Below are 144,179 nucleotides of genomic sequence, written 5' to 3' on the forward strand. Positions count from 1 at the left end.
AGCATCACCCTCTCACCCTGTTCATCAAATCTCCATTTTTTTGTGTTTGAAATGAGGTAACAGAAATTTCCTTTTGAGTATATTGCTCATTTTACACCCCATATTTTTATAGATTCCTGAAATCAGAGAAGTTTGTAACATTAAGCAAGAAATCAAGCTAAGTTAAGGACATACATCCTTGAGGAATGAAGAGAGCGGAAAAGAGTTGAAATATGCCAAATCCTAATCATGAAATAGCTAAAATAGAGTATATGGCAAGAGCATAACTGAGAAGAAACATTGAAGTGAAATGAATAACAGTAAATATATTTAAAAAGTCATGACAGACACATCAAAAATAAGGATAATTTGGTACCAAGTCGACTTATGAGAAAAAACCTAAACATAATATTTAACATTAAAGGAAAATCATCATTAGCCAAGTAAAAATTCAGTAGGAACACTAAAAATATGTAAATATGTAAATATGTTTTTATTTATTTATTTATTGTTATTTGACAGGTGGCAGTGTTAATAAACAAGAGAACTTACATACATATGAGGCTTGTCTTGGGTTGGCCACAAGATAAAGATTTCCACAGCCACCTACTGGAACCTTGAAAGTTTCGACAGAGGCCTTAATGGGGTCCAGTCACATACACTGTCCCAATGATCTCAATGACACCTTATCCTTTCAGGGCTGCGTCCTTGATAGTGGCTCCCACTGTGGAAACAGTGGGAAGAACGTACATTCCAAGGGCAGGAGAGCGGTGAGGAGCCTCCAGTTGCTCAGGTCCAGCTCGCGGGGTGACTGGTGGTCACATCCTCACAATGACCCCCTTTAACAAAAGTCTGTTAGGAAATAGGCATTTTGGGGTAATGGTTCCCCTCTTTTTTTTTTTTTTCTGTTCCTGAGGACTTGCTGTATCAGCCTGGCACTCGAGGGACTCCTAAGTGCCTGGGAGAATCCTTCTTCATCGTTGTAACGTTGGATTTCAGGAGGCAGAGAAAGCGAAGACCCAGACACAAAGTGAAGAGGGTGCAGGAAGAAAGACCTTCCTTGTGGCAGCCAAAGGTGACTCTGTCTCTTTGAGCCTAAAGGTCATTAATCACCAGCAGGAAGAGAAGAGAAATACAAGGACTGTTGCTACGTTGACATCTCTTATGCCAGACTGTGAGCCACGTGCGGAGCAAGGTCATGAGTTATTGTTTCTCTGTATCCTTGGTATCTCTTATAGTGCTAGGCATGCAGTAGGAGTTTTGCTAAATGTTAGCTGAGTTATTGACTTTCAGTGTGACAGCTGTGGGTGGGTGAAAATAAGAGGAAGTTTGGACTAGTAACAGCGCAGTTGCAAGGACTAGTTTGGGTGCAGGTGCGTGGCCTGGTTGAAGAATGGATGCAAGGACTGGTCTGAGTGCGGGTGCGCACTGGCACAATTGTGTACGGAAGGTGCAGATGGCTATAACCCCCATTCTTCTTGTTTGCTTGATTTCGCCTGGCTAGAACCACCTCAGATCCATGATACAGTGAGGCCCTCATCCTATTTTCAAATATACATTAATATTTGTCTCCCTGGATGATCTGTGGTCTGTTTTTTTTTTCTTTTTTAATTTTTATTTTCCAATTAGAGTTGACATTCAGTATTATTTCATATTAGTTTCAGGTGTACAGCATAGTGGTTAGACAAGTAAATATGTTTTACATATTCTAATTTTTTTCTTTCTAGGTGTTTGATATACAGACCAAAAATGCAGAAATTTGACTAAACTTTTTATTTTTTACCTGGCTACTTAGAATTCTATAGAATAGCCTGAACCACCTCTTTAAATTGTATAAATTAGACACAGATAATTTTTCCTTGTTGGTAATACATAATGTAATAAAATCAGAAGAGTGCCCACACAATCAACTAGTATTTATAGCTATTTAATTATGGAATATAGCCATTATAGATTTATTCAGTAATCAAATTATTTTTGTGTAAATTTATGTGGTAGATATGTGTGGTTTGATGAAATGTCAACCGAAATAAGGAAAGTATTCATATTCCTTTAATGCAGATAAAGGATACAAATTGCACATAAGAGACCTTCTACTTGGGGGCACCGCAGCCCTCAGGGGCAAAGAACAGAGATTTCCTGGCCTTCAAATCCTCCTGAGGATGCCTGGTGGCCCCTGACAATATGTAATTGGGGTGAGGATAATTTCAAGCTCTTTCAAGAAGCTTGCTTCCTTTCCAGAGGGATTGCCTCTTGACCTTGACCAAGGTTTATGGGAACTAAGGCTCCCCATCCACCCTGTCCCCAGCACACCACGTTGCAGACTGCTTGCTTTGAGACTGGCTGAACCATGAGCCAGGTCCCCAGGCATCCTGTGCCCCTAGTAGGTCTATTCCACCAGGCTGTAACTAGTTCTTTCTTAAAAAAGATCTACACAATGGAAAAGTCTGTTCAAGATGATCAAATGTAGTTAGTCTAACTGGCTGAAGTCATGCTAATGATACCCAGGGTCTAGCTTAGAAGTTTAGAATTGATCTGACAGGCAACAAGAGCCATTGTACATTCTTGAGGAAGGGAAGGCTAGGATGAAATTGACGTTTGAGGAAAATACTGATGGCCCCTTCAGAGTGACCCGGAGATGGGAGAAGTGGAAAAGAGGCAGAATAAGTGATATGGTATGGTACCTATAGGTCTGTCTCCCTTTCTCTGCTACTTTTGATTTCAACCATTTTCCCTTCTATGTTACTAGCCTGAGTCAAGAATCTTTACAAGTGATATCACTGGAAGGTAAGAAGCAAAGGAAAATGGTTGGCGGTAGCCAGGTACAAGCAGAAATGTGTAGTGCTAAGGGGCCAGCATATCTGAATGGAAAGATCAGATTAAGTGACCAGTGTTTCTCTGACAGGGAGCTATGGTTATCTCGAACAGTCATGGAGATCGAAGTTATTTAAGAAATGCCTATATCTAACAGAGTGGTGAAGAATTGACTAAGCTTATGGCACATGGTTATTCTTAGAGGGGTTCTTGGAAGAGAGTCTAAATAGACATCTGAAGGGTGCACAACCCATGTATACTACTCAGAGTTGAGTCAGGAGGTAATTTTAATAGAAAGAACTTAAAGAATTGTTCAGTTTTCATTGTTAATAGGTACTGAAGAAAAGCAAAGGCAAAGAGAAAAGCACAACCCTAGATTTATAAGAAGAGGAAAGATATTGGAGTTATCAGCACTGAGTGGCTTGGAGGAGGGCCCTGCAGAGCTGCTGTCCCCAATGGGTGTGATAAAGCTGTTTAGTGTTGCAAGATGGTCTCCACTACTGTAGTATCTGGAACAAGCCACTGCTGTCAGTGTGAAGAAGCATTACCAGAATGACATGGAAGAGGAAAGTAGAACAGCAACAGAAAACCAAAACAAGAACAGGTTGCAGATGGGAAGGAACAACCTTCCTCTAGAGTCCACTTGTGGCAGGAACCAAAAGGGAGCCACTGGCAATGGAAAAGAAAGGATTTTAGAGGCTCAGCTCTAGCATTACCAAACGAAATATGGAAATAGGGTTTGATGCTGAGAGACAATAGTTTAATAACTAGGAAGCCAGGGCCTAGGTGCTAGTTGGTGGGACGGGGTTTGTGAATAGAGCGACCAGAAGACACTCACCATGGGTATTCTTTGACAGAACATGGCTGAAGAAATGATGAGGTCTGGGTCTCTCCCAGAAGGAAGACCTATATGTCTTGAGATTATGAGAAGCTAATGTGAGCAACAAAAATAATGCTATCGGTAGCACCATTTCACGAGCACTTTTTATGTGCTGGGCAAAGGTATACACATCATCTCATTTCCTTTCGCAACCATACAATGAGGGTAGGTATGCCTATTCCTGTTTGCAGATGAGAGTAGTCAAGGAGAACATCCGATATGATTGGCAGATCACGGTTCAAACTCCAGTCTGTCTGATGCTAAAGCTTAGGTGGTAAACTACTACTTGGATTTGATTTATGATTTTTGACTCCATCAAGTCTCTTCCAGACAGCTTCCAGAAACCATCTTAGTTAATTTCAGCTATCAGCATGGGAGAATATGTCTGGGAGAACATGGGAAAAATAAAAATTTGTGTTGAAAATGGAAGCGCTCATTCAAAAAACATCTACTATTGCATGTGGGGCTTTCGTGATAAGCCTGCAAATGCTCCACAGATATTGTTTAAAATAATGGACTGATGCCCTCTGTCTCGTGTGTGTGTGTTCGTGTGTGTGTGTGCGTGTGTGTGTGTGTGTGTGTAGAGGGAGAGAGAGCGCTATTTTTGCCCTTTGCTTGTTCGTTCTGGCATGTTTGTAAGCCTTCCTCAGAGCCTGATGATTTTTGGTGGACCAGTTAACCTTCAGTGTGAGACCCTGAAAGCCTGAGGAAATGTGTTGACAGAGCTTGCTGACTGGGGTCTTCCAGTGGTTAACTGATCTTTGGTGGGAGGGGAATAATCTCTAAATATAGGTACCTGTAGGTTTTTTTCTGTAGATACCAAAGAAATTCAAATTTACATAAAAATTTTAAGAATAGGGAAAATATTCCTATTTTTTTCTGTGCCATTTGAGAGTAAGTGGCTGACATGATATTTTTCTATATTTCATATATATATTCCTTATATATAAGGATTTTTACCTGTATAACCAAACCACATCCATCAAAATCAGAAAGTTAACGCTGCCACCATCTAATCCTCAAACCCTATTTAAGTTTTTCCATAATGGCCTTTATAGGAAGAATCCAGGCCAGAATCATGCATTGTCTTTGCCATCATAGCTCTCAGTATCTAGAAAAGTTCTTCAGTTCTTCCTCAAATTTTATGACTTTAACATTTTCGAGTGTCAGTTATTTTGTGGAATATCCTTCAATTTTGTGTTTTTCTGATATTTTCTCATGGTTATTTTCATGTTATGCATCTTTAGCAGGAATATCGTAGCAGTTAAGCATCTTACTGCATCCTATCAGGTGGCAGTGAACAATTTTGACATGTTCCATTATTAGTGACATTAAGCTTGATCAGTTGCGTAAGGTCCTGTCTGCCAGGCTTCTCCGCAGTAAAGTTACTCTTTTTTCCTTGGTAATTAAGAAGTATTTTGTGTGGGAAGTACTTAGAGATTTTGTAAATTCCTCTTTTTTCATCAAATTCAATTTCTATGCAAGAGTCGTAATTTGTTATTATATTATTTTTTTCATGCTTAAATTGTTCCAGATTTGACCAGTAGGAGCCACTTCGAGGTGACCTCTGTATCCTTCTGACACACCCCCATTGGTCCTTGACTATTCTTTTCACCCTGGCACAAGATGTTTCAGCCTCAACTTTAAGTTTCCCAACCTTGACTCTGGAATTAGCCCTGGTTCCTTTTAGCAACAGATAGCATCTGGACACCATGATCTGCATGCTAGATATGTTCTACGCAGGTTCCAACATGCCATTCTAGGCTCCCTGCCCCACCCAGCCCCAGCAACTCTTCTCATCCTACTCAGCTTCTACTACCCCATGTGCTGCTGCTTTGCCTTCCGTTCTTCCCCATGCAAAGCTACCTATCTGGTTTGGTCCCAGCTACTGATGTAAGGTCCATTTTTCAAGAAAGGAAGAGAAGAGGAACATGTAAGACCCATATTCTAAAGGGAACTCTCAGAGAAATGGATAAATTTCTGCATATTGGAGTGGTAAGGCAGCACTACTATTGAGCTGGACTCTGATTTCGACTCTAAGAATGCCCATGTACATACATAGATACATATATACAGAATGTACAGCCTCTAAACCAAGTCATTTGGTTTTCTAGGTCCTCAACCAAGAAGAGACAATTTGTTCCCACATTTGCTGAATGGAAACATGGCTATAATGAACTTATCAAGAGGTGTCTTGGTTTGGATTCCTCAGAAGCTAACTTAGAGACAAGGATTCAAGTGTAAGTGCTGTATTTGGGAGGTCATCCCAGGAAATACTGGGACAGTGGACAAGTGAATCAGGAAAGGGAATGCAGACAATAAAAGGCACCAAGCCAGGTACCTCTGAGGCTACCTGGGGCTCAGCCCCATAAGAGAACCTCTGTGATATTTATCTATCAACTCCTTGTTTGTCATCGGTGGAGGGTTCTGAGACTCATTAACTCTCCAGACTTCTGCTGATCCTGACCATGGGCTGAGTGTGCTCCCACAGCCAGATGAAAAGCCCTCAGGCAGAAAACTCTGATATTTGCATCAGATAGGTGTTTGCATGTAGGGAGTGGCCTGAGAAACACAGAAGACACATCAACAGAGCATTATGGTGTTTGCTACAGAGGCTGTGATTTTCAAGGCTGTGTACCCAAAAGAGTACATATTATATATTTCAAGGGTATGTTAGAATATGCTATGATTTGTGTTACACTCTGTGAGACTCCAGGGAATCAGAAAAAGCTAGTATATAATATGCATATTGTATATAATAATATAATAACAATAGCTTATAATATCCATATTTTGAGTGCTTACTATATAGTGTTGTAAAATTTTATACAGATTAGTTAATCTTCAAAGCAACTCTTTAAGGCCAGTGTTGTTAAGTATTTACATTTAAGGTGTAAGGAAACTAAGACTTTGAGAGGATTAGCCACTTACTCAAAGTGACGCTCCTGGTAAGTGGTGCTGTTGGGTTATAAATCGAGGCGGCGGGTGGCTCCAGAGCTCAGTCAGTCATTTTCTTGGTTTGCTAAAGAAAAGCCATTGGAGCTTCCCCAAAAGTAATAGAGAGGTCTTCTGAGGAGGAACCACCGAAATGCTCACACAATCAATCATCCAGTGAAGAAACAGCCATCCGGTGATGAGGAAAGCGAGGTCTATAAGCACAAGTAATCAGCCTTGGGTTCTAACTGGAACCCCGGTGTAACATTTCACTCTGAAGAAACCTATTGAGTTCAAAGCATCAGTCCTTCCTGTGGAACTCATTTCCAGCTCCTGGGAACAGCTAATGAGAGACCCTGGGCAAATGCAGCCAAAAACCAAAGGCTGGGAAAACACCGTTTGCTGTTTCAGGCCACTGAATTGAAAGCTGAGCTGTACAAACCATACAACTGGGATCTTTTATTCACTTTTTTAGATTTAAAAATGTTACGATGCTTCGATGCTTGTCTCTTTTGATCTGCACTCTTTTTCTTTTTCTTTTTCTTTTTTTTAGGTGAGGCAACCATTGGCTGACTTCACAAATTGCAAAGACTTTGTCTCAGTTTACAATCCCTTATTTTTTTAAGTCTACAGCACCTGGTCTTCCTTGGAGATCTCCCATTCAAGTACTAACCAGGCCCGACCCTGCTTAGCTTCTGAGATCAGATGGGATTGGGCTTGTTCAGGGTAGCATGGCCATAGACAATCTGGGTTCTAATAGAGTAGAAATTCTTAATATAATGAAGACTCTTATTTGCAACATAGACTCTTATTTGCAACATATCTCTAAAAAATCTAGAAAAAAAGGAAAGATGAGTATTGATTGTCAAGTCAGTCTAAGTTTAATTCTGAATGGAAGAGACTGAAGCTACAGAATAATTTATACTGTACTTTTAAATATCTTGAAGAAATTGACGAACTGTCTTGGAACATAGGAACAATATGATGTGAATATGTTTTTTGGTTGAGACTAGGTCACTTCCTATTTTAACTAGGGAACTCTTGTCTCAACTTTAATGTATATTAAATACTGTATTGAAAAATAGTTGTTCTGAGCTGATGACCATTTTCAGTGTGTGCTTAGGATAACAAGTAGAGCTATGAGTCTGATTAATGTAGATCTGAATTTAAGAGGTTTAGGAGTTTATTAATCCAAAGCTAAAGAAACACTCAACAAGGGGAACAGACAAAAATGACCAGGGAGTCACGAGAATGGGGAGGGCAATACTAGTGTGACATTAAAAAGCTAACATACATACCGCTGTTCACAAGACATAAAGATACCAACCCATTATCTAATCTTTCAGGCCCTGGACTAAACTGCTAAGTAAGTCATTTAGCTCTGGTCATAGCTAGGACCTAAATGGATCAGGAAGCATCTTTTGGTTGTATTTAATCCCAGCCATGTGTTTTATATGAAAAAGAATCAGACTTGTCCAACTTTTTATTTTTTTTTCTTATGGAAGATGGATACATTTTGGAAGAGCAGATCTCGGCATCACGAAGACATCTATCCAGCGTTCTAGATGAGGAAACACTGAAACTGCCCCGGTTCCCTCCACAGATCTTAAGCAATTGCCTTAGCTTATCTGTCAGCCCCGTGCAAGGAAACTTCCAAAGAGTAGCCACTAAAATCCCAACAAAGTAAGGAGATACTTTTAAAAAATAAAAATGTTTCCACCTGGAATCTTTAGATTTCAGGGTAAATAAATTGGTAGATACCGGGTGGATCCTGGGGGCCCAAACCTGAGCTTATTTTGTTTCTGTTTTCATTTCTCTTTTTCCTTCCTTGTCAGTTGAATAACATCACTGCTGATTTTCTGGGGACGTAAGCCTTCCTGATGGCCATTTGTCACTCCCTCCGCTTCCATTGCTGCTTGCTGGCTATGGGTACTATAAAAGCACCAAGGTGAAGGAAAAAAAAAAAAATCAGGAAATAATGTTTATCTGAATGTTCGCTTCCAGAATTTCAACTAAATTTGGAAATCGAAGCCAAGTGGCAAAGTAAAGATTTTTTTTTTCTCATGGATCTTCTAATTGCCCCCAAAAGGCAGCCTTTGGGAACACTGCAGATTTTAAGCATTCAAGGTGTTTTGACTGTAGGCTGATAGTCAGAAGGCAGATGGCAGGGAATCTGCTGGAAGGCTAAATTTTCTCTGGTGCCAAATAGGGCTGAGTGCACGGCAGTTAAGTGGGGTAGCTGTCAAGGAAAGAGATGCTTTTCCTCCCCTACAGGGACAGTTGAACCACACGCTTCCCTCCTCCTCCAGTTCCCGGTTGCCCTGGGCATTTTACTCTGTGGCAGCATTTCACTCCCGAAATGAATGGCACTTAGCAGGGAAGGTGTCTTTGGTAAGTATTTTACAACAGCGCAGGAGTTAACAGTTTCTTTTTTTTTCATTAAAAGTGAGTTTTTGGTGGCTTTGTGACTGGCAGCCTGGAAACTTCTTACTTCCCTTTGATGCAGTGATCTCATAAAGAGTCTCCCTTTCCCAGACATCTGCCAAAGGGAAGGTTACGCTCCTGTCCTCCCTTCCTCCTGCTTTGTTCCCTGCTTCTCTTCCCTCTCACCAGTCAGAAGACAGATTTCTGCAAAATCCCTGCGAATATGGACTGGTGATAGATGCCAATCACGCCACAAACACCGCCACCGAATGACTTATTTACTAAACTGTGTGTGTGTGTGTGTGTGTGTGTGTGTGTGTGTGTGTGTATGAGGGAGTTTTGAAAAAAAGCTGGATGACATGGGAGATAGTTATTCACTCATGAAAAAAGAAAGCATAAAGGAGAAGAGGAAAAGTCATCACCTCACAGCATCGGTGGACATACCAATTGTATTTTTTAAAAAACGCAGATCTGCTGCTGTTAATATTCCACTTTCAGCCAATTAAATATTGACAAGGTGATTCTATCGCAAGGGGGATGATGTAGTGTCGCAGAGTCAGAATGTGTCCTCCTTCAGGACAGGCATTCGATCACACTTATTACTGCTGCCCAGAGCTTACCACAGGGCTTGGCACAAAGAGAGCACTGGATAAAGATTTGTTAACTCGAATTGAAAAAAAAGTTAGTAGATCGCTACATCATGAACTCTGCAAAAGTATTTATGAGAATTAGGCTAGTGATTATATGTAAGTGGAAGCTGATTTATCTGTTATTCTTCTGACCTGCACTTCATTAGCACAATCACTCTTCTGCACGATGATTCACCTGAGACGTTACAAGGGCTTAAAGTGTCATCTGAAGCATCCAAGAAAATTTTGATTATATTTCGTATAATTTTAGCACTTTTAGTCCTAAGGCTATTTTACTTGACTTTAATTCTTCGAAAATTAACAATCCATTAATGGTATATAGGATGAATGGCTATAATCGAGGTCTGTAACTAACCAGGACACCGGACGTGTTGCGATTAAGAAACGTTTTTGGGCCGACAGAGCTGCGAGATGCTGCTGACTTGGCTTTTGCTAGCTTTATGATCACGGGCAGGTGCCTTAATCTCTCTATACTTTGGCTTTCTCATCTCTGTAAAATGGGAAGAATCACATCTCGTCTTTCCAAGGCTGTCAAGAGGATTTTAGGAGATGATGTGTGTGTTGAGTGACAGGTGCTTCGTAATCTTTCAGTAAAAAGTCAGAATAGGAAGAGCAGCCACCCTGGGTCTGTCCCGTGTTCCCCATGTACTGTGTCCTGTGATCACCATTTGGCAGAGGTACTTGGATTGAGGAACCCTGGGTGAGTGGCGCTGGGCAGCCTACATTTCTGCTCAATGGCTTGGAGATTTGTACTAGGAAGGGAAGTATTAGGTGCTGGAGAAGATTTTCCAGTCTTTGACAGCATGTTATTAGTATCGTGAGTTGAATTAGTTTAGATGTATATTTTTCCAAATATAATTTGTTACTTTCTGAGGTGGATCTATATGCATACCTATGTTTCTCCTCCAGTCCCATAGGCAATTTGAGATCAGTTCACTGAAAATGCCATCTGTTCTTTGTAGTCAGAAATAAAAAGAAATCAAGTTTTCAGTATTACTAGGAGATTTGCATTTGAATAATAGGAGTCCGAAACGTAGATACCTAGTTCTTTCAAAGTGTGAAGTTAAATGATTGTGACTTCACTGAGAGCTGGGAAGCAAGATGTTAATATTGTAATTATCTTTTTCCTTAATGAGATGATATTGAGGAACAGGTTTAGTAAAATTTACTGAGTAAGATGCTGAGAATGAAGGAAAGATGAGTTGGCTGGCTTACCGTTCTCTCTCTCCGTGGGGCTTAGGTTGGACAGATGGGGAAGAATCCATGTGTTGTTGTTTAGAAGCGCAGGCTACTCCTTGGAAGGCCGGGCCCCTCTCTGTGAGATGAATGAGGGCTGAAAGTCCGAGGGGACTGTCTTCTGATGACAGTTGGCTTTGTAGGGATAGAACCCTCAGAAAGGCCCTGAAGAATTCTAGATAATTACAGATTTCTCCTCATCCCTCCACTCCTCTCCACCTGCAATTCCAAAAGTCCCCAGGACCACCCTCACTTCTGACACAAACCGCAACTTCAGAGGTCCCCAAGACCCATAGAACTCAGAAAAGCTGTTGCACTCATGGGTGGGGTTTATTATAGTGAAAGGATGCAGACGAAGTCAGCGGAGCTCAGAATGGCACGAGGCAGGGTCCAGGAGACAAGACGTGCAGCTTCCACCTGTTCTCTCCCAGTGGATTGAGTCGACAGTCTCTGTTTCTCTCCACAGCGATGTGTGGCAATGCACACTGCCAACCAGGGAAGCCTACCTGATCCTTGGTGTCCGGACTTACTGGGGCTCAGTCACATGGCCACAGTAGACTGTCCATGTGGCTAACTTTAGTCCCCAGCAGCCTCTAGAATTTGAGCTGGTACCACCAAGGCTCTCCCCACCACAAGTCACTTTGTTAGCATAGATCATCTAGTGTGGCCCAAATCTCCTAGGGGAACAAAGGCACTCTTATCAAGAGAGGACATTCCTAGGGCTTGGAGGTTTGGGCAAAGTTAATCTTTTATTGCCCTTCTCCAAAATGGAAACATAATTTAAGATCCTAGTAAAGAATTCGAGTGAGGTGGCTCCACCAAGCAGGTAGAGGAGTAGCATATCTGATCTAGGTTTGTCTTATTCCTGTCTCCTTGACTTGCGAAGGCGCTTGCAATTGTCGATGACACTTTCTATGTAGGTAGTGTCCTGCTAGAGTTGAGGAAATGGACAAATTCTTATAATCCCACTGCCTTTTTATATTCAGGCATCACCTTATCAAACCATAAAAGATAGCCTGTATAATCTATGCAATTTTATTTAAGGGATTATTTACAAATATTATCTTCCTGATCCTTGAACCAAAGGTAGCACTGGAAACCAACATCCTCATATTTGGGAGAGAGTGTCTATCCCTGCTAGCGTGTGTTAAAGGAGAGAATTCTCCTAAGTGTGCAGGCTCACTCACTCCAATTGCTGCAGAAGGCTCTCTTGGGAATTATCGAGAAAATAGAATGGCTTCTTCTCATTAGTTCACGTTATCTATTCATCTATGTAAGAAGATGTGCCTCAATCAAGGTTTGCATTTTCTATTTTTAGACAAACCTATTGTTAGGATATATTGAGATATTGTCAAAAGTTTATTCCCCTCAACATCTCACCTCTCACTTGGGTCCAGTTTTATACTTGACTTAGGAATCATTAAGTCCAAATGTCTATGGAACTAGGAAAGTAATATAAATGAAGTGTAATAAAGTGTATAACAATAAATACGACTGGAGAGTATGGAAAAATGGAGATTATTGGTCTGCTAGAAAATTCATATTCAGGCAAATAAAATACATCTTTTGGCAGATGGCCCATGACCCATAGCGGTTTGGGACTCCTATAATAAAGGGATAGAGAAGCTAATACCTAAATACTAAAAGGATGGAAATAGAGCTTAACCTTTGGCTTAGCAATTTAAATATTTTCAGATTATGCAATCTGGTTTGATGTTGACTGCAAAATTTAGTTTTCCCATTTTCCAAAGAAATGTAAAAATAAAAGCTAAACAAAGGAATATACTAAATATTGGATGGAGACATCAAGCGAAAAGAATTACCTTTGCTATACTATTTATCTTTCATTTTTTATGGTATGGGCTTATCGTGCTGGTGTTTGTACTTGACCTAGAAAGGAAGAATCAGTGAAAACTTTTGATTTAAAAGTGCCTAAGTTGCTCTGTGATAGGAATAATAGCAATATAAATTTTAAGGTAACAGGAAGTAAATAACAATATCTAATCTTTATATTAAATTCTAGACAGAAAAACAAGAGCGGTAGGATGACCAATGAAGTAACATTTGTGACATTTCCAGTCTTGTTTAAGGTCACACAAAATATATAGTCTGTAAAATATATTTATGAAAAGTAAATCTACAGTTATTTGGTGGAGATTGAAGTAAAGTCCAACTTCCTGTACTTCCAGCACACAGTAGGCATTCAATAAATCTTACCGAAGGAATAAGAAATGCTTGCTTGGTCCTTTCTCAGTGCCAGGTATACTGAATTTTCTAATCATGTGTAGTCCTCGTCAAATGAAAGAACATAAACTATGCATAATAAACAATGGCTACCTTCTTTTCACCTTACCTAAAATAAAAAAGCAGAAAGGCCAGTGTTTGAAAGGAAATTATTCTCTTGATAAAATTCCAAGTACTTAAACTTTTATAAGGCAGACCTCCCCAATAAGATTTTCAGATCCAAAGACTTTCCGTAAAGAATTGGCATAAGCACTCCCAAGCTTGGATGCTTATCCAAACTGAAATTAATCTCTGAACCTTTTGAGGTTTTCTGAGTTCTAAAGAAAACTGAGAAAGCCAGAGAGGGCAGAGAAATCACAGAGAAAAACCAAAAAGAGTGATCATAGGAAAAGCAACAGAGGCCAGAAAGATCGCACAAGTGATGGGAGGAAGCTGAGGAGGGCACAGAAAGGGTTATGGAAATAGAGGAGAAGGATAACAGAGGAGCAGAGGTAGCTTGGAGAGAGCAAAGGATGCCACAGCAATCACAGAAGAGATGTTGAGGGCAGGGAGAGCACTAAGAAAACAAAGCTGAGTGGAGAGATTATGGAGGAGCAGGGGGTGAAATTGTCCACAGAACAATCAGTATGGAGGAGGAGGGCCAGGGAACGTGCTCTCAAGGGCTAGACTCTAATCTCTGACCGCTTATAGAAAAGTACCTTTGTCAGATCTTTCATTTTGGTTGTGATAGTTTGAGACCCGGAAAAGATTTTCCTGTCCTTTTTTTCCCTTTTCTTTTCTTCTCCTATTCCTTTGTTTCATCTCCTCTAACAAAAGAGGTAGGAGAGTAGAGAAAAAAGGTGATTTGATTATTTTTCTACATATTTTGCTGTTGGATTTCCAATGTCATGCTAAATGAGTGGAAGACTCAAAGAGATGAAACTGACATGAAATAGGATATAAGCTATCGCTCTTCCTTCTGAAAATTCAAAGTGAAGAAAGTACTATATTTGAAGAGAAGGAAAAAAGCATGCTTTTTAATAAACGAAGTACTAGTAATAATACAGCAAAATGAGTGAGCGTTAAAGTAGTATTGTTTATTGGACAAAATCCCTTAATTACAGAATAAGATACAACTTGATTGAGTAGGTCACATCAATGTAATTCAATGTGTTACAGGCTACTTATACATGGAGCTTGGAAACACAGAATTTTAGCTGATTTGGCCCTGGAGTTTGCGTCTCTTCCCAATTCAATCCCGTCTTTTACAGATGAGGAAACAGACATCCAGAGAAACTGATATACTGTCTTAAGGCCACACACTACTAAATAGTAAGATTTTAAGGTTTGTGTGAACAAAATTCTCATAAGATGTATAGCTTTTTACACTTTTTCAGGTTCAGAATCATAATTTCTCTATAGGCTATGTTGAGGTACACCGTCAGATGTAATTGAAATTAAAAGCAGAAAAGTAGCTATTTTAGTCTGGTCCCTGAAACAAATCCTTGGTCTTGCTTCTAGGTACTTTAGGTGGGGTGTTGTAACGTGTCGATAAGAGACAACTAACTCTCTTTCTTTCCCCCAGATACCTCCCATGTGTATGCCCAGTACATTGGGCTTTGCGCTGCTTAGTTCTGTTATTGTAGATGTGTGATGTTCATTGAGAGTAGGGTGGAGAGAAGAGGTGGAGTAAGACAGCAGATGAGTAAGCCAGATCTCCCGCCAGCAGGAAAACATGGCGCCGAGATCCGAACAGGTAAAGGCAGTTATCTTCATATTTAAAATTTAGTCTGGATTTTTTTTTAAATCATTATAAAACTTTCTTTTTCTCTAATCTGTCTTACAACTGCTGAACCAAAACCCAAGAGAACACAGACCTTACTCTTCTTCACTTCTTAGAATTGTTGGGTAAGAGCATGCTGCCCCAAACTCCATCCCTATTTTTCATTTCAGACCTTGGTTCTGGATTGATACAATGGACTCTTTTAAAGTGATTTTGCACTTCCAGCAGCAACTAGATTACAACAGGTCCTCAAACTATAGCATTGTTCTACTCATCAAGGTAAAGTCCTCTCGGTTCATTCCAAGAATCTTTATTATGCTATTTCTTTTTTTCTAATAACAATGTTGTAAATTTGTTGAACAATAATCATGTACTGGTCACCTATTAAAGGGGAAGGATTCAAAAAATTTGAAGACAGTCACTTTTTTCGAATATTTACTGGGTAACGAGATGGAGCTATGTGTATTCATATGATTATTTATATTGACTTATGTGCATCTGTCTTTTCTTCACACTGTCATAGAATTTGGTTTCTCCTTCTTCTTACATAACACCCACCGCCCATGGTGTGATATTCAGAATATAATAATTATTATTCTCAGCTAACGGTCCTCTGCCAAGCCTCCCCAATGTCTGGTATGGGCAAGCCAGCTTGACTTTCTTCAGTTACTAATTCCATTATTTTTCCTTTTTTCTCTTGTATTTTTCAGAACAGATCCTATTGGCTATTGTCTTTGATTTTCCCACGTCTAGTTCTTTGCCTTTTCACTCTGAGAATATGACGTCTATGTTACTTCATGAACTTGCAGTGAGGACCAAATGAAATGCTATATAGACATTTGAAATGTAAGTATGGAAGGCATTACAGGCAGATATCATTTTCATAGAGTTGTTTCCTTTAGTGTGAAAGTAGGGAATATAGGCAATTTACTTGTGAAACAAGGTATAGATATATCATTCATAAATTTGGGACGCAGAAATGTTAGCAATTCTATATGTTTAATAACAATTAACAACAAATTTTAATCAAGCCAACAATCAGCAGTAGTAATCATGAAAAACAACAGATAATAGAAAAGCAATTTTGCTTCCTTGTTCAGTGGACCAGAGATATGCAATTAGATGCAGGTACCACGTAAATGCGCATAATTCACGATCATCTGCACTCAGTTACCCTCACAGTCTCAGGAAATATTGGCAGGCAGGAGTATAGATTTTGGAGCAAGACTGTCTAGTCTAAATTTGACTCTTTTGCTTACTAGTTGAGAGAACTCTCTGCCCCTTGTTTCCTATCTGTAAGATGGGGTGATGGCAGTAAGAATATCTCACATGTTGGGTTGTTGGAATGATTAAATGAGTTATTATTTATGAAATGCTTAGAAAAGTACCTGGCATAGAGCAAGCACTATGTGGTTGTTAGCTGGAATTCTCTATTACCAAATTACCAACTTATCAAACCATCTAACGGAGGGTGAGAGGTATAGCAACCACTCTGGGTTTTGCTCTCCACGACATTTAAACTCAGGCTCTTTGTGAATTTGTAGACCGTAGGCGTTTGTCTCACTTCCATCCCTGGTTGAGCTTTCCTGGTGAAGACCTCAGATTTGGCTTAGTGAATGGGTAAGGAGCAGCAAATAGCAGACTCATTTAATCAGTGGACATTGTACAAGATGAAATCAAACTCGCCAATCGGTCAAGCGCACGGGCGTTGGAGTCACTCCTGAGTCCTTCTCCCAGCTCTGCCCTCCGCCAGTTGTATGGACAACGCCTTCCAGTGTGGAAGGTCGCGTGGCTGCGGCCCCCTGGTGCGCAGCCCTGAGCGCCCGCAGAGATGCCCGGGCACTCTGTGCGGGGGTTAGTTTCTGTTCCGCTGGGCCGACTACACGCGGCTCTGTTGTGTTTACCTCCCCGGCTTTGCTTTAACGACTTGGAAGAAACAGCAGATTTCTATTACTTTTTGCAAATATTTTAGCACTTACTGATTGTCATTCGCACAGTTGTTACATCGATAACAAAGCGAGCCTGAGCTCTGCTTGAGCGGGGTCTGTTCCCAGAAAATAGCCTGTCTCTTTCTTCTCTGCTTCATCTGCCATGTGTATTTCAGTTGTTAATTGGAGAAGGAAATGTTTCCAAGTTTTCTTCTCCCCTAGGTATTGATCTTTTGGGTGAACATAAAGTCTTAACCCCTCAAGCTTTATCACCATGCCTTCTCTACCTTATCAATTTAAATGGATTTAGCACGTATTATCAGTATTTAGATCTGACTTTCTTTTTACTTCTTTCTACTTTAAAGCAATCTGTCTAGCCGCAAACCTCTTGTTAGAAGAGATTATATGATTGTTTTTAGGTTTTATAATCTGTTTGAAGAAGTGGCTGCACACTTGAGAATTTAAAATGATCTCAACAGGAAACAGCTTCTCTGTTGAAAACTAGATTTCTCACAGAGCTGCTTTTTCTTTCTTCATAACAAAATTTCCAGATTTGATCACATTGCTACCAGGTCATTTCGTTTTATTTAAATGCAACAACACAAACATCACTAATCTGGTTTTCTCAACTTCATTTGCGTACTCGCTGTCAACAATGATTTTATCAGCCATCAGAATCTAATTGAAATGGCAGTGCTGCCTGTAGTCATCCAATAATTATAAAATAAACAGACTGAGAATTCAGATGCATTGGAACAAAAGCCATCAAAGTAACATAAACAGGAGAAAAGGTAATTAAAGAGCTTTCTGTTTTCAGTTTTCAACATTGCAGGTTTATTTAAATGCAGCTCTAGCAGGAGAACTGAGGTAGATTGATTGGCCAAACTTGTTGGTTGACGAGATTCTGAAATGTGTCCCATTAAAAGTGCGGTAAGGAAATTTAAAAGCATGATAATCATAGCATCTGAAAAGCATGCTTTACTTTCTCCTCGGAACTCTTGTGGTGACGTGCACATGTGACAGTTAATAATAGATGACAAAAGGCACTGCTCTTTATCATCTGAATACCAGATCTTTAGAGGCTCGGGCAAATAGAACAGTCTTCTCATGGACTATAAAACCGTGACGTCAAAAAATTGCTCAGCACAGACTGCAAATCTGCACTTGGGTTTTTCACCTGCTGGAGAAAACACAAGTGCCTAACCGAGGCCGTAATGCACGGATGCAAGCATTTTAGCAATAAGAGATTGAAACTTTTGAAAGAGAGGTAACAAAGCCCTAAGAATAAGCCCTGGTCATGAATGTATATATAGGGGCTGGTTGGCATAGCAACTATTTCTGAGAACCCTGGTGCTGCTTAAGTAAACAGCTGAAGCACAGAGCGTGCCTCAGCTAAGCTGGGTCCATCTGTAGTATCAGCATGTGAGGATCAAAACAGGAACGTTTTCTCCTGTGAATCAATGATATTTTGGTATTTTCTCTTAATATCTCTATTGTTCTCGGTGCTTCATGGCAAGCCTCTAGTTCTCTCTGTGTTTCCTTATGGCCATTTTGTCGAACAATTTCAACACCGGCGAGTTGGAGTTGGGTTTGGGATAATATAAAAAGGGGCTAAGCTCAGGATCTTTCATCTGTCATTTGCCAAGAATGGCCAAGAAAAATGAATTGATGGTTCAACAGCAACTCGTTATGATGATCCAACAGAAACACTAACTGCTGGAGTTTTTACTTTGAAGTTCAGCACACTGGCTGATTGCAAGCGTTTTTGGAATCAGACAAACTTAGCTATAGGTTCTGGCTCCACTATGAAAAATGGCATGACACTGGGCATATTACTGATCCACTGGGCATGGCGGTGACCCTTTCCTCAACTATTGTCTCATATGCAAAACGAAAATTGGTAATAAATATCTCGTGGGTATTTGAGGATTGAATAAGATATTGTATTAAATACTAAATGCAGTACTCCAGAAATGGCGGTGCTTACAGACCAGGCTGGGTTTCTACCCAAGGGTATTTTAGAACCGAATGCGTTCAGTGCCCACCCTTTTCCACATGACTGTAATAAATCCTGACTTGTCTAAGCCAAGTGTAGTGGCCCAGTTGCCCTCACCAGCGGCTGATTTATTGTGGATGTGTGACCTAGTTCTGGCCACTGGCGCAGGAGGGAGTTCTGTGGACAGGGCGGTGGGAAGAGATTAGGCATACTTGAGATAGGGTACGAAGAGGCCCCCAGGAGTTTCAGGGTTACTGGGCAGACAAGAAAACACAGTATGAGAATTTTTATGCACTTGTAGGTGGACACCTGTAGGTATTTCGGATTTGGGAGTAACAACTGGAAATTTCTGTTTGGAGCTGTACTGTGCAAACCATTGCTTTTAAGCATTTTAAAAGCACACACCATAAAGCTTTGAAAAAATATGTAGTTGAATAATTAATTTACAAGTCAGTGTCTTGTCTCTTTGGAGAAAGGATACAACAAAAGAACTCCATCTCTTGGAAACTTTCGAGTTCTCTCTAGAACTCCTTTCAGGCATGGGAGGGAATGTAAGTGAGGGTTATCACTGGTAGGTCTTGCCTTGCTTGGGGCCATGCTCCACCGCACATTTCTAATGGGGGAGGAGAGGCTAAGAACCAACAGTGGAGCTGATTTGAGTTTCTTTTATTGGTTTCAAAAGAACGTGTTTCCTGAGAAAAAATGAACTGAGAATCCTCGAGAACTTCTGAATATCTGGAAAAGAATTCTGAATGTTTTATATTCAGACTCCCATTCCTTGAACCCCCTCATAAATCTTTGCCCCAAAAGTAGTCCTTCTTAGTCCAGAATGATTTATTTTTTTCTTGCTTTTACTGATCAATTTAAAGTTTTGCGCTTCCAAGAATTTAGAGTGTTTTCATGAATCATATCTTTTTCTGATTATTTTAAGTTAAAATTTTTCTTACTCTGTAAAACTCAGAACTCTACAAAGAAGGACAAGATAACGAAGGATGAAACCTTGCCTCTGTCTGCGAGATGAGCGTTCTCCTTGTGAGTTTCACTGAATAATCTGGCACTAATATGATGCATGATATTGTCTTGGCGGTTTATTATTTTGAGGCAATAGAACATAACACATCGGAAGGAGCTATCTTGATCTATTATATCAAAACTCCACAATTTATAGCTCTGTCTATTTGGTAGTAAAAAAGACACTCTCTGAGAGCTGGAAGGCTTGCATGCATATGGAGTCATAAGAATATGGTTCTTAAAAATATTTTGATATCATCGTATTTGTATGGTATCTAATTAGGGTAAAAATTCCTTTGTTTATAACTTTGTATTTTATATAAACATTCAAAATATGTATATTTGTTAGATGTACATTATTGTATTTAATCTCTACAATAATCCTGTGAGGTAAGCTCTGTGAATTCTTGATACAGAGAGAAAGAGCCTGAGGTACAGAGGAAGTTAGATAACTTGCCTAAAGTCACATAGCAAATGAGCGGCAGAAGGACTCAACCCCAGGTGTGTTGATTCTTAATGGCATTGCTTAATTTTTTGTTTTCATCGCCGTTTCTATGAATATCTGTGACTTGGCATAGGGCTAACACTCTATTCACATCCACTGGTAATGAAAATGTTTGGAGACTCTGTCTTCACCCAGTTTTACAGCCATGGCTAAAGGCTGGTCAGTTCTCCTCCTCAGAACAAGTGGTTAGGTCAACATCTCAGCCATGACCCTTATGAAGCTTCCACCATCCAGGGCTACTATGCACCCACTCACATCACCCCAGGGCAAGATACAAGGCAACTAGGGTAGGGAAGCCTCAAACCTGCAAGTGAGGAATTACTCAAATTAGCCCATCTATGAGAAGCCTAAAACCCTAGCTTACTCCACCTTTCTTTCCAGGCTTAAGCTCAGTCCTGCTGTGGCCCTGCCTGGTAGCTGTCTCTCATTCGGAGTTGAAGTAATAGAGTTTTGCCTTTCATCTCTCTGCATTTCATACTGTGTACTTGAAGCTAATAATACAATTTAAAAAAGAAAAGACTCTTAAATCTCATACAACATCAGTTTGGAATTTCAATTTGTCTCTAACCTTTTTTAGTTGAATGGTGGTACAACTGCAAAAGCTTTGGATAGAAAGACAGGTGACTGGGCTTCTGCTATAAGCTTCAGACGGCCTCTAAGCAGATTTATTTAACCTCTCTGAATCTGAGCTTTCTCATCCACAGAACAAGCAATAGCCCTCAGTGCAATGGTTCCTATAATGGGTTGGCATTCCATCATTTTGTGGTATAAACTGGTATGGCCAACGTACAAGGGCATCTGGGGGCAAATCGAAAGAAGAATATTCAATTGGAAGGCAGTGCCTATGTTCTACAGATGTGAAGCTTTCAGGATGGTATTTCCACAGTTAAGTCACGATAACATGGTGAAAGAGATCATAAAGAAATCCTTTTGTCAAAATGATAGAATAGGACACAAAACTGTACTGTAGCTCATAAAACAATAATGACCAGTATCTATCTAGGCTAGTTGGTCGCCCATCATTATAGCCCCAGAAACTTGCCCGTTACAAGGTTCTGAACGTCATGTAACCTATGAATTCTGAGACCGTTTGTTAAAGTTCCTCTGAGATTGTGTGTGTGTGTGTGTGTGTGTGTGTGTGTGTGTGTGTGTGTGTGTTTCACTTGCGCGCTCTCTCTCTCCTTTTATTTTATTTTATTTTTCCTGGCCAGGAACTTCAGAAGCTGCTGAAGCTGCAGATTTTGGTGTCATTGACCTGCCTTCCTTCTTTGTTTGGCGGTTGATGAATCCTTGGAGAGAAGTGTCTGCAACCCTGATGGAGAGCCAGAAAATAGAGCGTCTGCGAATGGCAGCCCCTGGATGCCTGATTTTTCTGAAAGATAGGCTCTTGATCAGGCAAGCAGGGACTTAATGATTTATGCCTTTATGCTCAATTCCAGATAAAGTTAGACTGTATCCTAAAGCATATATAGGAAGAAAAGCTATTATAGCACTTTTCTTGCCGGTGATAAATTCTAAAGAGAGAGAGAGGGATGGAAGGAAGGAGAGAGGACGAGAGGGAAGGAGGGAGAGGAAGAGAGAGAGAGGGAAGGAGGGAGGGAGAAAGAGGGGGGAGAGAGAGAGAGAGAGAGAGAGAGAGAGAGAGAGAGAGAGAGATCGATTGATTAAATAGCTTATATTTGAAATGATCTCCAAGTATCAAATCTTGGCTACCTGGGAGTAATGATAATAATAAAAGAGGGAGTCTTAAATCATTCGAGTGGTCCTCACTCTCTCCCACCAGCCTTTGTTTTTATTCAAGATTGAGCTCAGGGTTCTCTGTTGTATTTGTATTTTAGAACCAGATGGATGAAAAATAGCATTGCTAAGGTTGGGAAGATGCGTCTGACTTTTTTTTTTTTTTAACCTCTCATCACCTCTTTTTTAAAACAAATGATTGTTTTTAATAATCCAAATAAGAGATGGATTTAAGATGCCTCCTTGGGATTAGAAATAAGGCTTGGTACAGGTGGAGAGCCGTTTCCCTGAATGGAATTTTCCATAGTAGAGCAGACCTTGATACTCTATGCTGAAGCCCTCAGACCTCAGACCATTTCTGTGGGGTTTAGCTAGATTTCAATGTGCTCTTCCTTCTGACAACAGACAGTTGCAGCAGTTTTGGAAGAACTTGCCTCAGGCTACTGCAGCTACTCTGCCTGCATATTCAAAGAGCCTTGCAGAGAGCTGGAGTATCTGGGGGCTTACTTGGCCGCCAGAGGCCCTCGGCCAATGAATGACTCATGTAGAAATATGGAAACTCATCTCCTCTGCCGCGGGACAAGCTCTGAAAGATTCATTTAGATTCCAGACTTTCCAGGCAGGATCTTCTGTGATCATTTGAAATATTACCCTAGGTTGGCTTCTTCTCTTTCCTGTCTTGCTCTCTTCATTCCCTCAGCAGCTATTTTGAAAGCACTTTCATAATGCAAATCTTATCTCAAGGCCTGATTCTGGGCAACCTGACCTAAAACACAACTTTTCCCTTTTTCTCGAATTCTAATAGCAATCTCTAGGTGGTTGAACACTAGTAATAGATTATGTCACATTTCTTGCTCTCTTTTCACTTCAGTGAGATTCCGATCTCGCTGATGGTGGCTCTCCTACCTAATGCCTATTATTTTTACTCTGTTGTTTTTTGCCCACATCTATTTCCAAGAAAGTGTTAAGGAGCTTTACAATAACTGAGTAGGTAGAATACGACTAAAATCATTGGACAGAAGACAAAGAATGGGAACTAAAAAATTAAGGGTGGGGAGAGAAGTAAGGCCAACTTCAGACAGAAAGGAAATGAAATCAAGACTATTTAGCTTGTACTTCTTAGCAGCCAGGACAAAGATAGAAACATGATTTCTTTGGTAGTTTTCAATGTTTAGCAGTATGACGTTGTTTTGGTTATATACTGCTGTGTAACAAATTACCCCCAAATTTAGCAGCTTGAAACAGCAAACGTTTATTATCTGCCTCGGTTTCTGTGGGGAAGGAAATGGGGAGCAGCTTAGCTGGATGGTTCTGGCTCATGGTCTCCAGCTTCAGTCAAGCTGTTGGCAACAGCTGCAGTCACAACAAGGCTTGATGGGGCTGGAGAATCCATTTCCAAGCTCATTCGTGTGGTCGTTGGCAGGCTTCAGTTCCTCACTGGCTGTTGTCCAGAGGCTGCCCTTCCTCACCACACATACCTCCTCGCAGGTGGCCTGAATGTCCTCACGACACAGCAGCTGGCTTTCGTCTGAGTGAGCGATCTGAGAGAGAGAGGCAGCCAAGACAGAAGATGCGGACTTTTATAATGGACTCTGGGAATGATAACCATCACTTCTGTTCTATGTCATTGGTCTCACAGCTCAACCATAATATAAGGTAGGAGGGGACTAGACAGTGTGGGAATGCCAGAAGGAGGCCTTCTGGAAGGATGATGACCATAAAGTTATCACATATATTCATTTCTCCTGAAAGCTGATAAGAGTAAAAACAAACAAACAAACAAACAAACAAACAACACAGTTCAATGAAGGACCGTGTGTGTGCATACTTTTGTATTCCCCATGTGCTTTTTATATAAAGGGTTCTCAATGAATATTTATGGAAATTCAAAATCTACTAGTATTCCAGAATGTTTTATCCATAAAGAAGAGTAAATCAACTAAAACTATGGAAGACAAAATATTCTGTATCAGATACTGACTGCATTGACGCCGATTGGATACTTGTAAGTCAATCTTTCGGAAAGGGTCGTAGGTATGTCACTTCCTCTACATTCCTAATGTTAACAGTCTAAAGCGACTCCTTGGATTTCTTCAGCAGCTTCTCAATGCACCTTCCTTTGTCTAAATTCTCTTCATTCTATATCTCACTTTCATCATGTTGTTATTGCTTAATGACTCATTACTAAGAGAATAAAGTCCAATCTCCTTGACTTTTCAAAAGCAGAATTCATCTATGCAAGCCTCTAGTCCATTGTTTCCATCATGAGCCCTTTACCTCGGCCTGAAAGTATTCTCACTGTATTCAAAAATCCATGCTAATTTTTAACTCTTAACTTGTTCTTGTTGCTGTTTCACCTACTGGAAATTTCTTATTCCTTTATTCGGTATCTCCAAGTCCTTGTTGAATCAACTACCTCAGTATATCTTTATCTTCACCACATCTGCCTTAGTTGAAAGCCTCGGTATTTCTTAGATGAATTATTATCTTAACTGATTTTTTAGTTTCTAGCTTCTTTCTGTTCCAAACCATCCTCCATATTGTTGCATTGTTTTTATAACATATCACACTCATCATATCATTTCCTTGCTTAAAGTGAAGAAATACTTTGAGGGCTTGGCACTTAGTAGGTGCTCAATAATTGTTAATTGCATAAATAAAAGGTCAAGGTAAATTCCCACTCTCCATTTTGATGAAGTCTTCGTGCCATTCTGCCTCTTACTTTGATCTTTTCCTCTTTTAACATCCCGTGATTGTCTGTTTTGTCTGTATCACTCATTGTGATGTTCGGCAATGTGCTTCCTCTGATTATCACTTAGCTCTTCTCTTTCATTTATCTATTTATTATTCTTTTATTAATTCAATACACACATTCCTTGAGTACTTACTGTTTGCCACACACCATGCTAAGTCTTGGAGGATACAATGATTCAGAAAACCAGACAGACTTTCTGCTTTTGTGGCTCTTGGAGTCTAGTTGCAAATAACGACAAGATTAAATAATCCCACCAAGGAGGTTATGACAGAAAAGTGCTACAAAGGAAGGGTACGCAGTTGTGTGAAGGCACATAAAACAGATCAGACTCAGACTTTAGAGAGGTTCCTCTAAGGAACTAAATTTTGAGCTGAGATCAAAACAATGAGTAGAAACCAGAGAGCAAAGAGGGCTGGGGAGAAGGGTGAGGGTAAAAGAGAATGTTTTAAGCAAAATGATGCCATGCATAATGATCGTATGATGGGGTAAATGTTTAAAGGAAGGCCATGCTGATTGGATCCAGAAACAGAAAAAAAGACATTAATGGAAAAACCAGTGAAATCTGAATAACATATGAAGTTAGTTAGCTGTCATTTAGCAATGTTGGTTTCCAAGTGTTGACGAACATCACAGTAATGGAAGATTTTAACATTAGGGGAAGCTGAAACTCAGTGAGCAGTATACAAGAATCCTCTACTATCTGTGAAAATTTTCTGCAATTCTAAGATTACTCCAAATTAAAAGTTTATTAAATACATAATAAGGCCAGAATGGAAGTAGCTCAGTGCATAAAGGAAGAATGGTGCAAGAGAAGGCTGGAAATTAAGACCAGGCAAAATCTTCTGGGGACCTTGTGTACCATTTTAAGAATGTTGGTCTTCATTTTGCAGTAAGGGGAAGGCCGTGATGGTTTTAAATTGTGGGTGTCAAAGTAGAGCTGCATTTGGTAATATCACTAGGTTGGGGAGAGTGTGGAGAGTGGATTAGAGGGTCACTTGGGTGGGTGAAGGAGGCCAGGTAAGATATTCTTACAGATAAGAAGTGAGTTAGATTAAAGTGGGGCAGACTCTCTTTAGTAAGAAATATGTTTTTGGACTGCATGTATCTTTTATTTCTCTTTAGTGTCTATCACAGGATTATGCACATAATGTCTACATGATACATATTTCTTGAATGAATCAATGAATAGGTAAATAGATAAATTAATAAAAAAGTTTAACAGCCCTTTGGCAGTTTTATGATGACCCTGTCTGAAACCGTTGGGCTCTGACTGGTGATTTCTGACATAATCAACAAGTTTTTCTCTTACTTTCAAGAATCCTTACTCCAGAAATGGATGATTCCTTGTTTTACTTTTAGAATGCCCAGTGCTTGCACAAAGGTTCAGGAAAGAGCACTGAATGGAAAAGCACAGGCTTAAGATACACTTTGTAAGAGAACTTGAAAGTGTTTGATTCTTGGAAATGCAAGAAACAGGTCAAGGTATAGTGAGCCATCTACACAAATGGCTTTTTCTTGTGAGCAAATTCACTTTGCATATAATGTATATTTTGATCTTTTGTCAACAGAAGAAATTTTAGCTTTTTTAGAGACAACCATAATTAGGAGTTCTGTACCATCAGGAGGAAAGTGTCTAATTTCCTGATGGATAAAGGAAGCCTGAGGAAGGGTTGTAGAGTATGTATGAGGAAGGCACCACACCAAGAGTTCGGTTTGCTCACTTCCCTTGAGATGCAGCACGTTAGGCAGTAGCAGGTGGGTTTTCTGCTAGCCTTTCTCACTCAAAAAGACAGTGCAGGTCTTTTAAGAACCAGCTCCTGAGCTAATAAGTTGGAGGATCAGGAGGAGACTGCTGAGTTTCTTTCAGCCTCGAGGAAGAAGAAAGTAAGAATGATTAACGTTGCAAGATGATCTCAGCCAGGCGACCTTGAAGATCCCTGTTATTGTCCTAGAATCTTCGTTCCAACATTTGTGCTCAGTGTTCAGAGAGGGCTATTGCTACCCATGTTCGCTTCTAACACATGACCAATTTTAGCCAATGGAGTTTATATCGTGGATCTCAGAGGTTAATCTTTTCCCTTTCTTGTCTCCTCTCCTTTCCAGACATGCATTCATTTGACTGGCAGCCTGGAAAATTGAAAAATGCCACAGGGGTTATTAAGGTTGAAATCGTTTCTGCACTTTGAAGCTGTGCAAGCTAGTTATTGCTGCACCTATAACATCCAGGCATCAGAACAGCACGTATTGTTCTTGGCTTGGCCGACACAGGCAGTATCAGCTGTAACACTCAGATAGAATGAAGGGGTCTCAAGATGTCATTTCTCACTCTGAAATATATCCCTTTGGTCGATTAAAACAGAGTCCCCGAAGTTATTAGAATGTAGTCTGTGTCTTTGTGCACACACGTTTGATTTACTTTTGTTCTTATTAAAAGGGTAAGCCTAGAGAGAAGGAGAAAAGAGAATCTTCTATAATCCATATTTTAATAATTGCCTGAGTGCACATTTACTCTACAGAGGCTTTCTGTTTCTGGAACTATTTACTTGGCTCTTTTACGAAATGCGTATTACTTACCTGGCCTGGTAGACCATGACACAGCTTCTGGCCTATCATGTAATCCTGCGGTTGGCTCCCCGTGAGCCATTATGGTGTGTTGAGTCTGTCTGTAGGATGGAGATATTATTTTAATGAAATTTTTTCACAATAACGGTTCCATATTGTGTAAATTGTATTGAGCAATTACGACGTTAATATATAAATACTAAGAAAACCATTGGGAGAAAGTTACTGTGTAATTGAGATAGCCTCTTTTCCAATGTTAATAACTTCTTCATTATTTTTTTCCATAAAAATATTGAGAGAGTTTAATTCATGTTAAAAAAAGCACATAAACATTTATTCAAAAAAAAATCATTTCACATCCCTCCTCAAGTCACAGGAAATAACGCCACCCCTCCACCTCCATGCATCATTTACACAAGAAAGAACAGAAAAACACCCCAAAGCCAAAATACCCCACTGTGACAAGAAACTTCAGAGAGATTCTTCAGGAGAGAGAGTTTGTTTCTATTTAGCTTCAGGGCAATAATCTTTTTTTACCAGGTTGCTCTAGGCAAACGATTCAATATTAACAGTAATGCTTGCTTATGACTAAGAATAGGAGAATGGAAAATAATCTACAATAACAAAGCCCCTGATCATAAATGTGAACTTAACATTCTTCAAAAATTCCATATAGTCAGCCTACTGCTCTATTGGTCCTTGCAGGAAACAGAATTCCACATGGTTCAAATGAGAAGGCTTTCAAGGTAACTTATAGGGGTATGGGGGCTCTGATAGAATGGGAGTTCATGGAGGGTCGTGAGGTGCTCCACTCAGGGACCAAAAGCAGGAAGCCATCACCACACCCAAAGCTGAGGGCCCAGGGGAGGAAATGGTGTAACCGGAACCCAGTGAGCACTGGAACTGAGGAGGGAGGCCAGTTGTCAGTGGTTGGGCACAGGTACCACCGTCTATGTGATATGGAAATGGAATGAATGGGGAAGGAATATCCCAACCTCTTTCCTCCTGCAGGCCACCTCTTGCTGCTACCTCTGCTGGCCAACCCCACCTGGAAGGCAGTCAGCAGGAACCCAGGAGATGTGGTAGGCGGGGGTCGCCTCCTGGACACTCAAAGGAAGGAAAGGGCTGCAAAAATGGAAACTATCCAGAAGAGTTGGTTTCTGGATTACTAAAGAGTTAGCATTATTGATGTCTAAAAAATTGAATTACTATTAAGGGATTATACTTTTTACCCTTCATGAGGAAGAAGCTAGAATGCCATTATTTTGTTTCATGTCAGGTAAGAATTTTGAAATGATCATCAGCAGGTTTTTTTTTTTTTTTTTTTTTTTTTTTGCTTTGCAAAACTATCTGGAAATTTTAATCTAATAGTCTACTATCTAAGTTGGAAATGAGAGATTTCAAAGGACTTTTCATAGATAGTATCTCATTTAACCCAAACTAAAGGCCTAAGAGGTAGGTATTATCAAATTTGTTTTATAGATGAACAGACTGGAGCTCAGAGCATAAAATAAATGTTCCTATATCCTAAGTCTGAATTAGCATCATGAAGATGCAAACTTAGGTGCCAGGTCCTTTGTATGACACCACAAATGCCTCTTTCAAGATAAGAATGTCATCAACTTGTGATCACAGAGAGGCTGCAAAATGAACAGAACTGTCTGTACTCCGCAGAAAACTGCATTTGCTGGGGACGTAGGGCCGTCACATCAGGTGAGCTCAGTCTCAAGAAGTAAAGGCGAGTCCAGAGTACTACGTCCGATGGAAGAAAATAGCACATAGAGAGGTGCAAGGAGAAGGTTTGGGAGGTGGAGACCAGAAGAATGTCCCAGGAGATGGGAAGAAGAAAGGAGTCGGAGAGGAGGGTAGCTGGGGACAAAGTCTTAAGGATGTAAAGCAAGACTTCTCAAGAGTTAAGCAGAAGGCCATAGCTTTCCTCAAAGCATTGTTCATGGACCACTTAGATCAGAATCACCTGAGTGACTTATTACGAGGGTCTATGCTGGGTCCCCCTCTGACTTACAGAGTCAGAATCTATTTGAGGGGAACTATGCAGTTTGGCATTTCGACGCGTCCTCTCCATTACTTTCCTCCCACCCCTTGTCGCCTGTGCACATATAGAGGTTGAGACCTTCTGATGGAGAGCAAATTTAGGCAGCTTGCCCCCAAAGAGCTCTGGAACAGAACTAAATATTTGGTCACAGCTCAGTTTGCTGGCAGGGCTGGGCATAAGCCACCCGATTACCCATCTCTCATTCTAATTTCTCTTTCTTTGCTTCAATCATAGCTTTTGAATAAGCTTTTGAAAATGTATTTTCAAATTTTATGCTTTAATAAACAAGGTATATTAAACACAAATTGACTTTTCAGACTCTTATAGTGCCTTGAGTTAAATATTTTAAACATCGATTATGGTAAACATTAAAGATGCAAATGTACGAATTGAGAAATTGGATTGAAACCGTTTGGGTGCTAAGACTGCTTTTAAAAAGTAGTCCCTAAGACCAGCAAGCAAGCGGTCTTGTTATTTAATCTCATTTTCATAAAATTAATGCGAAGAAGAGTGACTGCAAGACCGCCAAGGTGAGATAATATGGCTGCCTCTTTTTTTGCAACATTATCAACTGAAGTCATCTCAAAGATGTTTTCTAATCAACACTAAAAACTTTTTTTTTAAATCTATTATCCTTTGGCAGCCATTCAAGATGTTATGTATTGTCTCAGTACCAATAACATTTCAACTTCCTTTCGACTTGTTTTAAGACTCAAGTTTTTGGGTGCCAGATATCTGAGGTTATATTGTTTATGCTAATATTGACTTTCATTGTTTTCAGCCAAGGTTTTTCTTGGTCATTTAGAACTGCATTCTTTCAAATATGGATGCTCCACCTGCCTACCCTGTTATACCTTCCTTTCCACTTGGAAACCTGTAATTTAAGTCATCTTTTGTACAGATAATATTTCAAATCCTGTTTAATAACAGTTTTAACACAGTGACTGAGGCTAGCTAGAACTTAACTGTGAATCTCTAGGCCACGTCTACAGATTGGCCTTGTTGATTTGTAGAGAGGCACAGATACTTTGTAACTATTAATCTTAGGTTGAGTTTGTGCCAATTGCAGAATATACTTTTGTTTACTGCAACTTAGAATGACACACATATTTTTTATTTCCCTAAATGAAGGTAGTGTTATTGATTAACCCCCAAAACAAGACATGTGGTTGATTTTTTTCCTCATTAGTGGGTCATGTTTAAGGTAGAGTCTGTATTCTCTTGTGTTGTTTTTCTAGCAATGGTTATGGGTTTGAGTCGATCCATTTATACTATGGAGTAGTCCCCCTTGGATTAACAGCTATGGTTTTGATTTGACCGGCCAGGGTGGAAACTTCAGTCTATAGATGTGGAACCAAACCAAAATAAACAGCTCATTACAGAATTAATTCAAGAGTTTGACCTCATTTGCAACATGCTCTACACCAGAGTTTATTTGTTTTAATCTAATGGCTATTTTTAAAATTACAGTCTTTGTCTGTGGGGACTTTTCCAGAAAATCCAGCAATTACTTTTTTCAAATATCCATTATTTCTTCAGGGACATATTTGATAAGAAACAGAAGAAAATATAAGTGTTATATATTTTGGTGTAACGATAACACAGAGCAATCTCTGTAGCAATTTCCTATAAGTTCTTATCAAAGCAATTTAAAGAAAACAATAGGAAAGTGAAAATTAAATTTGATCACCTTTTTAGAAGAGATGGGTTAACAATGCCAAATTATCAATTTTATTGACCCCACACCACCTTCTGAACTGACCAGTCGTTCTGTTTCCCTGTAGTTTCATCTCAGCGTGTAACTCAGAGCTCTTTATAAGCCGAGAGAACTTAACAAGTGTTAACACTGGACCGGGCCATTACAAATAAGATAGCATTTTTATAAGACCTGATACTGATTTGAGTATTATTAATTCTTGGACTGATATAAAAAAATCACTCAGCTAGTCTTCTAAGGTTTAATTACATATATGCATGAGTGTACGTTGTTTCTCATACCCAATTTTCTTTGCCTTCTGTTACACTATTAGTGGAAAGCAGATGTTTATTATATTTCTTTAATATGTGACTAAGTAAAGATATGGAATGGAACCATTTTCTTTTGAACTTATGCCTAAAACATTAAACTATAATAATATCAACTCTGCAGAATCTGTTTAAAAATAGGAGCGACTGGGGTGCAGTATTTCATGACTGAACGCGAAAGCTTTCATACTAAAAGAAAGCCGGGAGGTGGGAATAGTTGAAAGACTCCAAATGCATCATGTCTGAAAAAGCCAAGAGACAAGCTGAAGCTAGAAAGACTTTTAAAAAAAATTTTTTTTATCATATTCGTTTCTTCTTTCCATCCATACAGTAAGAGTACTATTGAGTTCTTGCCTGCAAATCTGTTTTCATACTATTATGAATTTTTCTATTTTGTATTCTTTATTCTTAAGTTGATCATACCCTAAAATTAAATAAATTAGAATACAGACTAAGACTTTCCCCCAAAGTTATCTTTACTTGCACTATTGCACAGAAAAACAACAACAAAGAATGTGATGATTTCCATCCGCTCAAGTTGACAGTCATTGCTATTTTTCCTTTTTCTATTTACCACTTGAAATTTTGGCATTTCTTCCTCTATATTGATATGAAACAGAAAAGCTTGACATGACAAGAAGTTGAAACTATTTATATATTTCTTTCCTTGTGGTTTAAAACATGCACAGGTCTCTGCATTCAGTGGTTTTCAACTGAGATTGATTTTGCCATGCATCTCTCTCTCTCTCCTCTTCCCGCCAAGGACATTCAGCAATACCTGGAGACACTTTTGATTGTCATAACTTGAGGGTGGGCGGGGCTACTGGCATCCAGTAAGGAGAGGTCAAGGATGCTATTAAAAATTCTACGATGCACAGAACAACCTCCATAGCAAAAAAATGACCTAGCCCCAAACATCAACAGTGAGGAGGTTGAGAAAGCCTGTTTGTTCTAAAACAGCTCCCTCCAAAACCTTGCGTGACCCTCGTATCCATCCTAAATCTGGCTCGTCTCTGGCTTTCCATTGCCAGGCTTTCACGGCGTATTCACCCATTTTCGTTACCATGGGCGGTCCCACTCCAACCCACTATTGGCTATAACACAGTTTTATGATATTCAAAGATTTTTAGAAAAGTGTTAAAATCTCACCTTCTTTAATAGTGAAATATTTGATCTTTCTGGCACATTTTTTTTCTGACTTTTTTTTTTTTTTACATCTACAGCACCTGGTCTTCCTAGGTGGTCTCTCATTCAAGAACTCGCCAGGCCCCACCCTGCTTAGCTTCCGAAATCAGATGGGATCAGGCATGGCCGTAGACTTTTCTGACTTTCTTATGCCTCCCTTACCACTCTGTTTTTATGTTCTTTTGGGTCTCCCTTTCATATTCCTATTCTCTAAATCATTCTCACCTTCGACACCCTCTCTCTCCTGCATTCCTGTGTGCCCAGGCACTCCTGAGTCTACAGTGGTTATGTGCTTTTCACGAGGCAGCACCAAGCTCTGGCTGCCCTGTTCTGGGATGGCAGTGGCCTGGTGAACTGTCCTGCTGACTCTGTGTCCCTTACACCTTGGGAGGTCCTGGGCCTATGGAGTGTCATCATGGGGACACTGTAGCGATAACGATGGGGTCGCACCACCAAAGCTGGCTCTCTTTCACAGAACACTGCCATGTGTGCTGGACACTTTGCAAGGTGCTTTTCACACATTATCTCGACTGGGTAGACTTTATCAATCCTACTGTGTGCAAGAGGAAGAGAAGGCTCAGGACAGTGGCTTGCAGAAGGTAGAACTAGGAGGTATACCCAGGACTGTTTGGTTTAAAGCTCTCACTCTTCCCACAGGATCCTCTTGCCTCCATGTCTCACACATATTTAGGGACCTCTCAGCACACCTGGCTCGTCCAAGGTAGAGCTTGCTTCCATTCCTTGATCCACAAAAAAGCTTTCAGATAACCAGAATGGTTTGAATCCAACTGACCTGCTGTCCTCAAAGCTGGAAAATATTTCACTGGCTTTTCCTCTCTTTTTTCTGAGGCTAGAATAGAATTAGTTTTATCCAACGTCTAGTGTAAGTCAGTAATTACGCTCATCGCTGGAGTTCTTGGCTAGTCCCTCAGGATTCCGGAGTCAGGGTGGTTGGTGCCCAGGGAGAACCACAGGCCCTGCCGTCTGACGGGCTTGGTTAGGCACCCGGCTGCTCCTCCCTTACAAGCTCCTTCTCAGTCATTTCATTTCACGTTTCCATTCCTCAGACCGCCTACCTTTCAAATCAGGAAAGTTAATACTTCAAATCACAGGGTCGCAGGGAGCTTGGAAAGACCCAAATGCATAAGACTTTATTGAGAGGAACTAAGCAGAGGGTAGAAGCCCCTTCGTTCCCTCTCTCCTCCATTCCAGGTTAACAGGACATGGGTACCCAGCAGAGTGTGCCTGTGAATAAATACGACATCCACGAACAAGACAGAGTGCCTTGGTGATACATGAAACAGATGTCACTTGTTTGATGACAAACCAGAGAAGAGCAAGGGTGAACTGTGGAACTTCAGCGAGAGAGTCTTTAAGTAAATATGTTCTATTCTCATAACCTGTTTTTGTAGTTTTGCTCCGGTGAAAGTGGTTTCTCTCTCCTCGCTTAACCTGCGTCAGAGGATTCCTGCATGCAGCATGGCAAATCACTGCCAAATCCTGTTTCAGAGATCGCTGCTCTTCTGTCACGGGTGGAAATTTTCCAGTGCATAAAAGTGCGAAAGTGTATTATAAAGGTGTGAACACTTTTGTAAACAAGATATTCTAGATGTTATTTCTACCCACAATTTACTTTTGTGAGCCTGTGTTTGTCTCTGTGTGTGTGTGTGTGTTTGCTTTGTAAAATCTTTCAAAATACCATCCAGATAGTTTCAGCCCCTCCAGCTAATTTCTCCATCACCCGCGTTTTCTCTCGCTTTGTTCAATTGTGGCAGGCACTGGCCCTTGGTAGAGAAGCAGGCATTTCCAGCCTCTCTCTGCCAGTCATTCTGGAGACTGGAAGAACTCAAGGCTCACTTTATCAGACTCCCTGTGTGGCCATGAGGAACAGCTCTGGCCAAAGAGATACAAGTAGAAGCCTGCAGAGGGGATGGGGGCTTGGGGAAAGCTTTTACTTTTCCTAAGAAAAGTGGCATATACTATACTACACATACCGTGGGTACGACTCATTCCTCCTTTTCTCCTCTCCCATCCTCTGTCTTCTTCTTTTTATTCTTTCTTTGCCTTTTTTTTTTTTTTTTTTTTTTTTTTTTTTGGCCTTGAATGGAGTTATGGTGCCTGGAGCTGCAGCAGCCATGTAGTATTCAAGAGGAAAGGCCAAGAAAATCACAGGAATTCCAGCTTTTATCTTTCGAAACTGCTGAACTAATACCATCAGCTGCTTATCTCCAGACATTTTGTTATGTGAGGCAAAGGAATCCTCACTGCTTTGAATTGCTGTCCATCACATTTTTCTGTTACTTGTGGCTGATTACATTCTTCTGGGGTATCACTGAACAACACATTCAATTCACCTGTGAATTCTCGTACACCTTCTCCATCAGTCGCTCGTCTGCTAAAAAATCTCCTCTTTCTTTAAGGCATGAATAACTGAATCCACATCCTCATCACAATTATATTCTCTTCTTTTCATAGTACTTCATGAACACTATCATCGAGCATCCTTTTACTTCTTGACCTTGCACAATTAACATATTGAACCTTACAATAGGAATACCTTCAATTTGTTGCTATGTTACCTCGCAGAGATAATATTCTTCTTGTTTTGCTTTTTTGTCTTTGAGGCATAAGGTCTTCTGGTTTTCTTTTCTTTTTTAATTCCCTTAAGATGCATTACACAGAGCTCTCTTCTCTTTCCACATTTCAGTAGGTATTTTTGATGGATGGACATACCGCACATTGAATTCTGCCAGCTGCTACTAGGCAACCAGACAGGGTGTCAGTGTGTGGTGGTATTCACACACAGAGCTAGGCCTAGATGTACTTTCATAGTGTCACTTACTTCAACTGGGAAAGAGCCAGAGTTATAACTAGCTCTGCACCCCCCTCCTCTTCTCTTGCTCAGAACTGCTTTTCTCAATAGCTCCCCACTGCAGGATCCCTTTCAGAGCGCAAACCCTGAACATTTATGTGGCATGTACATTAAGAGAGTTCTTTTTTTCAAAGTGCAGATCCTTTCTTCTTGATTTGGCATCTGACTGTGGTTATTTCTATTATTAAACATCAATGATTCCTATTATGTAACAGTAGTTATTCAGAATGAGAAGGTAGAATGTAAAGTAATAAGGTACCTTCAGCTATGCATTGCTTTATGGTACCTGGATGATTTAATTTTTTTTTCATGTTTTATTTCTAACTGTCCCTATTATTTCCATTGAATTGCACACACAGTATTTCCTTTACATACACGTTGATCTTTTTTTCTTAAAGGTAAGCATTGAAAAGGGCAATAGATTCCAATCCTTTGAATGTCTACTTGTTTTCTTTAAACGGATACTTGAAAACCGTCATTAATTAGAAACGAAACAGCACCTCCCACATTCATTTCGCTCCTCTGTGTCATCTCTGACAATCACGAGAGACAAATATGTTTCCCCTCATTACTGGCGCCGTTCAAGCAGTAAAGCTTAAAGAGAGGAAAACGTGAACAAATGTAAGGACGTGGGAAATCAGTTAAATATAGTCTTGGGCTAACACGGACAATGATTCAAGTGTAAGCAGAGACAGGAAATGCCCGATGTCATCCCATTTTTCTTCTATAATCAAGAATTTGAAGTCTTAAATAGCTTTCCTGTGTCACTTCTTCAGGAACTGATCTAATATCCTTGTTTCTGATTTGAAAGCGATAAGGGGAAGACAGAGAGGCTGCCTTTTTTTTTTTTTTTTTTTTTTTTTTTAATTTAAAAGGAATGCAAGCTGGGAAAGACTAGAAGGTTGGAATGAAGACTGTTAACACATCTACAAAAACTCTGAAGTTTTCTTTGTGAACTCGGCGCGGGGCTATCCCACTCTTGTCCTGCTGATTTATACACAAATTTAAATTCTTGATGTTTCTTTTTTTTCGGTCTTCCAGCTAGATTCCCACTTGAAAGGCAGGAGAGCTGCTGGCAGATGCATTTGATGCACAAGTGCACCATGAGATGAAAGTGCCGTGGATACAGAACTGTTATCACACCCCTCGCAGTCTCATTTTCGCTTGCACCTCAGCTGTATCCTCACGGCTTCCTGACAATCCACTTGATTACAGCGTGGAAATGTCTAGGTTCAAAGTCGGGCTCATGTACTAATCTACTCATGGAGACGTCTTCCTTCCCTCTCTTTATACTGCTTTGTTTTGACCTCTTTTAATTAAAAAAAAAAAAGAGCAAGGTCTTTTGACTTCTGAATTCTGTATTCCACTCACTTTTGCTGTTGATAAATGGAAATGTCACAGCAAGGCTGCCTGGAAGTGTGTTGCCGAGGAGAAAACACTGCTGACTGGAAGACGTATCGAGGCATGTCTGCCTCAGACATCTGTCTGGGGATCAAAGCATAGCAACCCACGGCAGCCAAGCCAGAAGCTGCTGCCATCACCTGTTACTGCTCAAGCAACATGTCTTTGTAACCAAACCTCCCTGCTGCTGTCTCTGCCTTGCTACACCCAACCATCTCCATCTTTGTAAACATGGCAGGGGCACAAGTCGTGGACACGGAACCCTCCTCCCCAGCTCACCTCACTTGTAGCTCTCAAACGGGTATGTGTTCTTGAGAAAATGGTTCTCAGAGGGAGTGGGTGTGTTCTATTGTGGGATCAGACATTTTAGAAGTCACTAATAATAATTTCTGTCACTACATATGGAAGCTCGGTTACAGAGTACCATTTCATACAGCATGCCATTTGACTGTTGTGCAATTCCTCACAGGAAATATAATTAAGGTGGTGTTATCATCCCCACTTTAAAGATGAGAAGATATCCATAGAGAAGTCATTGAACTAGTGAACTCAGGACTGGAATTCGAGTCTATTGGTGCATGCCCTCAACCATGCCGCTCACCCCCTCATTTAGAGTAGTGATTAATAACCTTTTGGAGGCCAATGATGTCTTTGAAAAGCAGATAAAAATGATAAACATTTTCAAACAAATATGCACATATATTTCTACTCACAACATTTTGTATAAGATTAAGGGGTTTATGATTAACTGTACCTGAGTTCTGGGCCCTGATCTGGAGAAAAGCAGCCACATTTGGAGATGGGGAGATGGAAACAAAATTGAGTTAGTCTAGGCCACCAATCAAGCCTATCAGGGTAGGGGAGCCATGCCCAAAAAACCAACTACCTATGGATATCAAGAATGATTATGTAATTATTACTTTCTTGAGCCATTATTTATATCAGATGTTCTGCTAAGCACATTTCAGAGATTGTTCATCTCGACCTCATTGCATCTCTGTAAGTTAGGTGCTTTATTGTCCCATTTTCCAAAGAGAAATTGAAGTTCAAAGAATGTACCTAGTGTCACAAGGTCATTGAGCTTGTCAGTGATCGAGCTGGGATTTGAACCTGTACCTCCAGATGCTGCCTCTTTATCCACTATACAAACCTTCTCTGTGAGTTACAATATGGAGCCAACCACATGGGTTTTGCTGAGGTCTGTCTGCATATGATTTAAACATAGCTGTGCTGGGCAATGAGCTTACTACCAGCCTTGTGCACACAGCACCTTTATTGAGGGCTCTGTGTTCTCTGCCTAGGACAAGTTCCTTGAAATATTGCATTATTTTATTCTTTATGGTTTTCAATTTACTTCAGTGCTGTCCTTCCTTTGCATTGATATGGTTTTTGTAGTATCTATCTACTGCATTTTATAACTGGGATGATTTTTCTCTAAAACTTAAATTTAAATCCCTTGGGTGGGAACCACATCTTTGTACACACCGTGTATTCTAGAGTAGCGCTTCTCGAAATTTATCATGCTCACTAGTCACTTGGGGGTCTTGATAAAATGCAAATTCTGACTTAGCAGGTCTGGGTGGGGACCCTGGGTTCTGCATTTCTAACAGGTTCTTGGTGATACTGATCCTGCTCATCCATGAATCACAATTTGAGGAGCTATGTTCGAGAGCATACAATGCTCAGCGTCAACCTATACAAATAGCAAAGAATGCAGGAGGCGGGGCCTATCTATGTTCCAGGACCAGGCTCTTACTGTGTGCCGGAAACAAGAAACGGTAGATTTAAATTCTGGTTCTCTCACTATCCTAATTCAAGGATGACAGAACAGTTAATCTTATTTCGAATCATGTACCTCCTAAGGATGTTTTGGACCACACGTATAGAGGTGGCCCATAAGATTATAATGGAGCTAAACATTCCCATTGCCTAGTGACCCTACAGCCATCACTGCGCTGTAATGTCATAGCCCTGGTGACATGCTGTAGTAACATAGCGTCGTAATGCACCCTACTACTCACTGTTCTGTGCCCGGTTCAGTCTATCGATAGCAGCGCAATCCTCTAGAAACGCCTGGCGGCACTCGCCTGGGCCCAGTGAGCTTCGCGCAGACGTCTCCTGGCTCCAGACTGAGGTTACACGTGGACCGACCCGTCTGGATCTCATTACATTGCAAGACGCCCTTTAGCAATAACCGTCAGGAGGTCTTAGGGAAAAAAAGAAGACTTTATTTACTTACGGGCCCTGGAGCGTACAAGGCATGCGCCGGGAGGCACACAGCGAGGTCGCAGGTAGGAAAAGCGAGAAAGAGCGAGGCCCGGGTTCTGCTTTTGTCGGGGTCCCGGGTGGAGACCTAGGGTTTCACAGCCTTACTCTTTACTGGTGAATTTTAAACCTAAGAGCGGAAATTTAAAATGCGGCAAGAGAAAAAACAAGGAACCCAAATGGTCAGTTATTGAAATTAACCAAGATCTAAAGCAGAGGAGCCCGGGTCGGGGCAGGTGGCCTCGCTCTGTATCTAGTCCCGTGGAGGGGAGGGGGCACTGTGCTTTTCAGCTTTCCTTGAAGGAGGTGCCTCTTTGAAGTGGATCCCGTGGCAACCAAAGCTTAAGTCAGGCACTTGAATCGCACAAGAAAAAAAAAGTCATTTATACTACAGTTACGCATGTGGTTGTGGTGATGTTGGTGTAAACAAGCGTGCCAATCATGTAGAAGTATAGCACATACACTTACAGTAGTAGGCAGTACATCCACGTCTGTGTAAATCTGAAACATTGTTTGCACAGTGACAAAATTGCCTAATGACGCATTTCTCAGAAGTATCCTATGGTTAAGTGACACATGAGTGTACTGTCTGGGTGGAGTAAGGACATTTATCCACGATTAGTATGGTATATTAGAAGAAGAGTGGTTCAGAGTTAGGCATATATTTTAATCCTTTCACTGCCCATAGTTTCATGGCCACGTGACATCCATTTATTCTTGAGTGAGTAAACAAACTTTTATTGAACACCGCTCAAGTACCAGGCAATTGGGCTGAGTACTGGGAGCATGAGGGGCTTGTGGGCTTATTCCAGATACTGGAATCAAGTAAATGAAGCAATACAGGTGAGCGTGGTGAGAGCTGTGATGGAGAAACTGGGCAAGCTGTTTAGGGAGAATAGGAAATCACATCTAAATCCAATTTTGCAGTAAGGAAAAGTTTGGAACATGAGTTAGTTAAAAAGGAGGGGGTGGCATGGTTGATGAAATAGATTTTGCAGGAAGGTTTCAGGGCTTTGGACCTCAATTCAACTTATGGCTGCAAATAACTGGGTAAGTCATTTAACTCTTTAAGCCTCAGTTTCCCTGTCTGTAAAATAGTAATAATAACTGTAGCTTCTTTCTAGGCATTATATATAAGGACTTCACATTGAGCACCTGGCACAGTGCCTAGCGTGTGTGAAAACTCTTCAGATCGATGCTCTGGTAGAAACATGGAAGCATGAAAGAGCGTGTTGCGTGTGCAGATCTGAAATTAGTTCCATCTGGCTGTGATGAAAAGCGAGAGGAGAGAAATGGCAGGTGGCGATCACAAGGAATGAGCTTAGAAGTCTTTGTCCTGAAATAAGGGGTTTGAGCAGGAATGTGCAAAGATGGGAGTGATGATGGGGGTGCTAACAGGTGATGTGGGGGCGATGGGTAAACAATTCCGGACAGCTTTACTTTCCCCGTCTGTGACGTGACAGCTTTCCTGACTTTAGATCGAGCACCTCTCTGCGGAGCTAAGTGGAGCCAGTGGCCTGAGGGCCCGGATTCTCTCAATGGCTTCCTCACTTGGCTCAGGTATCTGATTTTTGCTCTTTGTTCTCTTTGGCTTAAATTTCTGATTCTTGTTGCTTGACTCCCAGGTGTGTCACCTTTGGCCACCTAGACAAGGTTGTCTGTGAACGCACTGAAAGCAAAACCTGAACTTAGAATATTGTAGGTGCTCACTAAATGTTTAGAAATGTTAAAGGTACGAAAAGTGGATGTTTAATAAGTTCATCCTGAACACCTTTTCTGTAATGGATCATCCTCAATTTGACCACTGCTTGATTTATGCTTGTTTTATTGTATCTAATTCAACTAGACTCACGTGTCCTATTCTGAAAAATTTTCTCCCAATCCTAACATGAACCTTTTTTTCCTGAATGGGGTATGTTCTTATTTAGTAAAAAACTGTTTATCTCTTTTGGGTTCTCTCTGTTGGTTTTGCTGTAGTTCTTTGTCTTCTCTCTTTCTCTCACACACTATGTTCACACCAGGCTTGATAAGAAAAGGGTGACATATTCAGAATTCACTAATTAGTATGTGTGTGTGGTATGTGGTGTCTAGGTGGAGTCCAAAATGTTTTTACAAAAACGAATCCATAATTTATTTGAACTTGGCCTCAAGGCAACGTGAAGTTTTGGTTTTGTTCTTTCTAGGTTTTCAAACTGACTGGCTGCCAAGGTTTCAGCGGTCTGCTTGTAAAGATTTACTGTAAACTTTGTTCATTTAAATTGTGAAAATAGACTTCCCTGCAGAAGGAAGTCAGAGATCAAGCTGGATGCAAAGAGTAGTTTGTGTAAAATGAAAAACTCCAGATAAAGGAATTCACTCTTATTTTTATCCTTTCTGCTTGTTTGGCCGATGGCCACTCCTGGGGACTGGTTTGCTTCCTACACTTCCATTGCCTGACTCATCTACACATCCCCTCCAATTATGAAAAAGAAATATCTGTATTTTAGGTTTTATTGTCTCTGTGAAGCGAACAACCTGGGTTTTTTTCTTGCCAACTTTCTCTAAAGAAATGATCAGGTAAAAGTTACTTTTCCTAGCTGACTGCTGAAATCTTAAATGGAATTATGCCAGCCTTAGAGTTTCAAACTGGGTTTATGAATGGGAAAAGTAAAGAGGATATAGGCAAGTCTAAGAAAACTAAAATTAGCCCTTAACACAGAAAAGATTTTAGTGATCGGGTAACCTGAAGTCCGCAGTAAATTACTTCTCTCCTTTTTGGATTTCTAGCAGTGCCCTGACAGCCGTGTGGCTTTTTCTTACTGATCATACAAACATCAAATGAGAAATTGGCACTGTTCAGGTGACAAATTCAGCTTATTTATATTTCTAACTTTACTGTATTATTTTTGAGTCTAAGATATGTTAACTTCTAAAACATACATGTCAGATAACTTTCTGGTTAACGGAGTGAAATAATTCTACATGCCATTTTTAGAGAAATGTCATAGCTTCAGTAGATTTTCCTTTTCTACTCATTTTATTCCTTTCCACAAGTTATTACTGAAACTAGTGTTCTTTATTAGATAGAAAAAAGAATAAATTTTATTAAAACTTCATACAAAATTTATGTGAAAAATTGTTCATAAGGAAAAAGTATAGATTTTTTTTTCTACAGTAGCTATCAGCACAGCTTTTTTTTTTTTTTTCCCATAGACCCAAGACCAGCTCATATGTCATCAACCTGAGTGTCGACTGAGAATGCCCTGGTGTGTGTGTGTGTGTGCGTGCGCGTGCGTGTGTGCGTGTGTGTGTCATAAGATACTGAATTTTAATTTATTCCAGAAAAATAAAGACTCTCAACTCAAAACCAAACTAAACTTTTTTATGTAAAATCATCTTATGTAGTTCAACCAAACCATTAAATCATTGTATAAAATTACTTAGTTCGATTTTTTTCTGTGGCACACCTCCAGGGGTAGTGCTTATGGTTTGTTAATTTAGTGTGCATAGACTCAAGAAGCAAAGGTAAAAGAACTTTGTGGTGTGTGATCGATCCTACCCTGCCCTGAAACAAAGGTCAGATTTCTTCTTCATCTTCGTCTTCACTATTTGAATGAGTAAATAAATATGCGTTGATTGGCGAAGATAGAAGGGAGGATCATGTAGAATTTTAATGCTTTCCCTTTGCTTACTAAAACATGTTTCAATTTTTTTTTTTGAAAATATATTTTCTATAATGTAACTGCCAGTGCTTATGCAAATATTGGCTAAACCTTAATTTCTTTTTTGAATACTTTTCACATCTGGTCTTTGCCCTGACTTTTTATCATTTGAGTTTACCAGGCTTAACCTCACTGCAGACAATATTCTCCCCTAAAATTGCTGTGCCGTGGTAGACTGATTATCATTGCATAAATATCATCTCCAGATAAGATTTATTGACTGCCCACCCGTGGAAGGCACTGAACTAGGCCTCGCAATAAATGTTATTGAATAGCTTCCACCTCCGTTCATAAGTTCTGTGCTGCTCAAAAGTAAGGAGAAAATGCCCTCATATCCTTTTCCTCTGCTGTACTCTGAATGTAGATTTATAGTCAGATTTCTTCTTTCTACTTTGTGGTCTGGAAACTCTCATTATGAAGTAGTCGTTTTTTCCATAAACTTTTTAGATCTTCGTGAGCTCTCTTTTATTACTTTTTCATGCTCATGTGCTCTGGCATCAAGGAGCCCTTACAAGGGATATCAATAGTCCTATATCTTGGTCATTATAGAAAACAAGACTTTTTCCCCCCATAAAATCAGAATTTGGTGCAAATGTGAATCATACCTGAAGGTCATTCATTTAATAAAAACATTTATCACTATCCATCTAATTGGTAATATTTCATGTATGTTTGATTTTAAAACTTAATATGGTGTTTAGATACATTTTAGGCTTTTAGAGCAGTAAATAAATTGAGTTTAAAAGAAAAAAGTTAAGACAGGGTTCATAATATTAAATGTTTGCTTGAGCTCAGCAGCATTTAGAAGATATAGTAAGTGATTTGTGCCAGAACATTTTGGATGTAGATAAGTAATATACTCATAGATGGCGTTTTAGAGAAGGACGTGGGGACATTACCTTATTCGCCCTTTTACTTTCAGAGAATGTTACATTCAAACACTAAGGGCTTGGCACTGAACGGACTGGTTCAAAGCATGGCTTTGTCTTGCTTTATTGCATGACTTTTGACAATTCAAATTTTCTGACCCTTAATCTTCCTACCTGTAAAATTGGAGTAGCGGTATCTATCTAGGAGGTAAATATCTGTCCTCAAAAGATAAAATTCAGAAGGATATGAGGAATTATCCAGTGAGTTAAACTAATACGGTAAACTTGGTTGGAAATTTCAGCTACTCAAACTAAGTTTTTACTCTAATGTCACTACACCTTATTCCACCTCCAGCCAGCCTCGTACATAATCCATGATCAAATCCACCTAAATTAATTGTACTTATTGGAGCAAGTAAAAATTTCAGATGCCTTTAATCATTAAAACAAGTCTTTAGAAGAACGAACACAATGGAACTCGTCATATTAAGAGTTGGCTATAACTTAGAAATAGCTCCAGTCCAAATAGAGCTCAGTGTGACTTGTAGACACATTTCTAAAAGTTTTAATCAGCACAGTTTTATGTTTCTCCCAATTTTTCTTAATATTTTAAACTTCCGCCATGATTCCTATCCAGCTATGGTTGTGGTCTAGGGAAAAATGAATGTAGTCCTTTTCATACCTCCAGATGTAGACTCTTCCGTTTGTTCTCTGACAGTACCTGCTGTAGCCTTGATTGTGAGTGACATACAGGACACACTGGGCAACTCCATTCTCCCCTAAGGAGCAGTGTCGTGTCATGGAAAGTACATTTGATTAGTTTCTTGTACACGTTGTGCTGCGTACTTAAAACAACAGCAGTGGTAGTAAAAGGCATCAAGTACCTTAACAAGATGGGCCTCAAACACTTTCCTAAATAACTTGAAATTCAACATAGAATTCCAAGACTTCCAAAATAACTCACAATTAAGCCACAGCTCTCTTTAGGCATGAATAATACCAGAACATATCTGAAAATTGAGGCTTTAAAAATTTAAGTACCAATTTAATTTCTCTGGTCTTTAGAAATATGGTTGACTAGACAGCAGACATTCAATTTCTTCATTTTTCATCAGAGCAAGCTATTGACTCTAAGTTCGTTGATACCCTTGGGGGCAGTATTGTGTGTAGAAGGATCATTTAGTAGTTAACTTGATTTTAAAGAATAATAGTCACTTGATTAAAGTTAGGGATGTAAAAACCTCATTCTTCCTTATGATTTTTGGTTCATTTTACAAAATTTATTATGTGTTTGTAAGTCTACAAACTCATTATGGTCTCTGATTAACACTTGGGTCTGTTTGCAAGTGTATATACCTTTAAATTTTCAAAACTTCATAGATTTAATATTGTCTTCTTAACTGTGTCAGTGATATGATTGACAAGTCTCAATACTTTAATCATTTTCTTATGAATCTAATAAAATTATAAATATGGAAACTAAGTTCTTTTAAACGATCTGATACTATATAAAAGCTAAAATTTCTACTTAAAACTGCTAATATATTTAACTCAGAATTATAAGATTAATGTGTTACTCTGATAAGCAGAAACCTCTGGAACTCAATACATATTTAAACTTCTGAATATCCACTGATTCATTAATACAAAAATAATAGTACCATGGGTGTGATTCTAGCCTAAATCTTTGCCTTTGATGCTGGACATCTCAAAGTACTTCACTTGACTAATAGACATCTCAAACTTAACGTATTCAAAACTGAATCCTTGATCTTTTCCTCTAAATATGCTTCAATTGCAATCTTCCTGTACCTGTAAATGGCAATTTCATTCTTATAGTTGCTTTGGAGAAACATTTGATTCTTCACATTGTCATCTGGTCCTAAAATCCTCTTGACTTACAAAATATGTCCAGAATCTTACCACTCTTATGACCTTCATCACTAGCCCTTTGGACCAAATCGTTACCATCTCTTGCGCGTGTGCGTGTGCGTGTGCGTGCGTGCGTGTGTGTGTTTAGATTTAAAAAATTTGAGGAGAAATTCACATAATATAAAATTAACCATTTTAAGGTAAAACAGTGGCATTTAATATATACATATTGTTGTGCAGTCATCATCTCTGTCTAGTTCCAAAATATTTTCATCATTTCAAAGTAAAACCCCATACCATTAAGAAGTTACTTTCCAAATTCTCTTTCATTCAGTCCCTGGAAACCACTAAGCTGTTTTCTGTCTCTATGAATTTGTCTATTCTGTATAACTCATATCCATGGAATCATACAATATATGTAAACTTTTGTGTTTAGCTTTGTTCATTTTGCATAATATTTTTGAGGTTCATTTACGTTGTAGCATATATCAGAACTTTGTGACTTGTTATGGCTGAATCATATTCCATTGCATTAAACACTACGGTTTGTTTATCCGTTCATCCGTTGATGGACTCTCGCATGTATTTTTGTATTAGATGTCCAACTGATTTCTCTGCTTTTATTTTTGACCTCCTACAGTCTTTTCTCAGCACAGCAACTAAAAGAGAAGCTTTTAAACCATGTCAGATTATGTCACTCATCTGTGCAAATCCTCGTGTCACTCTTTCGTTCAGGCGAGCATCTAAAGTCTTTATAAGACCTTATGAAATTTTTAATACCTCCTTACAACTGTTGCTTCTCATGTCCCTTGTTCTACTTCACACACACCATTACTCACCCCTTTATACACTCTGTTCACACACTCTGTGAGAGTCACACGGGTCTCCTCCTAAGTCTTGCATGTACCAGGCCTTCTCCTCCTTCAGAGTCTCTGCATTAGCTGTCTCCCCTACGTACCCATCGCTTACCATTTCCTCTCCTTCAAGTCTTTGTTCAAATGCTTTTTATCACCTTGTCCCTTGCCATCTAATCCAGATCCTTAACGTGCTCTGTATTTTTCAATAGCACATATCATATTACCTTTTAGCATACTGCATAGTGTACTTACTGCCTAGAAGCAGACAAATTCTATTAGAATGAGATCCTGAGACAAAATTTGAGTAAAGGTAATTTTCTTTCTCTCTTTCTTCCATTCCTTTCCTTCCCTTCTTTCCTTTATCTCTTCATCTTTCTTTCTTTCTTTCTCTTTCTTTCTTTCTTTCTTTCTTTCTTTCTTTCTTTCTTTCTTTCTTTCTTTTTCTTTCTCTCTCTCTCTCTCTCTCACTCTCCTTTTCTTTCTTTTCTTTCTTTTTCTTTCTTTAGTTTAATAGCTTTCAACCAATAAATGCAGAGAAAATGTAAGCAGGGCCCTGGAGTAATCGATTCTACTCATTTATTATGTTTATTGTATTTATCCCCTGACTAGAAGACAAAGTTACAAAGGTAGAGACATTTTCTGTTCTGCTCACTGATGTATACACAGTGCCCTGGCTCCTAGCACATAGGCAATAGATACTTTTCAATGAATGACTGAATGATTGTCTTAAATATCTTATATTCAATTCTAAATATGCATAGCTTAAACAGTGTTTTCTTTGGGTGATGAAATTTTGTCTCAAACAATTTTAGGGGTGCTTTCTCAGGAATGATATTTTTGGTTGTCTCTTTTGTTTGCCAAAGTTATTAATGATTATAAGTTCCGGTCAGGAGGCAACTGATACTTTGTCTGTGATGTAGGTAGAATGGACTGACCCATTAATTGTATGTGTCAAGGACTTTAAAACTTACAGCCACAGCTAATCATATACTCCACAAGTCAGATTATTCTATAGGTCTCTCTCAGATGGTTACACTTCTTGATTGAATTTTGTATCTCTATAACTCTTAAAAATATACAGAAGGTTTTTCCTTCTCAAGTTAGAGATACCTGAACTTGATAAAATTTTTATATGTTGGTTTTTTTTTATATTTTAGTATTTTAACTCTTAAGATATTTTTAAAAATCTGCTTGAATTTTGGATGTTGGACATAGCTTCCAAGATTATTCAACTAAAAGAAACTTATTATCAAATACAATTTTATTTGAAAGCCCAGTGCACCAAATAAATCTTGAGATGCTCTGATGGAAAAACTGTAGGGTTTGAGATCCTGTACTCTTGAAACCACCCGATCACTGTAGAAGCCTTGGAGGCACAAAGCAGGTCCACAGGAATGGAAGATGGCAGAGACTCATTCGATCCCAACTTTCCGATTGTCTGTGGAATCCACTGCCTCTTTTGGGCTCTTCTTTGGTCTTAATTATATTAAAAACATAAAAGCAACCATTCATAGTATATCTGCTGTGTGTAAGACACCATAGTAATCTGATTTATCTTTAACCTTCATAGTCATCCTGAAGCATAATTAAAATTATTCCTATTAAACATGAAGAAACAGGCGAAGAGTTGTCAGTTTATATAGTTAGGAAGTGGCAGAACCCATATTGGAACCAATCCTGTCCTAAACCTTCCTAGGTGTAAACAGTGCTTTGTCAATTAGTAAATGTTTATTGAAGAACAGTGAGGAACCAGTGTCTTATATAAACAATGATACTTTCTTTTTTTTTTTAAAAGAAGGCTCAAGATCTAGATTTAGAAAAAGCACTATATATTTTTTTGACTCGTGTTAAATTCACAAATTCACCAGTATTTTATATGAGAATTAAAAAAAAAAAAACGTTTTGGACAAGAGCTTTTCTCTCCAACATAGGAATTTTAATGAAAATATTTTTTGAACAGAAAGGGAATGGTCATTTATCTATGCAATTCTATCCACAAGGGGCAGATAAATGAACCCGTTATGAAAGCATATAATTTGTTTCATATGCCCTTATAGGTCCTTGGAGGAGAAGAGCAGAATAGCGGGGCAGGTGGGGAAACAGCCCCAGTGGAACTCGTGCTGTTGTGTACGTGGCGAAAGGTGATCGGCATGGGAGTTGGAACAGGAAGTCCTATCTCAGCTCTAGGGCCATTATTTTGGCGAGAAATAAAATACGCTTTCAATGAGACTAGTTCAGGTTACAGTAGAGAGAGAGGAGAGAGATTGGGAGACTGAGAGATTGAGAGAGAGAGAAGTTATCAAAACATTGAAGTATCTGGAAGCTATAAGGGCAAAAAGAAATTAGTTTTAATCATTGGAGTTTTACAAGAGGCAGCATGAATGCAATGTCTTTTGCAGGTAGACATTTTTCTTATTCCATGAATACATCTTTGACTAATGTTTCTGTAAGTGACACAGTTTAGGTAGTGGTCATAATCATAACAGTGTTCTAGATTGCTTTCCTGTTCCTATTTCTAACTGCCTGTTCTTTCAACGAGAGCCAAGAGATGCAAAATTTGGGGATATGGTTATGTAGCCAACTGCCTCTATTAATAAAATTGATCTATATTATACAGAAATTAAATATTCCCTTAGAAGTCCCCTGGTGTGATGTTTCTAAAGCAATGCTATGATTTATGTAGATCGTATACCATATCAGAGTTTAGGAGGATTTAATGTAAGATTCTGTATTCTGAAAAAATTCAGAAAATCATCACAAAAGATGAAATTCTATAGAGTTTTCAAAAGTCTCGAGAGAATCTTCTTTAGCCTTTCACAGTATATGTCCTAATGTTTATGCAATTCATGAAATGTAAAATTTTCCTTATTCTGAATTCTGATTTTCTCCTTCAGCATCATAAGATTATTTCTTTAGTCACCAACTAGAATCATAGTGATACTTAAGCTGTCATCCTAGTTCATCCTGTTTAGTTCCTGCCAACTCTATAGTGTGTTTCTAGATAACCAAGGGGTGGTATAGCCTATGGAACCCTGCAACTAGACTTCTAGCATTCAAAATCTTAACCGTGGGGCCTTGTGGGTAAAATGACTTACCCTCCCTGTACCTCAGTTTCTCATTTATAAAATGAAAGTACATAGCTCTCATCATTGTTAGTGTACTGAGATTTGATAAGGTTAGTGCTTTGTATATAGTAAATTCTCAATAAAATCATCTAATATTTTCTCTATCCTTTTATTCTGAGATTATTTTTGACAAAGAAGAGATTCAGTGATTCCTGGAGTATATAACTTCAAGCTGCTGGATTTCCTGACCTATTTCTTTCAATTTGCTCTTTTAGTAAGTAATCTAGCTAGATGTCATATAGACCACGAAACAACTATAGTTTGACGGCATCTTCAGCCGTGTACTCATTAATCCAAATCACTTTCAAAAGACTTCATATGCTGATTATTTTGAATACATTTGATGACTGGGACTCAAGATGTACCATTGAATCATTGCCTGCCTTTCTATGTGCTAGAGATTTTCCTTTGTTTACTTCTTTTCTGTTACACCATTGTCTGAAACAATTGGAATCATTTGTTGTTGGTTCTGTCATTACCTAATAAAAGCAATTGGTCCCTATCTTTTTAGATTTTTTTTCCTTTGTGCATTTAGTTTTATAGTGATCATGTTCTCTATAAGTTAGTCTTTGGCTTTGCTTTTGACCAAATATAGATTTAGTTCTCTCAATCTCTGAAAGCAAGTCTAGTTTTCTAAACCTCGTTTTTGATAGTTTGTCTATCTATCTATCCATGTATCACCATCCATATTAATCAACTTTTCTTTGTTTTTGTTCTTGTGAGCTTGATACAACTTTTTGTGCAAGAACTGTACCCCAAAGTACAGGCGTTTTTCTAATTTCAGGTTTAACCAATAGTGTTGAGAACTGCCATTGCTGAAAAATTAGCTTGCTTGTTTTACATGATATGGCTATTAATGCAATCTGATATAGCATTTGCCTTTTGGTGACAGTGTTACACTGCTGAATCATATTCAATTTTTCATCCATTATTTCTTCCCTGGTGAATCAGAGAACATTTGTCTTTATTAGCTTTCGCAGTATTGATTTCCGCCTTTTCCTTCTATTGATATCAAACCACATTTTAATCATATCTTCCAAACTGGATTTGTGTGTTTTAACATTAAAAAAAAAAATAGAAAAAAAGTTTCTTTAATGAATTTAAGCAAGCTGTGTTCTGTCGCATTACATTGCAAAGTACTAGGTACATAGACTCTTGGGAGGCAGTAGGAAAAACTCATAAATGATTGACGCTGATTTTTTTCTTCTGAAGAAGTCTTCATAGATATAAATTGCAAATGTCAATCACCTTAGGCTATTTTACTATGGAAAGCTAAGTCAGGATTTTATATTACAAAGTCTGTAGAATGGGCAGAATCATACTTCTCGTCGACCAACATTATTGAATGTCTATCATATGTAGGACTCCATCCTAGAAATGATGTCAAAAAGGACAATTTTGTTTTTATGGCAATTTAAAAAATACTCCTAGAGTATATGAGTGTAACGGGGGCAATTTCAACATTTATTTTTAGCCAATTAAGTGCTATAATTATACAACAATTACAGAATGTAATGCTTTTTCAAAATATAAACACAATAATGTTATACTACGTACTCCAAATCAGTTCCTTTTGTTTCTATATTTGAGAAAAGAATCCCTTTTTATGAAATAGTTGGCTATTTATAACTTGGCCATTAGAAACAAAGTGTAATCTTGTACAAAAAAACTTCATTTAACAAATAATATATAACATTAAATAATTGAGTAGGCTCCAAGTTACCAGCTAGCAATTTACATCTCAACAGAAACAAAATATTAGAATGTTTCATGACTGAATTACTACACAGAATGATTAATTGGATCAGGTGTCTTTGACATATGACTTTGCTTTCTTTATGGCCTCATTTATTTCTGACCTCTAACGGGGTGTTTCAGTCATTGTAGATACAGGCAATTCATTTTTCCTTTTAAGAAGAAAATATCAAAATGACAACCCTTTATTTTTAAATGATCAACTGCATTGTCCTTACTATTTCTAATGATAGCTATTTGTTGGAAGTGACTTTAAAAGTTGGTATAACCTAAAAAAGAATATTGGTTCTATCAATTCCAGCTGTGAAGATTTTTTCAAACAGGAAAAGCCTAATTTGATTTGGTTTTCCATTTTTGATATTAAAATTCATGGAACTCCACAGTAGTCTCAGGTGGGCTCAGTCAAGGTGCATAGTAAGCTTGATGCATCATTGTAAAAATCTGATACTATTTCACAGGGCTGTCGCAGGGCATCCAGTTTACATTTCACAGACAGGACACATGAGGCAACATTTCTGATTCTTTTGAGTATAATTTACTGTGCACCTTGAACTCTGGACCTGTTTCACGATCTAACAGCAGAGTTTCTGGGCCAGTGACTAAATCAGCTGTAGTGCTCTGCATTTGGAGACAAGACTTATGATTTACAAAATTTAATAAGCTGGACCCTTGTCACATTTCCCCCAAGATTCTACTTTTATGATCACTGCCAAGAAGGTTGTCAAAGGAGCATATACTCATTGGCATAATGAAACTTTACTTTTTTTTTTGTACAAAAGCATATAGATATACTCCTACTATTGGTCATTCATTAACAATGAATAAATTCAAGAGTGTTCCACTTGCCGGATACAGTAATACATTAGTGACTTTTTTGTATTGCTTTATGGGAGTGATATTTCTTGGGTAGTATTTTTGTGAATGTCTGCCAAACGGAGTACAGACGAAGGTCAGATGACTTAACAGTTTCTCATCTGCACACTGATGCTTTAAGTCAAGGTTATCCATAAGTCAGAATCCCTTGTCACAACTTGAAAGTTTATCTTTTGTGTTGAGGAAACACACAGTGCTTTATTTCGATTTCTTTGTCTTTATTTTCTTTAAAAGGTACAACTGTTACCAGCTTTGCCTAAGAGGTTTCTGTTGTATCAGCCTGGATCGTGTTGCTTTGTTATATTGAGATGGCTCTTTGGGGTCAATTGTAGTTTTCAAATAGGAAAAAAAAAAAAAAGGCACGGATGACTCTTTCATTGAAATAGGTTCTAGTCTCACCAATCATGCTTTAATGGCCCCTGGGGCCCTGGTTTGCCCATTGTGTGGTATCACTAAGTGAGAAGACTACAAAAATCACAACCAGATCCATCTGGTTTGGTTAATAGTCCCTTGGTAATTGGCATACCTAGTGGTTTTATTTGCTATTGAATAAAATTATGCTATTCATAACATTTGAGTTAGCAGTAGCCCCAAGGTTATTCTTTTGAAGGGATATTGTTCCCTATGGGATCATGTACAAAATATTATGTATCTCCATTGTTTTAGGCTTATTCACCTTTCCGTTTAAAGACAGATTTCCTGATACCAATATAGCCACATGCCCCCAGTCTTTCAATGGGTTTGTCTTCTGTATCCTGTTTCCTGTCTTCCATTGTTCTTGTCTCTTTTATTTCTCCCAAACAACGTCTTGTTTCTGTTACATGATTCACATTCATGTAGATTAATTCTACAGTTTTTTTTTTTTTCTATTTAGATCAGTCTTGGGCGAATTGTATCCCAATTACAAACATATACATTTTATACTATTTGGGAAGATTGGCTTAAATATAATGATAAATGTGAGGAAAAATAGGTATATTCTATTATAACCTGCCTGCTCTATTTTCTTTCCACTACAGGGAATTTTCGTGGGTGCATGGCAAAACAAATTGCAATCACCTGGGTATTTTCCACTCTAGTTCTGTCATCTTGAATGATAAATGCATTTATTTTTTTTTGGCTGAGAACTAATATTTCTATCTCTACCTATCTATACACATATTTTTCTATACGCTTGGACAAATGTTAAGCGACAACTAAAGAGAACAGGTTGAGACTATTTTTTTTTCTGGGATCAAAGAAAAAATGCTTTATGTTCACATTTAAACATTTAAGGCCTGGGGTAAGACAGCTTTTAAGGTCAACCAGAAAGGCTGATTGCCCTCTCCTAAGCATCTATCAACAGTCCTTGGAAGAGCAGTCGGTACCAGCATAATTAAACACTGTGCCTTCTCTGAACAGAATCCCTCTTTGGCATCACGTCACAACTTGTGCTTCAACTGGAGATTTTCAGGTGGTCTATGTTTTGCTGCCTTGAATTCCTTTTATCATTTACTCACAGTTTTCAATCCCTTTTTTTCCCCATGTGTGCTGGAAACGAGGACAGTCAAAACTCGTAGAAGTTCTGCATTCCTCTGGTGCTCTCTTTCCACAGGGAGAACAGTTGCCCCCCTGCTGGATGGCAGGCAGCTCCCGTCCAGGGTGTGCTGAATTTGCAGGTCGCTTGTGGCTAGACTGTGACATGGCTTGTTGGGGATTAAGCATCCGGCTTGACAAGCAAAGCTGAGAAGGGACAGATAAATTGGACAATGGCTTTTACCAGCAGGGGCTGCTGCAGAGCAAGAATAGTTGGGCTGTTCTGGTTAATCCAAAGGAAAATGTGTGAGAATGTTCGTTCAGCTGGGGCAAGAGATGTGGGAGAGAGAAAAGAACAGGAGATCATGAATACAATTAAAATCGGTCAGGGAAATAAAGAGAGCGTGTGTGTGTGTGTGTGTGTGTGTGTGTGTGTGTGTGTGTCTAGCAATATATAACACAAAATTCTTGGGAGAAGAAGAATGAAGCAGTATCAGAGAAGTTCAAAATTAGTAATTTACATGGCAAAACCAACATTTTTTAAAAATTTGAGAATCATAAATATTTTTGCAAACATTGCTAGAGATGCCGATTTAAAACTGCAGAAATGACTCCCCGCATCACTCTCACCCCCTGTCCCCAAAGAAAAACCACACTCCTTGAAGATATTGTAGTACATCTTCTTCAGGGGAGATGCCTACTCAGAGAAATAAATCAAGTATTTGTATACTTGCCCATCGTTTGTTTCTCCAAGACAGTTTTCTGTGAATTGTAGCGCCTTAAAAATATATGGCAATTGCACGGATGGGTAACACATTATATACTTACTAAAGAAAGTTATCTGGAGTGTATGGGCTTCTGCTGGCATGTCATATTCAGAAGGGGAAAATTCAGCTACATTGTCTTAGAGTGGGATTTTCCTCTGTGTTTGGAATACTGACAGTTCTGAATATAAAGATGCGTTCCTGGTATACCTTCCCCCCACTCCAAAGGTTCAGAGCTGAGTGAAGGTATAGGAAAGAAAACACCAGGATGCTATCTGTTGACCGCACATCACACAATATTGAGAAGAAGTGGTTCTTAAATTTTCATTCCGTGTATAGTCTAGAAGAGCTTTATCTATTTATATAGATCTAGTCTTTGTAGCAATCACAGTGTTCTTTAATACAGAATTCTAATTCTAGTAATAAAACGAGTAAGGGGAATGTGTACATGGAATGAAGAAGTTGGAACACCTGTTAGCAGAATCTCATGGGGGAATACTGGTTCTAATAGGAATGCATTTGCTTTACCCAGTGGTTCAGGAATATCAGCTAAAATGTCATGCTAAATGAAGGGAAGGAAATGGAAAAACTGTTGAGTTTAGCTTTATATAAATACTGCAAATACTTAGGTATGCATTGGATTTTTGATATCTAATTTAAACTAGTATCGATCAGAATTCTTTTAAAATGACATTTGGTACCTTGAAAGTGGTCCAGAAAGTCTTTATGAAATGATATGTTATCATTTCTTCCAGGTAGGAAGAAGGATTAGCTGAAAAACGGACTGAAAGCTAATGCATGAGTGAATCAGGTTATAAAACTGATACTATCTATGAAAGTCCTCAAGAATTCAGTTCACTTCAAGGAAAACTTATTTAGCATTTACTAAATGCCAGGTACTGTTAGAATTAGCAACCATTAGAAGACTAAGACAATTTCATTGACCTAATGGAACTTAAAGATTGTTGGGAAAGATGTCATTGAATTTCTAAACTGTAGGAAAAGACCTGTGAAAGAGATAGCCCTGTAGTGCTACAGAAGTTGAGGCCGAGGTGTCTGTATCTGTGCTGGGAGTATGGTGAATACTGAACGTAGACTGGGAATGAGACAGGCTTTCTGGAGAAGATACCTAAGTTGATTTTCAAGGATTAAGTGCAACTAACTAGGAAAATGGGTCTTGTGGTTATCTTAATGGGATCATTTGTATGTTGTAACATCTTAATTTTTACTATTTCTTTATGTGACTCTATCTTATTTTTCAGAACCTCTAAATAAAATCTCTCTAAGGACAGCCTGTCAGTCAAAGGATTCAGTCATTCAACAAATTATTTTATTAATTTAACTTATTTTAGTGAGCGAGAACCATATATTCATTGATAAGCAACTAGTGAGAATCTACTACATGCCACTGTTCTCTGCACTGGGTTTAGACCTGTGTGATAAAGACTTTTTCTGCTCTCATTAATCTTATATATCATACTACATAGGCTTAGACCAAATCTATGAACAGCAGCTCTCACAGTTTATAAAACACTTTCCTATGCATACTTTAATTTTTACAACAGTTCTGTAGCATAGTAAGCTGTCTGCCTTCTCTCCTGTCCTTCGAGTTAGACTGTCTCACTTGCATATCTGTGAAGCATTAAGTGTGAATCACAGGACCCCAGGATGACCTCTCATCTAGGGTGACCTCAACATGATCCTAAACTTTGAATTTTGAACTTTAATTCTGTTTATAGACTCTTGGTCAAATTTAACATATCAAATTCAATAAATATTTGTTGTTCCCATGAGCTAAGCCCTGTTTAGCATTGGGGATACCATCTCAGGGAGGAAAAAAGTCATATAATCTGAAGTAAATGTATAGTTACATTCTGTGATAAACTCGTGAAGGAAAGTCACATTGTGCAATGGGGAGGTATAACGTGGTGGGGAGACAGGAGAAGGGAAGGTAGGTTAGTGACAGGTTCCAGTAAGAATTTGTTCATGTGGGTGTTTAGGAAGAGTGTGTTGGAGTCAACTAAGAGAAGTTTTATGTGCATGCATGTGTGTAAGACAGATTGATTCCAGGAAGAGGAAAAAGTGTGAACAAAAGTAGATAGGTTGATGTCATCTGTGTCAAATGATCAGAGGGAGACACAGGTGTGAGGTGAGGAGTCTGGAGAGGTAAGAAGGTCCCAGGTCATACATCTCTTAAGAGCCAAGGGAAATACTGAGGAATTTTGAGTTAGAGGGTAACAAGGTCGGGTTTGAAATATTGGGCTGGTTGCAGTGTAGAGAACCAATTGGAAAGAGTCAAGAACAGATATGGGAAAACCAGTAAGGACAGCAGTCTAGGGGAGAGATGGTAGTAGTTTGGTCTGGGGTGGTAGCTGTGAGAATGAAGAGAAATAAGTGAAGTGCAGAAATATTTAGGTAAAATCTTGGGGTTTATAGATCATTAGATGTGGAGGTATAAACTTGACCCATGTATTTCTGGATTGTACGAATGACGTTCACCGAAAGAAGGAATGCTGTTTGAAATCCAGGTTAGGAATGAGAGAAGATCTTGAGTTCATTTTGGGGCATCATGAGCTTGGAGAGTTCTTTATACTAATAGAGGTTTTAAGTAGAAAGTTGATTTCCTAGGACTAGAGGCCAGAGGAGAGAGCTGGAGTGAATATAAACAATGAGAGTCATTAATATATAGATAAGTCATTGAAGTTACACTCATGGAAAAGTGTGAACAAAAGTAGACAGGAGAGAAAGAAAAGGGCTTGGGAATGATGCTACCAGTAGCCAAATATTAATAGCTGAGGAAAGGAAAATGGATCAGGGAGGATGGTTAAGAAGAAATACACAAAACAAAATAAAATGAAACAAGAGAATGCAGTCCTGTCACTCAGGCCAGGGAAAGAGAGTTTCTGGAGCGAGGGAGTGACCACTGATATTGAATATTCCTTAGAGATCAATTAGGATGAAAAATGAAAATGCCGGTTGAATCTGGCCCAAGGTTGGTTGATCATAATGAGAACCAAGGAGTCCTTCAGAGGGTCGATGGGCTGGGAGCCAGCTGAAGAGGCTGACGGCAGCATTGGGCAATGAAGGGGAGGTAAGAGAGAGATGGGAAACTGAGGGGAATGCAAACGATTTTTAAAAATAGAAACGATCCACTTGAGAGGGAAGCAATGACAATATAAGAAAAAGAGATAATCAACAGGAGAAAGAGAAAGGTTCGTAGGAAGGCAGGCGGGAGAAAATCCATAGTGTGGGTGAATGGATTGACCTAAATCGGGAGGAAGGGCCCTCCTGCTAGTAAGAGGAGGGATTGGGGGGGATGTAAGCCGTCTAAGGGTCTGGCAGGGAGGAGCGATGGCATTCTCAGGTGCTTTCTCTTTTCCCTCTTAAATGGGGCCGTTACATAAAATAAAGATGGCAGTTGGGGCTGGCATGTGGCCTCTGTGTTGTTGGAAGTTTAGTTTTCCCTACAGAGTTGGACTTGGTTCGTCCTTCTGGCTTTAGATATCAGGAGTTGCTTTCTCATGTACAAATCTAGCCTTGGAAGTTGGGGTGAGCTCGGGGGTGGTCAGATGACCAGGGAATCGAGTAATAGCTGAATTCTATTTCAGGCTAAAGTTAACATTCCCAGTGAAGGAGAGATGCAAGTAAGAAGTAGTGGAAAGGCAGGGGAGAGTGAAATTATATTGCCAACTTGACCTGGGCCAGACCTCAGCTCAAAGCATTCTGGGAGGCTAGACTGGAGCACATGATCCAGAGGTCGAGAGCCTTGCCATGTCCACCTCTTTCACCCCCATCATCAACACAAACAAACAGCAAACCTGTATTTCAGATTTTCACTTATTTCAGCTGACTCCATGTAAGAAAAGGGATGTATGAGAGTACGTGTGTCCTCAGTGCCTTGGATAAGCTGACCACAGGCCCAACATGGGGCTCGAGTCCTGGCTTAGGTGATGGGAGCTCTTATTCCAAGACGGCCTCGTGTGTGGGGCAGCATCCAGAGACTGGAGCCCCGATCAGCAGCCCTGGAGAGGTCGCACGGTCTTTTATATCTGGGACATAAACCCAGACATTCTTCTTGCGAATGGAGTACATTTCACTTAATCACACAGAAAAAATGGTCCACAAATATCAAGTTTGGTGGCCAGTTCTGGTTTAGGGTAAATTGTTTCCTAGTTAGAATAACGTACTATGCTTTCCCACTTACTCGGTGTTAACCCTGTTTTTCAGTGACAATAGCAAAGAAAAACATCTTCCATTGACCTTGTTGATCCAGATGCTACTACTGTTTCTTCTCTTCTTTCATAGCCGAATTCTTCTGGACACTCCATCTGCTTTCTTCCTCTTCTCAGTGACTTCATCAATCCCCATTGTCTGCCTTCTCCCCCAGATAATATGCTTAGAATTCACCAGTAACTTTTCAATGATTGAATTCAGTTTTTTTTTTTTTTTTCCTTAGTGCTGATTACCATTGATGGTTATAGAATCAGACTCTACTCAATTGGCTTCTGTGGCAGTTTATCCTTCTCATCCTGTGTCTGTCTAAATACTGTCCTGCTCAGTCATGTCAACCTGTTCCTTCTCCTATCCTACATCTGAAGATATTTACTAAAGCTCTGCCCTCAGCCTCTATTTCCTCCCCGTTTCTTCCTGGAAGACCTTTTATGATTCCAACTATCACCCCTAGGCAGATAGATCCAAAATTTATTCCTCTAGTCCTGACATTTCTTCTGTGCTCTAGGCTCATATCGCCACCTAAATTACACAGAGATCCTACTGGGTGCCCTGCCACTGTCTCAAATTTAATAGGTCTAATGCTAAATCAATCATCCTTTGGACTTAGTATCTTTTTCAGTAAAGTGACTGATTCATCTATCTGGATGACAGCAGAGGTTCTCAAATCCGACTGATCATCAGATTCATCCCAGTGTAGAATTCTGTACTCGGGAGTCTAAAAAGCTCTGCAGGTGTTCCCGGTGATCAGCCGCGTTGGAAGGACTGTTCTAGGGAGAGGATCATCTTAAGTCATTGATCTTATTTCCTAGGATGTCACAAATTTATTCTGCACTCTCTCTTCCTGCAAATAAGCACTGTTATTTAATAGCAATGCGACACTGGGAAAGTTGCTTCATTTCCTTGAGATTCAGTTCTCTCACCTGTAAAGTAAATATCAAAATACCGATGGCAGGTTATTGTCATAACGAGTGATGTTAGGTGAGTAAAATATGCAGTTTAGTGACTTGTACACATCAGGGGCTTTCTCATTTGCTCGCCTCTACCTCTATCCTTTCTAGTCCATTCTTCACACCACTAACACGTTGATTTCCTGTAAGTGTCACTTTTATTTCGTCACTCTTCCTCGTGACCTCAGTGGTTTCCCGTTACCTTCAGCCATGATACTGAGACCCTTAGCAGTCTGTGGTGTTTAACTACCTTTAATTTTTGATTTACCATCCATGTAATTCAAAACTTAGAAACGGATGGCTTTCTAAAAGTATGTGTTAGTAATTTTGAAATTCGGGTCAACCCCCGCCCATTGAACCACATTAAAAACTCATTATCTTGCAATGCTAGTGCACAAAAATGCCCTTGACCCTTTGTAGCAGAAAACCATATCCTTGTAATAAAAATGTTAAAAATAGTGGAAATAGCAGAAAGCAATTCCACTTCACAAGTATATTAAATACCTTAGCTACATGTACTTCTCTAACTCAGGAACTTCTGGGCAAAGGCCCCTGAGCGATTCAGCCTGGTCTGCAGTGGCTCTGAAACACAGTCTCACTAAGCTGTAAATGATTGATTTCAGATCATTCTTTGAGCTGATAGCAGGAAGAGAGAGCGCATGAAAAATTTGGATGCCTGGATTGAATCAGAGGCAGTAGCAAAAATAACTTAAATGTCTTACTACCATGGTTTTATTGTTTTAGCCTCCTTCAATCCATGTTGGGTCATTTACTTTTTATATTGTCAGGTACCTTGTCACTTTACTTTTTATAGTTCACCTTAATGATTAGGGTTGAAATATGCTGTTTTTAACTATTTGAGGGTAAAAAGACTTTCCCCAGAACTTCTCAAACCTAAGCTACCTTCTAGATAGTCACCCTAATAAGTAAGGCGATGTTAGGAGATTGTATTAAACATTCTTGCATTCTTGTTCTAAGACTACATCTTTTTTTTTTTTTTAGTTGCTATTTATTTTTCCAAATTCTGGCTCTTTCATAATTTATTTAAGAATGTTCCTACCGATGGGCATTCTCCCCTCCCCCAATTTTTTATTATTACCAACAATGATATAAAGTACATCCACATTCAAGACGAGCCTGTGAGTGTTTCTTTAAAATTGATTCTGGATATAGAGACAGGAGGGAGGCTCTGATGTGGGCTTGGACCTCATCACTGTGCAGGAACAATGCTCATGTTCCCCAGAGTCACCATTAGAGAAAAGATTCAGGTGGCAGAGTGAGGAAGAAATCGAAGGTGAGAATTTCCTTCTTATATTTACTCTCTGTCTACTTCTGCAAAAGTTTCATATTTTCAAAGTAGAAACTTAAGTTGAATTTCTCAATCAAGAATGGTCAGTACAGGAAGCTCCGGAAGAGGACACAGTGACACTTACTGAGCCCTCTGTCTGGTGGCCTTTCCCAGACCCAAGGGAAGAGAAGTTTTTCCTTCTCTCAGAGGGAATGAATGTGTGCACACACAGACGCTAAATTTAACCACCGAATTTGCATATAAAAGAAGTATTTACATGATAAACTTTGCTTTTCTCAGGGTGTGACTAGTGGGGCCTCTCTCTTTCCCTGGAAAGCCTCTTTCTCTGTTACTCTCTCTCTTTAGCTCCTCCCCTCCCTCTCCCTTCGTTCTCCTGCCCACTTGTAGACCTGGAGTTAAGACCTGGAATGTTTGGGTGGATTCGCATTTCAGAACTTAGGCTACTGTAACTTTGCCATATATTTTGAAATAAGAACGTGTGATGCCTCCATTTCGTTTTTCGTTCTCACCATAGATTTGGCTATTTGTGGTCTTTTGTGGTTCCATGTGAATCATAGAATTGTGTTTTTTTTTTTTTTGTATTTTTTAAAAAATTGCCATCGAGATTTTGGATAGAGATTACACTGAGTCTGTAGATCGCTTTAGGTAGCATAGACCAGGGGTCCCCCAACCCCCGGGTCACAGACCAGTACAGATCTGTGGCCTGTTAGGAACTGGGCCACACAGCAGGAGGTGAGTGGCCAGTGAGCAGAGAAGTTTCATCCGTATTTGCAGCCGCTCCCCGGCACTGATATCACCGCCTCAAATCATCAGGCACTAGATTCTCATAGGGGCACAGGTCCCTGATGCCCAAAAGGTTGGGGACCGTTGGTATAGATCTGTGACAATATGTCTTTACATTTATTTGTATCTTCTTTAAAGTCTTTCATCAGTATTTTATAGTTTTTAATACTCAAGTCTTTCCCTTCTGGTGCAGCTGCTATGGAAGTTCCTCAAAAAATTAAAAGCAAAATTACCATATGACCTTGCAATCGTACATCTGAGTATTTATCCAAAAGAACTGAAATCAGGATCTCAGAGTTACATTAGCATGCCCATGTTTATTGTAGCACTATTCACGATAGCCTAGATGTCCACTGGTATATGAATGGTTAAGGAAAATATGCTGTGTTTCAGCCTCACATGGAAATTCTGCAATGTTTGATAACATGAATGGAACCTGAGGACATTGTGTTATGTGTAATAAACCAGTCACAGAAGGACAGGTACTGCATGATTCCATTTACATGGCATATATAAAATAGTCAAATTCATGGAAGCAGTTAATGGAATAGTAGTTGCCGGGGGCTCGGAGGAGGGGGAAATGGAGAGTTACTGGAAGTTTCAATCAAGCAAGGTGAAAAGCTCTAGAGACTGGCCTTATAATGCCGTACATATAGTCAACAATGTGTATTGTACATTTAAAATGAGTTAGCGTAAATCTCATGTAAAGTGTTCTTACCACAACAAAATAAAATAATAAAAAAAGATGCTGTTGAAAAAAGAGCTTAGGTGAATAGAGAAAGCTGGCTAAGTAACTTGGCCTGCCACTGACTAATTATGCTGACCCGATCGAGGGACTTAGTTTTCCAAAGGGTCAACTTCTCTACCTGTAAAGTGGAAGTGCAGGAGCCTCCATCACGCAGGGTCACTGAAGGAACCAGATGAGACACTCCGTGAGGTCATGATGGTTTTTATCTATTGTCCAAAGCTCCTGCTGTGACTCCTGGTGCGTGTTTAGTACTGGGAACATATTCTGATACTTATTTTTACTGGTATATGCATTAGTCAATACCAAATTGCTTTCCCTTTTGGTATAACACATTTATTCAAGAAGGAAACAAAGGAAGCAGAAGAAAAGAGCAGAATTATTGACAGTTTCTCCTAATTCCCTGAGGTCTGATTTTACCTTCTGTGTTTAGGGCTCTCTTTTACTTTTAACCTACAGGCAAGGCAAATAAACACTGTTTACAATGTCCTTACAATATTTCCTTTCACCTCCTCTCCATCAGAAAGGCCATAACAATGACCAAAGTGGCTTGCACAAAAGGAGACTGTTCGTGGAGAGTCACATGTCCATTAACTCACCCAAAACAGATTGGGAGTTGTTAAGGCATTGTTCTATAAGGAGGGCTGCTTATCTGATTTGATCTGTCTATTATAAATATGACATTCTTCCTCCTCAAGTGAAAATGGCTTCGTTTTTTTCCCTGATAGACATATACATGTTCTTTGGGGGGTGGGGGGGGCAGGGAGGGAAGAGTGATGAGATTAAGTATAAGAAACCATTCACAAGTCTATTACCTGGAGATTCTTTTTATTAAAAGAAAGTATTTCACTCTACGAATATACCATAACACTTCTTACTAGACTCCTACTGATATTTAAATTGTTTACAGTTTTAAAAAATAATAATGTACAACGCGGTGATATATATTCATGTACACCAAGTTTTTCCCATATGGTCAAATCTTTCCTTTCAATAAATTCTTAACAGGTGTAATTTCTCAATGAAGGTATGCATTTCTAAAATACTCTTAATATATATTTCTAACATGTTTTAAATAAAGGCAGGTGCCAGATTGTAAAAGACCTTGAAAGTCATTTAAAGGCATTTTAGATTTTATGTGAGAACAAGAGTGAACCAGTTAATTATCAAAAGCAGGAATGTGACATGGTCAGACCTGAATTTTAGGTAGCTGTATCGGTCAGGGTTCAGTAGCCGACAAATGAACAGTCTTTACCCAGCTTCAGCAGAAAGGGATAATAGGGTATTAAGCAGCTTACAGACTAGTTGGAAGGTCTGGAGAATCTGGCTCTAGTCTGAGGTTCCATAAACAACAACTGCACAAGTCACAATGCCATGCCAGCTGGCCAAGGAACTGCTGTGTTTGTGGTCACCACCTCCCACTCAGTAACCAACATGCTTTGGTCAAACTCAAGAAAGCTGCTGAATTAGGAGCTACTGCTGATACTGTGGCTTGAACCTGGCAATCTGAAAGTTGGGGACCAGCTGGACATCAGAGCAATTTTTCCCAAAGCTAGCTGCACCTCAGAATCTCTTGGAGTGCTTTATGAGGTACTGGTACTTGGTCTATACCTCCAAAGACTATATTGAATTGACCTGAAGCAAGGCCCAGTCATATTATCCAATATAAAACAACAACAAAAACCTCTCTAGGTGCAGAGCCATTGCACAAGGACCCGCGTAGAGGTGGCACAGGACAACCAGTCTGCTTCCCTGTGAGTTCTCTCAGAGAGCTGTGTGACTCTACTTCATCATACTTACTTCATTCCCCTCACCTGGAAGATAGGAAATTCTGTATGGGAAACCAGATTGAAGGTTGATTAGAAAATGTAGTCCTTCAACATATCAGCCTCTGTTCATGTTGGCAGGAGGGTCCAAATGGTGTCAAGGGATCTAGTCTGTAGTATTTTCTACAATCAGTCAGTGTAAAGATAATGAAGAGTGTTAACTCGCAAGATATAATATTTGTCATGAGGAGACCAGCAGGGAAGAAATAGAGGTCTCTGTCATTAGTTCAGGTAATTAATGACCAGGGCTGACTTATGACACTAATAATAGGAAAGGTGGAGGATCTTATTTAGAGAAGAATTGAAGAGAGAAAAGAAGGTGGACTTGAATATTTAAGACATGTGGGTTGATGGAAAAGGAAGAGGATAGCAAGAATTTTGGCTTGGGTAATTTGTTGAATGGTCAGACCATTCATTTTGGGAGGAATGGGTTAGAGTTTAGCTGGAGAATGATAAATTCATATTTAACTGTTTAGCTTTAGATGTTTATGGATCATGAAGATGAAGATGTACAATAGACAGTTGGATAGCCCCATCTGCATCTCAAGAGAGAGAACTGAACAGGAAGTAAAGATTTAGGCATATCTGACCTTTAGATTTTAATGACTACCTGGCGTGGATGAGGTCACCAGGGTTAGGATCAGGAGTAGAATGAGAAACATCAATATTTAAAGTAAAGAAGGGGAGAGAAAGAGAAACTTACCCAGGAGAGAGGAAAATTAGTAGTGTATGGTCATAAAAAGTCAAAGAATAGATATATCTTCAACGAGGATATACAAATGGGTAACAAACACATGAGAAGATTCTCGGTATCATTAGTCATCAGGGAAATGTGAGTCCATACTGCAGAGATACCACTTCTTGCCAGCTAGGATAATTATAAAGGTGGGCAATAGCAAATGTGAAGGGTTGGAAAATTAGAACCCTCATACATTGCTGGTATAGTCACTCTAGAAAAACAGTTTGGCAGTCCCTTAAAAGGTTACATATAGAGTGACCACCTAAATCAACAATTTCACTCCTAGGGATAGACCCTAAAGAAATTGGAAACAGGTTCACATAAAAACTTGTACATGAATGTTCATAGCAATATTATTCATAATAGCCCCAAAGTGGAAACAACTCAATGAACATCAGTTGATTCATGGACAAACAATATGTGACATATCCATTGATGGGAGACTAGTCATCCATAAAAAGCTAGGAAGTTTCGATAGATGCTACAACATGGAGGAACCTGCAAAATATGCTAAATGAAAGAAGCCGAACACAGAAGGCCACGTGTCCTATGAGTCCCTTTATATGAAATGAACAGAATAGGCAAATCCACAGAAGCAGAAAGCAGATTAATGATTGCTAGGGGAAGAGAGAATAGGGATTGACTACTAATGGGTACAGGGGTTCTTTTAGGAGATGATAAAATATTCTAAAATTAGATAGTAACGCTTGATGCACAACTTTGTGAATATACTAAAAATCATTGAATTGTACTCTTTAAAAGGATGAAGTTCATGGCTTGTGAATTACATCTCAATAAAGCTGTTATTTAAAAAAAACTCAAGGGAAGAGAGCATTCAAGAAAAATATCTAGAGGTCAAATGTCAATTGCTGTGAAAATGTCAGGCTTCTATTGCAACAAGTTACATTGAAAAGAGCACTTCCAGTTGTCTGGCGAGGGTGCAAACCATAATGAGGTGTAAATGAGAGGTGCAAAAATACAGACTGTGATTTTAGGCGACTCTTTCAAGAACTTTATGAGGAAAGGAAAAGAGAAATAAGACAATAACTTGAGAGAATAATAAGAAGAAAGATAGAATTAACTTCGAGGCATCGTTTTGTTTTCATTTGGGCAGGAGAGCGGCTCACGCATGAGCCAGTGCTGATAAAGATCAGTCGGATAGGACAATAGGAGTGAGAGGCAAGAACACATATCCATCCCTGAGAAGCGAGGGGGTCGGTCTCGGTGTTTGAGAAGGTTAGTGCGTGCTTGAAATAACTGCTTTGCAAAAAAAGGAGAGTGATGACTGGGAAATAAAGCTGTTGGGTGGCCCTGAGGGTCTTATGGAGACTAGAGGCCTTGAGTATACAGGATGATACTGACCGTGCTATTCTCTGAATAGCTACCCTGTCCTACCGACAGTGTGCTGAGTCGTGTGCCTTTGCATGTGTGTCCGTGGTAATCTAGGGCTGGAGCTTCATGGAGTGAGGACAGCGGAAGTGCAGTGGGGTACAAGGACTGAGGATGTTGGCGGCGATGTGATTAAAATGAAAGACCGCATGGTTTCAGATAAGTAGGGAGGGAAGTGAGTTTCAAAATACGTTAATAGAGAAGAAATTCGAAGAATGAAGTGATTGGAGGTCTCGGTAACATCAAATAATTATAAAAAGTACTCTGAGGTATTGCATGCTTCCTCAGTAGCGTCATGCTAAGCGTTATGGGTTATAGTATCCTCTCAACAACAATTATTCTTTCCATAAAAAAAAAAAAAAAAAGCTTAGCGAGATTAATAAACTAGCTCATGTCCATACATTTCTGAACATGGCAGATTTGCTACTAAGTCTACAGTCTTAGTCTAAGTCTACATTTGCTCTAACCTCTGCAGAGGTTTGCAGCTACAGGTATTGTATAAGTAAGTAGCTGAGTGAGAAAATTAGAAGGATGGGAGCTGTGGTTATTAGATTATAATGTTTAAATTTAGGAAATCAGCCATGAATATTTCAAGTGATGACAAAGGAACAGGGCCCATCCATGGGACGTGGGTCATAGAATGGTAGGAAATAAAATTAGGGAAATAAAGGAATGCTTGAGGCCTGCTTCTGGATATATTGTTCATACTTGCTCTACTTTCTTGGAATAATGGCAGAACTTGGAATAGAGAGGGAGACTCTGAATTATAGACTAGGAATATTTTAGCAAATGAAAAACTAAAGGAAGTTCATGCTAGACAGTGTTTCTGAAAAGAACAACATGCTACAATATCGTGGGTGAGAAATGATTTGGAAGTGGCAGTGGGGACCATATCCCAATGCTGAGATTTGTAAAGTTTAAGAAAATCAATAGACTCTCCTGGAGAGAGCAGGAGCAGAAGAAGAACTGGTCTCAGAGCAGACCGAGGCTTCAGTTTAAGGCAGTGGGCCTTGATTTTTTTTTTTTTTCTTTTTGGATTCCTTCGAAAAGCATTTGAGAATTTGATGAAAGCCATAGACTTGTTTCTAGGGAACTGCATGTAAATACACATATGCATAAGATTATATACAGTGTATTCTATTGAATGGAAAATTGATTTCTTTTCAGAGACAGAATGTAAAATCAATTTCTACAAATCATTGCATCTTTCAGTCTTGTCTTTTCATGCAAACAACAAATGGTCATTTCCTTAAAAATTGACATAATTCCAAGTTATGCAACTTTTAAAAATAAGTTTTACCGTGCTTTAAAGCAAACCTTAATGAAAAAGTAAGGGTTATTTACAAAAAGGGGAACTAAAAAGGAAGAGAGAGAGGGAAGGAGAGAGGTATATAGCTGGACTTTGATGTGGAAAAATTTGCCCAAGGATTACTTGGACACTTATTTTTATTTTGATGCTAAGAAATGTGCAACACCCTGGCTTCGAAAGGTTGAGAAGTGGAACCAACGCTCTCGTGGTTCGCTTTGCCCAATGAGGGTAGACTGTGTAGGCAACTCAGAGATCATCAAAGTCTCTATGTTGGGTCGTTGAATTCAGGTGACATCATTTATGTTGTCCTCCAACCAAAGAAGCTCCCTTTAAGAAAGACTATGACATGACTCTGTAGTGTCAGCAGAAAAACAATGAATTCGTGTTTTGATTCCAAGGTCATCTGAGTAGAAGTAGCATTAAAAAAAAAAGATTATTTAAAAAAATTTTCGGATATCATAGTTTTCTGCTTGCAGAGGCATAAAAGCTTTGTCATTCTCAATACTAGATTGTGGGAACGGTTTATTAACATTACATTTATATACTGCTCTGCTTCCAACATTCTTTGCAAAAGTGAGCAGCTTGACCGGAAATGCACAAACTTCTGCAGCGGTCTCCCTGACAATGAAGGAGGGCCCCAAGTAAAAAAACATACCACATTAATGTGGCCAAACATTGCTTCCAAATAAGGCAAATCAAGAATGGATCGTGTTCTGAAAAACTGTTCTTGGAGTTTTACCTCTTCTCTTACTCTCTCTCTTTCCCTGTCCCTCTCAAAAACAAAACAAACAACTTCTCCCCTGCAAAAAATGTGAAATATTTATTCAGAGGTTAATTAGATGCTTCAAGATTTGCCCTGTAGAAAATCAGAAAACTTTGGCATAAAAGTAAAGAATTTCACATTCTGCTTTTATTTCCTGATGAAACCTCAGGAAAAACTGGTCAGTCATTCACTTTCTGATGAAGTTAATAACTTTGTGGAAAACGAAATTCGATGCCAGTATATACTGATGGAGGCAGCAGTGAGTCACATGGACATATGGAGCTTCTTTATTCAATAAGCTGTCAAAAATGTCAAGCACACTTCACTTGTTCGCTTTGCCTAGAACATTCTTCTTGCAGACATCTGTGTGGATCGCTCACAACTTCCTTCATATCTCTGCTCAAATGTCATCTTAGTGAGGTCCCCTGATCTCCTTTTGCAAAGTGGCACCGAGCTCCCCCACCCGCAGCTGATGTACCCTACACCACACGGTGTTTTCTCCATTCTCCATGGCTCTTATTAGCAGATGACTTCATTTATGCTCGTCTGTTTATTGTCTGCCTCTTCCGCAGGGGTCTGTGTGCCACGAGGGCTGAGCTGCGGTAGTCTGGTTCACCTCTCTCATCCCTGGCACCTAGAAGCATGTTAGGCACTGATAATATAAATACGTTGAGTAAATGCCCCATCCATGCAGAGTACAGGGGTTTGTCTGAGAACCTCCGGCAGAGGAGGGTTTCTCGTCTGTCCCAGTTGTTGCCCTTCACTGCTCACTCCTAACTCGGGCTGGGGGCTTCTCGGGGGACACTGCTGGCCTTTCCATCACCCCTTTGCCTCGGGCATAAACAGAGCCTTTGTTTCCTTTGGAAGGTTACACCGAGACCGGTTTTACTGAATTCGTGAGGCTTTCATGAGATGATTTTATAAGAGTAGAAGAAGAGGATTTCATAAGAGTAGGAAAAGCAAACTTGGAACTCCCCTCACTTGTCATCTTGTCACAGGGGCTTTGCTGACTTCTTCCCATGGCTCCAGCCATTCCACGGTGGTCACAATCAGTGTGACCTGTTCTTCCTCAGTTCAGAAGCATTTCTCCCACCTTCTCCCTTTCCTCAACCTCAATTCCCCCATGAATCCCAACCCCAAAGAAAACAAAAGAATAATTCATTTCTCTGGCTACATAGGTGACAAGTGAACGTCACCTATCATTAAAAAATGAAACAACAAAACAAAGCAAACCTCTCAAAGCAAGACAAAACAAAAAAAACAAGTCAACAAACTCTCATTGCCCAGAAAGACACTCTCAGATTTCTTCGTTATGTTATGTTACTTGTGGTTATAGTACACAAACTCCAAAGATGTTAGTCTTCCATAAATAAAGTGATTATTTAAGTTTTTCTTCTACCTTGATTCAGGTTTCCCTCCACCACATCCTTCGACCAGAATTTCCAAATAGTTGCAGTTTCAAAAACACAGTGATATCTGTGTGTTTCTCTGTTTCTCTTTTGTCTTAGGAGAGTCACCCTGGCTGAATGTGGAACCGAAGGTAGCGAGGGCAATATCAGAAGCCCAGGAAAGATCGCAGTAATCGTGGTAATAGATGACATTGGCTTGGACAAGAGTGATGGCTGTGGGTACAGAGAAGTGTATGGATTTGAGAGATATTCAGGGGGTTCAGCACATAGGAGTCGGACAGTGAGTGTGTGGAATGAAGGGGAAGAGACACTGAGGAGTCAAGGATGGATCTCGATTCCTAGCTTGGCGAATTTTCAGTAATGTTCCAGTCTCTCTGATTCTAGTGTTTTAATGAAATCTGGGGCCGCAAATTCAAGGTAGACTTTTATATTTGCTAGATTCATGCTTTTATTCATACAAGCCTTTCAACGCAAGAAAAGATTGTGGCATTTCAAAGATAAAAGCAAAACCAGAAGATATAGAGGCATGCTTGTAGTTTATTACCTTTGAGATTTCCTGCAAATTTGTGCTTAAAGTAACAATGATAGATCTCTTTAATCATAAGGTGGAGACATTTTAAAAAATGTGGTTAATAGGAAACAATTCTAAACATTATGTTTTTAATGATGATTGCATGTTACTTGATCATACGCACTTAAAAACCTAGACTTCTTTTTATAAGGGATTTCCTTATAGTACAACAGCATTTTTTTTTTTACTAAGACGTTCCAAATAATAGGAAGAAAACTTAAAAATTAATCTTTTTAAGCATATCACTTACCCCTTGAAACATCCCTCTTTCACAGATGGCATGTCAGAACTTCTGAGTTCAAACAAATCAAGGTGGAAGATGAATTGTTTAAGAAGAGTTTGATGATGTCAGAGTTAATCAGAACAAGATTCCCGAGAACAGAGTTGAAAGATTTGGGAGGGACCGGAACAGTGGGTGTGGGTTGGTGAGAACGAACAGCAAGCAGTTTGGGGATCAGAGGACTGGATGGATAAGAAGGCTGATCACTAAAGATGATCACTGGAATGTGAACTAGCTGGTTTGAAGGTTGACACACAATTGATCTTAGCCATTCTCTCACTGATGGGGAAATACATCCTTCTCTGAAGATACCAAGGACTTGGATTGGTTGCAGCTCCAAAGAAACTTGTGGATGGGAACTCCGGCCCTGTAGGAGTCAGCAGTATTCCATATTGATTACTTAGAGTCTTGGTTGCAGCCAGCACATCTTAGAAGCATTTCAGAGTTGTTTAACGTTTATTTTATTTTAGCCTCAGTATTTTTCACAAGGAAATGTAAAGAAAGTTTAGTGCTCCTTGTTTTGCGTTTATCTAGAAACAAGAAAAGTAGAGTCCTTAAAAGAAAACCAATGGTATTTCCCTTTCATGTCTATTACTGAAGTACCTTATGGAACACATGTCACTTTTGAGTCTCTCTTTATTCCAAGCTTCTGAAAGTGATTACACCTGGTTTGTCAAAAGGGTCCAGACATTTTCTTATCTCTTATACAAATTATGTACGTTTCTTATGTCATTTCATATAGTGACACTGGATTATGTTGTTCTGGTTTTTCTCTGCCATGGTTCCCTGTTCTTTCCCTCTATATACTTATCGTAATTTAACAAATTAATATTTGCAAATTTGGTTTTTATCTTTCTCTCACTAGACTATAGATGTCAAGAGAGCATTAATCACACCTGCTCTATTTCCCCTTGTATCCCCAGTACCTAACCCAGTACCCAGCATGGGCAATTGCACATCCAAAAAGTTCTTGATCGATTAAATGTGTCCTTAAAGGAATGTTTTGCAGTTTTTCTTTACATAATTTCTATGAAGAAAACATTCAATCTGTCTTTATGGCAGAACATTTTCTCACTTTATGGGGGAATCTGACCATGACTACAAAGAACAAATTGTGCAAGATGGTTAACAGTACATGTGCAAATAATTTATAAAGTAAAAGTAAATTATTATTAAGATTACATGATTTTCTCTTTGGTGGAATAACTAAACTTCTTTGTTGCTGAAAAGAGAAAAAGTCAGATGTCAGTAAATCTTGGTTTCATTTCTGGATGTATATGTGACTTTGGGTAAGTCATAAACTATGAGCTTAAAAATAGGAAACTCACATGATCATATTTTTCCCCCCGCAGAATGTTATGAGGATAAAACGAGATAGTTATACATACATATATAGTAAATATTTTTACTAAAAATAATAGTGTATAAACATATATAATTATTTCTCTTGATCTGGCTGTGTATACAGTTAATATTTAAAAGATAGGAGATGACTACATAAAAATGATAAAAATCGTCATGGTAACTATTTATTGGCATTTTAAATGTGCCAAGCATTGAATTGAATGCTTCCCGTATATTTTTTATTTAATTCTCACAAAAAGATACTATGTTTTTCCATCCCCTCCTCCACTCCTCTCACTCTCTCTCGAACTCACTCCGTGAAATAAAGTGCTGTTCCCACCACTCCCTGCATCTTTTCTTTCCTGGGTCACCCGTGGCCTCAGTGTTGACAATACCAAGAGTCATTTCTGCCCCCATCTCAACCACTCTGCAGCATACGACAGTAGCTCATTCCCTCTTCCCTAAAGTACTTTATTTGCTCACTTCTAAGAAACTACCCTCCCATAGCTTTTTTGTGTTTTCCTCATCTTCTTGACGTCTAGATATTGGCAATTCCTCGAGGTCAGACCCAGGACCTCTTTTCCATTTTAATACGCTCACAGAGAGATCTCACTCAGTCCTCAAAGTTTATTTATACTCTGATAATGCCCCAATTTTATAATCCATCCTTGACCTCTTTCCTGAATGCATACTTGCTTTTCCAGTGGTCTACTGAATATTCCCACATGGCTACTTATTGGTAACTCTAAATAAACTCTTTATAGTTCTCCTTATCTGTTTCTTCTTCAAGTTACTTTATTCACTCAGTTACTTAGTCTCAATACTTTGGAATCATTCTTATTTTCTTTCTTACAACACACATTCAATTTATCAGAAGCTACCTCGAGTCTACGTTCAAAGGCATGGATCTGACCACTTTTAGCTGCTACCAAGTGTCCTCTTTCTATTTTAAACCACTGCCATTAGAATTAGCTATTCTAATTGCCTTTCTTGGTTGTTCTCTTGGTTCCCTTAGGACCTGAAGAGATCCTCTCAAAGCATAAATTGGACCCCTATTTAAAAATGTCCAATACCCTCCCTTCACAGAAGAAAGTCCAAAACCCTACCATGGCATCAAATTCCTATATAATTACCTTTTTAATTCAACTCACAGGTCACTGAGCACCAGCCTCATGGATCTCTCTGATTTTTCTCAAGTTCACCAGAGTCTTCCAGACTGGGGATGTTCGCATTTGCTTTTCTCTCTGTGTAGAAAGTTCTTCACATTGATCATTGCCTCATGCCCTCGGGTCTCTGATCAAACGAGACCTCCTCAGAGGCCTTACCAGCTCCCACTCTTGTCTGATCACTATCAGCTTCTCCAGAACTGTTTCCCTTGGACAATTATTGCTATCTGAGATGATATTTTAACTTTTTAATTGTAAGCTGTGTGAGGGTAGTTCACTATAGTATCCTTTCTGTTTAAAACAGCACTTGCCATATGGCTGTGTAAAATAAAAATAATTTTTTTTTTTTGATGGTTAATCTGACTTTCCCTTCTTCAATAGCAAAGTTAACTGAGAATTAGTAGTCACGTCACTTCATCAAGATCACATAATTAGCAAATGGTATAGTCGGGATTTTAATACCGTTCTGAAGATAAATCTTGACTTCTTTGATGAAGGATATTTATTTAGTTTTTTATTTAAAATTTGCATGAAAATGTACACATAGAAAAACAGAAATTTTAGGCCTTTAACTTAATAAATAATACAAAACTAAGTGTATTTATGTAAGTAAATCTTGCACTTTTAGTTACCATGTCATACTGCTTCCTTTTTTTATAGTATACTGTTTTCACCCAATATGTAATTTTCTTGGAAATTCAAGATCCTAACATTTCCATAAACATTTTGCTATCATTATCAAAATATTTGTACGCGCGCTCACATGTCAACATTTGCTGCCTTTCCCAGGATTTAAGGTCCACACACATCCACACTCATCAGCTTATGTTTCAACTTCCCCGAAGGAAGATTTAAAGAGGAGAAAAACACCTTCCGAAACACATTGATGCAAAAGATTGCTAAAAACAATCAATGGCACATCACTGACAGTTGGGTAAATGTACAGATCTTTAGAATTTCAGACTGTAAAGTGAAAGCGGTATAGTCAGGTGACTTTTATCTTTTTGATCCCATGTCCAAGTTTCGCATAGGCCGGAAGCGATGCTTAAACCATAACACCCTTACAAGAGGAGATATCGACTTCGGCATTAGAGAAGACGTGGTGCCAGTTACTGCAGTGAGATTTTACTGATTTTTAACACGAGAAAGATTTCTTGAAGGGGATATCTGGCAATTGTCTTTTTAAAATGCTAAATTTTTCTCCTCTCTTAACCAATTACTCCATTTTTATTTTGTCCACATGTAAAGAAAAAAAAAACTTGAGCATAGAAGGCAAAGCTCGCAACAGATCAGTTTTGTCTAGAGTTATGTCAATGTCGTAACGTTTGGATGAAAGTTGGAAAACCAGTCTTGTCGTCTGATGCCAATAGTGGAATATTTGAAAATCTGAAAACATTTTAACTTTTGTCTGAAATATAATAATAGTGTTTATGGAATCATGGTTCTAGTACTACTACTAGTTGTGTGACTGTACATTACTTACGTTGTTTGTGTGTCAATTTCCTAATGAGTAACCTGGGGATTATACTAATACCAGTCTCATGCGATCTTGCCAAGGGTCAGATGAGACCATGTTAAGTGCTCAAACAGCGTCTGGCATGGTGTGAGGGCTCAGGAGTTGTCAGTGTGTGCGTGACTACTAGGTCAGCGTTTCTCATCCTTGGTATTGTTGATGTTTTGGGTTAGATCTTTTTTGTTTTTGTGTGTTGGCCTGTGCATTGTAGTGTTTAGCAGCATCCCTGCTCTCTACTTACTAGACACCAGAAACAGCCCTCACTTCCCCACCCCCGCGAGCTCTGATAACCGAAAAGGTCTCCAGACATTGCCATTCGCCCCTTGGGTGGCAAAATCGCCCTGTGTTGAGCACCGTTGTACTAGACAAATGCTATATGTATTTTATCTCTTAATTTTTACAACAAACTATGGGATAAGAATTTAAGAACCTTAAGTATTTGCCCAAGACCATAGCTGCTGACCGTGGGAGCTATTGCTAGTCTATGCCTCTGCCTGACAGCAGAGCTTTGATAGTCTGTGAGTTATGCCTTCAGTTTTGGGGTTGTTGCTATGTACAATGCCAAAAAAAAAATCAACATGCCTTTGCATTTCTGCTTTTCCTACACCAGAGCCTGTCTGGCTTTACAGCCCAATTTCCTTCCTCTTTATGACTTGCTGTTCTTGTCTGCATTGAAGAATTCTGTACTTTTCTATTAGAACCCAGCTGATGATTGAGGCTTCTCATCTCTACAACATATCAATTGCATTCTCAGCTTGACATTAAAGCAAAGTTTCCACCCGCAACTATCAACGAATATAATCTGCACCACTGGTACTTGTCAGTGAGAGTAACACTGAACCGACTTTTGCTTAACAATTCTTATAAGCTTCCTTGAGAAGAATAAATTCAAAGTTTTACCTAAAAAAAATTTGTAATACTTTGAGGACAAGGTAGAGAATAAATAAATAAACTGGTAAACCTTCCTTTGCTTAAAAATTAAGAACAGACAACTCCTAAATAGTGTGTGAGTGTGCTGATTGTGGCCTTTCCTAGACCTTTCGTCGTCATAGGTTTCTAAGTTCTTTCTGTTTTTAATGATGTAGATTTGTATTCGGGTAGGTGGAGGCAGAGAGGGAGGTTAATTTGCATTTTTCCACCCTTACCTCACTGGAGCCATCTGCTACATTTTTCACTCTTGTGGCTCCGTAATATTAATATGTTATGGATTCTCTTAGGCGTGGTCAACTCCTTGCTGTTTCTTTTCTTATTTTCTTTTCTTTTGGCAACCAGTTAATTATCATGCTCAGAGTTGGGCCCTCAATTCGCAACTCTTCTCACTTTCTGTGTCCTTTCAGCAATCTTACCCAGTCGCATGGTTTTAGATACTGTTGTTTACCAGTGGATTCCCCCTCTGTGTCTTTAATTTCGGCCCGCGCCCTGAGCATCGGACTCATCAGTGCAGTTCCCAGTTGAGCATCTCTCCAGGAATGTTCCAGCCATTTCTGTTCCGCATGTTCTCTGTAAATCGGCTTCTTTTTCTCAGTCGGTGGCACCACTATCCACTCAGCTGCTCAACCTAGACTTTTTGTATCTTAGAAGTTTTGCGATCTCATCTCCATGACAAGCCCTGTTAGTCACCAGGTTCTGATACCTCTACCCCTAAATGTCTGTTCAGTTCATCTTCTTAAATATTTTCTGTCACCGTCATTATCTTTCGTCAGAACTGCTGCCGTCCCCTCTCCGCAGGTCATCAGGACAAGGGAACATGCAATGCATTAACGGGACTGTGAGACCTCTTCGAAGCGCCCGCATCTCTCTGTCACTTTTTGTTGTCGCCACCGGCCTTTCATTGGGTCTCAGACAACACTGAGTTGTTTGTGGTTGTCTATACCTAATACATTGATTTCCACTCCTCTGCTTCTGGATTGCCCTTTCCCTAATTTCATTCAGAAAACTTTAGTTAAACTTTACGTTCTCTCCCTGATAATCCCCTCCACCAGTCCTCTGTTACAGTTATTCTGGTTACTCTTCCATATTGCTTCATAATTATTAAGTTCTCTTTCTTTACCTCTGTATATCTTTTGTACGCACACAGAGCCTACTCTTGAGGATAGACGTAGTGAATACTCCGTAAATGATTGTCGAGTGAGTGACTGTCAGCGATCTCACTGAACTGGTGGCAATCTACTTAACGAAAAAGGGCTTTTAAAAATAATTATCTCTCAAAACAGTGAAAATATTGCGTGATATACCAATGGGGGTTAGCCCTGATTCTTAAATTAAGTAGAAGACTATTACTTTTATTCACCTAACATCCTTTAGTAAATGTTTTTCTGGTATGTGACAGAGATCCTGAGCTGTCAAACTAGATGTTGGTGGAAACCTCTTACGTCATAGGGAGCAACGTGTGGTCGTTGGGATTAAACTCTGGATGGGAAAGTGGGATGTTGGATCCCGGGCCGGCACACTTGGTCACCCCTCTTTGCTCCAACGTGTTGTCCTTGAAGCTATTTTCTTTAGGGGAGAAGAGTAAGGATGGGGGGAACGTCAAAAGATAAAGAATGTGTGTGCTTTCAACTTTTTATACCAAACGCACCATTTAAAAATGGTAGATATAAAAATATAAAGTTGAAAAACATGTAGAGAGAATAGTTTTTCACATTACAAACATAATATCTGACTTTACTAAAAGATCATTGCAAAATTTACTTAAGTAGCAAGATCTCAGTGAATTAAAAAACGATGTGATTAAAAACTATTCACATAACTTTTCAGAAACAGATTGGAAGTATTAGAAGACACCTGTTTAGATTCATAAACATATACTTCCTTGTTAGTGTTTATGTTGCTATGAATATAATCAACATCCCTTTTCACTGTTGTTTAAGTGTAATTACATTTATGATAAACGCTATATATTTCTATATGCATTCATGGTTGTGTGTATGTTCATGCATAAGTAATAACAACTCAAAAAAATGTTCTGCATATTTATAAAATGTCCCATTAGTGTTAAAAACAACCTCAAGTAATAGATTTTTTGTGGCATATGCAAAATGTGCAATCATTTAATGTGTATTATAAAATAAGATTATTGGAGTTTATAATGTTTTGTTATTGACCAGTTTTAACCAAAACCTCAAGAAGTTTCATGATTATTCCCTTTGTCAAAGTGTCACGATATGTATACAGTTGTTAACAGTGACATAAGGATGTCGAACTTGACTCAGGTGGATCAAGAAGCCATTATTCCTCTCATTTCTACTCATCTTTAATGATGAACAACTGAACCTGACAGTGTTATTGTGACACATTCAATCTACGAGACCAGGAGAGCTGCCGTTTATCTCACTGGGGACATTAGCGTTAATGAGCTGACTCCCACATTGCCTGGCGCCGGCTACGGGTCACATTTGTGTGAAGGCCCCTGTCTCTGGGGTGAGCCATACCTTCGCTATTTCCCAGACAGCAGCTGGTTGCGGGATCTCACATCAGTGCGAACCGAATGCCAGGCGCCTGCGTTGTGACCTCAGGTCTGGGAAGGGAAGTGTGGCGTTGCCAGCAGAACCCGTGCCAGTTGCCCATCCGAAGCAGAAGGAGTTACACATGGCACGTGAGCAAACGAAGTCGTTAGACTTCCCCTCGTCCATATATAGTCAACGGGCACTGCTGCCCCTGCTGTTTTAAATCAAGATGAAGAAATTCAGTGCGGCACACAGTTCCTTCTCTAATAGTATAAAGATGTCTGCTGCGAAACAACTAGAGTGTATTCATTAAAACAATTACTTTGATTTTCAATCATGTACATTCTCTGAGCTCCTCTAATATTAATAATATTTTTTTATGTAAGTGTTAAAGAGGGAGGAAAAGAAAATTACCATATTTTTTTTTTAATGCGAGTGCTCTCTTTGTTCTTCCTAAGAAATTAAGTTCTCAGAGCAAGTATGACCCCGAAGAACAGTTCTTAACAGAGAAATATGTTACCGCATTACTATTTATTGAAATTTTTAAAAAGTGGTTCTGATTGGCAGAGATTTGCGTAGTAAATGTTAAATAGTTTTACTGCCTGCGGAGCTCCTGACCCTTTGCACTTTTAGTCTTAGATCAAGATAATATCTGATCGGTTTCTTAATTGTTGGCAGTCTAGAACAACGCCCAGTAAAATTTCTTCCTGCTTTGAGCAAAGGATAAATGAATTTGGAAAGGAATGCAAGTACCTTTTAGATTTGTGGCTACCTAATGGCTGAACATACAGTTGAAAATTGAAAATTGATAATTTGCCTTGTTTCAGGTGAAAAGACAAGGGAAAATCCTGTTATTTGAACTTAGTTTTAAAAATAAACTAAATTATTTACTTGTTGAAATACAGACTTAGACTAGATTAGAAATACATGTTTTGAGGTGACATGTTTTTCTTATTTCATACCTCAGAAAAATAGTTGCGTATTCATTTTTTTTTTTTCTGGTACAAATAGATGCATTCTTTTTGCTACTCTTATCATTTGGAAACAAAACCATTGAAATAGCTAATTTTTTTTTTTTACCCCCAAAGGAAATAGTATTATCATTAAATTCTGGAAATGCATAACTGCTGAAATAACATAGACATATTCCATTGTATATAAATAAGCCAATTTAAAGTAATTTGGTAGAGAAAAGTATTGCCTTCTTAATTTTTTCCTAAACACTTTGTTTCATTGTAAAATGTACTAGGACTTACATGTTTTAATATTCTTTTTCTCTTTACGTCCGCCTCTGGGGTTTCAGTCCAGTAAATTCAAAAATCATTGCCTTTTGGGGATTTATTGGTATTTAAAAGCAGATCTCAACATCTTACAAATTGCAGTTGTAGTCTGTGTAAGGTAATGGTCAATAAATAAGGGAGAATAAGAACACTAAAGCTTGATTGTGAGGAAAGGAAAAAAGCTTACTACATTCTTTCTAAATAAACAAAAAGGCATAATTGGAAAAATTCATTTTTATGTTTCCTTACATTAGATGGGACCACTGAGTGAAACATTCACTGATGAATTACTCCTGTAATCTGTGTAGGAAAAACAGCTACTGGCAAATTAAAGAGTCCTGGAACAGAGCCACGAGAACTAAATGGCTAAAAATGAAAACAGGCAAGCATTGGAGAGTATTCTACAGAATACAGATCTTTCAACACCTCCCCCTTTTCACTGGTTAATTCATTGTCATGGAAACAGAATTTATCAAAATGTTCTTGCTCACTCCCAGTGACCCAGGGAGTAGACTTACAGAGCTGGTGAAAGGTAACTCAGGCTGAAGCAGTTCTTACAAATGATATGCTGCAGTTCATAAATTGGTGAATTTCGAATGGTGCCATTGTGTCGGTTGGACAGGTTTCCAAGTCTCAAAGGGTTCACTTTTTTGTTTGTTTTTAAAAATCTGCCAGGCAGAGAAACGAGGAACCTTCACAAGGGATTGAGCTTGGATGGCTGACCCCATGCAAAATGCTCGATTTTAAGTTTAAACTCACCTTTTCCTTTTCCCTCCTTCAACTCCCCCCCGCCCACCCCACATCTAAAGGATGTTCAAATCCACTATTCGGTAGCATTTCTTTGGTCTGTTCTTCTGCCTCGGCAGCTCTCCTAAGCTCTTTTCTGTAGCTCAGAGATGTAAAAATCCTTCACCCCTCATTTCCGCCATCTCCCCTTATCTCTAGTGTGTTGGCCATCACACCTGACCGATCTCGGGACAGCTTTAGGCTGACACCTTCGCCAGACCTGTGTTCACCCCATAGGGAAGTGACTTCTTAGTTTTAGGAAAGTGACTTGAGAAATTATCTAAAAAAAAGTGCCATTTCACTAATAAAAAAATATATATATATGTATACACACACACACGTATGTTTGTGTGTGTGTGTGTATATGGATGTATGTATATTATATATATTATATATGTCTAATTATACATAATATATAATATATATGTCTAATATATACCTATTATGTGTATATATAATATATATATATATTAGACATCATCCATGTAGCTGCCAAATTCAGGGAAGGTTGAGTTTTTACTTTATGTTTGCAATTAGTGACTTGTTGTCATGGAAACCACGCTTCAGATGATTCTTGGACTTAAATGGCTGGATGTGATCAAGCAGAAGCCCTCCCCCATTTTTAGGCTCAGTAGTCAATGTCTCTCTCTTTGGTTATTCTGATAACAGAATTACATAACACATCTATAGACATGCAAAATAATAGCACAGGGCAACATCAATTAAAGCTGAATATTCAATAATTCATTCTTTAATTAAGGCTCTTTCCTCTTTTCCTGAAGCTGTAACCTTTCAAGTGTTAAAACAGACATAAGAACTAAATCATTTAGTAAAAGAAATCTTTTCTAATTAGCAGTTTGTGATACACTAATGAAGAAAAACAAGATTTGAAATTCCTGTTTGGTTTTGAATGTTTCATATAGGAAGCAAATTGAAAGCTCTTCCTTTGGAAAGTCTGTCTATTCAAGGTGAAATAACTGTGGTTTGAGGCTTTTGCCTGTTTATGTGTTTCTTTTGTCTCGGAGTGAGGGAGGATTGGGGTGTATCATGGAAGCAGCATAGCCCACTTGTGGTTCCTAGCAGCCGGAAATAATTCATCTCTGTTGAGACCGCAGGCGTGGTAGCCATGTCTGCATATGTGACTACCCTGTACTGGAGATGGGGAATGAAAGCCTCCAAACATCAGAGCAGTTCATCTTTAAAAAGAAAGAAAAATCAAACACTCAGACTCTCTCGATTTATTTGCTGACCTCTGTTTGAATACAGAATTCACCACTCTTCAGAAATACTATTATGCAGCGTGGACACTGAGCTCTCTGTGTGTGCCTGGCTTGCTCTACTCTCCAGGTGTGGAAGTTCACTCCTCACCCACCTTCATTAATGCTAATTCATGGATAAAAGGCCTTGAGGGGAGGGAGCGAAGTCTGGTCAATTTTTTTTTTTTTTTTTACTTTAGGGGACATTCTAGCTTTTTCATTTTTTGCTAGCGAAGGGTAAAGTTGACTTTGAACATCTTTTCAGTGAAAACCAAGTGTAAATTCACAGTAAATTTTATGTACCTGAGGTAAAAACAAACAGTTGCATTATGTTACATGAGACGTGTTATGTGATATTTATGTACAATGTTTGTGTGTGTGTATGTATGTGTATGGAGAAAGATACACACACATATGTTGATGAGCCCTAAAGTATGGTCACAATGTAGTTCGTTGTATGAAAATATAAGTGAAATGCTTTCACCGATAATCACTAAGCCAGACAAAAAATGACCTCATTTTGCAGTTAGACGCCATTACTTAGTTTAGATAAATCATCTAACCTTTTTGTGACTTAGTTTCTTCATCTTTAAAATGGGAAAAGTGTCTAACCATTTTCAGTTCCCACAGACATGTGGGAACTGAAGACCATTTGAGTCTTGAGGCGCTCAGTATAATTTGATGAATTAATAAATGACTGGTATTTTTTTCAAATTGAACAGTGACAACTGTGACGGGTTTTTTTTTTTTTGTAAGATAAAGGTGTTATAGAGAAAAATATTGAAAATATTTGCCTCTTCTCTCATTAAAACAAAACAAAACAAAAAAACCAAAAAACAAGTATCCTAAGAAACAAATTAGGATGAAATACATTTACAGCCATGTAGCAGTCAGAGGATAGGGCATGTAGGTTTTGTGGGACCAGAGAAGATTGGTTAACTTGGGAACACTGTACAGCTGCACATTCTGTGTTCGTTTCTTCACGACAGATCTCAACTAGGAAAGCCGTAAGTATCACTATTGCTGGCCAAGAAACGGTATGCACAGAAGACGAAGATAATAGAAAAGATGTAACACACGAGCCCAGCTCTTTTAATTTTGTGACCAGTGAGAGTTAAACAAGAACAGGTTCTTATCTTTTATCTTGTAGCCTTTACTCATATCCAGCCCTCTACGTGGAGGTAAATCACTCTCTTCCTCCCTAAGAAAGATGCTCCCGAAGGTCAAACACAGTCAACTAAAAGGAATGATGCTGGTGCCTGGTGCCTTTCCCCCGCTGTGGTGTCGTACAGAGAAGTTAGTTGAATATGATTCCTTGAAAACCAGTGAGGAAGCACATTGATATTTAACGTAAATTGAAGTGAAAAGTAGCACTAATAGAATCCCGAGCTTTCTTCCGACATTGATTTTATCTGTTTCAGGAAATTAACAGTCCGAATCGAACCGAGGTAGATGAAAAATACATTTCTTTGAGTATTTTGTGCTCTTGAGGGGAAACCGACAGACACGCACTTACATACACCCCTATGTTTTAGCTCCCACACCTTTCCGTCTCTGTCTCTCCCAGATGCATGCTTAGTAGAGGCTAGTCAGAAATTTCATGAGACAGGCGACACAGTGAAAAACTCAAGGAGTGGGCCCATCGAGGGCATGCCCAGCTGCTCTTAAGAATGCCAGATCAATTCCTGTCCTCTCTTTGTAGCTGTCTGCTGTGGTCTATTGCGAGGGCTCTTTGGATCAGGGGCGGTCTGGTCCTGGGCCTGAGGACTCTCAGAGGTACTGTGGGACTGTCATCAGCAGTGTGACCTTTCACACTCCCTGTCCCCCCAGCGGTGGTGGTGGGTGGGTGACATGGAACTCAAGGAGAAAAGGTTATATTGAATCAAAGTTGCCATTTTCTTTGGGAACTTAAATTTTCTTTTCACACCCTGCTACTAAAATGCCTGATAATTCAGATAAATTCATAATATACCGAGATACCACCTTGCCAGTAGTCCTTTCCAAACATGAGCTAGGAAGCCGCTTCCTGTTCTGAATTCATTTTATCACGTGATCTGTCTGCTTAACTCAGATGATTAGAACAGGTCATATGTGGTCATTTTATAGGTTGGCCAGCAGCCCATCAGGCGGTGTGATGAAGAGATTCTGTCCAGTAGGGATGCTGATGCTGGAGTGATTCACCCATTCAGGATTCTCTCTTACTGAGTAGAATTGGGACACAGAGGGACACAGACAATAAATGGATCACAAAGCTAAGAGACACACAGAAAGAAAGCAGCAGACACACGGCGGTAGAAGCCATGGAAACAAAGGACAAGGTAGAGAAGAAGAAAGTAGTGAGAAAGCAGACCAAGCCACTCACGGCGGAGAAGCCATCTGTGAGAACAGTGACTGCTAGATTATGTTCTGTGGCCTGTAGCGTCGCCATAAAGGACAAAAGTCATTCAAATCCTCCATGACACTTCTTCCTTGACAGTGGAGATGCTTTCTTGCACTTCCTCATTTCCCCTTGTAGCTTCACAACAAAGCCCTATAACTTAAAAATTCTCAGCTGGAAGTACTTCAAATATTTCTTCTGTTCCTTTCTCCCTGCTTCTTCGGGTATTCTTATTATGTGTATATTATACCTTTGTATTTCTCTCACAGTTCTTAAATATTATGTTAAATTTTTTTTTTTCCATTTTTTAAAAACTTTGCTTTTCAGTTTGAGAGCTTTGTACCGACATATCTTCAGACTCTGTGATTCTTTCTTTGGCTGCATCCAGTCTACTGATGAGCTCATCAAAGGCATCTTCATTTCTCTTACAATGTTTTTGATTTCTAGTGTTTCCTTTGATTCTCTCTTACAGTTTCTACCTCTCTGCTTACATCGCCCATATGATTTCTTTGATCATATTTGACCCGTGTACTTGAAATAATCTATATCCTCCTTTATCCTTTGCATGCTGTCTCTTTTTTTTCCATTAGAGACATATAGTTAAATCCCAAGTCTGATGATTTTTAAAAATTGGCCGTATCTGAGTCTGGTTCTGATGTTTACTGTTTCTTCAGCCTGGGTGTGGGGTGTTTTTTTGTTTGTTTGTTTCGTTTTGTTTTGTTTTGTTTTTTGCCTTCTAGCATGCTCTGTATATATATATATATATATATTTTTAATTGTTGAAAGCCAGACGTGATGTATTGAGTAAAAGGAACTGAGATAATGAGACCCTTAGTATAAGGATTTCTCTTTACCTGGCCAGGTCTCTTTGTACTGTGTGCTGTAGCTGTAGATGTCAGAGTCTAACATTTCTTGTGGTGTCCTTGATTTTGTCTTCTCTACTGTCTATGGGTTTCCCTAATGTCGCCTCTGTAAATAAGGTCTGAGCCATATTGTTCTGTTTAGCTGTGATCCTGCTGCAGTTCAGGAGCCCTGTGGCGTGGTGGTAAGATGTGCCTGTGGGAGTGGCGGAATGGTTCTGTCTAAGTTTTTTCGCACCCCTTGCCTGAGACAACAGGACTAGAGGGGGCTGGAACTGGGTATTTCCCTTTTCCCAGGTCTGTTTGGCTCTGGGAAACCGACCACAAGTCAGGTAGGCTCTGGTAAAAGAATTTTCCTTAAGGTAAGTGTTTGTTAAGAAGAACAAAATGCTCTAGGCATATTTCAGAACGGTTATTTTTCCCCCTCCCCTTCCAGAATCATGAGGAGATTGTCCTCTGGTTTCTCATTGAGTACTTGGTGGGGCTACTGGAAGAAAAACTCATGAACCATGTGAGAGTGCCCCCAAGCCTGGGTCTCCAGGAGATTTTCTCAAGCTAGTCCCTGCCCACGCCTCAGAAATTAGTCAATTACCATTTAAGTATTCCTGGTGAGTGCTGGCTCCAGCCGTTTATTTTTTCTTCCAGTAAGCTAGGGTTCCCTGTACTTGCCTATCTCTCCAGGTTTGGAGATGGTTATTTGCTCTGTGACTCAATTCTTATGGATCTAAGAAGAGCTGTTGATTTTCAGTTTGTTCACCTTTTTTGTTATTGTAAAGATAGGAGCGATGACTCAAACTCTTTACATGTTGGACTGAAAACTAGAAGTGATCCCTATCACTTGAAATAACTGAAATTCCCCTCTGTCTTTTGCAACCTATACAAGTATAAAGAGCAAACATTGTTAAAGCCATGGCTTAGGCCTGTTCTCACTCTCTCTCTCTCTCTCAAGCTGGCCAGAAATGATCTCTTTTGTCATATTTGAAAATTTTCATATTAGATGTTCAAAAACTTGTCTTTATTCAGTATGAGCCAAGGCAAGTTACTCGACTCATTTCTTTCTCAATTTCTTTATTGGAAACAGAGAGAGAGAGAGAGAGAGAGAGAGAGAGAGAGAGAGAGAGAGAGAGAGAGAGATATCAAGATAAGATCAAGAGAGATCTAATATATAATCAGATAACCACAGAAGAACACTGGTAGGAATTCATGCATGGATAGTACCTGAAAAATGTGGAGTGCTATATAAATCTAAATAATGTAATCTCGTATGCCCTTTAGATTATATTGAAGCACCTTATGCAGAGTATTAAAAAACATTTAAAGGTGGTATAGTATCATTTTCTTCCTTGAAATTCCTCTCCCCACCTCTCAATTTTAGACATGCCATTATTTCAGATAACTCTCTCATGTCTACAATTTTACAGGAATAATTTATGGGTGAGTATACTCTTGAGAAAGTATTTTCTTATTATCAGTTTTGACAATAGACCTGTTATATAAAGGGAGTCTTCGAAATAGAAACGATAATATGAATCATCATTTTAACAATGTAATTTATATACTACAATAGAAACTCCATCATTTTCTCTTCATTTTGGTATGTTTTATACAGTTTTGGTGTCTATACTCAGCACCTCTCACTTGTTGTACTAATGTAATACTGGCTGCAAAGGATCAACTTACTAATTCACGCTTATAAAAAAATGAAGCATTTGCCCTTAAATTTATATCATCATTATTGCTTTGCATTGTCTTCAAAGAGAAAAACAAAGAACAAAAAACAAGTCCTTCAGAATTGCAGTGTTATTTTTCCCCTTTTATTTATTTAGCCAAAAATTTAGCCTTGAAAGATCACCTATCACACAGTCCTGGAGACATTTTTTTTCTGTTTGTTTATTTTGTACCGTGTGAGGGGTGGAGTGGGGGAAGATGTGTGTAAAGAAAAATAATTGGGTATGACAGGTTATTTGACAGTTTGCTAACACAAATTAACCTTTTAAGACTGGCTGCGTGTGAACATCTAATTTTACTCTGGCTCGACAATACAGCCTCAGTCTGTGCGACCGTCTTAAAGAATGTAAAGTTTGGAGGGCGGCGGTTGTGGATGTGATGACGCTTCTGCTCTGTTCTGAGCGCTGTGAAGCTTTCCATGAAAAATACAATGTTTTTGCTTGGCTTGGGATCTGTCTATTAATGTGTTCATCTCAGAGCCATCTCCAGAGGAAATGAGTACTTTGGGCAAGAAGGCCGTTTTTCCTTTCTCATTTAATGGTTGAAGAAACTAATGCACAGTGAAGTGACGTGGCTAAGGCCAGGCAGTAAACTCGAGATCAGCACTCACCGTGCTCAGGTTTAAACCCTGTTGTTTCACCATTAGCCATTGTCTTAGTCAGTACGGGATGCTATAACAAAAGCACCGCAGGCCAGGTGACTTACAAACAACAAAAACTTATTTCTCACAGTTTTGGAGGCTGGAAAGTCCGAGATCAAGGTGTCAGCACGGTCGCCCTTTGGTGAGGGCCGTCTTCCTGGTTCATCGCCCTGTGCCTTCTTGCTCTGTCCTCATGTGGTGCAAAGGGCCAGGGGTCTCTCTGGAGCCTTTTTCGTAAAGCGCTAACCCCCTTTTGTGAGGGCTTCACCCTCATGACCTAAGTAAGCATCACCCTAAGGCCCCGCCTTCTAATAGCATCACATTGGGCATTAGGGTTTCAAGATATGAATTTCGAAGAGACATAAAGATTCAAACCATAGTAGCCATTTTGCTTGTAATGTTCTTGAGTTCAGAATTAATCCCCTCTGTATCTAAACCTCTAGGGCTCATTATCTCCCTCTTAAGGTACCCGCCACAGTAGAGATTCTCTATTAGGTATTTATGTATGTCTTATCATCTCTCCTAGTCCTTGGGGTTTTTGACTACAGACAAAACCTATCCTCACTCTTCTATACAAAATGTGAAAAAAAAAAAACCCCATAAGGTTAATATTGAAAATAAATGATCTTCCATATAATAGTTGTATAATTTAAGCAACTGTTTATTATATGCCATACAAATGAGAATTCTAAATGGTATCCTGTGATCATATTCTGATACATATATGTGTATATATGTGCATGTATACACATACACATACATATATATGTAACGAGATACAAATGTAGTATTTGTAATGAGAAAGAAAAGTACAAATATACTTAAGGGGAATTCAGTGAAGGACATGAGGAAACTTACAGATAACACTTATTTTTTCCTTCTTTTCCTTGAGCAGGAAGTTTCTGGGACCAGACGAAAGACTTCTTAAGGGTGAATGTGATTTAAAAACAATCTCTCGTAGCATGTAGCAGAGGAGAATATGAGTCCCGGAGCTCGCGGAGGCTTTATCTCAATTCCGAGCATGCTTTGCTTGCCTATTCCTTCCCCAACCCTCTCTAGGCACATCTGTCTCTAACGTCAACAGCATTAACCTCAAATAACCCAATCTCATCTTCTGCTGATCCCATCCCAATTCACAGGTGAAAAACTGATCTCACCACCGTGGTCATCATCAGCTCTCCTTTTTCTGGCATGTCAGCATCCGACCTCTCCACCCCCTGACAACCCGGTTTGAAGAATTTGAAGTTTAAACTATATTTCATCTCTGTACCTTCCCTATATTGGTAATAAAATAGGTTGGGTGGAAGACAGATTGTGAATGAGAAACTACGTTTCTCCTAAACTGTGAACCTGGCTTTACACTTAAAAATCTAGCCTGAAAAATGACTTCTGCTCTCCTGGTACAGGGTAATCGTGGTTCCCGACCATTTTCCTTTTGCCTCTTTGACATAACGCCAGTTGTAGAAGCAGAGAAAAGTGGGAGAAGTTCCTTACAGAGCGTCAGCCCTAGGTGTCAAACCCAGAGATTAGTTTCAGCTTAAATTAACAATGCCTTTGTTGGTCGGCTAAATTCTATTTTCGTTTTTTTTTTTTTTTTTTTTTTTTTGATTCTAAAAATGACAGTTTTAGGTTACCTTTATTTTGGTTATGATTACATCCCGTGTGTCCACTATATTTGATTTTAGATGGAAACCAGGTGAACTGGATATTGCGACACTGGTGCTAAAGATCTCATCGGTGTCACCAAAGTTTGGTGAGTAGAGTTTGTCCGAAGTATGGTAATGAGAGGATAGATCCAACTGAGCAGAAATAGACTCTATCTAGTGGAGAAATTTACAGTAACATTTTACGTCGATATCATTTATGCCTACTCAGAAATCCAAAATCTCAAGAATAGATATTTACCGACGGTCACCGGGGTATGAATGAAAAATGAAAGGACAGATGAGTTGTTGTTATCGTGAGGATGTCCTAAATGTCATTTGGCCTCATATAAGAAATGCATTATTTAGTTCTGGTTTAGGTCATACAAATTGCATAGGTATAATATATAGCAAGAAGGAGAATTTCAAAAGTTGGAGTATGTATAACGGGACTCTCATTCAGCCAACAGTACCTATGAGAAGTTCTTTACTTGCTTTGTTTCAAAATGCATCATCTAGAGTTAGTGAAAACATCTGGGAATAATGATTACTTCGTGCCTGTATTTGAGTTACAGGAGAACATTTTTGGCAAAATAGAAGTTGTTACATAATTAGGAAGGACATGGTCGTATATTTTCGAGGTACGTAATAGCAAGGAAAGGAAAGGATCCTGGGAAAGTAGATGGTCAGCATGTTTTCATGGCTTGAAATCCGAAGGGCAGCTGTCCCAAGAGGAGTGCGATGATTGAAGGCTTACCGCTTATAAGGTATCAGACGTATTGAATATAGCTCTAAAGATGAGAGCTAGAATGAGATGATGGAAGCTAGAGGAAAACAGATTTTCAGCTCAATGTAAGAAACAAAAGTCTAACTTTCAGAACTGTCCAAAGATAAAAATGGGCTGGCGTGGGAAGTAGGGAGTTATTCATCACTTGATGCAGCCAAGCAGAAGCCGGGTGACTTCTTACCTAAATGTTCTAGAGGAGAGTTGAGCATCAGATGGATAATTGGACTAGGTGATTTATGATTCTTCTCAATACCAAAATGTGCCAATTATTGACAAAAGCGCTTACTATAGTACAGTTCAGTTATTTAACTTCAGTGGTTCACAGTCCTCTCACAGTAAGTATTTCTTTAAATCATGCACGTTATTTTCTTCCGTTCCGTTAATAATTACTAAAACTGTCAATTCAGACTTCTGATTGCCATCATCTTCAAAGTATACATACTTAGTTTCTACTGAGTCACCTGCATACGCACTTCACCTCATGAGGCACAACACTATAATTGTAGTCACCTCACTGTAGTCACTTAAACAACTTGGGAATTCTTCCCCCGCAAAAATCAAGACTGGAGACAGACGCTGGCCTCAAAGCTGCAGAAAATCACGAGAGACCCAGTCTTATTATATCTTTTTATTCACCATCCTTATAATCACGAGATGACTGTTGGAGCTATAGCTATCCTACCTTCATTTCAGGCCAAGAGAAGAAGGACGAGAGGCAACACAGATTTTCTGGAGTTCCCTTACAGCTCAGTGACCTCCTCTGTGTTCAGATGTGTTTGGGAAATGTAGTTCTTCAACCAGGCACACTTCCCAGGGGTCTCTTACTAAGCATGAAAGGGAGGAAAGTGGCTTCCAGTCTTTGTCACAAGTATCTCATTTCGCTTTTTCATAGCTGGGCAAGCAATGACTGCTTTTCTTAGTAGATACAGTTTTCAGTGACATAGAGCCAAGATTAAGCAGATTTTTAGATTTCCTGAGAGGGTTTATAATTTAGCATCCTTAAAAAAATTATTCTCTATTCATTCATTAAGTATTTAAAGGAGATCCCGAACACTTAGCCAGGAAGGGAGACGAGGAGAGCAGCTGCTAGGTGGGCCCTGGCGTTCTTCTATCGGTCTGAAAAAATCAGCACTGCCCCCCCCCCCAATTTGTTCACCTCTCAGCAAGAGAGAAGACCTGTAAGTAATGGGACTTACCCTCCTCTTTCAGTAGATAAGGCTCTGAATCTACTCTTTTGAATATGTCAATGTATTCACTTATCCAGTAATCTAACAACTCTGTTGAACAATCACTATAGATAGATAGTGTTCTAGGCACTGGGAAAATGGCAATGACTGAAATGGACAAAATCCTTTATCCCAGTGGTGTGCATGTTTAGTATCAAGGGTCCCCAATCCCTGGGCCGTGACTGATACCGGTCCATGGCCTGTTAGGAGCTGGGCCACACAGCAGGAGGTGAGCGAGTGAAGCTTCATCTGTATTTGCAGCAGCTCCCTGGTGCCAGCATCGCCACCTCAGCTCCACCGTAGAGCATCAGCTGTTAGATTCTCATGGAAGTACTGGTCCCTGGTGCCAGAAAGGTTGGGGACCGCTGAGTATCCTTCTTGAGAGGCATCCTGGGGAAATTTTTCTCTCTTTACATTTCACGCGACGTTTGAGTCGCCTGCCATTACAGATTGGCAGTTGTAGCAACTCTGGCTGGCCCACCCTTTCACCTGGCTCTCCACTTGATGGTGTAGCTTTGAGGGTCAAGGGTACAGTTCACACTCTCCATTTCCCTCTATCCCTGTCTCCAGCACAGTCCTTATGCACCCCCTGGGCATTTCCAAAACTCATGTGTGTGGAGACAACATCTGATCTCCTTTAAAGGGCCGTAGCCTCCAAAATGACCTCTGTCTCCTTTCCCCTCCCAAATTCCCTTAAAACAGCGCTCATGTCCTGACAGGGGTCAGGCAATTTGGTTATAGTATTTTGTCTTGTTTTGTTTTTTAAGTTTTTAGTTACTGATTGCTTGCACCTCTGTGCTAAGTGCTCATTGAAACCTCATAAGAAGTCAGTGTAATCAGTGTTAGTATTTTCATTTTAACAATTAGAAAATTGAGCCATAAAGAGAGTAAAATACATATTCCAGGTAATTGAGTGGTTTGCTAGACTCTAACTCAGGCGCTTCAGCCCCCGGAGTCCTGTTCTTAACCACTGCAAGCCTCCGTTTCAACGTTTCAGTGCCTGGTGCGCTGAACTCCCTCTGAGAGCATTTAGATCATTATTTCTTTAAAAATGTTGCCTATTAGTGTAAGTACGTAAGTGATTTAATGTGTGTAATACACCCTTTTCTTTCACCAACATATTGTTCTGCAATAATCTAGTCTCCAGGTGAAGACAAATAATAGTCGACATCTCTGTTCCTTACTTTTTCTAGGAAGGTGGATGTCGAAAGGTTCTGAGAAAAGAAAAGGATCCAGGCAAAATTAAGATGACTGGAGGTAGTAGAAAGAGTTGGCTTTAAATAGGACGCCTTTTGACATCAGGAACAGTGAACTGAACTTAAAAGGAGGAAAGACGGAACGGTGCCAAGAGAGAGCATGGATTTTAGAGAGAGATCGCTCAGAGTTTCTGTCTTGTCTTCACTACTCACTAGCTGTTAAAACCTACGTTATTGTGTCATTCCAAATGCCAGTTTCTCCATATTTCAATGCAGAGGATACTTGCTTATTCTTCATATTGTGAGAAGGAGGGATAATATGCTTAGTAAATTTTCATTTAATTGGCCTGTGGTGGGGCTTAGAGATTAGCATTTTTAAAAAATCATGTGGAATTTCAACTAGTAAAGGTAGAAGGAAGTGAGGAGATAAAAAGTCATTATTAGACAAACACCAGTCATAATTGTCTTAGACCAGATCTTTCAGTGGATGTTAAAATTAGTGGGCAAAAGTTTGAGGAGAAACCAGTGTGCATAGTTTCAAGGTATCTAGATAGAGTTAATAAACTACTCATTAGTAGTAGTTTGCTATTTTGAAAGGTAATAACTTTGCGGTGTAGAAGCCCAGAAGGTGGGACTTTAACTGTTATCAAAGTTGGTACCACTGGGAATACCTCGATATTCCGAACCTCTTGATTTAATGGATTGAGAAGAGATATCACTTCCATGGTATTAACACAGAATGCATTGCTTCATTCCACTCACAAGAAAACAGCAGAGACAAACCCAAAATGAAGGATATTCTATTAAATAACTGATCAGTACTCTCCAAAAGGATCAAGATCATGAAAGACAAAGAAAGATTGAGGAGATATAAATTGGACAAGACTGAGAAGAAATATCAGTTAAATGTAATCCTGAATCAAAGGGAAATGGGTGGAACGACGCGTAAAATTCTAAAAGGACCTGTAATTTAGTTAACAGTATTGTACCAGTGTTAATTTTCTGGCTCTGATAATTGTACTATGTAAGGGGTTAATGCTATGGGAGGCAGATAAGTAGAGTACTCTCTACCATTTTTTTTGCAAGTTTTCCAAGAGTCTAAAATTAATTCAAAATGAAAAGTTGAAAAAAAAAATGCCTCCAGTGATACTAATGTGTAACCAAGATTAAGAACCTCTAACTTAGGATGTAGTAAATTCCCAACAAATGATAGTTATTACCAAACCTGGCTAAATGTCATGCACGACCAATCAGTTTTGCCGTTCCAGAAGCACGGTTCATTTTTTTTTTTTTTAAAGTTTTTCTGACCTGAATTTGTCTTTCTACATAGTGAGAGCTGAATATATTCAAGTAAAAGATGATGTTGAAAAATATAACTAGTCAAAGGGACTTTTGCATGATTCAACTTTAGGAGTTGTGTGTTTTTTCTAGATAACAAGGGAATAAGGAACACTGCCCACTTCCCTGTCAAACTTTTTGCATTAAGAATGTAAGTGACCTTTACCCCTTCACTACCCTCATTTTAAAGCCCGAGTTCTTGCTAATTTCGTGATTTTTGTTGAATAAGACGATTTTCTCTTTTCTTGTTTCTCCTAGGAAGAAAAAAAAACAATAGTACTTGTTAGTCTTTGGATGTTTTCTAGGGCAGAACTATCATCTTGGTTTGATTAATAAGGAAGGAAGAAGAGTCAAGGAGGAAACTTCTATTTATTTTTCAGGCCTGAATTTAGAAATTCAGATTGTTTCTCTTATGTAGAAACTGTTGGGTAAAGGATAACTATTTTCTTCAGCATATGTGACCCACTAGAGAGTTTTTACTTGTATAGGCAAGACTGTTCAATTTGTAAAGTTTGATCATTTGGAATAATAATTACACTCAGTTTTATAACAGAATTTTAAGTTCTTACTTCTTTCAAAAAGATCTCCAAGTAAAGGACCAGTTGCTTTTGTGTTAAAGTCAGAAATTTTAAATATTTTAATGGAAAAATAGTCAGGTGATAAAGACTTAACCCATGGAAGCAAGGGTCTCTAAAGCCACTAGTTTCAAATGTCATGTGGTTATCTGCATTGGTGGCTTAATATCTTCGTACTTTTTCCCTCCATCTGCAATGGGGCTCATACTAATAATTTCCTCATCACATCGATATAAGGAGCAATAAGATAATTTTTTTAAAAAGTGCCTAGCATAGTACTTGATATGTAGTAAGTACTAAATATATGTTACAACTTCTTTTTTTGTTTGTTTTTGATTTGTTTCTGTTTTTATTCTAAGAACAATGAAAAGAAAATGTAAAAATCTGTACCCAGTTCTGGTGCAACCCCTAATAGTGTCCTGTACCTATATATCCCTGTCATTCAGGTGGGTATTTTTGAGTGGTTCTTGACATACATTTGGAGTTTGAAAATTATTGCTGAATAAATTAATATAGTCATGCTTTTGCAAATGCCTTTGACTCCTTGAGCCCCCCATTTCTCCTCTTCTTGACCCTGTAATAATACATATTTACTCGAGACCCTGCACCCAGCTTCTCTTTGGATATCCCCCACGCCTCTGAATATTACTGGAGCAAATTACATGGCTGGGCTGATTGGTTTCAGTTTAAATTATCAAACACCTCAAATGGACCTTCAGCACTCTCCAGAAATTGTTTTCCTCAGTAACTTTGCTTCCTAGCAAGATTTTAATTTCAAATTTTCTCTCTTTTCACACCTCCCACCCTCTCCTTCTTAGCTGAATACCTCATTTCATTTTTCATTCAGAAAATAGAAAACATTGAACAAAAACTCCATCTGCACACAACTAAATTGAGAAACACAAGTTCATTTGCCCCCATCTCTGTTACATTCCTACCTGTTATCGTGGAGGCCAGTCTCGCCCTGGTGCCCTGAATCCCATCCGATGACCGCCAAGCACCTTTTCTGATATACGTTCCCTTTCTACATCTTCAGTCTTTCCCTCTTTCCTTTATTGTTTCCATGCACATGTAAACATGTCCCACTGCTTTCTATCTTAAAATATAATCTCCCGCCGATCTGACATCTCCGTCAGCATTGCTCCATTTCTTCGTTTCTCTTCACAGCCCAACTTTGTGAATTATCAAGTCTAATTTTCTGTCTCTACTTCCTCACCTTCTATTTGCTTTCATTCCACTCTGATCTGTTTTCTACCTTCATTTTATTGAAGGTGGTGGGTTTGTAGTTTCACGGATTTAGTTAAATTCAGAAGGACGTATTTTAAAAGCCATTTGGCCTTAAATCCAAGACACATCTTCTAGTGTAGATCCACCAGTAAGTGATAATTTGCTTTCTAGTCCAGACTCCCATTCAGATCTTAGAAGAGGAAGAAAGGAAGGTCATTTATTGGTCCCTGAAAACCCCAGCATCATTATGAATTAGCCGGGAACATTGAAAAATAGACAAGGGCTAGAAATTGGGACTCGACATAATATAGAGATAAAGTTTTCTGAATGACTGGTTATTTGGCTTTAGTAAGTATGGATCATATTGAATTTGACCTTGGTTGGTCACAGCAGCTAAATAAGGCTGATGCCTCAGAAGCCAAAGATAATTTTGGTTAGATGAGGGCCTCGGTAAACACGGGGTTTATGGACAGGTGGGGGTAGCAGATGCTGACCTGAGCTAGGCAGGTGCAGCTTCAACCTAAATGGCATAGTCAATGTGTGGATTAGATTATCTGGAAAGTCATCTGTCATTCTAATGAAGATCTTTCTCAAAACAAGCAGAGCTTTAACATATGGAGTGAAAGTAATTGGAGTTGAGGAACTCAAGAAATTGACAGAGAATGTGTTAGATGGCAGACAAAAACGGAGAGCAGGACCCTGAGTCAAAATAACAGTGTAAATTTGGTGGAGATTTCCTACAGAAGATCAAGAACTATTTTGTATGATTTTGAGTTATTTCTACAAAAAAAAAAAAAGACTTTCAGAAGAATTTTGGTGTTTAAAGTGTGCCAGCTATTTGGAAAATGTACTCAAAGGAATTATCTGAATCACTCCATTCTTAGGGTACCGTTGGCTCCACCTCTAATCCCTGTTGCGAATCCTGTTGCTCTTTGCCGTTTCCACTGCTTCGGCAGCCGCAGGCGTCATCTCTACCTGGGGACTGCAGTGGCTTCCTGGTCTCCCTCATATGCTGGCTCCTCTGGAGTCCATTCCTCTACACAGCAGTCAGAATGACCTTTCGCAGATGTAAATCTAATCGTACCACTCTCCCGCTTAAAATCCTACAGCGGTTCCCATAGCAATCAAGTGAAAATCCATTTTACCAGGATTTACAGGGACCCTACATGATCCAGTCCCAGCCACCCCTTACCATCATTCCTCCTGACAATTATGCTTCAGCTACAATCCAAGATCATTCTTCTTTCACAGATTTTGCACGTTTTATTCTTTCTGCCTGGGAATACTTCCTCTTCCTTCTCCCTCTGCTTTCTCTATCCCTTCTTCAGACTTTAGTTCAAATGTCATCTTTTCAGAAAGACATTTCCTGATCTCCTTATCATAAAGCAATACCCAACCTCATCCTCTCATCTTGTCACCTTCTAATCCATGACTTTATTTTCTTAATTCCCTAACACTTATCACTCTCTGAAATGATCTTGTTTATGTATTTGTTTTTTGTCTGCCTTGTCTCACCAGAATGAAAACTATATAAAGACAGGGACTTTGGATTATGGTTACGTCTCTAATATCTAAAACCATGCCTGACAGCCAGTGAATTAATTAATTAATTAATTAATTTTGAGTGTGGGTTATTAAGCTATTTGCATCTTGACATCAAACTTATCTTTCTATATTCTGTTCCATTCAGCTGGGGATGGGACCCTACAAATCACATTTCTCCCTTAGGGTTGGATCCCTCTTAGTCTTTGCCAATTAGGAACAACAGAAGAAAACTACAAGGCTGGGGAATAGAAGACTTCCTCTTCCTTAGTTTTCTGTTGCTCTCGTTGGCATTGCTGCAGCAATGTTCCTTTCTGCCAGGGACAGTTGATTCAGCAGCAGTTGGCTCCAATTTGCAGATATTCACATCGCTAGAACCAGACCCATCACTCTGTCAAACTCACCAACATCATCCTGCAGCACCCTTCTCAAAAGACTAAGTCTCTGCTCAATGGAAACCTTCTTCCATGCCTATAAGCCAGCACTGTCTTATAAGAAAAAAAAAATGCAAGCCATATAAAATTTTAAGTTTTCTAGTAGTCAGGTTATAAAAGTAAACAAACAAACAAACAAAAAGTTGAAATAAATGTTATTTAACCCAATATATCCAAAATATTATCTTTTAAACATGTAATCAATATAAAAGTTATTACTGAGATATTTTACCTTCATCATTAGTCTTTTGAATCTGGTGTGTATTTTACACTTTTGGCACATCTCAGTTCAGACTAGTGACATTTCAAGTGTTCAAAGCCGCACGTGGCTGGCCGATGGTTACCGTGTTGGACAGTGCACCTTGAAGTTCAATGTTCCCAACATCTCCCTTTGTTTTCTAGGCCTAGGGGTGCTGGTTGCTTTCTGACGTTGCCACCTCTGTGATACCTTCATGTTTTTAGTTTTATAATATCTAATTAATAATTCTTGTAAAAATCCTTTTTATCGAAATAACTGGTCTGCTTTCTGTTCCTTAATTGGATTCTGTCCAATATTTTTGTCTAATAAATGAATAATGCTGCTGGAAAGATGTTATATCTTAGAATGCTACACAGATGATATGGTTTAATGAATTTGGAACAGAGCACTGCAGAATGGACATGCAATGTGACATCTTCTCATACATGAGTTGGGGAAATTAGAGCAGTCCAATTTTGTCACTTTTTATCTCTGCTCCCTATTATACCTCACATCACAAAGAGAGATGGATTTGGGCCAAGGTTTTTACAAAACCATGAGATGGCTTTTGGAATTGTCCATGCACAAAACCAAAATGAGGTATAATACCTTTGCCTCTAACAATTCAGGTAAATTTAAAAATGTTTACCTATTATAGGCTTTGTTGTTAGCTGCATCTACGTAAAGCTTAGATGATTTAGGTTTAAAAGAAACATTAAAAAAAACTAACCATTTGCTTGATTATAGAAGTCTGGAAACCAATTTAATTGTATTCAACTTTTTGACTATATTGTGCCAAATTGTTTTATTGTGTGGGCAAATACAGCTTTGGTGGTCCATGTATTTTATATTGGGAATTCTGAATGTGAGTGAAATATTTTTTTGCCGTATGCCAAGAGTCAAAACCATATCTCCATTTGGTTTGGCTAAATAATTTTTGTAACAGCAAGGTGACAGCATGGGTTTAACTCTGACTTCATAAAATCAAGGCAACAGTTTTTGCCCCTAAAATGAATTGGGGACTAAAGGGGTCTTCTCCTAGCTCCTGTTATAGAATCTAGGAATTTTATTTTCTTTTGACTTATCATGTCCATTCTCCTCTCTTAACCTCTGTTCTTTGTCCTCTTTTTCCTTCTCTCATTCTCTGGCATTCTACTGCTGTTTTATCTCTTTTATCCACTCAGATTATTATTCTTTTGTTGTCTAAAGGATATGCTTCCCTTTTGGGTTTGAGGAGCATGGCCAAGCCAACACAGCTGGAGGGTGTCTTTTCTTTTTTTTTTTTTTTTTACAACCTTTCCTACTCTCTGTCTTGTTGCGTCTGATCTCTCATCTTTCCCTTAGACCTGCTTCAATTTATATTTCTCATTATAACTTTCTGTAACTTTTGCCTTTCTCCAGTCTTTTCCCTCCCATTTATATACATTTTCAGCACATTTTTAAATCAAGACTTTTCTCTTCAAGGTAGTATGTGAACTTCAGTTAATCCTGAGAGTACACTTTTTTTTATTACGACCACTCTATAAGGCAAGAAGGAGTTTGAGACTTTTCCAGCTCCCAGAGGGGTCAATTTAGTGTCTGAACTTGAAGTCTGATAGGCTTTATGCTTAGTTCTTTATCAAGATCTGGAGATAAAGGCTCTGTCTCTCTCATGTAATAGTTACCTGAATTTAGACAGTGCCCTTTTCTGGATCCAAGCATCTGAACACGATTTGCTGCAGCCTCATGGTGTCCAAGGAAATAAGTGCTTGCCAATATACCTGTTTGCTAACCAGAAGCAGAATACATCAAATAGGATTTAGTCAATGCGACCAAAACAAATGCAATAGTCTCCCTCTTTGTTTTTTTAGTTTTTATTTGGACCTTGCAGGGAATCTGAGTTCATAAAAGAACTCTGCATGTGTACTTACTGCAGGCAGATGCCTGTTTCCTTGGCAGAGCTGCATGGTATGCAAATCAGTGGCTCTGGGAGATACACATCTCATAGGCTGAATGGATTTTCTGTGGGCCAAAGGGCATTTACAAATTAATTGCAAAGCTGCCCTTTGTCACTGTTGTGAAGGAGGTTAGCAATTTGCCCAAAGTCACATTGTTTATGAATGCTGAGCCTGAGAGGAGAGTACCTTCTCCAGAAGCCTTCCCATCACTCTACACTTGGCCTCTGATTTCTCCCTACTTGTGAGTCATACAAACTGACTTGCTGCCAGGGCGATTCCTGTTGCAACTGGCAGCAGTAAATGCATCGAAAGGAGTGTAGTGTCTTACCCACCGCCTAACTCTGCTATCGAGTGGGGTTGGCTATCTGGTTCCACAGAAGGTTGAATTTCCTTTGGTGTGAGAGTAATCAGGAGACCGGCTGTGCTTAGCTATTTTCAGGTAAAGCAGTTAAAGCGTTGCCTCTTTTATGAGGTTACACGCCTGAGGCCGTGAGTGCGTTGTGTAGGGGAACTGCTGAATTGCAAAGTGAGTGGTGAGAGATTTCTCTATCCCCTATTGTACCCAAGGCATCTGTATCAGCTCCCTGTGGCTGCTGTAATAAGTAACCACAAACTTGGTGTCTTAAAACAAGAGAAATTTATTCTCTCACAATTCCAGAGGCCAGAAGTCCAAGATTAGTATGGACTGGGCTGAAATCAAGATGTCCGAAGGCCATTTCCCTCTGGAGGCTCTCCAGGAGCATCTTGTTGCTTGGCCCTGCCGGCTTCTGGTGGTGACTCAGGGGTTCTTCGGCATGTGGCCACATCAAGGCACTCTCTGCCGCTGTAGTCACATCACCTTGTCTGTATTAAATCTCCCCCTGACTCTCTCTATAAGGTCATCTGTGATTGCATTTACTACCCACGGGGATAATCGAGCCTCATCTTTCCATCTCAAGATCTTTAACTTAATCACATCTGCAAAGCTGCTTTTTCCAATTAGGCAAAGGCAGCAGTCCCAGAGACCCTCCTTCATTCAAGGTAGAGAGATAGATCAAGGCGGGTAATTGTCTTATTTCTAATTTCTCAAGAAATACTGTTTTTAAAAAATGTTTTGTCTCAGAAATTTAAGACAATTCCTTTCTTGAGGGATATAGTGCCAGTGAACACAAGTTAGAGGAACTTAAAATACTCCAGGTGTTTGTTGTGTAGTTCTGTTATAATGGTTGGAAAAGTCTCTGGTTTGACTATATGCTTATTGTGCTATAGCCAGAGATCGTAATGTTAGGATATTGTTTTTCCCAGATCCAACCTATCAACAGGCATTTACTGGATATGTGCTTTGGGCCATTCAAAGAAGGAGCTGTGAAAGAATGACATTCCCTTGAGTGTCGCTTGCATTAGTTTGTGACGTGGGGTTTGAGAAGACTTCTTTATGAATGACCTCCTGGCCTCTTTTCCCTTGTTGCATACTGATATTTCTAGTATTCCATGGCATTCATATCTTTTCAGAAGACTGTTACTTTTGTTCCCTTAAAGGAGACTAATCAGGGCAGTATGTTTAGATTTTTCAGTTATTCCTCACAAAGTCTTTTTTGTTCCTATTGTTTTCTTTCCCTTTTTGTCTGATGGTTGACATAGCAGAAAGCAGACTGAATGATACTTGGAACGTTTTGAAATTTGCCTACGTTTATCTTTGGCTGAGAAGTCCCTTAATAGGGAATTATACTTTCTTCATAGATTTCATGCAAATGTGAAAAGAATTTTAATCTATTCTCAGATTTTGGAGGATAAAATCCTAAAGTCTTATTATTAGATTTGAGGTTGTTTGAATTGTAGGTTTAAAGTAAGAATCATGGGATGTAAACTCATATGGAATAATAATAATAGAAACTTCTTTTGTTTTGAGCAGAAACAGGAACACTAAATTTAGAAACACATCGGATTCACAGAGGTATTTATAGGTGGTTTATAAGCTACTAGAAATTTATATATGGAATAACTTCCATCATTGTTCTTATCTTTTCAGATGTTTTTTCATTTAACTTCTCGGGTGTTAATGTTGAACATTCCATTTTCCTTGAGCAATGAAAAAATACCTGTAAATTAGGCAGGAAGTTTTATTTTTCCCTATCCGTATTTTTAGACCATCAATATAAATAACTAGGTGTAGCCCATATAGCAACCTTAGATGACTCTTTAATATTATTAAAATTTATCCACATCTTTTCAGATCAATTCCACTCTCTTGGGTTAGGCCATCATCCCCTCTTCCCTAGGTTGTCAGAACAATCTCCAGGCTGTCTCTAGTCTTATCTTTTTCCACACTAATAGGCTGTGGTCTTTCTAAACCGCAACCTATGTAATTAAAACTCTTTAGTACAACCCACGGTCCTCAAGATAAAATCCACACTCCTTAATTTGTCATCACCATCTATATTATAAGAAATATTTGTAAAAACCTTCCTGATATGCCTTTCTTTGCTTTTGCAGATGCTGTTCCCTCAGCAAAATCTCTTTGTCCTTTGATTCGTTCTCCATTCCTCTCCCACCCTCCTTTGCTAGGTTACTCAGTTGAGCTATGACCTACACGTGGAATTCTCACTAACGACCTCTCCTCCAGGTTAAATTAATTTTTCTTTCCACCTACTTCCCTTATTATACCTTGATTTTATTGTAGATTTTTAAAATTTACCTGCAAAGCTTCAAGACAAGGAATGTGTTTTGCTGACTATTGTGTTCATATGTAGGCATGCAATAAAGATTTATTGACTCAGTGAAGAGCCCTAGTCCAATAGGTTTATCATGAAAATGAGAAGAGACAAGGAGAAGATTGAGCAGATGCTGAGTGGAAGTGTCAGCTACCTTACATATTTGCTATCATTGAGAGGAGCCATAATTTTCTTTCTTACACTTTCTTCTCCAAAGAAACAAAAGTGCTGGAAGCAAGAACTTTGCAGAATAAAGCTTCTTGTTTTCTTACAACTTACTTATATAGTACTCTAAATTGGTCTTAATCAATAGTTACCTGTTGTCACCAAAGCTCTTCCTTTGGCTTTGAACTGATTTAACTAGGATGGTTTTATTTTTTAGAAGTATTTCATGTTTTCTTGTTTATTCCTACAAGAACTTTTTGAAAAGTCTTTGACTTTCATAAGAGAAAGAAGAAAATACAGTTGGATTTTTGGAATGTGTTGTATTTCATAATTATGACCGTGACCATGAAATGCAGCTGCCTTAGGAAAAGTCAGCAACCAGGCAGGGTATTGGAGGGACACGACACTTTCAGTGGTGTACAGAATTGTCAAACACTTCATAAACACAGTCAAATGTGGCCTTGCCTACTTTTTATAGTTGCATCTTTTAATTAAATAGTAGACCTTTTCTGGCTTGCATAACTTCACAAGCCTTAAGCCAAAGTGAAGAAAGTTAAATATTTAATAAAACACGGCTTTTCCTAAAGGATTTGTTTTCACTCTGTCTCCTAACAACTTAAAATACAATTTAGAATGAACCCTCTAGTTATTGAATTATTTCTGAAGGTCTAGTAAAACAAAATAATTAGCAGGAAGAAAGAGGAGTAAATGTTCAGCCTCTGTCCACTCCACCCTGTGGATATATTGGACATTATTCAATGAATGTTTTCTCTCCTTTTCTTTCTTTTTCTTTTTCTTTCTTTTCTTTTCTTTTCTTTTCTTTTCTTTTCTTTTCTTTTCTTTTTTCTTTTCTTTTCTTTCCTTTTCTTTTCTTTTCTTTTTTCTTTCTTTTCTTTCTTTTCTTTCTTTCCTGATTCCTACTTCCAGACATAAAGACTCATGCCTACCATTAAGGAACTTAGCATTTATACGGAATGAAGGAAAATAAATTACTATTATAAAGCAGTTTGATAAATACAGTATCAGAGTTATGCATAGATACTATGGGAAGAGTCTTCTACTCAGTCTGGGCCCAGTGATGGAATAAAAAGAGAAGAAAAGATTAAGATTAGTAAAGACTATTTGAAGGAAGGGAGGCTGATATTTTGAAATATAGGTAATATATAGGAAATATACCGAAGTGGAAAAGAAGAACGAAAACAAGGGGACAGAGACAGTGTGTAAATGTGAGGAGAAACAGCTAAGAATACTCAAGCATCTGTGAATGGTTTGGTATACCTGGAATTAGAACTTGCATGAGAGGTAGGTAGGAATTTGTAGGGCTGTCATAGCCAGGACATTAAGTTGGAGAACTAGGCAGAGTCAGACATGGAAGGGTTTTGTAGAGGTCCAAATGCATTCTTGAAAACTTAGATTCATTGCTAGGCATTGACTGTTAAGAGAGAAGAAAATGTTGAAGAAGACGACAACTCCAAGTTTCTGACTTAGTACGTAAAGCAAGGGAGATTTCTGTTCTTTTTACTCTGATGGAGGTTTAGCCTTTGCAGGTGTATGCTGGGAAAGAAATTCTTGCTTCTCCCTATCTTGTTTCCTTTAAGGAGAAGGATTGGTTATTTCAGCCTGGCCAGAGTTCGATGCTCATTGGACAGTTGTTTATTAGGGAGTGGAGCTACCATCTTCAAAATAAGTAAACAGGCAAGAGACCTTTCCTTCCTTTGTTCTTGTGGGGAGGGGTTCTATTCGGCATCCTGTCTCCATCTGGGCTGTGAAGCCACCCTTGACGCTGACTGGGAAGTCAAATTAGGGTCAGCCTGGTAGACATAGTACTCTGTTTCTCACTTGGCTTGGGTTGAAAAATAAAAGTTCTCTTGATTCTTCTCTAGTACAGTGTCCTAAAGCTTACTTTTTTTTGTTGTTGCTCCTCACTGGTCAAAAATAAAGTTGGTGTTTTGTCCCCTTTGCCACATATATTCTTTAAAGGCCAGAAACTTGGAGCAGAGACTTGGGTTCCAGCTTCTAACGAGTTATTGAGCGCTCTTCACCAAGATAGGAGGTCACATTGTTAACCATTTTATCCCTCCGTATCTTTTCTCCACCCTCCCTCTCCTTCCCCAGGTGATGGGGTAATATCCATCTTCACACGTGCTCTCACATCACCGGAATTCTTTCCTCTCCCTCATCCCCGAGTTGCAGCAATTTCATCCTTGAAACGACACGAATGAATCACTTCATTTCTATTTCAGTCCTCACAGTTCTGATTTAGGCTCCCTTATTTCCAACTCAGATGACCACAGAGGCCTTTGGACCAGTCTTTCCCTTTTCTGTTCCTTCTCACAGCTTTCAGAGTTTTTTTTTTTTTTTTTTTTGGTGCATGCATATCTGATCATATCATCCTGATGCTCAAAAACTTCAAATTCATTATTGCTTACAAGAGCCACCTTCTGCAATGCGATGCCCACCTACACTTGAAATGGTGCAAAGGAAACTGGTTTGGGTAGCAGAAGATGGGTTCAGCTCTGGCTGGATCTAGTTATCCTGTTTACTGTGTATCCTCCTAAATTTTGGAAGTTACTCTAACTACTTTTTGTTTCTTCATCTCTAAAGCGGGAGTAGAGTGAAATGTCACAGGTCCTATCCAGTTGTACCTAACTTGGTTGCCACATTTTGAAATTCATAGTCTCATATTTTGCAAATAACTCTTGACTTACTGCCAGCGGGAAGCCTGTAGTACTGTAGATACACTGGGCACTTGCACTTTTACTGTGGCTTTGCTATCACGTTTGTTTAACGAGTACTTCCTATTTCACTGATTTCCCCTGTTGAAGCCCTAGTCATCTTTCAACTCTTAGATCAAATTCAGCTTGCACCGTCAGTCTGCTCATGACTCACTTCATATAGAATGGATCATTCCTTTGTCGGTGCTCTCAGAGCCCTGCTTATAAATCATTTAGGCTATTCTGCAGTTGACCATGTATCTGTTTCTCTCTCCCCAACAGACTAAACTCAATGGGGAGGGTGCATTTTTGTGTCTTTGCATCTTGGGACTTTACACAGAGTAATGTCCCAGTAGATAAATGTTGCGTAACTGAGTGGACTCGGTAAATATACTATTCATTAAGTAGTGTTTTTCCTGTGGTCGCTTTGGGGATTCTCATCCATCGGACTTGAATAATGAATTTCCACCTAAATTTTGGAAGTTTTCAGAAATCACATTCTTAAAAGGCAAATATTAATTAGCGAATATACTCTCATCTTTAAATTAAATTCCAGAACAGAGCATCCAAAAGGTCCAGAGCAATGGAAGAATACTTGGGGTAAGCATAGCCTCTCACAGTAAAATTAATGAACAACACCCTCTTGGCCGTATGTTCTTTGCACTTGTCTTATAAAATTGCTAACAGTATATTTGTACTTTATAACTCTCCAAAGATGATTAAATAACTCTCTTGTTTTCTCAAAATTATTTGTGCTAAAATGACCTATTATCATGGAGATAGGAAATTGCTTGGTCACTACATTCTGCCTAAGCTCTTATTTTAATGTGGAAGATGCTGGCCATGTTGATGATTCCTCACTCTAAATACTCATCAAATTAGAGTACAAAGCTCTAATTTTCTTTGTCGGCAGAGGAGGGTGATTAATTGCCACCTATTCAAAAAGTCTGTTAATGGAAAGAAAAAGAAACCAGCCCAGTGTGGTACTGTGTCCTCATTTTCTTGGCCAGAAGTGCTCATCGGGGCACTTGTCTGATTTAGGCTCTTCAGATGTGGAGATAAAAACTTCAGCTAATTGTATCTTTAGAATGGCATAAACACTTGGGCCTTTCTGGGTTTCAGCAGAGAGGTTCAGGATCGTCGATGACGCTTGCCATCGGAAATTGTCTTGTCACAATCGGAGTAATTTTCCATTTAGGAGCCTCCTGTAGCAGCTAAACGCTGGCAGAACGCTCCAGTCCCCAAGCTTGTCACGTTGTGGCCTTTGTGGCACTGAGGGTGAGGAACAGGGTCGAGAAAATCTTCTTATATCTTAGCAACTAATTGATTTAGTAGGATTCATGACATTCAACAGACATCGTTATTACTTGCCTTGTCTTGTCCTAAATCCATCTCAGACCACTGTGACATGAAAATGCAATTTCTTTTTGGAGCTACTTAAGTAAGCCCACAGTGTCTAATAATGTCCAGTGTACTTCTTCTGCAGTTTTGTGACCTAATTTGAGTGAATGACATGCATTTTGGGGGAAGAGGGCTGATATATGGATAATTAAAAAAAAACAAACAACACAAGAACATTCAAAAAGAGGCTTTATTTTGAAATGGGAGAATTACATAGTACTAAGATTTCACTATGCAAATAAACCAAAATAAAACTATGCCATAAGGTGTTTGACATGCACAGTGTCATTTAATGAGACATAGTTATCCTAGTTATTTGAACTGCTTAAAAATCATTGTTAGCACCTATTGGGTGTCTTCCAGATTTTACAGCTAGTCTTTGCACAAACAGGACTGCATACTGGTCAGAATAGATATACTGATGGCTCATTGTCTCATGTGGAGTTCTTTCTCCCCTTTCTGCATCAATTTTAAATAAATTTTCAGAGGTGATTCAGGAACTAGCATTTTGTGCCAAAGCCCCTTTACTTATGATTCTGTGTTTAAATATTGGGAAAAAGGATGTATAAGTACCCGAGAAAGCTGGCTTGAGAAGGAACTAAGTAAATGGTGTATAAATGAGAAAAATAGGAGATCAGATTTATCCAGTGAGATGAGAAGGGGTTATTGCATGAAACATCAGATTATCAGTGTTAGAAATAACCATCCTGGTTGCAGTGTTGGATAGGGTAAGAATGTGAGGTATAGGGAGAAGGAAAGTATTCTAGGTGCAGTGCTCACAGAGGAGGCTGCATCCAATCATACATTCACATGGAAAACACATTTCCATGCTGATTTTTTTTTTTTATGTCATATTTCGGGGCATTGCCACATTAATCTAAAAATACAAATTTATCTAAGTAGTCTAACCTGTACAATATAAGTGTTGTCAAATTTTTCCATCACTTTTCCAAACAATTTTCTCTTTCCTGGAACACACAAAACAGTTTTGTGGCGGTTCCCACACGTGGAGTTTGTTGGGAGACATCACTCTTTTGTCTTGTTGGCTGCCCTTAATTACTTTTTTATTTTCCTTTGGGCTGCTTTTTCTTGTTGAGGATAAAGCAGGAACTTCCAAACGTCTAGGAAAATAAATGTGTTCCTGACTAGTTGCCCAGTAGAATAATGTAGCTGAAATTGTTTTTTCCTATGGTTATTAATACTGAATTATGCTGGGAAAATGGTCTAAGATCCTATGATGAGAGGAGCTGTATAAATATGAAATCACAGTGTTAAACAACAGCTGCATCCTCAAAGGATATTGGAAATTTACTTATCTAGATTTAAATATGAGAAAGAGCATGAAATGTGTTAGCTTTTGAGATAGGAGTGTGGATAAATTTGCAGGTTCATATATAGTGATTATTTGAAGTCTATTCTGATTTATCCGGCCAGCTCTTCCTTACTGGCTTGACAGTAGATTTTAATATACTGCATTTCTTTCATGTGTCAGCCCCTCTTGGGAGCTATGCCATTAGGTAGGAGGACACAGGGTTTGCCCTGCAAACTGCTGACCTTCGGTAATCAGGAGCATCACCTCTGCTCTCAGAGACCACAGGTGGAAGGCTCAATGTGCTGTTCCAAACCCTTTATATTTAAATTAGTAATTTTAAAACATTTTATTAGGAAAATTTTCTTCCATCTTTCATCTTCCCTTTTTCTTAAATACCTGTTAGGATGAAAAAGTGTAGAATATTTATTCAGGGTTATGCGAGAGACCCAGCAGGGAAGGCCAGTGCTTCGAAAGGCCTGCAAAAGGGTGGTGACATTGTCCTAGGAACCATCACTGGAGCTGTCTCCTTTTTGTCCCGTGGTTATGAAACCTCATGGACAGCACCTTCATATTTTTATTTTTCCAGTTTATTGAGATATAATTGGCATATAACAATATAAGTTTAAGGTGCACAACATAATGATTTGGTATATATAGTGAAATGATTATCATAATGATTTTATTTAACACCCATCAGCTCATATAATTATAATTTTTTTCCTCCTTGTGATGAGAACTTTTAAAATCTACTCTCTAGCAACTTTCAAATATACAATACAGCAGGGGTCCCCAACGCCTGGGCCGCGGAGGGGTACTGGTCCATGGCCTCTTAGGAACCAGGCCATATAGCATGAGGTGAGTGGCGGGTGAGTGAACGAAGCTTCATCTGTATTTGCAGCCGCTCCCCAGCGCTGCCATCACCACCACCTCAGCTCCACCTCAGATCATCAGGCGTTGGATTCTCATAGGAGCACTGGGCCCTGCTGCCAAAAAGGTTGGTCACTGCTGCTATATAGTGTTGTTAACTTCAGCTGTCATGTTATGTGTTACATCCCCAGAAATTACTTATAACTGGAAGTTTGCACCTGTTGGCCACCTTCACCCAATTTCTCTACCTCCCTCCCCCAACCTTCCGCCTCTGGCAACCACCAATGTGACACCGTCTTTTAACAGCCACCAGATCTAACCTCTTGTACTCACTCCTCTCTTCATTCCCTAAGCCATCACATGACACCATGGTGACATAGGGATTAATGGAGGGTACAGGGCAAAGCAAAGAGAGGACAACTTAGGTGACTGTCAGCTTATTTCAGCATTACATGTATCTTTCTAAACTCAGTTTATGACATGGGAAACCAAGAATAGGTAACTTGGGAGAAGGAGGGTTAAAAACCCACTGTTTCTGAGACATATTCACGTAGGGTTTGCTATTCAAGATGGACCATGGTTAGCTATCTGCGATCTCTTGATTTTCTGAAATTCCTTTTTGGGGTAAGATTGCCAAAAATAGCAAATAAAAATACAGTAAATGAAAATATTTCATGGGACCTAATATCCTAAAATATTACTTATAGTTTAAAATCCAAATTTCATTGGTTATCCTGTAGTCCATCTAGCAATTCTATCTGGAAGACATTATCCCTAGTTTCCTCAGGTTGAGTTGATATGTTAATAACTCAGAAAACATTTTAATAACCAAAGGAGACCAGCTAGATCAAAGTAGGAAGTTATCAGCCTCATAATATCTCCTCCTTCCCAAATTGTTTTTGGTGAATATTTCACGTATCTTTTGAATAGAACAGTCATACATAATTAGGGCTTCCTTTAAACTCTCCCTAAGCCTCCCAAACTGTTTCCCTTTCTTTGGATGACCTTTGCTTCCACTGCAGAGGGAGGTGGAGACCAGGAGGAGCCATCACTATTACCTTTGTAGTCTCTGCAGCCTGGAGGGCTTGTTGACATAAGCCAGGAAGGGACCAGAAACACTAATAGTAGCAGATTCTACACAGGCCCACGACAGCAGGGTTTAGGAAAATAGCTGTGCCTTAGGAATCATACTGCCCCTCTGCAAATTCCACGTTTCTGTCCTTAGGAGTCTAGAACTCTCTAAGCATCTGAAGACGAGCCCACTGGCCTGAGCGAGAGCTCACTGCTAAAAGGGAGAGCTCATGGCCGTTATGTTGCTTGGAGCCACGAGAGCTAATCTCATTATACCCTTTACTCTTGTTCTCATCAGTTACCAAGAGAAGCCGGAAATCCCAAATCATTCCAGACCCTCATTCCCATTGCCTCACTTGTCATCTGAACCATTTTAACTTTTCTAGAACAAAGAGTCAATTAGCAAAAACATCTCTCTGTCCTCAGCCTCTTCTGTGGAAGTCCCTTTCACTTCCCTTGGCCGACTAAAGCCCGGCTGTCCTCTGGTGGCGTGACTGCCCTTGGAGGTCCCTCGATATGTCCGTTTTCTTTCCCATGTTCCTTGTAGAAATGGATGAACAGTGGGTTGGGCAGTTTCCTTGCTCGCTTTAAGTGCCTCCATACCATTTTTTATACCCTCTTCTTCCCTAAAAACACTCAACTTTTAGTCCCCTGTCATCACACGCCAGGGCAGTCTACCGCCTCATGTTGCAGCCGTCGGCTCTGCGACCTGTTCCCGTTGGTGGCCCCCGCCCCTTGGAGGTTTTAGCTTTCTGCTTCTCACCCCAGTACCCCTGCTGTCACGCCTTAGCGATTTCAGAATCCACGTATATGATCATGTCAGTGCTCTGCATTCCGATTCCCGTCCTTCATCCAACTGCTTTTATTGCTATAGTCTCGATTTTTCCCGGTACCCGTATGCTCATCTATTGCCTCGGTTTCAAACATCCCATTAACTGATTACCTTGCACCCCTGTCTTCCCAGCTTACTCCCCCAGTTGCAAGAACCTTTCAACGACTGCCACCTCCTCCCCAGTTTCCCACTTCCTTTCCCCCTGTCCCTAATCTCCTGCTCTAATTCCTTCTCATGCTTAGAATCCGTGCTCAATTATTATACTCTTTCGCTTGAAAATAATCTCAGCTCCCTTGTCTCCCTTCGCTGGACTCGCTTGGCTAAGTCACAGCCTTGGTTAAAATAAGCTTCCTGAGTACGTCTGTGATGGAACGCAACAGCTGAAATAAATGGTACGAAATGCACAGTCAGGATGACGGTTTTACTTCAAACACAGGATCATTGCTTTCGCGGCTGACTGCGATGCTGCCCCCCGTCCTCCCAGTCTACGCATTCTTCCCGTCTCCTGCGTTACTGTGACGTGTGTTCTTCTTCCTTCTTTCCATCCTTCGAAGCTTCCTCCACCACATTCTAACTCTCACCCGACAAACCTGCTTTCTACTTCCCTGGTAAAATAAAAGCAACCAGAAGAAGCTTCCACACGCTCTCATCACCTGTCTTCATGAATCCATATTGTCTGCTTTCTCTTCTTTGAGACTGTAAATGAACTTGATATTCCTGGCTAAGGCAAATACCCTAGGAGTGATTAGACCCCGTCTGCTGAGACAACACGTCAGCATTTCTCTCCTTTCTTTTGTAGCTCACAGTCTCCCACTCTGTTGGATTATTCTAATCAACTAGCATACTATTATTTTTCAAGTATTAAAAAAAAATCCCCTCGTGGCCTCTCATGACCACACGTCTTCCTTTAGATATTGTCCTATTTCTCCTTGAAAATTATCTATGCTTGCTGACTCCCTGCATCCAATTACTCTTCACCTTTCTCTTTTTCACCCATGCAAATCATCTTTCAGCCCTGACTAAACCATTAAAACCAGTCTTATTAGGGTTGCCTATGATTTCCTTATTGATAAATCTGAAGATTATTTCTCAGATCGCGCCTTACTTGGCCTGTCAGAAGCACAACATAGATAATCACTTTGTCTTTGAAATTCTTTCTTCATTTGACTCCCAAGATTCCATGTTTACTTAGTTTTCTGTTTACTTTTCTAGATACACATTTACTATGTCTTTGTCTCTCCAGTTTTTAAATATTGAAATGTACCAGGGCTCATTCCTTAAATTTTTTCTTTTTTCTATTCATTCTCCTCTACTCCAGTTTCCATTTCATGGTTTTAAATACCATCTGCACGCTTTTGATGTCTATATTTATGTCTCCTGCATGCACATTTTCCCCGAACTTCAATATTCAAGTGCATCCAAGTATTCCGCACACACAATGCTTACCTGATGTTCTATGTGGACGTCTAACAGACATGACACATTCAACGTTTCCCAGATAGATCTGCTCATATCCCCCACCACCAGATCTGCTCCTATCACCATCGTCCATATTTTTATGAATAGAAAATTCACCTACGTACATTTTCTAGCTAAAATCTTGGTGTTATTCTAAACCTCTATCACCCCCTGACACTCTACATATGATTTGTCACTAATTCTACTGATTTTACCTTCCAAAATGTATCCTAAATTTATTCCATTACAACTCCTGTCACTTGTTTGGCTTAAGGTCAGGCACCAGACTCCCGTTGGCCCTTTCGGCCTGTTTCAAACCTGGCAGATAGAGATGTCGTAAGGTCCGTATTAGCTGTTACTTTGCTCACGTGGCCCTTCATCTCCCGGCAGGCCTTCTCTGGCTTTACCTCCCACTACCGTTGTCCTCATTCATTCCACTCTGGCCACACAGGCTTCTTTGCTGTTGCTTGACACAGCCAGGCACGGCTCTGCCTGAGGGCCTTTGCACTTGCTGTTTCTTTATCTTGAAGATTCTTCCCTCCGCTCTGCACCTGGACAGCTCTTTTGCTTTATTCAGATTTTCACTGAGGTCATTTTCTTAGTGAAGCCTTACCTAGCCACTTTAAATTTCATCTTCTTGCTTACATCCTGATACTTCTTCCCTCTTTACCTAATTTATATATTTTTAGACTATCTTACACTTCTATGAATTTCTTTGTTACTTTGTCTAGCTTCCCCACTAGAATCTAAACTCACTAAGGGCAGGAATGTTAGTCTGTTTTATTCTTTGCTATGTAACCTCAGTGTCTTGGCATGTAGAAAGTGCTCAAATAGTTACCGAATAAATGAATAAAAATATGAACACTCAAATAGAAGATGTTCAAAAATCTGTGAGGCATATACAATGTGTAACATTGCGGATTTTACTCACTTTATTTCTTGATACTTTAGGGATGTAAACATGTTTTTTCAGAAGACTAGGGAAAGAGTTTTAGACAAATGTTAGTATTTGGGATCATAGCTTGGGGTACAAGATTATTTTAAGGGAATAAAGGTTGTTTTTATGGAGTGAATAGCATTCTAGGAGCTAAAGCTATTAGAAAGAAAAGGCAGACTGTTGTACATATGGTAAACATTTAAGTAAAGTGCCAGAGAAAGGAGGGAAATTTATAAATAAAATGACCAGCTTGCTTAGCTATAGTAAATCATCTTGTATATTGAAAAGGACCAGAAGTCATAAGATGCAAGCGTCTAAGCAGAAATGAGGCTTGATTTCTCATTTTTCAAAAGGAGATATTAATATCTGCTCTTCCCTGACTTCTGTGGAGAGCTTCTGTGATTATCAGATGATATGGATGTAGAAATGTATCATAACTTTAGAAATGCTGCACGAATGCGAGAGGTTACTTTAGAGCACCACCACCAAGAAATGATCGAGCAGGGAGCACGAAGCAATCAACAGTCGACAGAATAAAACCCTAATTTACCTCCTGGCGTGTTGTTGGCTAACGAGGAGGGGCATGGTCTGCTGGCTCGTGGTGCATAAGGAGTTAAGGCAACTGATTTGAAATCTAATGGAATTGCTGTGTGCAGTTTGGAGGCTGCTCCCTGGGACTCCTCGGGGCTAAAATGTGATTGGAAGTGGAGGAGGGACTGAAGGAGTAAGTAGGTTTCAGGAATTTGTGCACAATGTAAGCAGCATCTGGCAGATCACTTTGGTGGGCATGAATTTCAGGAATGGGATTACCAGAGAGTTCATGATCAATGCCTCGATATTGTTTTGTTTTTTGTTTTTTTTAAAGTGAATGACAAAAGATGGCGGGGCAGCACAGAGCAAAATCAAAGGTCACGAGTTCAGAGGTCGAGCAGATCCCCAATTTGGCTAACAGGAGTGACAGATCCTTGTAAAGCCCAGAAAATGTGGCAAATCAAAATACCCTGATTCTGCCCATGCCCAGGTCTCACTACCTTTGTAGTTACGAAGTTTTTCCTCATTTTTAACCTCCTGCAGCAATTTAAGCCTGTCTCCTCTTTTATAGTGGTCATAAAATTATTCAGCTTCCTTTTAAAATACAGCTACTGCATTTGACTCTGTGATCTCTTGCAGCACCAAATTCCACTGTGTGCAGAAGTATTTCATTTTATTGGTTTTTAAATTTTCTTGCTGCGCCATTCATATGAGTACTTATTCTCATATTGTGCAATGGCATTTTAAGCTTGGAATTGATCACTTTGTTCCTCGTGTAACTTTCCTCATCTTAAATGGTGCAATTAAGTTCCTTTCTAAATATGCTCATTGTCAGGCTGGAGAAACCAGGTTTCTGAAATCTTTCATTGCATGTCAGTTGTGCCAGACACCTCTCCTCCCTCACAGGCCTAATCTAGACCTTTCCACTAAACACACTGCCCTGTACCCTGCAATCACCACCAGGTAGCAATTGTGAGATACTTTGAAAATCGCGAGGTTATTACCTGACAAAATCTTACATCCAGGGAATGCCTTTATCTCCAAAGAGACCCATTGTTCTTAGCAAGAAACTCAGCACTCCAGACGGCATCCACCCTGTGAGGAGGAATGTGCATGTTGCTGTGTGTTTGTGCGTGGCTCCGAGAAAGGTACTCACCCCATCTTTGTGCCCCCTAAAAGGCAGAGGATCTGAGGATAAGTAGAAAGTTCTCCTGGGTTTTGTGGAAGAGAACTGTGTTTGCTGTTGCTGCAGGCTCGTCATTTCGAGTAGCCAACCGAAAGCCAAATAATAGAACCAAATAAAATAAAACAGAACATTGAACGGTTGCTAGAGGCAAAGAAAAGTGTCGGTCCAGGCTTTTGTGATGGCTGTGCTTCAAGCATCAGCTCCGCTCAGATGGGCTTCTTACGCGGTGTAATCTGAAGCAGGCAAAGCACCGATGCTGGTTCTTCTTAAATATTCACAGATTGTAGTGGTTCTGCACACCTTCTTTTTAAAAAGAAGAAAAATCCTGCCAAAGGGGTTCACCATTTATTAACCCTATTTGTGGCTTGGCGACTTGTCCATGTGGCTCCTACCTCAGGGACGGTTTGACCAACTCTTATGGACCTGCCTGGTGAAGGTAGGGGATCTGAATTTCTGAGGACAGCAAGACTGCTTTGCTGTTATTTAGTGGCAACTCTTCGGGGATCATGCATGGCACAGGCTTTTCAGATAATGCATGAAGCACAGAAGCATCAGCTGGTATTACATTTCAGATGTGCTAAGGGCCAGAAATCAAGATGAACTTGGCAGAAGTCACACAAAGAGCCAGTGCTGGACTGTGAAATGCAGGGCCAAGACTAGGGTGAGACTCGTCCCCACCAGACCGTTTTTTCGACCCTCATACACTTTTGTCTTGGGTGCCAAATTTAAGGAGGAGCTAATAAACTTGACAATCAAGATAAAGGATATTTCAATGAAATAACATAAATCAAAATTAGTACAAAAACATCCATGCTGAACGGAGTATCAAAATATTCAACAAAGACAGTACCATCGTAGTAATAGATTTTTTTTCCTTTCATGTCAAGCTCCAATATCGGTTGGCATGATACTGCTATAATGGAACAAGCCTCCTCAGCCTCCATTTACTGGGACATGAAAACATCTAACTGCTCTTGACTGTGTAAGGCTTATTCCCTGGCACGTTTGTTAGGATTATCTAAGGAGTGGTATTGATGTTTCCAGAAAACTGCCAAACACCTTGAGTTTTATACTCTCGTTTCCCTGGGTGTTATAATCCTATCAGCATCATTGAAGACATTACTCAGTGGCTTGAAATGGTACTATTTTTGTGGTGCTTGTTCTCAGGCTTAGATCACTAATTATATTGAGTGGCGATGCTTTTGTGTGCTCTTTTATTGCATATATATTTTAAACCACAGGCCCAAAGAAAGAAAGAGAAGAAAAAAGAACATATGCTTTCTATGGAATTTTTGTAGACTCATAATGGACAATATTTAGAGCTCAAGAATTATGGGTCACTTACAATTCTGATTTGACTCTGCACTGCTACACTGTGGAGAACAGAATATCCTTACTGGGGTAGCCTCGTCATTCATTCCTCTTCTCCTAAAGACTGTTTAAATTGATAACAGTCACAACAAGGCAGGATGAGGATTAATATAACTGCTCTTTTTATGTTTAGCACAATTGCAGAATTGGACTTGGCCTTGAGGACTAACTGGGTCTTCCTTTTCCATCCTCACTGTCTTAAATTAATCTTCCCAGTTACAGGAGCAGGATGGAGGAGGCTGACTTACTTTATTCTTTCTTGGTAGCCCGGAGGTTGACAGTAAATGTCCAATGTTTTCAGGTAAAGAGAGCTAAGAGACTGGGTCACGAATGAACAGAGACCCTCCCTATGTTAACTTCATCTGATAGATAAATGTGGCCAGTGCAAGTCATATTATTACCAGAATTAGTCACTGAAAGAGCCTAAAAGTGCAGGCTAGTAGATATATTTTCTGTAGAAGACAGAGAGAATTGATGAAATAACCAATTTTGTAAGCCTGGTTACTTTCCTTAAACAAGAGCCATGTACTTGCTTGAGATCACTATCCAGATAATAATTATCAACAATTTCAAGGGTCATGATTATCAACATGCTGCAGAAAAGATTAGGTTTCTCTCTTAGAGGTAAAGCAAACAAAACAAACTACAAGAGAAATTAACAGTGGCTTAGACAAGATAGAAATATATTATCTTGACATAAGTCTGGAGATTCAGGCCTGGTATAGTGCTAGGATACATTGTTCTACTGTTTGTGTCTTCCCTTCTTATTGGTCACCTTGTAGTCAGAATGGTTAGTCCGGCTTCTGTCATCACATCAGCATTCCTGGAGAAGAAACAAATGAAAATGGTAAAAGGTAGGCATTAGTTGACTCATAAAAAATATTTGGAAACTGCCGTTTGATTTCTGGTTGTATCCCATGTCTAAACTTAGGCCCATAGTCATACCTAGCTGCAAGGGAGGCTGGAAAGTTGAAGTATTCTGGGTAGCAGGTATCCAGAAAAAAATTGGAAGAAGTCAATATTAAGGAAGAAGAAAGAGCAACTATTGGGGTACAACTAAGAGAATACAGTTTGCCTCAGAACTTTGGAAAATATGCAACAATTACTATGGCATTAGCTCATAAGTCTTCATTTCTTATTGAAGACCGGATCACCATTTTTGAAGGACTAGGTTCTCTCAACAACAGCCCAATTATTCAATCATTAGGTGGTTGAAATTTTAAATGCATTAATTTTTATGTCCTGTTTTTTATCTTTTATCTTTAATATGCCTGTTTTTATTTGATCACTTTATTAGCACATGATTATGCTGAAATTCTTGCTTTATATTTATTAATGATCATCTATTTGATTACTTCTCTTTGTTTCCTTTAACTTCATCTTTCTAGGTAATATTAGGTGTGACCTGATTACTACATTCATGTAACTTATAATTGAACCTTATTCACTTCTTACTTTGCAGATTATTTTAAAAGATTCCAAAGCATTATAGAAAAATATCACACGGATCTACATATATTTTTATATGTTAAACATGAAGAATTATACTTTGCTATTCAATGAAAATGTATAAAGCTTTAATGGAAATATATTAAACATAACATCATGTTTAAATTATTATTGCTTTAACAATAAAAATCTTTGTTCCTACTAAAGACAAAGAATATTAAGTTTAAACTTTCACAATTGTTGGCATTAGTAAATTTAGCATTTATAGTTCTGACATACTTTCTAATTATGGATGTTTGGATCCTTCAAATATCTATAATTAGAGTGAGGAGAAACACATATTCATCTTAAAGACATTAAATGATATTCTCCTTGAAAACACCAATATGATTTTCTTTGAGAGAACCCTAGAAAACTATTTTTAATAAAGGCTTCAATGATTCTAGGTTTTGATTAAAAGTGTGATTGGGGGAAGCACTTTTAACCTTCATTGTGTGTCAGATGACATACATAATAAAATTAAATTACAAGTCATGTAATTGAATAAAAACAATTTCTTCATATAAACTATTAATAGATTACCTAAATGCAACATAGTTTTTAAAATGACATCGTGTATATAGTTGTGTTCATAAAGATAGGTACACTAATCAAAAGCCGTACAACAACATTAACAGCAAATCCAAATACAAAGATATTGCTCTGGATTCTACGTGTCATTGAGTGTCAAAAACCACCAATCTTTTAGTCTTTTTCTTGTACATCATTCTGTGCATCTGATTGGATTTTATTTCATTTTCTGTGTAACATTCTCCACTGATATATACATATCATTGGCTGCTGTATTGGGGTTCAACATCTTTCTGGGTATCCATTGTTTCTCCTTCACATGGAGAAATTTCTTGCTCTGAGTTTCCAAACAGATTGCAGCTTGTCTCTGTCCACCAATATGAATTCAAGTTAAATGGCTGCTAGGCTGGAAATAGGATGAATCTAATGCACTGATGAGGAAACTTAGCTGCCCAGCATTGGAAACTCAGTCATTGGAGTTTGTAATTTTGAGGACTGTAGAGTCCCGAGGATGTAGCCAATAAGAATACCAAAGATGTACATTATTGTATCAATTTCATGGAGGCCAAATGTCTGTGTAAGATAATATCTCTTCTAATTTAGTGACAGGAGAGACAATTGTGTTGAAAGCTGCATAGTGTTTATGAATCTCCACCTTTTTGCTAGAAGGAAGCAATTCTTAAACAACCAGGTGAATAGAGAGAAAATTGTCTGCTTAGGTAAAAAAAATGATATATTTAGTAATTTTGGAATGGAGCAATATTAAGACATGATGTGAATATTCACTTATTAAATTCTAATGACCTAATAGTTAATTGTGTTAATGAAACCTATTAGTAAAGATGTGTTGGCAAATTCCTTCCTTTGAACCTTGGCTTGACTCATTATTTTGGTCACCACTATGGCCAGAGTCTGTTCTGTACTATTGTGCTTAGTCTATTCTTCATAATTAATGATAATTAGTAAATTGGCAAGAGGTGGGGCAGTCAAATAGAGTTGATTAATATTGACATGACCTCTACTTGTCAAAAAGCAATATTCTCTGTGCTTCCTGATGATGGATTTCCAGTTTCAGGAGTCCTAGCATAGTTGCGCCTTCCAGGATTACCTGGGTAAGGGTCGTGACTCTCTGTCAAGTCTTTGCTCTTCAAACATACATGGATATTTTATTTTTAAGTGAAGACTCTCTGTTAAGGGTACGATCTATGCTAATTAAAGTTATACCAGTAGACTGTAAATTGTGACATTGCATTTCAGATCAACAAGATGAGGACAATGAGATTTTTGTCTTGCACAAATAAAAAAAGTTTCAACGTCAGATTGTAAGGCTAGTCCAGGAGGCTTAAGCAAGTTCCTTATATCTTGTGGATCTTATTAATGTTCCCTCTGGATAATTGCTGCTACATAAGCTGAATTTATCTGCCAATAAGAAAAAACTAAATCAATACAATTGGCCAAAAGAAAGAAAGCATATCATGCTCCTGACTGTAGAATTCATTGCCTAAATTGATAACAAGTAAGTAAATAACACTGCAATACAGCCAACTAGGAAGTAAAAAGAAAAAGAGAAAGCCAAGTGATCTGAGCAAACTTCGGTGCTGTTATTTGTTGCTTTGCTTAGCACTGAGCTTACAAAGCCAGACAAAAGACTTAGAAGCTGAGGTGAACAGCACGCTAACATCCTCAGTAGTGCCAGCGAGCTTTGGCTTCAGTTTTGAACTTTCAGATCTCTTGTTTCTTTTTTGTATTAAGTGCTTGTAACCTTTTTCTAATCGTAAAATTAGACCGTTGTTAAGTAATGTTAATTTGAAGCCATCTTTTACAATTTTGCTCTGTCAACATTTTCCTATTTACAAAACAATCAAGGAATGTATAAACATGAGGGTGGGCAGCATGAATTCTTGTTTTCCTCAAGAAAGAAAACCTTTATAATCTGAGACTGCTACAACCAGTATTTATGGTACGTCCTTGATAAAAGGAGTATAAGAACAATCTCAACAAAAGTCTGTCTTAAGGCTCCAAGAACATTTCTATTCTTGCCTTGCTTGAAAATTTCTAGTAGGTCCTCTCTGAACACTTTTTCATTGTTCGAGGGATTGTATAGAACCATTTCAGTGTTTTGGGCTTTCAGAGATTTCCCTTCTCAAGAAGCATCTTGTCCTGAGGGAATGTTTGGAGGCCATGGCTGTATTATGAAAAGAAGTGCTGTGCAGAGAAAACGCACTTCATGATAACTTGTTGGCTGGCGATGCCAGAAAACAATTCTGAAAAATGAATATTGCTTCTTTGTTTTACTTAATTTTTCTTTGCCAGTGAACTAGTGACCAGACATTTAAGCTATATCATTAGGACTTTCACACAGGCGCGCGCGCACGCACACACACACACACACACACACACACACACACACACACAGCTAATTGAAGATATAATCATGGTTCTAAGTGTAATTTGCCATCCCCTTCCTAGCGTCTGTTGGTGGCCACTTTGCTCCAGGCTATCATTTTTATTGCCAGTGGGAGTCAGTGGTAGGCATAGAATTATTGCCTGATAATGACACCATTACTGCATGTCACTACTATATTTGGACTTCGGGCTATTTGTAACTTGTTTGATTCCCAGCACAGAGCTGTAACTGAACAGAATATTCTAAATGTGCTCATTTGTTATCCAGATACCATAGATCAAGGTCAGCTGGGAAGTAACAGACAGTATGTTCAGGGCTGCTGTAAACTCATGTTGAGTTATGTCTGTGCACCCAACCCAACACCACTCATTCTTGGCAATTTCAGATGCCATAGCCTCTGTACTGGTAATTTGTGCATAGTTGTAATCGAAAGTAGGTCCAGTAAAAGAAGCCATATGGTTTGCCGTTCAAGTCTGATGCATTTGTGAAGTAACAGATGCAAAATCGAGCACACCTGGAATTCAGAGGCAGAAGCCCTGACAGAGCAATCTGTTGTGTAGCACCATATATGCTTGAGGATTTGTGGGGATGAAGTCCCTACAGAAATAACCTGCCTTGATATAACCCACATCTTAATACATAATCTACATTGGCTGTTGGGCATTTATTTTTCACGGCTGGCTACATTTATACTTGCATTAGTTTTCTATGATGATTGAATAAATGTGGTAGCAAATAGTTTACTTGAAGGAATGAAAATTGTAGGACATACCATTTGAAAATGTAAGCTGTACTTTAGCTGTATTGTTTTGCAATGTTTTAGTAGCGTCTTTGTGAATATAGAAAATGTACTTACATATGGTGGGTGGTACGCATGGTCATTGCTAAATTTTGTGTAACTAAATGTGGTGGCTTCTTTTGCATAATTTTTGTGTTCTGCTAGTTGTGGGAACACTTCTAGTACAGAGATTGACAGTGTTGCAGAATGTCACATGGATTTTACATACTAGATTATCGAGGTCAAATATTATTGTAAAAGCTGCGTTCAAAGGCAATTAGGCTGAGGCACAATCCAGTTCTAGTGAATTTAGCAATTAAAAATCCTGTTCATGTTTCTATTGTGTTAGTGCAGTAACCCTGACTGATCGACAGTCAGTGGGCAGTACAGGCACATAAAGACATAAATCCTTTGTGATTTAGAGATCTATAAAAAAGGCTCCTTTGGTTTAGGTGGTATGGTCAACATCTGAGCTGTTGCCTGGGCTATATTAACCCCTCTTAGAAGAAACTTTAGGGTTTTTTTTTTTTGTTTGTTTGTTTTTGTTTTTTTTTATCTGTGGGAAACAATAGAGAAAAAGCAAAGATAACTGCAGTACTCAAAAGATGTTCTTCTGTACCTAACAGTGGTGTTAGGTTAGGGGACTGTCACTGTGTAGATTAAGAAATGGCTACTTTTGACATTTTATATAGTATATGAGAATTGTAATAGTGTCGTTATTCTTCAAGAATACTATATTCTAGTAGCAAGATGAAAAAACAATTTTTTAAAAAGGTGAAACTCAGCAATGGGCTTTTTTTGTGTTTGGGGTAAAATTAAAAAACAATTCTTAAAAATGGAGAGATGTTGAGAAAAACATGTGGGTCAGAGGGACAAATCTGTACAGGTCATGCAGACTTTGTGGAAGAAGAAAGTGTAGGAGGGAAATGGCTCAGGATTTGCCATACTTTAACCCATGCGTGAGGACAGTCAATAAGAAAAAAGACTGACTAAATGTAGTTCAAGTTCCTGATCACCGTTGCCCCATTGATGAAAGATACCCATTCCTGGTTGCCTCAGCAATAGGGCATTTACCTTATGGTAATTGCTTTATAATTAGGAACAAAACATGCACATTTTTAAAGGGGGACACCTAATTATCTCTACTTTAGAGAGACTCTAGGGGTAATTTGGGAGGTTTTTATCCCACAAAGTATGTAATTAATGGAAAGAATACTGCTTTTATATAAATAGATATACAAGGTTGATGCATAAAAGCATCTGCATCGATCCATTGCCAGTCCTACCCACTGTTATCCTATCAATATTCTGTGTCCATCTTACTTCCTTAGTTTGGACTGTCACATGACTGCTTGGGAGAAAAGCCAAGGAATCGGAAACTTCAGGCTGGGAAAGGCAGAAGCTCAAATGCTTGGGGTCTTGGGAAGGGTTTGGAAACATATAGGTAGCTACCCCTTCAATTGCTCCCTCGTCCCTGACATCACAGCCATGAAATCCTGCATTGCCCTGTGTCAACTTGGTGCATGCTTTTTTTTTTTTTTGGCAGTAGTATGCATTTCAAATATACTTACAAGGGCATATATTTTATTTCATTAGTAATTATGTTATATGATACCACTATGTCTTCAGCAGCTAAGAAGAGGGTCAAGGTTATTTCAAAAACAGTTTTATTTGTTTAATATATATGTCACTTGTATAGTACTCAGTAAATGCCAGGCATTGTTCTTCATACTTCATCAAAGTTAACATACTCTCATAGATATAGTTAGATGCATAATTTCTTGTGCGGCATGGAAACATTTATTTTGCCTTGAATAATTCAGATTACTGAAAAATTTATTATGTATATGTTGAGAAAGAGGTTCAAAATGTTAATGGGGAGAAATCTGACCTAAAATTCACATTCACTGTGGTCCATGGTTCTCAAAGGAGCCTACCATGGGCTGCAGGCGACTGCATTTACAAGTCTTCCCGTAAAGGTCTGCCCATTCATTTTTTATGAGGGAAAGAGGATATGTCCTTTTAGTAGGCTCCCAAAGGCATCTGCAACTTACAACGGCAGTGGCGGTTCGGTGCTTAGCATCCGTCATCATCTCTTCTTTTTCAGTTTAGGCTTATACAAACAAATTAAGTATTTACTGTGTATGCAGAATGCAAATCGACGATATTGGTGTAGAAGGATTGAGTTCCATTTCCTTTCTTAAGCCAAGAATAGCAACAAGAAAAAAAGACGTAAACCCTTTAAAAACTCATCCATGCAATGAGGATAGAGACACAGACCCAAAGTGCAAAATATAAAGCCTAACTCCCGGGTCCTTGATGCCTAGCTTGAGATGAGAGTTTGCTGGGATCTGACCTAAATCTTCTGCAATCTAGAGAAAGTACAGATTTCCTCTGAAGTGTCCTGCTGTCGTGGTGTTTGCATGAAAATGTGGGAAGATAAGAAACCAAGTGCTGAACAAGAGAATTTCTGGTCATGATCAATGCTCTAAACAAAATAAAACAAGATGAGGATGGGTGGTCAGGGAAGCCTGTCTGAGCGATATTCTAACTGAGACCCGACTGACAAAAAATGCCAGCCTGGCAGATATTGCAGGGCAGAGTATGCTAGGAAGAGGGAGAAGTAAGTAAAAGGAACATGGGACAGGAACGATTTTGGAGGGAAGGGTCATCGTGGCTGGCTTGAGCCAGTAGGAGAGGTGGCAGGAAAATGTAAATATGCCCTGAACCATGGTAAAGTAATTGAATACAACTAAAAGAAATCAAGAGGTGGAAGAATTTGAAGTAGACTAATTTCTTTATCTTTTATAGCAAGGTGTTGGTATGTACTTCTGACGTGAACACATGTTGTTAAATAGTATAATGATTCTAATGTCTTAAAATATTACAACTAATTTCTTAATATTTAAAATATTGATATCTCTGTAGTCAAGAAAAAGTTTAAGTAGGTCAACATGCTCTTCAGTTGCATTGTCTCCCCCGACCCCAAAGTAACTTAAAGAACATTGATATTTATTTGTTAAAGAAACATTGGTATGGTTCCAGTTGTGTAAATTATTCTCTTTACGTTTTTCTTTCCTTCCTTCCTTCCTTCCTTCCTTCCTTCCTTCCTTCCTTCCTTCCTCCCTCCCTCCCTCCCTCCCTCCCTCCCTCCCTCCCTCCCTCCCTCCTTCCTCCCTTCCTTCCTTCCTTCCTTCCTTCCTTCTTCTGTAGACAGAATATACATGAGATGTCTCTAATGACATTCATCTAATAGGAATAATCAATATGTTCACTTGTTACCTACTTGTTTTATTCTTAGTTTTAGGTATGAAATATAATTTAATTGTTATTCACATTCATATTTTGTGTTTTTTTTTTTTCTGTTGCAATATTTGCTTTTACTGTCTTCGGCCTAAGATACGCATTGAGTGATTTTGTATATGTGTTTATTTCTCGCTTCTTTTCTAGCATTTAAAAATTTTACCTCAGATCTTTGATCATCTTTTATAAATTGCAGTTTTTAAAATTTTTTTTCAGAAACACTGCAATAGGAATAACTTTATCAAGATATTTCAAAGCCTTTTCTGTACTCGTGAATTTGAACACTTTCTTCCAGCCTATCACATTAAATAGAATCTTATTATTTTTGCATTGATCTTTAATTTCTTTCTACTGGTGAGACCAATAACCTAACACCTTATGATAAATTTTAGTAGCTAATAGCTATTGATATGACAGGTTTAAAAATTACTCTTGCTGTTAATCAATTTTTCTTTGGATATGGGAGTTTTGGAACTGGTGGCTTCTATTTTTGATATATTCCATTTAATAGCATTCTCAGAACAGTTCAATAAGCTTATCTTTAAGTTTCAATATAAGCACACTTCTCAGATAAGCATTTTTGTCAGCAAATTAGTTTTTAAAGCATTTATCTAATCTCTTCATTTTATCTCATCTTTAAGTTACTGGATCCAAGATTGGTCCTTGATCTCAAAGACTGGAGGTGAATGCTACAGTGGATTGTATCATTGTTCCCAATTCTTCACTCTCTTCCTAGTATAGGGTTGTACATTCGTGACTTTTACTATATAACTTTGCAGTACCTCACGTAGTCCACTGGGTGAAATATAATTTTTTTTTGCCTGTTTGACATTGGACCTGGCTATGTGACTGACTTTGGCCAGTGAAATGTGAAAGTAAGAAGGAGCTTTAAATGTATTGCCATTTGGTCTAGTCTTTTGTGCTTCTGCCGCCTGCCCCAGGTATTTCTTACCTTAAAATGATGAAGAAATGTAGAACGGACCTGAATTTGACCCGCAGCCGGAGTCCAATCAAACCCAGAAGAATCTGGGACCAGCCAAAATCGGTCTAATTGCAGCTTACACATAGACCCATAAAAAAAAAAAAACAAACGCTTATTGCTATAAGCCACTGAGATCTTGGAGTTGTTTTTCTGCAGCATTAGATGATGAATCTGGTCATTTTAAAAATGATATATTATTACTTATTTTCTGGCCATATAAACACAATTCCTGGGAAAACTAAGATTTTCACTTAGCCGGCCCCATGTCGTGATTATAGTTGTAGTTCTGCCACCCACTATCTCTGGGCCCTTGAAACATTTTCTGACTCTCAGTGAGCCTAAGCTTTCTCTTTTGTAAAACTTGGAGAATAATATTTTCCATATAGTATATGTGAAATCATATCACATATGTGAAATCGTGACCATTATTTAATAGTCAGAATGGATTTATTAATGGAGCATAATTCTAAAGCATGCTCTTTATCACTTTATAATGTGTCCTTACCCAGGCTTTTCGAAAATTAATGCAAGTGTCATCATACAAATAATTTTAGATTGACTAAATGCAGACTTTTGGAAATAAATTTCATTTAAAAAAAAAAAGGGCTTACTAGGTTCTATGTTCTTTATCACTCCAGCAGTACATATTCATAATGCCTTTGTCAGGGGGGCAAGTCAGGCAAAGAAATGTCAAAATACTTATTTTTGTGAGTGACATGACAGTGAAGATGAGACCACCTTCATTGCAGACCAACCCATAACCAATGGGGAGCAAAGCTGGGGGTGAGGCGAAGTTGGGAGAAGAACATGGGTCACAGATTCATTAAATGAAAGAGAAGTCTGAAGCAAGATAACAAAATTCTGCACAGATGAGCATCAGTGACTGGAAATAACCATGTATATGTTAGGTAGTCATATACAAGTTTCTGTAGAAAATGCCACCCATTTTCTCTGCTGTTGAGAAAAAAAAAAAAGATTAAATCGAGTGAGTACAAGTCAGTAACGTCCAGCGTGACTCGGTTTCTCAGGCGATCATGTGTACTGGGTGACTCTTGCTTCGAGGACTGCACGTGTGAGGCTAGGTGACTAGGTGAGTGCAACAGATAGGGCCCTGCGTCCACGGAGTCTGCTTTGCCTTTGCCTGGAGACACAAAGCCTGTCTTTTAAAAGTTTGGTTTTTTTTTTTTTTTTTTTTTAACCTTTAGTTTCCGCCCTCAGAGTTTAGAACCATAGCGTGCTTGAATTTGCTCCTCCCTCTGCCCGGGAGTCTCTTTTTTCTCTTGGCAGCCGACTTTGTGCAGCTGCAAACCGAGAATTGTTATAAAGCTATAGAAATGAGTGTAGAGCTAGAGAGGGGACATTTACGTGGGAACTGGGAGGACCCAAAGGAGCGGGCACTTGACGGGGAGGGGGAGTAGCATGACATCTCAGAGAGAAAGGGTCTTTGCTTGTTGGAAGCGAAAGGAGGCCATACAGCTGGAGGGTGGATTATGAAGGTGAGAGCCAGGCCGCGTAGGCTTAGGGGTAGCGTGGGCCACCTAAAAATGGGTAAGGATTGTGTTCGAAGTGCAGCGGGAAGCTCCAGAAGTTCCTGTAAGGGAAGGGGGGGGGCACACATAATTAGTGTCTACTTTAAAAATCTTACTTTGTTATGTGCAGAATAGATTGGGGTTGGAGAAGAGACAAACAGTAAGAAAGTAAGGGATCAGTTGCAGAAATCCAGGGGAGAGGGGCAAGAGACCCGGAGGAGGAGAAAGGCTGTGCAGATAGAAGTGGGAAGACTGCAGAGAGATTTTGGATGAAGAGAGATTTTGGATGTAAGCAATGACTTAGAGGGAACCCTTAGAGATGACTCTAGGTTTCTACAAAGTAGAGTAACGAGTGGTCAAAGGAGATCGTTGGCTAGATTTGTAGACCAGGATGCTGGCTGGTCTACATGCCTAAGTGACTGGTCAGGGATAACGCTGGTTTAAAGAGGGGCTTGGATCATAAAAACTCAAGTACAGATGGTGCTCAGGTGGCAGGTGAGACGCAGAGGAGAGAGGCACAGACCGGCAGCCGTCTGGACAGGCCATGTTCACAGGCTGTACTTAGCTTAGAGGCCTGGTGTCACCTTCATGTTTCAAAACAGTGCTCGGTGACCGAGGCAGGGCGGGAGCATCACCGGGGGAGACAAAGCGATGGAGTGAAAAGAGGTTTCAGAATCAAGCATGTCTGAGAAGCCGTTACCAGGTGCATGATCTTGTGTGAGTAGCTCGAATTACTTAAACTTTCAGAGCCTCAGGCTCCTTATTTATAAAATAGGATGAAAATATTTACCTCGTATGTTTGTTATGGAGATTAATTCGAGCAATGTTTACAAAATGCCTTGCATATAGTAGATGCTAAAAATGTAGTTCTCTCGGCCTCCCTGCTGTGTAAATTAATTCATATCGTTTAGAGCTCTCACTCATTCAGCTACGTAAGTAATCAGATCCTGACAATAAAGGCCTTGGTTCTCGTCCAGCTTCCTCCAAGCCGTGGAGTGGGGAGTGGAGAGGTGGGAACGAGAAAGTTGGAGCTATCAATTGTGATATATTCTAAATCACGTGGTAGCGTCTAATCCATACGTCGTTATATACCATAGTATGTGGGGTTAGAATTTTTAATTCTTATATCTCCACAGCGACTCTCTGAGAACAGCATTATTTAGTTTCTTGCGTAAGTAAGGTCACTTTAGCAGAGTTCTGGAGACTTGAGCAAGGTCATGGAGCTTCTGCCAGGAATGCTGGGATTAGAAGGCGCTGGGTCTCACGCTTGCATATTTTTTCCTCTACATTGTGCAGTCTCTGCAAAGGACAGGCCTCTCTGAACTTTGTCTCCTAGGCCTTACTTAACACAAGTCCTGATTCCCAAGGGAGAAAATTAGCATCATTCACAAAATAATTTTATTTTATTTTTTTATCCCTAGGGCAGACAAGAGGGCTCGATCGGTTTGGGAGGAGTTATTTGAGAAAGGAGTGGTTTGGGAGAATTTACCTCTTTGAATGTGGAAGAGCTGAGTCATTCGTTCATGGAATTTAGTCAGACTTCTTTATCTTAGAGATGCGAGATTCTGAGTCTCTGGAAGGTTGTTTGACACTCAGCTCGTTCAGCGAGCAGCGTTTCAGCCACTTCAGTTCAACAGCCTCTCAGTGTTTCCATGGCGCCTCAGCTGTCTCATTAGAATATTTTTAATCCATGATTCAATCCTTACTAGCAGCAACAATGATTTTTCTCAGCGACGTGACCAGTGAAAGACACACACGCGTGTGCGTGCAGCTGCAAACACGTGCGCGCGCACACACACTCACCTCTTCTTAGATACCTAATTAGCATCTCAATTTTAATATGATCAGAATACAACTCAATGTCGCTGCCTCAGGTCAAACCCACCCGCCTTCCCCTACAGTCTGACCGTTCTTAGCAAATGGCAACCCCCTCGCTTCTCTTTCTCCTTGGACATTGACAGCCAGGGGTGTGCCAGTCACATCGCTGGATTGTCACACCCTCCACCGCCACGTCCTGGCCTCGCCTTTTGCCGGGAAGACTCCAGTAACTTCCCGAGTCGTCCTGCTGCCCTCTGGCCACCGCTTCTTATCCCCTCGGTCCCTTTCTCTTCAGCGGAGCCTCGCCGTCCCACCTGCAGGCTACACGGTGGCTTTCTTTGCCCTGCTTGATCCAAACACTGACATCATGGCCCAACGTGGTGGTCACAGCCACGCTGACCACCTTTCAGTCCCTCAAACATGTGAACAAACGGTCGTGCCCGGGTTTTTGCGCTTGCTCTTCTTCCTGCACAGAACCGTCTTCTCCCAGATAGGCAGTAGCATCTTTCTACACCGTCTGGACGTTTCCGCTAAACTAGCAGCTTGCGGGAAAGTCTGTCTTGACCACTTGTTATAAACTGGCAACACTCTCCCCACGCTTCACCTCTCTTTCCCCCACGGCGTTCACCCCTGCTTAACATCGTTTGTGTATTGTTTTGCTCACAACCCTCTCCATCCTGCTTTGCATGTCCCACCCAGGAGGACAGGAGGATTTTCTCAGATTCGCTTACACTTAGAATAATGCTTGACTTAAACTAGGGATTCGGTTCTTTTTTGTCGAATGAACAAATTGATGTTAATATTTGCTATGGAGCTTGGTGTTCTTGTAGATTAGGTCAAATATCTTAATATTAACTTCAACTATTTTTTTGATTGCTCTTATAACTGCTGACATCAAGCTTCATTATAATTAACTGTATGGTTTTGGGGAGAAATAGTCCCAATTCAGGGCGATAGCAATCTCTACAATAAAACCTTATTATTGACAGGATAATATAAACAATTCATTTCTGGCAAAAAAAAAATATTGTGACATAAAACACATCTCCTCAGAGCTAATTTGTGTGTGTGTGTGTATACAATTTTTCCTTATTCCCATGTAATGCTAAATTCTGCCTCATTTATTTTATTTGCTTTAAAATTAGTGCTTATTATATTTGGGGAGTTGGAACTGAATAAAAATAAAAACTCTCTCCAAAGCTATCAACAGATATGTTATCAAGAGTTTTTATCTATTTTTTGTAAATTTTAACAAGCAAAGAAACAAGCAAGAATTCTTTTTTTTTTTTCCTGAGTTAATTCCCATTGACCATTGTTCGTGCTGCAGAGGGGAAGCCCAGCACTTCCGCTTGCCTGTCAGACAAGTGGAGGGTATCATATCGAATTTCGAAGCATGTGCTCTTGACATTGGATGTCCACTGTCAGTGTGGAGAACCTGCACTAGCCACATCTCGCCTTGTCTTCTGTGATGTGACACAACTAATCTCAGAGCTGAACTACTTGAGATGCTTGTTACCGCTGCAACCTCAATGAATTTAGAGTGGTAATCAATTAACAGTAAATAGGTTTCTTTGTCAATTTGGAAGCATCCCAATGAAGGTAAAGAGAGAGTGGAATAAGGTGATAAATGATTTATGGCTGGAGAGGATCCCTAATTCCTCCTGCCCACTTGTAGTTTCTAAATTCTTTTTTTGGGGGGAAATATGAGACCGATAGCCAGGAACCTGGGACACAAATTAACTCTGTTTAAGAAAGAGGTTTTTAAGCGTAAGAATGTGCCTGTCTTGCTCCTTCAACCTGGATTTTATACAAATGCTGCAATCGCAAAGGGCCACTGGTCTGTGACCCTCTTGAGGAGCTCTTTGCCATTTCTCTCTTGTTATGTTGCTTTTTTTCTCTTGATCTCTCCCACAGGACTATTTTCCAACTCGCTTGCATCTCCTTTTGTACCGGCGAAGTGCACGTGCCAGTGTATAGACACGCACAGTTGCTGTTTGATCCCACTCCGGTAACTCTTTTTCTCTGCCTCGTAGGGGCTCATCTTGGCTAGACTTTCCTTTTATTAGTATCTCGACAATGTGGAGATGGTGATTAGAGCATTGAGGGCTCTGAGGCTTAGATGCTTTCTAGAGACTCTTGCCCAGGGTGGATATAATTTTCCATTCTTTACCTGTCTTCCTTGCTCTGTTCTGTCAGGATGGGGATAATGAAGGCTTGTCTTCCTGGGCTCCATTGCTGAGGCAGCGGGGAACCCGTGGTATGTTTGAGCAGCTTCTTCCTCACCAGTGACATCTGCACATAGTGAATTCACTGTCTAGCTTGCCCATTGTCACTATGCACCAATGAAATCATTCCTCCAACCAGGGAGCCTGGCTGTTCTGCTCAAGCTACTACCCCCTCCCTAGAGCTTATTGCTAATTGTTGGCTAGGGCTCTCCTCTTTTAGATGCTGCTAACCCCTTAACCTGATTTAGATCCCACTTTTGATCTTTTTTTGTTTGACATTGTCCTATATGGGCTTCCCTTATCTGGAGCTCTTATACACATCACATTGAGAACTGCCTCTATCTTGAACTTCCTCAACCCGGATACACCTGCCCTTCTCCCTTGAATGAGATCTGTAGATATAGACTCTGGTCTCAGTTGAAAAAATGAGAGCTTCCTGGTCTCCCAGATTGTGGTGATTTTGTATACGAGGAGTGGAACAGCTTTTATGTTTTTGTTAATCCACTTATTCCAAGCTAGTTTTAGTAGCTGAGAGCTTTGGAGATTTAGAAGTTGGACTAGGTCTAGGTGGTAGTGCATGTCCAATACATAGAAATCATTAGCTCTAGAAACAGAGGTGGATTGATGTGAAGCTACAGAATCTTAAGTTTCAGGGTCTTTGTATGCATCCCTTCTGATACCCTTGGAGGGGCTCCAGCAATATGTTCACAGACACATATGATTTTGTACATTTGCAAAAGTAAGATATTTTAACTGCAACTAATGAAAAGCCCTGTCTTTTCACTCCAACTTCCACTCTGTTATAGTTCCACTCATGTCTGGTGGCCTTGGCGTGGGCCAGGACATTTTTCTGGATATGGCTAAGAGAATGTTAGTGAGATGCCTTTAGTTTGGGTATATTTAGCAATTACTTCTGTAAGCAAGCTGTGGCGAGTTGGGGCTGCCTTGAAGGCGCACAGCCCAGCTCAGATCTCCCTCCAAGAGAACATGTTGGCATCCTTCCTCCAGCTGCCACACCTTCAGATCCATCACATAGTAATGTCAAAGCCACGCCCTCCCTTAGGCTGCTCCCAACCAGTGACCGAGCTTATCCAGAGTTCTGATGCTGGACTGTCCTGCCCTGTGCTGAGTGGGCAGGCTTCGCCACGCAGCGGAGGAATCCTCGGAGCTGCACTGCAGTCTGAGGGGTCTCCTTCCTTCTCTCTTTCCTTGCACAGGTGTCAGATCTCCATCATGTTTGAAAAGGATCTCTGTACTTCTGTACCCTCTCTTATCTTCCATGGATCTTTTTTCCCTTTAATAAATCCCTTGAACATCTAATTCTATCTTGGTGTCTGCCTCTCAGAGGACAAGAACTGACAAAGTTCAAGGTTTCACAGCCTACCCTGTGTCAAATCTTTGTTTAAACTGGGGCTTGACTGACCCTGATGCTAATGATTTTCACACTATACTGTCTTGCCTTTCATACGCCTAGTGGTTCATCAACTAACCTCTGATTCCTTAACTCAGACTTGGTCAATTAATCTCAGTCACTTGTCAGCACTGGACAATATTTCCCACCCTTCTTCCCAACTCTAGAGCATTTTTCTAATGTTCTCATTTACTGCTGCCCTACCTACATATTATACTCTTTCCAAACAGACCTTTGCTTATGCTCTTTCCCGTCCGAAACAGCTTTGCCCAACTAGACCTGTGCTTATTTCTAATTAACTTCTTGCTAATGCGATACGAAAATCTGGCATTGACAACAGCAACATAAAACTCATAATATGCCACCACAATGAGGACATCTGTGGCAAACTGGTAAACAAGTGTCATTCATTTGAAGAGCAATTACGATTAATCATTCCAGAAAAACTGAAATGTGCTGTAATCTTAGAGGTCATTTATGAAAGAAACTTGGTATTTTCAAATATGACAACAACCCTAAAAGTTTACATATTACCAGCAAAAAGTTGTGAAACCTATACAAACTTTTCCAAAATACTGAAAATAAAAAAAATATTTTTTTGAACGATGCTAGAAAAAAATAATTATCCATCTGCTGTGGATTAAATTATGTTCCCCTAAAATTCGTATGTTGTAGACCTAACCCTCAATGTGACTGTAATTGGAAATAGGGCCTACACAAAGATAATTAGGAAAAGATGAGGTCATGAGAATGGGTTCATAGTATCCTCATAAGAAGAGACCCCAGAGAGCTTGCTCCGCCACCGCCATGGGAGGACAGTGACAAGGTGACTGAATGCTAGACAGAAGGCTCTCACCAGAAACCAAATCCTGCCAGAACCTCAATCTTAGACTTTCCAGCCTCCAGAATGGTGAGAAAATAGCTTTCTGTTGTTTAAGCCACCCAGTGTTTAGCATTCTGTTATGGCAGCCTGAGCAGATGACTAGGACACTATCTTTCTATTCTTTCCACGTAGCAGTGATTCTCAAATGGGTATAATTTTTTTCCCCCTGGGAATATTAAATAGTGTCTGGGGACACTTTCGATGGTCACGACTCGGGGGATGCTCCTGGCATCTAGTGAGTAGAGGTGAGTGCTATGCTTAGGACAGCTCATAGCCCCTTTCCCCTCTGCCTGCTTCCAGTAAGAATCACCCAGCTCAAAATGTCAATGGTGCCAAGATTGCGAAAGCTGAGAAAACTTGCTGTCAAAATGACATAAAATCTTGTCTTATGAAGAGGTGATCAAAGAATATATAGCCAATTATAAGGGAAAGTATTAAAGGAAGCTACTAAGCAGGTAATTAATAAACATATTTTCTCAGTTTGTGATTATTTTAAAAACTTGTAATTTATATTTTGTTCTTTTACTAAGAAAAATTTGATTTTTATGCCCAATTTGGTATTCCGTTTTCAAAGATAGCCCTCAAAATATTATAATTTTCAGTTTCCAAATCCTGAATTCATCTGGTTTAGAATTACAATTAAATGCTCACATACTTCACTAGTAAATTTTGAATTCACTGTGATTCTGGATCTCAGCATTATAATTTACTTTTGGGGTATAGTCTGACAATCTAAAAATGCATAGTAAGGTCTAACGAAACAGAACATTTTTATAAATGGAATAAAGTGCTGTTATTATTGTATATGTAGGCAAGAGATTTGGCCTTTCTCACTAAATCCTCTTTGCCCTTTGCAGAAGATTTTCCTAAGCTGTTAAAATATAGAGCATTCACATATTTATCCCAGAGTCTCTTCTTTAGCGATGTGTATTCACATGGGAGTCATCCATAACTTACCCACATAATTCACCCTCTTATATCACTAACTATCAACTCATGACCATTTTTAAAATGCCCAAATACTTCCCATCCTCTCATTACATCAATTAGGATCTGTATCAGTCCTCCACTAGACAGCTGAACAGCTCCCTATTTAGATTCCCCACATTCCTACCTCATAGTCTACATGGCTGGCAAATGATCAGTCTCCGTCAAGTCGTCTTCCCATCTGACCATGGCAATTCATGTTAAAACCATTCAATGGTTTTCCATTTTCATTTCCATTTTTAGTATAAGAAGTTGTTCTTTAGGAGAGACTCGATGTGGAACAGTGTGATCCGATTGAATCAGGGAAAAGGGCCAGAGCCTTTCCTTCTTAGACCATCGACTGCCCCTTGCCCTTCTCTGTGGTCCCTGGGGCACTTTCATGATACCCATGAATGGTTAGAATGACTAATAATTTATACACCAAACAAGAGTATGTCTGAGAGGAAATGACGAAATTATTGCTAATTTTGCTGATGCTTTTCTAAGTCCCTGCTCCAAGGGATAATGCCTGGCACAAATTATTAGCTCCAGACACTGAATACGATGACAATATTATGTCATCATATTACAGGTTTGATTCTTGAGGAAGTAGACTGTGAGATGGAGTTAACTTGTAGCATTGTTAAAGAGCACCTCGGGGTAAACACCTGTGAAATTGAAGGAAAGAAAGCAGGATTGGGCAGAGGAAGAGGCCGAACTGCGACACAGTCCCAAAAGGTGAGTCTTGATGGCTAGCTCTTTATCCTCCTGCGTTGGATGTGGGCCATCCCGGAAAAGGTGTGACCATGGGTTGAGGTAATCCCTAACGGGCTGAGAGCCAGCTGAAGGCTGTCTGCTGATAGCACTACCAGCATCTGGGCAAGTTCTTCCTTGAAAGGAGAATCTAGGCAGCAAACCAGTGTTACCACAATAAGCTTTCAGAAGCATAGATTGTTTTTGTGGATGTGGATGAGGATTCTGGTTTGAATCAAGTAACCAGCTGATGGCTGCAACAGGGTGGTTCTGCAGTTGTCAGTTGGGGCTCAGTTCAAAATGCAGCTCGCTCGCTCTTGTGCGGGCAAGCGCTCCCTCCACTAAAGGAGATAAATAAAGACCGGAAAGAGAACGAAAGCGCCAGACAAGAACTCCCTCCCTCCCTCCCTCCCTCTCCCTCCCTTCCTCCCTCACTCTCTCACTCTCTCCCTCACTCCCTCTCCCTCCCTTCCTCCCTCACTCACTCCCTCTCTCTCTCACTCTCTCTCTCTCTCTCTCTCTCTCTATATATATATATATATATATATATATCATTATGTATATACTGATATAATAAATTTATATGAGTCCTCTGAAATTTTTGCTGCGATCTTTTGGAGATTCCCCGGATTTGGGTCTTCATTATTATTATTATTTTTGGTAGAGTTTTTATTACTATGTTGGGATATACATAGACTCTTAGTAAATTCCTTTTAGTGTGTCCTAAGGCAATTTTTTAAAATAACTTTTTTCTTCTCAATTCTTTGATATCTTAACAGATAATATAAAATAAGCTTTCACTGCATTACAAATATCAATCTAGCAGTCATGGTGAATAATTTTAAAAGTATAATGCTATCATAGATTTCATAAGATTTTACTTAAAATTTCCAAATGTATTATATGCCTCTGTGAAGTTTGCCTGAATTCCCATTTTGCCTATTTTTATATTTAGCTATTAAGATTATGCAAAAATTATAAAATAAACTGGAAAGCTAATCATGTATTTTTCTTTTCTAGAGGGGTTTATATGGTATGATGTCTTTCTGTTTTAATTTGGCACATTTTTTCTGAGTGATTCACTAATTAACTTTTAAATTCCTTTCATAATTTCTACCTCCTCAAGGTCAGTTTTTAATTATATTTCTTAAAAAATGTATATTTCGTTAATATTTTCAAAGCTTTAACACGGTATTTTTAATCACATCTGGATTGTACTGTATATACTTTCTCATTCTAAATTTGTGTATTAGAATTTTACTTTAGATTTTTTCGGAAGCAGTTATTTTGATTGATTTATTTTCAAAGAAACTCCTTAGATTGATTAATTCTACTTTCTAAATTTCCTCTTAAATTGTTAACTTCTACATATGAAAAGAATTTGTTTCTTCTACTTTTTAAAAAATTGCTTTGTTGCACTTCCTAATTTATGAGATTAAAAATTGAATTACTTTCTTTTTTCCTTTCTCTTTCTTTCTCTCTTTCCTTCCTTCCTTCCTTCCCTCCCTCCCTCCCTCCCTCCCTCCCTCCCTCCCTCCCTCCCTCCCTTCCTTCCTTCCTTCCTTCCTTCCTTCCTTCCTTTTTTCAATAACAAAAGCACTTAACATTAAGAATAGTGTTTTGAGTAACTGGCCACTTTCTAAGTGTTTGGTATGCAGTTTTATCATTAATGGTACTTTAAAAATTTTCTATATTTATTATTTTTATTTTTTAATATAAACTATGAGGTTAATAAATTTTCAAATATTTGAAATTTTTTGTTTAATTTTTAATATTAATTTTTAGGTTTTTAAAAATTTTTTGTACTGATTTTAGAGAATGTGTATGATGGAATTTCTGGAGTTTTCTTTTAAGTTTATTTGTACTTTTTTTTTTAATTGCCTCATAAAAGAATTGTTTTTGCAAAAGTTACACGAACACTTGAGAGACAAAAAAGTGTGTGTATTTCTGTTTTCCATATAGAATTCATTATAAAGATGTTAAATAAACCTTATTCAGAATTTAGGATTTTTCACATCATTTTAAATCTTATTTACTCATTAAAGCCTATGAATATTGTATTATAATCTCCACCTCCTATTGTGTTTCTATTTATTTCTCATTGTATTTTTAACAGTTTTTGCTTTATGCATTCTATATTACATTGTAAAGTGTAATTTTTTATGACTCCAGTATCATTATTGCAGATTGTATTTTCATACAAAAATAAGATTATGTATATTTTAATTTTTGTTGAAGTCTACTTTTGTTTTTAATATAATTTGGCTGTATTTCTTTTTCCTTGGGCTTAACTGCTGCATTTTGTCCAAATTTTTACTTTTAATATTTCTTCATAATTTTGATTTAGGGAGGCTTATTATTTGTTTTTTACCTAGGTCTAAGAGTTATCATTACAAATGTTATGTTTGACTTTGTCATTATGTTTGGAAATTTCTGTATTTTGTATTTTGTTGTTTGTATGTTTTGATTTTTTTACAATTATTTAAAAATGTCTTTGTCATATGACACGTGTCCATTTTAATTTTTTTTTTTCGCTTAATGATTTGGAGGAAAAAAATTCCTAAAAACAATATTTTAGAAGTTACTTTTAAAATTTAAAATGATCTTTTTGAACATAAATTTTGCGATGATTGGTGTCATGAATGAACCAGAAACCATTGCCACTCTTTTGTTATACGAAGTGCCTATTTTTATTCACCTTCTACTGCTTTGCAGGTTTTTTCATAGGATATGGTATTTCTGAATGAATGGATATTATCAAACTATTATAGATTAACAAGTAATATTCTTTCTAAATTCTTTTTCATTTTTCTTTTTGTCCTGTAATTATTATCACATTTAATTATGTTCAGTGCCTTTCATGCATCCTTTTATGCCACAGGCTTGCTTCTTGGGTCTCTTTTTGATCTAACTTTTGGACAATTAACATTTTCAGGGAGAATTCTGGGAGATTCCTTTGTGAGCTTGTACATTACTAAGAATAATGTTCTCCTGTCTTATTATTTGAATGATAACTTGTCTGAGCACAGGATTTGGTGGCAATCCTTTTGTTTTTCAAAACATTTAAGTTGTGTTGTTTTGTTTTTACCTTTTTTAGACATGGCTTTTAATGAAGCCCAGGGCCAGCTTCAGAGGTTTTCTTCTGAAAGAGGTGACTCCTGTGTGTCCTGTCCTCTTCCTCAGGGACGCGGGATTTGCTCTTGTTTCTTGAAATTCCCAACTTTACCAGAATATATATATTAACAAAAGGAAAAAGAAAAAAAGGTAAGCCCTTTAGATCGAAGACCTCAGGTCTTTCTTGAGATGTCTCCTAGGTTCTCTATATAACTTAGGGAAACATTAGGAATATTTTAATCTATCAATAAAAACAGAAGAACATTTTACTTTATTAAGAAAGCTTTATGCTTTTATATCATTTATCATTTATTCTGCCATAATTATTGTTTTTTTTTTTTTTCAGGAAATAAGTTATCCTTTCCTTATATCTTTATTTTCTGTCCTCCATTTTAATTATCTAATTTTTCTTGTCTTGTCTTTCTGTTGGAGGTGGTCATCGAGACGATGTGACCACCGGTTGACCCTTGAGCTGGGTGATAGGAAGCTGCTCGCCTCGTCTCCTGTCCCAGCACTCTCTCCCCACTGTTTCCTCCAAGGACACAGACTTGAGAGAGCAAGGTGTGGTTGAGACCATCGGGACTGAATGTGTGACCAAATCCAGGTAGGCCTCCGTGTAAACTTTTAAGGTTCTGCTGGGCAGGTGTGGAGATCTACTCAACTTGGGACACTCAAGAGAAGCCTCGTAAGTAAGTTTCCTTGCTTAGGAAAAGTGCCATCTACCAATCTGTGGTGGCCGCCTCTTTTTCCAGTTTCTCCTTGCCCTCTTTGAGTGGGGGCCAGTGTGAACCAACACCTTCTGCATTCTTAAAGTGCTTCCTAACTTTGTTGCCTATTGGACTGATTTAATTTTCTGTAATATTGCTTCTGATATCTTGCTCATCTTTTTATCTTGAGATTGCCTTGCTTTTAATAAAGACATAGTGAATGAATAATTTAATTTTATTGCAATTTTATATCATTACAATCTTTGCTTCTTTTTTAAAAATCTAGCTCCCAGATCCAATCAGTTCCCTTTCTGGCAAACTGTTAACATTATATTATTTCATAGAGTCCATTTCATTGGGAATAAAAATCAGATTTCTGCAAAAACGAATCTACTATTTTACTATTTCCTATAATAGATATATATTTTTTAAGTATGCTTTTCTTTTGCATTTTTAGTACTTATGTCCTCTCCCTTCTTAAAATGCAGATTATTTTCATAACTGCCATGCTTGTTTTTATTTGGTTTTGTTGTTTTCTTTCCCCGAATGAACAGAGTGTGTCCTATTATGTATGATATTTGCCCGCAAACGATGTTGATGGTTTCTCTCGGGTTAGCCTTATTGCCCATTTTGACAGCTGTTGGAACTGTCTCAGATTTTAACCTGGAGACAAGTGTTTAGATGTCCTTTCTGTAATATGGTTCAGCTGGCCTTGGAGGGATCTATTTCCTGGTCCAACTGCATGACATTGCTGTGATTTGGGGAATAAATCCCTGGGTAATTGAAGCAACCTTTAGTTCTTCCTTTGCCAAAGACAGTGAAAAAATAATCAACAATCTTCCTTTTGCTCCCAGATCCTGTAAGCTTAGATCTTCTCTATAGATGCATTAATGTCCTTGGAGGTCAAGCATGCATTTTGATAAACTTCTCATCCCAGCCACATTTTTAATGTTTCTGGGAATTACTGTCTTGCAGTAGGTAGAAAGGGTGGTACTGTTTTCACATGAGCATTGATCATATGAACATGTGCAGCTGTTGGCCACATGACCTGGCTATACCAGAAAGCAGACACATAGCTGGAGTCTTCCCTCATTGGTCGAGAATGTCTCCAGTGAGGCAGAGACAGAGGTCAAGTGCTAGCAAGGCCGGTACTAGCTTTGCACTGAAGCACGAGCCTGCCAGTGTTAACCCTTTGGTTTCTGACTCATGGGGAGCCCTGAAAGATCCCGGGGGCGGGGGTGGGGTTAGGGGTGGGCAGCTGGGACTCTCAGGGAACCAGAGCAAGTGGCAGTTCATCAAGCAGCTGAGAATTATTTCAATATTTCATCAACTTGTAAAACATCTTCTAGCATTTTTTCCTCAGAAAGATGCATTGTTTAGTTACAATTACTGTTGAATCATTAATTAGTTCTAGTCTTTAATGGGAATAAAACTTTGCATCACTTTTTGAGTTTTCAAGAGTACTTCATTGCGGGATATGATGGGGGAGATAAGTCATGGAGTATTATAACTAATCTATTTCACAAAGGAGGAAATAGAAGCTCAAGAACTTTGTCTACAGAAACATGGCCCATGACTAGGATCTTTATTTCATTTATTCTCTGCCTCCTGCCATATTGAAATCTTGTATTATAAACCTGCCTGTATGCAGCTGATCTTTTAAGAAATAGAACTCTTGCTAAATAAATTCTAGTTAGGAACTGTAATTTTGAACCTCAACTTTGTTACTTAGCTGTCTGATCTCGAAGGACTTGCTTCTCTGAATTTAAGGTTTTTTGCTTCTAAAATATACCACCTAGAAAATCAAATATGATGAAGGGTGTGAGAAAGCTTTGTAAGTTATAACTTTGAAGTGTTGTTTATGAAAGCACGTATATTTTATAGTTCCTATGAGATTTAAACATCCCCGATGTTATGTGTTTGATTTTCATTTAAAGAATAATTCATTGTGTATAATAGGTATTATACATATTTGATCATTAAGTGATTGCCTTTATGGCTTGTCAGTCTGCTTTTAAATGACTGGAATGAATTTTCCTCCCCTAATTTTCAGATACATTTTATAAAATCTAGAAAGAAATATTTAAACTGAGGTTTTCGCAAATGTATTATTTATTTTGAGCAGGGTTAATGCCCTTAAATTATTCTTGATTATTTTTCCTGTACTACACTTTCATTATTGGAATTAGTGTATGCTTATATGCTGTTTTATACTTATTATACTTATTGCTTATCTCATCAGTGTTAAATGGCAAGTTTCTTTTATCGTGTTTTACCCTTGTTTCCTTTCTTTACTGCAGTTTAAAAAATCTAGACATTCTTGACTATAAAGGGAAGAAAAGCCTCTTTTATAGAATGCCTAAACATTCTTTCTGTTACGAGCATGCGGTTTCCTTTCTGCTAGTCATATGAAAAAATTTACTGATTTCTTTAAGACAATGAGTGCCAGATGGTACCAGACCAGCAGCGCAGGACGTGTGCGTGTGGTGGAAAGGCTACAGGACCTTCCAGTCCACCTCTAGATGACGTTTCTCCTTGTGTTTTCTCACTGGTCTCTGCTGTTGTGGCAGCTCTGGCTTCGGGGTGTGTTTCTCCCCTTTATGTTTGGGCCCCCAAGTGGGCACCGGTCATTCTTTTAATTCTGCATACCTTATCTGTGGAGGGATACGCTGGGTGTTACGAGGCGCTGGCTTCCTGGTTCCAGGCGAGCTCAGCTTGGGCTCTCTGCCCCGTGGGCCCTGTGTTGAGGTCCATGCCTCACCCTGAGGCTGCTGTCCTGGCCAGTCACTGGCCTCCTGACCCTCTGGCCTCCGCCTGTGTACATCAGAACATCACAATCCTCTCTGAGTAGGAAGATGATCTAATTTACCACCCAGACCAGGATGCTTATGAGAATAGAAGACCTTGGTGTTAATAATTTCACCAGGATGATAAGAGTAACCTGGGGCTGTCCTCGGCACATTGGGGTGTGTCGTTTCCAAAATGATAAGAGAATCACATATAGTGATGAGCAGGAGGGGAGAATTTGAGGAGGCTGTTGTTTCCTGAAAGAATAAGTTGATTTTTAAAAAAAGTAGGACTCATCTCTGCGGAAGAGTCCAATAACCGCTTAGGTTCAACCGTCATAAGCACTTTGATGTTCCCATTTAGGAATAATTATTTTATCTTTCTATGAGAACAGGCATCTAAGACTTGAAATTTGGCTCGCCACATTTCTTCTTTCAGAGGACACACACAAATTCAAGAAATTTACATTTGAGTATAGATATTTCACTTGTCAAAATATTAATTCATACGTTTAGAAAGTATGGCTTCACATTCAGAGATATTATTTATTAAGTGCAGTTTTGCCACCTACTTTTAGCTGGGTCTGCTAAATAGAAACAATGTTTCTCTTAGAAATGCGTGTCTCCACCCAGCTTTACTCTTTAATTCATAGACACTTGTGCTGTTTAAGTTGCTTGCGGTACTTCTGAATAAAATCGTACCTGAAACATGAGCAAAGCACTGAATCATTCCCTTCCGATTTCCATCAAATGCTTCCACTGTCTTCCTCCATTCTTCCCCTCTACTCCATACAGACCTTTATCTGGCAATAGAAAGAAAAAATACATGTTATGAGCGTTTCGGAAAAGGATTCGATTCCCTAACATCAGAGCTCCACCTCCCCTGGGACCTCATTATTTCTTTGAGGTTCTTGCCCTGCAAATCAGGTCCATCCTCCTGGCCCTCCGTCCTGTTTTTTCAGCCCTCTGCTCTCCCATCAAATTCATCTAGATAGGTGGAAGGCATTGTTTTACCCAGCTCAGGCCAATTCCCCAGTCATGTAATTGTATTTTTCTAATGTTTGAAACAACATGTAAAAAAAGTACCGGATTTTTTAACATAGAAAATAAACATCAATGAAGACAAGAGGATTTTGGAGTTAAACATTTTTTCTAAGACAAGAAGAACAAGGGGACACACGGATTTGGGAAAGTTTGATTTTCTGTTAGGTGCAAAGCAAACGAGGCAGGGGAAAAAAGGCTGGGGGTGGGTGTTTTCTGACAAATGTTGCCAGCAGCCTGAAACCAAAAGCACACTTACAAATCCTGTCTGCTCAGGTGAGAACTTGACAGATGGCACCCGAAGGTAGCTTGGACTTGCTCCGACCGCCCTACCCTGTGGCTTCTGACGTTCCTGCTTCTTTTTCCAGCAGCCCGACAGCTGAGGCAGTGTCTGGACGTAACACAGCACTCTCATCCACTGTTTCCAGAACATTGGTACCTGGAGGCCATCAGGAGGCTTGTTCTCAGAGGAGGACATTTTTTCCTTCTTGTTACTAGTAGTGCAGAACTGCTTCTGCTCATCATTCTCTTTTAATCTGGCCCAGTGATGAAAAAGACCTACTGGGGCCACCTGGCAGGTGAAGAATCCAGATGCTAAGCTCCAGGATTAATTTTGCTAGCACTGGCATCTGGGACTCAACTCTTTTCCCTCGGCCAGGCTGGCAGACTGGGTTAACCCCTTGCGGTCTAAAAGGCTCATTTGATGTGTCAAATTAGCAGTCCGGCTCAGCAGGTAGGAAGAGCCTCACTGATGCTATTTAAATGCAGGGGTCTGTATTTAAACACTAGAACCTTGAGGTTTATTAGAGCCTTTGCCTATGAGGGACCACAAATGAAAACAAAACAAACCCAACAGTTCCTGGAGATTTTAGGGAGACCGAGTCACGCGCGTGCCTTTCTAAGCCATACTTGCAGAGTGTATTCTGAGCAGGGAATGCCGTTGTCAATGTCTGTCAATGGAAAGGAAAGACAGAGCCTAGAAAGATGCTGCGCTAAGTGGGAATGACAGTGGGTCGGAATATTGCTTCAGAAAGCAATTAGATGCCCTCCCCATCCCACCAACACACACACACGCACACGCACACGCACACACAGACACAGACACACACACACTCACCTCTCACCCCCTTTTCATTTGAATTTTGCTTTTGTTTGGCGAAACTGTCTTCTTTGTCCCCAAAAGCCAAGAAGAAGATTTACAGCCTGACTCTGCCTCCTTGAAATCTCGCCTCCACCTGGTGTTTTTTGTTGTTGTTCTTGCTCTCGTTGGAAAGTTTACGACTGAGTGTCTGCAGCAACAGTACTTTTGAAAGGGGCTCTAAATATTAAACTCATTTCAAGTGTGACTTGAGATTCAGGCACACTGCAGGAGTGGCGACAATTTATTACTCTTCAGAAGCCCTAAAGCAGAGTAAATATAGATTTACCAGTGATAATATGAGAACAACAGATCAATTTGATTTTAAGTAAATCCTTCCCCCTAAAAGCCAGAATTTGATTAATCCATGGACGCTTCCTGGAGTCACCGGGA

The 144,179-nt window shown here is 39.2% G+C and overlaps 1 pseudogene; it reads right to left on the reverse strand.

Annotated features, from left to right (window-relative positions):
- Positions 1 to 7,231: 7,231 nt before the first annotated feature.
- Positions 7,232 to 7,350, reverse strand: LOC118609505 (annotated as a pseudogene).
- Positions 7,351 to 144,179: the final 136,829 nt, after the last annotated feature.

The sequence above is a fragment of the Rousettus aegyptiacus genome, unplaced genomic scaffold (assembly GCF_014176215.1).
Source record: "Rousettus aegyptiacus isolate mRouAeg1 unplaced genomic scaffold, mRouAeg1.p scaffold_m13_p_11, whole genome shotgun sequence".
In the NCBI taxonomy this organism is placed as follows: domain Eukaryota; kingdom Metazoa; phylum Chordata; class Mammalia; order Chiroptera; family Pteropodidae; genus Rousettus; species Rousettus aegyptiacus.